At 36.7% G+C, this 144,179-nt stretch overlaps 1 protein-coding gene across 1 annotated transcript; it reads left to right on the plus strand.

The window, feature by feature from the left end:
• The first annotated feature begins 5,542 nt into the window (after positions 1-5,542).
• Positions 5,543-90,495, plus strand: ZDHHC21 (zinc finger DHHC-type palmitoyltransferase 21). The gene is made up of 9 exons (XM_058431966.1): positions 5,543-7,597; positions 15,657-18,517; positions 20,127-21,624; positions 22,881-22,979; positions 29,378-29,489; positions 33,316-33,454; positions 52,039-52,155; positions 72,358-72,401; positions 72,943-90,495. The coding sequence occupies exons 3-9, from the start codon at positions 21,471-21,473 to the stop codon at positions 73,073-73,075; spliced, it is 798 nt and encodes a 265-aa protein (XP_058287949.1). The 5' UTR covers positions 5,543-7,597; positions 15,657-18,517; positions 20,127-21,470; the 3' UTR covers positions 73,076-90,495.
• The last annotated feature ends 53,684 nt before the right edge of the window (positions 90,496-144,179 follow it).

A 144,179-nucleotide genomic window follows, 5' to 3' on the forward strand; every position in this document is an offset into this window, starting at 1 on the left:
CTTGTCCTTGTCTACTTTTTCTACTTCCAGATAAATATTAGTTTGATTAATAATTGCATTTCAGTTTGTCCCAGGCCCCATGAAGTAGATGAGAATTCTGGAGGGAAAAAATATGGTACAATCTATATCGTCTTTCCATAATATACCCAGTCAATAGAAAATCTCTTCAAAAGAGTACCTGATGCCACATCTCCCTCACTCCCTTATTGTTATCCAGGTGCCTGAATATATGGGTTGCAATACAACATAACCAATGCTTAGCATGAATGATAGAACCAGATGACTTGACCTTCAGTGTAAGGGATAGGCAGGCCTTTGATTACACTTACGAAATGCCCATGCTAAAAAGGTTCATGTTTTTGAGGATGTTTCTCCTGCCTTTTCTCTCCTATTCCCTTGCTTAAAAATTCTCTGTGGAATTGATTTGATTGATAAAAGACAGGTTAACTTATTTTAAAAACAGACTGAAAAATCCATGCACTTCCAATTGTCATGTGCAATCACAGACCTGTCAACTAATTCTTATTTTGGCAGTTTTGAGATCACTTGTCATAAATCATTCCCCCTCACAGGGCTATCTGAAGAGAAAGCAAAATAATAAGCAATTGAGGTAGCTGGATTCAGGTGGAGGGGATTCTACTTTTAATATGCAATTGGGTAGCTGGATTCAGGTGGATGGGATTCCACATTTAATATGCAGTCAGAAGATTCACATTTAATATGCAACAGGTAGTGTTCGGTAGGAGTATCACTTTAATCAATCAGGTGTTGGGTAGGAGTTTTTCCACATTTCCTCTTCCTTCAAAGTGATTCTTTATGTGTAATATCTCCTTGTTTTCAAACAAAGAAAGTTACAAAAATCCTAGTACATCAAATGATTTATGAAAAATAAAGGTAATTCTATCAAAAGCAATTGTGACTAGTCTTTCAACCTCGCTATGCATATATGGGGGAGTGTATTTGTTAACCTGAAAGGCAATAAAACCTGTTTATGGGTAAATCAATTCCTACCACTGGGTTCTTTTGGGTATATCTAGTAATCTAGGTCAGTAATTCTAAAACTTGAGTGTGTATTAGGGTCACCTAAAAGGCTTGTTACATCACGGATTGCTGGGCTACACCTAAACAGTTTCTACTACAGTAGATTTGGAGTGGGGCAAGAGAATATGGATTTCTCACAAGTTGCTAGGTGATGCTGATGCTGCTGGTCTAGGGATCCCACTTTGATAACCACTGACCAAAGCTTTTAAGGTCACAAGGTGTTTGTAATTAGTTCAGAAACCAGGACATAACATGTTTAAAAATCCTTAGCAATACAAGGTAATATGAGGCCCAAACAAGCAACAATATGTGCTATATAAGCGCAGTGGTGAGAGAACTCTGGGTTGGCAAGATTTCCACTCTCAAATCTGGATAGGGTTAAGAGCATCAGAGAGCAGGGCATTCTAGAATGAGGAAATGAACCAAATTAGTTGGAGCTAAGACTGGAGAGGTAGGTAGGGATGCGTCTGTGGAGGATTTTTAAGCACATCTTGTAAGGAGTACAGATTTTATACAACAGGTAATATTTCTTCCACCAACACACTATCTCCTCCGGTGGCACGTGGGCACAAAGATCTAGCTCCACATTACTGCAAACGGTTTAACCTTCCCCAAATACTGTTCAGCCGGAATGAGGTGGAAAAGTTAGTAGATCCCTGGTGTTCGGTGAAGACACCAAGTTAGACTGAGAAGTGGATTACTTGCATCGCTGAGTCCAAAAGTTGTCGGCTTTTGCAGGGATAGGAAAGCAGGCAACTTTAGGAGGTCTCCCAAAATATAAGAAAAGGTTGTTTGGGTGTGGATTTAGGTTGAGGACAGGAACAGGAAATATCCTGGGATGTCTGAGGCAACCCAATGGAGGGTCTGAAGTGGACGAGAATGCTTTTCCATCTTTACGGTGCACCCCTAGGAGTCACCTGGTGATCTTGCTGAAGTGCAGGTACTGATTCAGCAGGCCTGAAATTGTGCATTTCTAAGATTGTGAGTTCCCAGAGGATGCTGATGCTGCAGACCGCGCTTTGAAGCAAGGTACCATGGGACATCCAGAACACCTGCGGGGAGAGAGGCCTGCTGGCCACATCCCCTGAAGAAAGCAGGATACATGCAATCTTTTAAGCTAAGGCCCCCATCCTGTCTCTCGGGAGAGGTGAGCAGTGAGGATATGGGGGCAATGGGAAGGACGGCTCAAGTAGGGCTGGGGAGGGGCAGAGGCGCCCAGGCACGCCAGGTGCAAGCGCTCAGGAGAGTGTGGTCCGACTGGGTCCGCGGCTCTGGGGCTGCGGCGCGACTGCAGGAGTTTCGGCCCTCAGCGGCTCCCATCGCGGCTCCCGGGAGCTAAGCGAGACGGCAACGGCGGCAGTCGTCCCTCCCCACGCGGGTGCGCGGGCATGCGGACACCCACTCGGCCGGTCCAGGCCCTCAGGCTCCCGGAAGCGGAAGGGGAGAGCGGCCCGGCCTGGGCGGCGGCGCCGAAGGAGGCGGAGGTGGCGCGGCAGGAGGAGGGGAAAGAGCTGCTGGCGGTCGCGAGAGCGGCGGCGGCGAGAGGCGAGCCAGCGGCGACGGTGAGTGTGCAGGCGCAGGGGCGAAGCGGTAGCCCCTACCCCCATCCCCATCCCCATCCCCGGCCCCCGCTCCGCCCTGTCCGGCCCGCCCGCCGCCCCTCCGCGCCGGGCCGCCCTCACCTGTGCCTGCACGCCCCCTGCACCTGCTTTGCTTGCAACCCCGGGGCTTCTCGGTGCCTCCCCGCCCCAGGCCTGGCCTTTCTCAGAGCGTCTTCTGCTAGAGCTACAGCTACCTGCTAAGTGCCCCTCCCTCAACTGGGGGTGGGGGGTTCCTGCTCTAGTCGAGACGATGTTGGCTAGTTATTTATTTATTTATTTTAAATCTGTATCCTGAGTTTCTCGCCTGTAAACTACAGTTTCTCTCTCCGCACCCCCGTCTGGAGACCTGCACTGGGATCCCGGGTTTCTCTGTGGTACTCCAGAGCTTTTCATTCATTCCAGACTTCTGGTGTGAAGCTGCAGAGGACAAACAGTTTGCGCCTTTATTGACCTTCTCACTCCTCTCTTCTCCATCCAAAGAGGTTTTCGGGAAAATGGCTTATGGATGGCAGCAGTTTGCACTTGTTACTGTTCACTGTAACAGGTCGCTGGATTGTAACTGCAGAGTCCATTTAAGTTTTGGTCTTTTTCAAGCTATATGTTGTGGGTCACGTTTTAAGATCCCTTGAGAGTCAGGGTGGATGTCTGTATCACCAGGGCTGAGAGGACATGACCAATTATTACTTTAAAATATTGCAATATAGCAGTCTCTAAAAGTACAAGAGAAAATCAAGGTCATTGTGGGCGGGTCATAAATTATATTGTAAAGTTACAGTCCAAAGGCGACTAAGGATAATTAAGTGCAATTTAAAAGATGTGTTAAATAGTTCCTCAGCCTACTATGCTAATATATGCACTTTTAAAAATTCACTGCTTTGCTTGTGGTAAGAATAATATTAATAACAGTCACAATTTGATGACTGCTTAGTATGCGCCATTCCTGGATTAAAAGGCTTTTGGTGTAATATTAAATTCTTCCGACTCTTTAGATTTTACTTATTTTAAAGATAAAATTCAGACAGATGCTCTGTTTTTCCTTAGTAGTGCCATCTCTTAAAAGCAAAAAGATATTTGAAGAATTGAGGGGAGGAATCAATTGGAAAGAAAGAGCCAAATGAGATTTGGTGTCGTGGAAAGAAAAACTACGTTCTAGTCCCATTTCTGTCACTATCCAGCTGTGGGGTCACGGGTAGGGCAATGACCCATGTTATTTTCTCTATACCATCAGAGAGTCAGACTAAATTATTTAAGGCTTATTTTAGCTTTTCCATGCTTACTTGGAAAATGTTATGTTTTTAAATAATATAAGACTCTTTAACGTGGTTTGAAGGTACATTAAAAACATATACGAAGTATTAGTAAAATTACATCAAAATATAAGTTAAAATGTGTAATTCCATAATTGTTTTGGTGTAGTACTCTTCCAGAATTCATCATTTTTGATGGAAACAATGCTATTAGATCCTTTCACACTATTGAGATTTCTGTTAACATACTTGAGAAGCTGTAGTTGGAATAAATGATATAGAGCATCATTTAAAGAAAATGATGAGGACCGTGTCACTTTTGCCTATGAGGTACTTTGTTTAGTAACAGAAATCTAAGCATTTAAAAATGCAGACACATAATCGGCTTAACAGGAAGTTCTGAGACAAGAATCAATGAATGATAACGTGTACTTCTTATTTGCCTACTGCCTCATGTCTTTAATTCATAATGACTGATTCAGAACCTGTGGAAAAGCGCATGAATAAAATAATGGTTTTATAAAATGTGACCCACATATAGCTTGAAAGAGACCATAACTCAAATGGTCTCTGCGGTTACAATCCAGGGACCTGTTATAGTGAATAGTAACAAGTGCAAACTGCTGCCATCCCGTAAGCCATTTTCCCGAAAACCTCTTTGGATTGAGAGGAGAGGAGTGAGAAGGTCACTAAAGGAGCAAAGTGTTTGTCCTCCTGCTAGTCTTATTATATAGTGGTTTAGTAAAGAAACTGCTTGAGAAGTTGAGTAATGTCGCCATGGAGCTGTTTTTCTGGAATTGTAATTGAATGTGACTCAATGAAAACTTTTTTAGCATAGGAGGCGACACAGTGGCAGTATCAATACTACCAGGCAAAAGAGGGAAGGCAGAGGAAAGGCTGTTTTTATTGCCAAGAGCTTGTTCCCTAAATTCAATTTTACTTTTATATTAAGGAATGTAACCTTTTATGTTGTTTTAGTAAAACATTAGGGCTCAGATTCAACTTTTCACATGCATTAGATATAATAGGCAATTTAGCATCTAGTAGAATAATCAGTGCTTAAATAACTCTTAATAAGAGGTAAAAATACAGGTGAAATTGTAAAACAGTTTTTACTGTTGAAAGTGATTTGTTAAGAATTCTTGATAAGTCGAGTCAGACAAGTTTAAAAAGCACATTTTCACAGACATGTGAATCATCACTGTGCTCACTGATAGCTCCCTGAACAAAAATACCTTCCTATGATGGTACTTTATCTGTTTGTTTCGCTCTGTAGATCTAACCTGGGCAAAATTGTGACATTTTTGAAGTTTGCCTTCTGCCTTTCAAGCTGCTTTTTCCTCTGTGCTATTTCTCTCAGGGTAGATTAACCTTCTTCCCCATTTCAGAGACTCTCTTAACCTATGTGTTGCTCCTTCTACAAAAAGGCAGGTTGGGTAAAATTGGTATTTTACCATTCACTGATGAATTTTATTTTAATTCTAACATAAAATGCGCAAGTGTGATGTCAACCAGGCTTCTGACTTTAAGCTTTTTGTCTGTAATTACAGAATGAAGAACTTTTTCACTTACTGCAGGATTTTCAGCTTCAGCAAGCAGGTGAGGAGAGATTCTTCTTATGGTGTTAGTGTTCTTAAATCATGCCTGCTTTGGTAAAGCCTGGTGTGAAGGAAGTCTAATTTAGTCTTCTACCCCCAACCCCCCACCAATCTCTCTTGGTGCGGTGGATACTAGAAGGTAAGTAGCAGGCTTCCCTTCCTTCTTGGAAGAACATGCTTGATTCATACCCAGGAAAAGCCTGGGCCTCTTCATTTCTGGCTTTTACTGTATCTGAAGGTTTTTTCCTCGTGCTGATTTTGCAACAAAAGTTACCTTTTTTAATCCCTGTCTCTATCCTACATTTAATCTTGCCCTTCCAGTCCCTTTTCCCACTCCTATCTCCCTAATGAAAATTCCCACAGAGACATTTTGTACTGACTGAAACAATATTTGGTGGTCTTTAATTCATATCACCCCACACCTCCCAAGCTATTTTTACTTTTTGTTAGAAGATTCTAATGAAGTGAGCTTGAGCTGGGGAGAATGGAGACCGAGGCTGCAGTGAGCTGTGATTGCAGCACTCCAGCCTGGACAACCCATAGTGAGACCCTGTCTCAGACAAACATACCCAAAAAACAGTTCCCCAGTTATCTACTTTCTCTAAAGTTAAAGCAAGTTAATGCAAGCAGGGAAAAATAAAGGTAAATGCCTGTATTAGCAGTACTAATACTACTAGTAGTAATACTACTAGGATAGTGTTAACAGTATTAATACTGCAGTGTAGTACTACTAATACAGTCATTTACATTTATTTTTCACTCATGAGACTGGTGCACACAAAAACAAATTTATGAGAAGGGTAACAGCTTATGCTCAGTTTTGCCCAGAATGTAATTTAAAGACTTAGTCTACAGAGTGGATTCTTGAAATCATTGATGGTGCAAGCATGTTACGCTTTGACACTTTGTTCACCCAGATTTTTACAAAGTCTTCCTGGGAAACTCAGCAATTGATTCAGAATCCCTGCTTGTATTTTACATTCTTTATTAGCTTCTGAAGTCAAGTACTGATTTTCTTTCACACACTATTCCTTTGCTCACCAGTCCTGCTTTTACTTGGATGTGATTTAGTTTAGGGGCTTCAGTTCATTCATTCTATTTTAGATCAAATCTCTATTTTTGGTTTTCTGCTTAAAGAGCCCCCCAGCCAACATGTAGAAATACAACTTCAGCTAGTATGATACTAGCTGAAGGGCTGTAATATTTGAAGTTTTTTTTTTTTTTTTAACTAGTTCACAGACTTTAGAAAAGTAGATAACGGGGCATTTTTTTGTTGTTGTTGTGTTTGTTTTGTTTTTTGTTTGAGACAGGACCTCACTCTGTTGCCCAGGCTGGAGTGCAGTGCAGTCACAGCTCACTGCAGCCTTGGTCTCCATCTCCCTGGCTTAAGCAATCCTCCCACTTCATCCTCCCAATAAGCTAGGACTACAGGCATGTGCCACCACACCCGGCTGGTTTTCTGTTTGTTCGTTTGTTGTTGTTGTTGTTGTTTTTGAGATAGAGTCTCGCTCTGTCACCCAGGCTGGAGTGCAGTAGGGTGATCTCGGCTCACTGCAACCTCTGCCTCCCGGGTTCAAGCAATTCTCCTGTCTCAGCCTCCTGAGTAGCTAGGATTACAGGCACCCACCATCACGCCTGGCTAATTTTTGTATTTTTAGTGGAGATGGGGTTTCACGATGTTGGCCAGTTTGGTCTCGAACTCCTGACCTCAGGTGATCCACTTGCCCTCCCCTCCCAAAGTGCTGGGATTACAGGCATGAGCCACTGTGCCTGGCCCCCATTTGTTTGTTTTTTAACTACAGACTAGGTCTGGCTATGTTGCCCAGGCTGCCCTGGATCTCCTTAGCTCAAGCAATCCTACCCCCACTCACCTCCCAACCTGTTATGATTACAGGCAAGAGCAGGCCCCTGGGGTATTGTTAAACTGTTTCATTACTTTTAATGATGGGGACCTAGAAACGCTGTTTCATTTTGGAGTTTGTAAAACTAGAAGTAAAACTTATCTTTCACTTTCCCTTCCTCTCCTCTCTCCTTCACTCCCCTGTAAAGTTAGCATTTTGGAGGTGCTGCTTTGCCAGGCAATTTCTCATTTAAGCGTGACAGCAACTGTGTAAGTTGACATTTTTATCTCCATTTTACAGATGGTCAAACTGAAGCTTGAAAAGAAACTAAAGCTAGGAAAGTGAATAAGAGACTGTCATAATTTCTCTTTTAACATCTGTAGAACCTTAATTTTTTTAATCTGTTGATAATCAGCGGAATATCTATGGGATATTTAAAAAATTGAATTCCTAATTGGCAATGAGAGCTTGATTTTTATGGATAATTATTTAACTGCCACTTGACCAGTTTTCAGAGTAGAATGATACCAGAAGTCAAAAAGTTTTATAAATACATTTACAGCTGTAACTTTGCTTTCTAAATTCATTTGGCTGTAATTAATAAGTTTAAAATTTCATATATTCATCTAATAAGCATTTTCTCTTGGCACTGTGGAAAAAAAAATTTGGTGTGTTTGAAAACTTAGCCTGTAAATTGTTGATTGTATTCTTTCAGGCGTAGCAATATTAAAAATATTTAATGACATTTTATAGTTTTGAAACTTTCAAATTGTTTTGTTGTTCCAATTTTTTGAATGTTTAGGCCCAACGTTACTTTTGTTTTGTTTTGTTTTTGAGACAGGGCCTTACTCTGGCACCCAGACTGGAATGCAGTGACACGATGATCTCTGCTCACTGCAGCTTCTGCCTCCTGGGTTCAAGCTTCAAGTGATTCTCGTGCCTCAGCTTTCCGAGTAGCTGGGATTACAGGCGGGCGCCACTATGCCTGGCTGATCTTTGTATTTTTGGTAGAGACGGGGTTTTAACATGTTGGCCAGGCCAGCCTCAAACTCCTGACCTCAGATGATCTGCCCACCTTGGCCTCCCAAAGTGCTGGGATTACAGGCATGAGCCACCATGCCCGGCCCAGCATTACTTTTATTACCACATAGATGAGATTTGATTTCTCAGTGGTAGTGGTGTTTATCTAGTACTGAAATATGAATCTCATTTCAGAGGCTGTGTCTGCAGTCTAGCTCTGATAACTATAAATGTAAAGTAGGATTTTTCTTGATTTTAAGCCAGTAAGTGACTGGGATTTGACTCATAGGTGATTGGCCTGTGCTATAACCTACTAACGTTACTGACAGAAACTACTATTTTGCTGAAACATTAGGAAGCCACTCCGAAGTCATAGACTTAGCAGCATTATTGTTTTTGGCCACGTTTCAAAAAGGTTTTGTTGTACCACATTTAATTCTGTTTGAATTTTTTTCTGAAATAATTCATTTATTTGCCATTGGGGTAGCAGCTCTTTAACTTTGCTTTTTGTTTTTTTGAGATGAAGTCTCGCCCTGTCGCCCAGGCTGGAGTGCAGTGGTGCAATCTCTGCTCACTGCAACCTCTGCCTCTTGGGTTGAAACCATTCTCGTGCCTTAACCTCCTAAGTAGTTGTGATTACAGGCACACACCACCACACCCAGCTTATTTTTGTATTTTTAGTGGAGACAGAGTTTTCCCATGTTTGCCAGGCTCGTCTTGAACTGCTGACCTCAAGTGATCCTCCCACCTCGGCCTCCCGAAGTGCTGGGATTACAGGCATGAGCCACTATACCGAGACTTTAACTTTGTAATTCTGTGTTTAGTCTCTAAAAAGCAAAGGTGCAGCCAAGGAGCCCACTTTAAATTAGCTTAAAAAGTTAAGAGTAGAAACAAAGTTCATTTGACAATCTAACAATTATGGACCATAGAAAAGTTGACCCTGGGAGGAAATACAGGTTCCCTGCCCCCCCACAAATGTATAAAGAAAAGAAATGTAATAATTTTGATGTATTTTTTACATTCTCAGTATTTAATAGTCTGCTGTTGCTGTGGTAACCAACACACTTAACACACTTGTAACTTGGCCTTTGTTTCCTGTCTTGGAGAATGGTTCCACCCTTCACCTAGACCCTAAGTGTGAAACTTGGGAGCCATCCTAGTCTGCCCTTTGCTCCCAGTTGATCACTAAGTCCTGTCAGTTTTATTTATTTAAATTCTCCCAGATCTGCCCATTCTTTCTTTTTTTAAAAATTTCTTCTTTTTTAATTTATTTTCTTTTTTTAAAATTATACTTTAAGTTCTAGGGTACATGTGCACAACTTGCAGGTTTGTCACATAGGTATACGTGTGCCATGTTGGTTTGCTGCACCCATTAACTCGTCATTTACATTAGGTATTTCTCATACTGCTATTCCTCCTCCCCCAACCCCACGACAGGCCCTGGTGTGTGATGTTCCCCTTCCTGTGTCCAAATGTTCTCACTGTTCAATTCCCACCTATGAGTGAGAACATGTGGTGTTTGGTTTTCTGTCCTTGTAATCGTTTGCTGAGAATGATGGTTTCCAGCTTCATCCATGTCCCTACAAAGGACGTGAACTCATCCTTTTTTATGGCTGCATAGTATTCCACGGTGTATAATGTGCCACATTTTCTTAATCCAGTCTATCATTGATGGACATTTGGGTTGGTTCCAATTCTTTGCTATTGTGAATAGTGCCGCAGTACACATACGTGTGCATGTGTCTTTATAGCAGCATGATTTGTAATCCTTTGGGTATATACTCAGTAATGGGATGGCTGGGTCAAATGGAATTTCTAGTTCTAGATCCTTGAGGAATCGCCACATTGTCTTCCACAATGGTTGAACTAGTTTACAGTCCCATCAACAGTGTAAAAGTGTTCCTATCTATTCACATCCTCTCCAGCACCTGTTGTTTCCTGACTTTTTAATGATGGCCATTCTAACTGGTGTGAGATGGTATCTCGTTGTGGTTTTGATTTGCATTTCTCTGATGGCCAGTGATGATGAGCATTTTTTCGTGTATCTGTTGCCTGCATAAATGTCTTCTTTTGGGAAGTGTCTGTTCATCTCCTTTGCCCACTTGTTGATGGGGTTGTTTGTTTTTTTCTTGTAAATTTGTTTGAGTTCTTTGTACTATTAGCCCTTTGTCAGATGAGTAGATTGCAAAAATTTTCTCCCATTTTGTAGGTTGCCTATTCACTCTGATGGTAGTTTCTTTTGCTGTGCAGAAGCTCTTTAGTTTAATTAGATCCCATTTGTCAATTTTGGCTTTTGTTGCCATTGCTTTTGGTGTTTTAGACATGAAGTCCTTGCCCATGCCTATGTCCTGAATGGTACTGCCTAGGTTTTCTTCTAGGGTTTTTATGGGTTTAGGTCTAACATTTAAGTCTTTAATCCATCTTGAATTAATTTTTGTATAAGGTGTAAGGAAGGGATCTAGTTTCAGCTTTCTACATATGGCTAGCCAGTTTTCCCAGCACGATTTATTAAATGGGGAATCCTTTCCCCATTTCTTGTTTTTGTCAGGTTTGTCAAAGATCAGATAGTTGTAGATGTGTGGTATTATTTCTGAGGGCTCTGTTCTGTTCCGTTGGTTTATATCTCTGTTTTGGTACCAGTACCATGCTGTTTTGGTTACTGTAGTCTTGTAGTATGGTTTGAAGTCAGGTAGCGTGATGCCTCCAGCCTTATTCTTTTGGCTTAGGATTGACTTGGCAATGCAGGCTCCTTTTTGGTTCCATATGAACTTTAAAGTAGTTTTTTCCAATTCTGTGAAGAAAGTCATTGGTAGCTTGATGGGGATGGCATTGAACCTATAAATTGCCTTGGGCAGTATGGCCATTTTCGTGATATTGATTCTTTCTATCCATGAGCATCAAATGTTCTTCCATTTGTTTGTATCCTCTTTTATTTCATTGAGCAGTGGTTTGTAGTTCTCCTTGAAGAGGTCCTTCACATCCCTTGTAAGTTGGATTCTTAGGTATTCTCTTTGAAGCAATTGTGAATGGGAGTTCACTCATGATTTGGCTGTTTGTCTGTTATTGGTATATAAGAATGCTTGTGATTTTTGCACATTGATTTTGTATCCTGAGACTTTGCTGAAGTTGCTTATCAGCTTAAGGAGATTTTGGGCTGAGACAATGGGGTTTTGTAAATATACAATCATGTCATCTGCAAACAGGGACAATTTGACTTCCTCTTTTCCTAATTGAATACCCTTTATTTCTTTCTTCTGCCTGATTGCCCTGGCCAGAACTTCCAACACTATGTTGAATAGGAGTGGTGAGAGAGGGCATCCCTGTCTTGTGCCAGTTTTCAAAGGGAATGCTTCCAGTTTTTGCCCATTCAGTATGATATTGGCTGTGGGTTTGTCATAAACAGCTCTGATTATTTTGAGATACGTCTCTTCAGTACCTAATTTATTGAGAGTTTATAGCATGAAGGGCTGTTGAATTTTATCAAAGGCCTTTTCTGCATCTATTGAGATAACCATGTGGTTTTTGTCTTTGGTTCTGTTTATTTGCTGGATTACATTTATTGATTGGCATATGTTAAACCAGCCTTGCATCCCAGGGATGAAGCCCACTTGATCATGGTGGATAAGCTTTTTGATGTGCTGCTGGATTCGGTTTGCCAGTATTTTACTGAGGATGTTTGCATCGATGTTCATCAGGGATATTGGTCTGAAATTCTCTTTTTTTGTCGTGTCTCTGCCAGGCTTTGGTATCAGGATGATGCTGGCCTCATAAAAGGAATTAAAGAGGATTCCCCCTTTTTCTATTGATTGGAATAGTTTCAGAAGGAGTGGTACCAGCTCCTCCTTGTACCTCTGGTAGAATTCGGCTGTGAATCTGTCTGGTCCTGGACTTTTTTTTGGTTGGTAGGCTATTAATTATTGCCTCAATTTCAGAGCCTGTTATTGGTCTTTTCAGGGATTCCACTTCTTCCTGGTTTAGTCTTGGGAGGGTGTATGTGTCAAGGAATTTATCCATTTCTTCTAGATTTTCTAGTTCATTTGCGTAGAGGTGTTTATAGTATTCTCTGATGGTAGTTTGTATTTCTGTGGGATCGGTGGTGATATCCTCTTTATCATTTTTTATTGCGTCTATTTGATTCTTCTCTCTTTTCTTCTTTATTAGTCTTTCTAGGGGTCTATCAGTTTTGTTGATCTTTTCAAAAAAAAAAAAAAACAGCTCCTGGATTCATTGATTTTTTTGAAGGGTTTTTTGTGTCTCTGTCTCCTTCAGTTCTGCTTTGATCTTAGTTATTTCTTGCCTTCTGCTAGCTTTTGAATGTGTTTGCTCTTGCTTCTCTAGTTCTTTTAATTGTGATGTTAGGGTGTCAATTTTAGATTTTTCCCTACTTTCTCTTGTGGGCATTTAGTGCTATAAATTTCGCTGTACACACTGCTTTGAATGTGTCCCAGAGATTCTGGTATGTTGTGTCTTTGTTCTCATTGGTCTCAAAGAACATCTTTATTTCTGCCTTCATTTCGTTATGTACCTAGTAGTCATTCAGGAGCAGGTTGTTCAGTTTCCATGTAGTTGAGTGGTTTTGAGTGTGTTTCTTAATCCTGAGTTCTAATTTGATTGCACTGTGATCTGAGAGATAGTTTGTTATAATTTCTGTTCTTTTACATTTGCTGAGGAGTGCTTTACTTCTAACTATGTGGTCAGTTTTGGAATAAGTGCGATGTGGTGCTGAGAAGAGTGTATATTCTGTTGATTTGAGGTGGAGAGTTCTGTACATGTCTGTTAGGTCCTCTTGGTGCAGAGCTGAGTTCAATTCCTGGATATCCTTGTTAACTTTCTGTCTCGTTGATCTAATGTTGACAGTAGAGTGTTAAAGTCTCCCATTATTATTGTGTGGGAGTCTAAGTCTCTTTGTAGGTCTCTAAGGGCTTGCTTTATGAATCTAGGTGCTCCTGTATTGGGTGCATTTATATTTAGGATAGTTAGCTCTTCTTGTTGAGTTGATCCCTTTACCATTATGTAATGGCCTTCTTTGTCTGTTTAGATGTTTGTTGGTTTAAAGTCTGTTTCATCAGAGACTAGGATTGCAACCCCTGCCTTTTTTTGTTTTCCATTTGCTTGGTAGATCTTCCTCCATCCCTTTATTTTGAGCCTATGTGTGTCTCTGCATGTGAGATGGGTCTCCTGAATACAGCACACTGATGGGTCTTGACTCTTTATCCAGTTTGCCAGTCTGTGTCTTTTAATTGGGGCATTTAGCCCATTTACATTTAAGGTTAATATTGTTATGTGTGAATTTGTTCCTGTCATTATGATGTTAGCTGGTTATTTTGCTCGTTAGTTGATGCAGTTTCTTCCTAGCATCGATGGTTTTTACAGTCTGGCATGTTTTTGCAGTGGCTGGTACCGGTTGTTCCTTTCCATGTTTAATGCTTCCTTCAGGAGCTCTTGTAGGGTGGGCCTGGTGGTGACCAAATCTCTCAGCGTTTGCTTGTCTGTAAAGGGTTTTATTTCTCCTTTACTTATGAAGCTTAGTTTGGCTGGGTATGAAATTCTGGGTTGAAAATTCTTTTCTTTAGGAATGTTGAATATTGGCCCCCACTCTCTTCTGGCTTGTAGAGTTTCTGCCAAGAGATCCGCTGTTAGTCTGATGGGCTTTGATCTGCCCGCTTTCAGTATGCCTCCTGTCTTAAGTGTCACTACCACACACACACACACACACACACACACACACACACACACACACTATGCTCCTTATAAGTTACCATTCTTGGGGTGCTTACTCCATGTGCCCTCACCATTTCTCACTGGGTTAACAGTCAACCTACCTAGTTGCATGTAGTCAATCTCAGTGCTTTATCCGTCCACCAAAATTCAGCCCTCAGATTGTGTCTGTTCTTCCTAAAATGCAAATTTGATCATGGCATTTTACTGCCTAAAATCCCTCAGTGGTTTTCCACTGTGTTCCAGGTGAAATCCAGACTCATTGGCATGGTTTAACAGTGTTTTTCAATCTGAGGATCTACCTGTGGGTTGTGAAATTGGTTTAGTAGGTTATGACCAGCATTATACATTTTTATTAAAGTAAAATAAATGGGTTGCAGTGGTACCCAGCTGTAGTGCCAGCGACCCAGGAGGCTGAGGCAGGAGGATTGCTTGAGCCCAGTGTGCTAGGATCGCACCTGGGAATAGCCACTGCACTCCAGCCTGGGTAACATAGTGAGACCCAGTCTGAAAAAAAAAAAAGAGTAAAATAGAGTAGCAATATCAGTGCGTGTCATATGTAGTAAGGGTAAATATCACTTCCTTAAACTTTTTTAGTTATTCATATGTATCTGTGCGTGCTAGTAATGTTATAAAATTTATTAGAGTTGGTCGTGGTCAAAAGGATGAACATCTTACTCCATTCTGTATGCAGTGATTCTTGTTATTTCAGTTTACTCAGATTTTCTCTGCCTGCTTTTATGCCTTTGATTATTGTGTTGTCTTGGTCTGAAGAGTCTCCATTCTTCATTTAGCTACCTCACAGGGTTTGTTGTCTTCAGGAATCTTTTCCTGATGGCTATTTACCATAAGAAATACATTTTGTAACACAACCTGTGAACCAATATCCTTACCATCTGAGATAACAGTCTTGTCCCCTTGCTCTCTGTCTTAACTTGTCTTACTGGTCTTGTCTGTTTGCTAGTCTGCCTCCATTGAAGATAGAGCCTCTCTTTTTCATCTATACCCTGTGTCAAAGCATAGTATGTATAGTGTATAGTAGTTAAGTGTTGATTGAATTAATAAAATAGTGAATCAGTATATGTTATATACAGTACTTTACAGTATGTTTTTTTAAGCTTGAATTGTAGAAACTGACTTATGTTTGACTCTCTTAATGGTTTCATTACAGGAGGATTAACTTTCTTAAAACATTTTAAATTAAAACTTCCATTTTAAGCTGTTTATGAATTATGATTAGGTACTTCTACCAGAATCTGTCATTATTTTATGATTTGTGGTCAAGGAAGTGTGTAATGAAGTCCAAATACTGGACATATAATGCTTATTTGATTTTATGGGAAGTGTAATGCTTACTTGATTTTATGGGAAGTGGGTGATTTTAAAAGAGAGACTCTCAGATATAATTGTAATCAAATGCAAATTCTGAGGGGATGGGTGGAACATGAAAGCACAGAATCAAATGGAGTAGATTTTTTTTGTTATTTCTAAATTTAAGACGTTTGTAATTGGCATTTTTGCAGTTAGAATATTTAGTTGCTTATCGTTTTTTTCTTTGTGAGAAATCATTGTTTGTTAAACCATTAATAGGTTCTCATGGAGAACTGTTATTGAAGAGAGATCCATTTGGTGGGATATAATTTAAAAAAATGAATCAAAAGAAAATCTCTAAATGCAGGTGCCAGAAAAATTACAGTACATCTCAGTGAATTTGCAGGTGGTAAGTTTGTTTTTGATTTTACATGGTAATATATTTTGGAATTATGTGCTATAGTATCCTTGGAGTCTTATGCTTAGATGCACTTGTCAGTTAGCAAATGTAGTTACTTTATGTTTATTTAAAAGTTTTTATACTAAATTTTAACCAAACCTGTTTTCTTAAGTAAGACTTTTTCTATAGAGAAAAATAATCTGTAAATAATATGAGTTTCAGAAACATCTTTCTGAATCGTAAGTCTTATATGGCTTTACAGCGAATCCTTCTGTACTTCGTTTTTAAAAATACTAATTTTAAAAGCACTTACTATAAGGATAATATATAGTGACAAAGAGGCCTAAATTAAACAGTTAGTTTGTAAGTTTAGTGTCTCTTAGGTTATCTTTATTTTTAAGTTAATTGAAAAGAATTTAGAAGTACATGGTTGTTGATAAACTTAGAAGAACACATAAATATTTGAAAGCCTTCCCTTTCACTACTCCTTTCTCTCTCAGCCCATTGAGAACAGTTTGGCTGGTCTGTTTTCTTGCAGTCTTTTCTTCCTGCACTTGTGCAGAAATTACTTATGCACATACCTGCGTATTTTTTCTAACAAAAATGTTATATAAACTGTTCTATAAATTGCTTCCCCAGCACTTAATTTTGAAAAATTTCAAACAGAAGCATTGGAAGAATTTTGTTTAACATCTGAATACCTATCACTTAGATTCTTAACTAACATTTTAACACATTTCAGCACATACTCATCTGTCTTTCTGTCCACTATGTTATTAATTTGGGGGATTCTTTTCAAAGTAAATTGCAGACGTCAGTATGCTTCCTCTCTACATAATTCAGTATACATATTGCTAACTAGAGCTCAGTATTGGTTTACAGTTTCTTAAAGGTAAATTTATGTACCATGACATGCAACAATCTTAAGTGTACATTTGCTGAGGTTTAATAATTTCATGTTTGTAACTCATACTCCATTATCAATAGAAACATGCTTATTAGCACCACACAGAGAGTTCCCTCATGCCTCTTCCTGGTCTGTCTCTATCCCTGTCTCTTTCCAGAAAAATCAGTTAAGGTCTGTTCCCTCTCTACTCCTAATGGATTTTGCCTATATCACTTGCTTTATTCACTCAGCAGTATGTTGTGGGTCATTATATGCAGATCTAAATCTGCCTTCTTTTCTGCCTTAAAAAAAAATTGCAATAGTTTGGAAATAGTCTTACACTATGGGTGTATTAGAATTTATTTGATCATTCCCTTTTCTCTACATGGACATTTAGATTGTGCCATATTTTTGTGATTACAGAAAGTGCTGTATCCTTGTACATCCTTGTATGTATATATACAGTCTCAGGAGTACTTTTGTAGGTAATACTAAAAATAAAACTGCTGGGTTAAAGGGTTTTATGTTTTGATACATGCTGCCAAATTGCCCTCCCAGGATGATTATATCAGTTTACATGCCCACCAGTAATGTATGAGACTGTCCTTTTTTTTCTGTGCCCTCTTAACGTTGGATATCATCTTTCTGAAAGTTTTTCAATACAATAGATGAGAAATGTACCTTGTTATTTCCTAATCAGTAATGATTAGCCGTTGGATTTTTTTCCCTTTGTGAATTGCTTCCTTATATATTTATGTTGTATGCCTCTTGTTGGTCATGTCTTGTAGTATTTTTTCCATTAATGCTTTGTCTTTTAACTTTGCTTTTCATGTGTTTTGGGCTTCAGATATGTTAATTTTTATGTGGTCAAACGTGGCTGATGGGTCTTCATTGTGAAGGTCTTCCTTATTCCAAGAATATAAAACCACTTGCTATTCGAATAGTTTTCCTTTTAATGAAATTTAGAAGAAAAAGATAAATCATTGTGAATTGAAGTGCCAGGAAACATTTCAAATGGAGAGTGAGATTCAAATTGGCCTTGAAGTCTGAGTTGAATTTAGATGAGTAAGCAGAATGGTAGGCACATTTCAGACAGGAGGAATGGATGGAATATCGTCGAACAGTGGTAACAGAACCACTTAGGCTGAGATGAAGAATCATATAAAACTGTCAGCATAGACCTACGTGTTCGGATAGATTTCTTGGTAATTATTTTGGCTAATCTTTATGCTTTTCTAAAATCTACCTCTTGATATTACAGTTTTCTGTCATTTTCATGGTGACTTGAGTATTCTTCTTGGGGAGAATATATGGTGAAATACAGTTGCCTGAAAAGGCAAAAAATAATGGTATTCCATTGGAATAAGTTGAACATTATAAATATTTCTTCAGTCTGGTTTATTAGAGTTAAATTATAATTGTTTTTAAAGTTTGTGCTGTAGTAATTTACATCATTTAGTCACTGTAGTCAACTATAGTTACCAGATAGCAATCTTAAAAAATGTTGAAGTACCAGTATATCCACTAGTTACTTAATCAGAGTTTTGAGTTATGAGCTCACCATTTAATATACAAATTAGTATGTCGGAATCTCCAGCTAATGAAAGTATTTTATGAATGCTGTCCTTAAGACCGAGTAACAGCATTGTGTTCAGTTTGGTTGTTGCTCAGGATGTGTAATAGTTTCTCTTCAGCCATAAGCCACGCCTGGTAGATATTGAGTGGAGAGATCTTGCACCTCTTCCAGTTACGCATTTGTGGTTTGTCATCTGATTTGGAGCACTTGGAAGATCACTGTTTTGTGTTCTGCGACCCAATTGAGAGGATTATGTGGAGCTAAGTTTTACCAATCAGGTATTTAAAAAAATATATTCAACACCTTATTTGTTTGTTGTTTTATTTTTCTATCCTGTGCTCACTTTTCCTTTGGGATGCTTGCTCTTTTAGAGACTGTCATCTATGTATGTTTACATCCAGGAAAAATGGACATATTTTAAAGTATACTTTTCACTGTGTAATTTTTTGTTGCTGTGAGAGATCTCTTCTAGTGATAAAGAAAAATTTGTTCTCTAGTAGAGGAGAATAAAAATGGAGTTCAAAAATTAATATTTGATAATTTTGCCAGTTGTTTTGCTGGCTCATGTACTTTTCTGTTTCTAATGTTAATAAATTTAAGTCACTCTCGTATATAGTTAGTGAAATACATGTTCTGTTTTCAGTCTTGAATAGAACTGAAACATTAAAGAAAGAAAGGTACATAAAATTAATAATATTGAACATGTTGAGAGAGCACTTGTCATTTCTTTTAGCACTTGATAGTTGGCAAGACTAAAAAATTAACATTGTCTTGAATGTTTCTCTTTTTAGCTGTGTAGGTAGGTTACCATTTGTATTTGAGATTCCTTTATTAAAATGATTCTTAGCAAATTAAATAGCATGCTTTATCCTGTCTGACTTTCTTCATTTTAATGATACCAGTCTGTCTTTTGATTTTTAAATTAAAAGATAAATAAATGAAACTTTTATTAGTTTAGTGGCCTGGGCACTATTTCTATTTTAGAACTCATACACAAGTTAGAACATATCTGATTTAAACCATAGAGTGGTATTACATTTGAGTTCTTTTTTTTGTTTTGTTTTTTGTTTTTTTTTCTGCTGCCCCAGTATTTGCAGGATCTAGGGATGAGAAAATGGGAGTATTCCTTTAAAATTAAGTATTCCTTAATCTCTTTCTCTTTGCTTCAGTAGGTTTATAGCTTTGAAGAACATTGGCAAGGCCTCTAAGGGATGGTACCCTGAGGCTTTTCAATTGATTATGAATTGTTCTTAGAATGAAGTAGACTGGGATATAGGCTGAAAATCTGGGAATCACCGTTGACACTTTCCCCTGTAACCCCTAATATCTAATCAACCAGAAAAACACAGTGGTTTGATTCTAACAGTTGCTCCTTTCTGCAAACCTAATTTTGGCTTTTGCCTTCTCTTAGCCTAATGGATCTCTGTCTTTAATTTTATCATTCACACCAGAGCTTCAGTAATTTATTCACAGTACACATTTCGTCTTGTTAATCCCCTGCTTCAATAGCTTTCCATTGCTGAAGAATTCAGTCTTAGCATTCTAACGTGGCACCTTTATGTCCTTCATGATATAGGCCCATATTTCTTAGCACTCACTCTCCACAGAAAGCTTTATGATTTGTGATGGCAGGTTGTAATACCTCCCACAATTTCTACACTTGCTCCTGCTATTCCTTCCGTTTGCAGTATTGTTGTCACTTTTCATTGCTTAGATAACTTTTACTAACCTTCTAAGACTGAATTCAGGTTTCATCTCTTACAGTAAGTCTTACTTGAATCCTCGTTTAACTGATCCCATCTTCTGTGCCCCTACTAACATTTCGTTTTCAAATCTGGAACTTACCATATTGTATTAAACCTTTTTTCTGATTCTTTTTCCCGTTAGACTGTTCCTTTAAGCAAAGACCATGCCTTCTTCATCATTGTATCTGCAGTGTCTAGCAAGTGATTGGTGTGTAGTGGAGGCTCAGTGAATATTTGTTGAACTAAGTAAGTTCAACTCATTGTGGTAACATTGAAGTGTTAGTGAAGCTCATGGGTCGGTGGTTCCTAGACACCAGTCAGCTGTTATCAGACTCTTGCAGAGCATTTTACAACATTTTATTGTTTTTTGAGCTTTATGAAGAATTATGATTCAGTAGATGTAGAATGGGGTCTAGGGATATGTATTTTTAAAAAGCTCCCCAGGTGTTTTTGGTTTTCTTGCAGGCTAGAGAACCATTGTCCTAGTTTATTATTATACCATTATATTTTACGTAAAAGGTGCCCCCTAGACTTTATACAGCAATTTATTATTTCAGCCTTGGAAGTTATATTTTGGATGTATTTTAAGTCACTTTTTTGGTACCATATTTATATAGAAGTATTTTAAGTCCTTAAGTGTCTCATTGAGAGATCTCTTGGCATATTGTTAACACTCAACTAAAAAAAGCCTCATTTAAACAGGAGTCTTCTTCAGTTGATCGTAATGAGATTTGTTGAGCTTCATTCTATGAATTATAGTATTTTTGGCAATTTGTAATTACTTTTCACTTTTTATCGTCATTTTTCAAAATACTTAAAAGATGTTTTATTGTAGTTTAAAATTAAACTAGAGTGCACAAATCTGAAGTATACAGCTCAGTGAATGTTTACATATGTACATACCCATAAAATACCACCCAGGTCAAGATATAGAATGTTTCCCAACCCCTCAAGGTTCTCTCATGTTCCTTTTCAGTTAATATACACCCCTGTCACCACAAGATAACCACTGTTTTGGCTTGTGTGACCATAAGTCTCTGATAAAAGCTACTAAAAATTTTTGTACATAATCTTCTGGTGGACATGTGTATTCATTTCTTTTGGGTTTACACAGGAAGTTGCTGGGTTAAGGACAAACTTGTGTTTTAAATTCAGTAGATGATTCCAGTTTATACCTGTGATAGCAATTCATAATGAAACATTGAAATTATTTGAAGCTTATGATAAAATTTGAATATCCTGAAACTTCTGTTTGTTTTCCGAAGTATTTATTGTAAAAATATATATATACAAAGAAATATCAGTAAATATATCAACTATAGAAAGAAAATATCAAATATGCAAAGAAAACTCAATGTCATTTTATAAAAGTTGCCAGAAATACAGGTTTCAGTCAAATGTTTCTATGTAAGTAATTGTTTTCTTTGTTCCTTCTCCTTAGGATCATCCTTCCTTGTGGGTTAGCAGGCAGTTATAAGATTGCAAAATGGGTCTCCGGATTCACTTTGTTGTTGACCCACATGGTTGGTGCTGCATGGGTTTGATTGTCTTTGTTTGGTTATACAATATTGTTTTAATTCCCAAAATTGTCCTCTTTCCTCACTATGAAGAAGGACATATTCCAGGCATATTAATAATAAGTAAGTTTCTTGATCTTTATTTTCTTGTACAATTATTTTTCTCATTGTAAACGTTTTTCGGGTGTAGTGCCACTATGATAACTCTCCTTTTAATATATTTAGTGTTTTAGCAGTGCTGTCAATATTCAGTTATTTACTAATTTATGAACTTACAGAAATAATGGCTTTTATAGATTTGCAGTTAGATAAAAGTGATATCTCCATTTTTAACTGCAAAGTGCATAAAGACCATTTTGTTAAAAATAGAAAACTGACACAGTAGTGATAACTTTCATGTCTGTCTGTATTTTTATTATTGCCGTTTTGTACCTAATTACAAATGTAGACGTTTTAAGAATAGAGACAGTATACATTACTGAGAAGTGAGAATTTCATAAGAAAAGTATTGATTACGAAGTTGATTATGATAACACTTGGAACTTCTGGATAGTTATTAGTCAACTGGTGATGGCTTGCTTATTTATGATTAAAATAAATTGAAATTATGTATTTTACATGCACATGGCATTTACAGTTTTCATGCACATTACCTCATTTTGACCTCACACGAACCATGGGAAATGTTATATATGTGATAAAACTGACGAGTACTATGCAGTCAGTCCTGGATTGAGCACTCAGACTATTCCTTTTACATGTACAGTATTTTTTTTTTATCCCTCCAGCAGAATTCCTCTCTTCTTACTAATTTAAAAATGTAGAATTATGGTGGCCAAATCTATTTTCCCTTACTATTTTTGTTTTCTGGTTATTAATTTTAAAATTAAAAAGTTTCTAAGTCTTAATTCTCAAACTAATTATTTTAAGATCCATCAAAAGGGACAGCTGAACATCACCAGTTCAGAGTAATATTGAAGATACCCAGTTAGTTAAAGAAAAAGTTTAATTGTAGAATTTAAAATGGTATTTTGATCCTTTCAAATATAGAACATGTAGTAATTAAAAGGGAGCCTATTCATTTATGCGATTATTAGTAGGAAGTCCCTGTTATTAAGGGGTCTGATTTATAAGAACTTTGAGTTACTATCATGTAAAATAATAATTAAAATTGGTAACGATTAAAATTAGGACTATTTAAGATAGTCCTCCTGACAGTATTATTTGGTGAGTGAAATCAATTATTTATTTTTTAATCTTTTGAAATTTTTTCTCCTGATGGTGTTTATTAAAATATACATTTTAAACTTTAAATATGATTGTTGATAAAATATTTTGAAGGGTAAATGACTAATTTATTCAATTTATTTATTTTAAAGTATTCTATGGCATTGCCATATTCTGTTTGGTTGCCTTAGTGAGGGCCTCAATAACTGATCCAGGAAGACTCCCTGAGAACCCCAAGATCCCACATGGAGGTATGGTGCTCTGGATTTATCAGTTTTGCTGATGCCAGAATTACTGTCTTTATTTACATATTTTATTGCCTTTAATATATATTGGTTATAAACGTCATCTGACACCACTTTGAAGTCTTGTATGTGTCTTTTCTAAACTTCTCTATTTAAAATTGCAACCCTGCTCCCCCTGCACCCCTGCAATTTCACCACACCCCATCTCTTGGCTTCCATTTCAGTTTACTTGTTTATTTGTTTGTCATCCTCCTCCCATTCTAGATCTCCATAAGCTCTGTGAGAATATAGATTTTTTTGTTTTTGCTTTCTTCATTTACTCACTGCTATATCCCTCGTGTCCAGAAGAGTCTCTGTCATTTAAGATGCTCAGTACATAGTTGTTGAATGATACCTTGTTATCTGAGAAGTTATATTTTAATTTTATAAAGGAGTTTTCTTGATGGTGTCACTTACATCATGTTATAAATACAACATTGCTTAGAATAAATATTGTCTATATTTTTCCGAGTTCTGACAATTCAATGAAAAATGGCAAGCATTTATTCTAGTTTCAGTCGAAGGTGATTTTTTTTTTTTTTTTTTTTTTTGAGACGGAGTCTCGCTCCATCGCCCAGGCTGGGTGCAGTGGCGCGATCTCGGCTCACTGCAAACTCCGCTTACCGGATTCACGCCATTCTCCTGCCTCAGCCTCCCGAGTAGCTCGGACTACAGGCGCCCTCCACAACGCCTGGCTAATTTTTTTTGTATTACCAGGATAGTCTGGATCTCCTGACCTCGTGATCTGCCCGCCTTGGCCTCCCAAAGTGCTGGGATTACAGGCATGAGCCACCGTGCCTAGCCAACAAGGACAGTGATTTTTGATTATTCTATTGCATAATAATCATTCAAATCTCAAAAATGAATTAAAAATGTGTTGCTTGTTTTATTACGTACCGGGTATATATTGTACAGCCTTATTTATTTTCATTCCTGAGGCTTACTCTTTGATTGTTTGCTATATAAGCTTTGAGAACTCTCTGAACTTTCTTCTGGTAAGAAATTTATATGCCTGTGTAGTACATTACAGACCAAAATACTTTTTGTAGTAATTTAATAGTTTCCAACTTGCTGCACATTAGAATCCACCTGGGGAACTTCAAAAAATCTCAATTTCCAGGTCATACCCCATTCTGATTTTAGTTAAATCAGAATGTTGGGGGCATAGGAACCAGGTATCAGTATTTTGGAAAGATCCTAGGTGATTCCAGTGTGTAGCAAAGTTTGGGAACCAATGCAGTAATTTCTTATGAAATTAGATTAAGTGACAAGTTACTTATAAAGCCTCCCTTAAATTCTGATTATTGTTTTTCCACACCCATCATGTAGAGTCTTAGTTGGCCTTGAAAATTCAGAGATGCAATGGGAACATTACACTGATGTTTATATAGCTGTAGAAGTTTTTGAATACTACATTAAATATTAAGTTTTTACTAACATATAGAGGCAGTAAGACTGTCATTAGAAGTTTGTGTATGTATATGTGTTTTGAAGTAGGACAAGGAGCAGGGAGGGTGGCATTCTGCAATCTTTATAGAATCACTTTTCTTCCCACCTAGCTTAGCCAAAAACTCTCTAAAATATTGTATACCTGTGTTATCTACTTCAACTTTAAAATCCAGTGGCCCATGAAAATCAAAGAAACAGGTATTTTCTAACTTGAAGACTGTTTCTGATGAACTCTTTAGTTTGCAGTGGTGAAAGACTCAAATGCCTGCATGTTCCAGACACTACAAATCAATGAGAGGGGCCAGGTAGGAAGTATTTCATATTAAAAATTTCATACCTTATCTGAAAAGTAATCATCTCTACTCAGCTGCAGTAAAATTGTCATGCAATTAGATTATTAGATCTTAAAATTCTCAGAATACAGGGAATCCCAATTTTTATGAGAAATTTTGTGATTAAAAAAAGACATTGGAAACTAATTTAAAATGTTCAGAACATTGTATATACCCCCAAAATCATATCTTTAGGCCTGATTGCCTAATTGAGTCCACATGTAACAACTCTCTTATCTTTGATGTCTAGACTGTAGTGATGTAGGACACCCAGGCATCTTGCTGACTGTTTGGATGTCCGTGTTACATCTTGTCTCAGTTGACATATGGCCTATTTTTCTTCCCTGAGTCCAAAAAACTTCCCATTCACTCCATTGACAAAAATACACTTACTTATCATATTTTAATGTTTCTCCAAAGTCTTTTTCTAAAAGAAAAGACTTCTTTTAGAATATCATCACATATCTTATGATCTTCATGGTAATTCTATGAGGTAGGTAGGCTGGGTGGTCAGGAGCATAGATTGTCCTTCCTGGATTAAACATCTGGTTGTTGGTGTGAGATCCAGCCCAAAGACCCAGAACCTTGTCTCTGTCATCTTATTACCATGGATCTGTATACAGAGGTAATTTTAGCTTTTTATTCACCTTTGTTATGAATCTGGGGAAAACTTAAGTCATAATGTACTTTTTGGTGCTGGTTACCTGATTCTTTTGTAAATATGATTTTAATTTAGTAAAAAAATATAAAATTTTAACAGTGAAAAATAATATTGAATGCCTAGAGAGTTGAACTATAGAATAGTGACATTCAGGAATGTTTAAAGGTTGAGCAGTTTCATATAACTTAATTCTTCAGAAAAGGGAACTTAAAGTCCTAATACTTTTCTGGTTGTAACTATTTTTTTATTGAATTACTCTGAAATATTTTACATGCGTTTCTGCTTTTTTAAAACACAATGACTTTAGTATATATGTGACCCACGAAATATGAGGCAATTTGAATATAAGGAAATGTTCCATTTTCCCATGAGGAGATTCCCAGAATTTGACTTTATAAACTTTTGAGCATATAGATGAAACAGTCAAATGAAATTGTTACATGTTTGTTTATATTACTTGAATTGTTCATGTGTGTATTTGAATAAAATGAACACCTTCAGTTAGAAATATTTTTATCACTTTCATATTTTATGAAATTTTATTCAAGTTCTTAACTATGTTTAAAAATGGTTTATTGAGTGTAATTTACATGCCATATAATTTACTCAGTTAGAGTGTACAATTCTATGGGTTTTTGTTTACCCACAGTTGTGTAGCCATCACCACAATCAACTTTAGAACATTTTAATTGAGTTTTTCACTTGAATGTTCAACATGTGGTTTTGTCATTACTAGAGCCATGTTTTTTGACATAGCATTACAGTGGAAATTCTTTCAAGTTAAAAAAAATGCGTCCTGTTTTGATGCAGTCTCTCAAAAATTTGCCCCAAGCTATAAGGATTCCTGTATTCAGTGATGAGGGTCATGTATTCACTCATAGTTTTGGTTTGAGCCTCCCTCTTACATTGCTTTTTAAAGGTGATCTGTGAGAGACTTACTGACATTTATTTCCTACATTGACAACTGATTCTTGTCAGGGAATCTCTGTTAGGACCCAGACTTTGTATTGATTTAGGTAATTTCAAATAATGTTTTTCTCCTCAAAGCATTACATAGTGATTTTAAATATATTAATTGAGTGAGGGTCCCTTAAAATGTGAGTCTTTTAAAAGACTCATGTAGAAGGTGTTTCCTTCCTTTCTGAGGGTTAAACAAACCAAGCCTTGCATTATATTCATTCAAGCATTTACAGCATTAATAAATCTCCAGGTTCAACAAAATGATGTATTTACTCACGTTAAACAGCCTCAGTCATTTATGGAGTTTGCCTTTTTTTGGTTTTGTTTTATATTTTGATTTTTCTGTCCCTTAAAAATTTATCTGTTAGCTTTTAATTTTTTAAAGCTATCATAAATTTTCAGTTGAATTCTTTTTCTCATAGGCTTTTTAGAAGTATTATTACATGGCTAGTACAGAAATCACCAGACATCAGAATGTGTCAGTCGCCAAGATCCTATGTGGACATGAGTAAAGGAAGGAAAGGGAAATGACTGGGAGAGGCTTTAGAGATACGCAGGGTATGTTAAGATGGATGGATTTTTTTTCTTGCTACACAAGGCAAAAGCACCTTCTAGATAATCAATTAAATTTCTAGATTTTTTACAGTAGTGATTTCTCCTTTGTTCCCTAAACATATAGATATGTATGTGTTCATATAGATATGTGAAACTGTGAGTTTTTACAGGTATTTCTCATTTTAGATACTTATGTAATATCTTCATGTTGTCAAAGGAATGACTCGAGTTCTTTCTTTACATCAGTTTATGGTCCAGACCATAGATTAGCAAATAAATTCTTCTTTACTATAAAGGCCTGTAATAAATATTTTCAGCTTTATGGGCCATACAGTCTCTATTACAACTCCTCAGCTCTGCCGTTGAAACACAAAAGCAGCCATAGACAATATGTAAATGATGGGTACATCAAACTTTGTTTATGGACCCAGAAATTTGAATTTTATATGATTTTTACATGTCACAAATTGTTATTTTCAATAATTTAAAATTGTAAAAATTATTCTTAGCTCATAGGTCATACAGAAACAGGTGGTAGACTGGATTTTCCTGCAGACTGTAATTTGCATCTGTGGTCTAGATTACAAAATTGTAGGCTTTCTCTAACTATAGCCAAGTGCTCTCTTCTGAGAATACATTTTACATGTAAAATGAAGAATTTATTCTCTAGGATATTGTATGCTGATTTCTCAGAAATTACCAATAATGAATACACCGTGTTTATGTTTTAAGTGGCTGATAAAAACAAACTTTTTATATTGCCTTTTAATGAAAATTGGCTCATCGTGGAGAGCCTCCTTCCTGTCTGTATTCCTTGCAATGTGTGAATTCAAAGTTTTAACATTGAGATGTTTGGTAGCATTGAGCTAAGTAGGGGAGTGGAATATGATATGCTTGTGACATTGTAATATGCTATAGATTAAATGAGTTTTTATTTCACTTAGAGGTAAATAGTACTAGTTTAACTGTATGTAAATTAAGCTTTAATACTGTTACTCTTGCTTGATTTATTTTCATTAAAATAACTAAGAAATGAAAAAGGATTTTCTTTTAAAATAAGATTTCAAGTATAAGAGATAATTTCTCTACTTTCATATTATTGGAACAATTAATTTGATATAGGTTTTATTCATACTTTGTTTCTTCAGAGATATCTGTAGTGGGAATGTTTTCCCAACGCTTTACTGTGTAAAAGTCCAGCATGTTGATGTTGCTCCTGACCATTCAACTAAAGTAATGGAATTCAAACAGAGAATCTTTTAAGAAAATTGAATATTGTCTACTATTATCTTTCACTTTTATTTAGAATCTTTCATTTTTTGATTTTAGACTTTTCATACGTCAGCAAGCATTTAGTGACTACCTAGTATGTGCTAGGGTCCCACTCTTCATATACTAAAATTCAATCCGAATATAGGAGTTAGGCTAATCTTACTGTGTCCATACTTTTAATGAGGTTATGGGATAGTATAAACACAGATGGTGAAAATTTAAAAAATTTTGTAAAAGTAAAATTCCATTCCAATGTATTTAAAAGATACATTTTTGTATAATAAGGCGATTGTCTTTTCTAGGAAGATGACTCTTTCATAGTTTTCGCGGATCTAATTAACACAGTTTTTAATGAAAACAAAAGCCTTTTCTCTTATGCAAACTTCATGTTTGTGCACAGAACTTAATCGTGTGCTATTTCACTCCAGATTAGAGGAAATCGCTAGTTGGTGGTAGTTCAGTGTTTTGTGAAGAACTCCTTTATTTTCATTAAAAATAGTAGTTATCTTACAACATTTTTCACTACTGAAAGTATTCTGATACCTCCCAAACCCATATGACATCCTTCTCTAACCTGTCCCATACACACTCTTAAATGAATCTACTGATATTTTTAAAAATTAAGTGATTTAGGGAAAGTGTGTGTGGAGGGGAATGCCATCTCTGTTTTTCAGATGAGTTTATAGGGTTGATTTCAGTTTACTATCAATTGAAACGAGGGTCAGCATTATTTCTTCTTTAGAGCCTTTAGAAAATGAAATTTCTAGAAATCAATGTGTTTAAATAAAATTGTTTTAGTATAATAATTTGGTTGGGCTCTAAGGTTTTGTCGTTGGATTTTACTTATATTCTCTCAGTATACCCAGAATCCAAATGCATTGGTTTCTGTCTCTTACTTTGACTATAACAATAGTGTCTTATTTTTATAGTCTTTTAAATTAGAAACACACAAAATAAGACATATATAGAACAGAACAGCAACATTTATGGCAAACACGTTTCCAGCGAAGGCTTAGAAGAAAAATCTCTTAGAGTTATATGTTGAAGTCTTCCTATAAAATCTTCTAGACAACTGTTGGTAAATTTCAGCATTACCCACTTGCCTTCATTAAGTGGATTTTAATTTCCTTCTCTAGAAAGGGAGTTCTGGGAATTATGTAACAAGTGTAATTTGATGAGACCAAAGCGTTCCCATCACTGTAGCCGCTGCGGCCACTGTGTGAGGAGAATGGATCATCACTGTCCATGGTAAGAATAATTCACTTCTAGCAAAGAAAAGAGGGGTGGGTAATAAAATGTAAATCTTACAACTTGGCAGCTTTAAACAAAAGTTATGTTAAAGTTACATAGTTTTACAATATCTTAATAAGGTTATGTTCATTTAGATTATATGGTTCTATCAACTCCCAAAGTCATTTTTCCACAAAAATCCTATCTTTTCTAACAGGGAGAGATTTGAGCCAAAAAAGTAAGAATTAACTGCAACCTAATATACAAAAGGATTAAGGTGGTTGTATTAAATGAGGCAGTGTAATACAATATCTGACAAGTAGGATGTACTTAAATGGTAGCTATTTCTAATTGTAAAAAACCGTATGCATCCGAATGTTTATATCCCCTTTTCATTTGTTTAATTAATAACATTTCAGACACCTGATAACCTCTTCCTTACCCCTTAAAGCTTTTTAAGCATTATGTATTGGATATAGCTACTACCATTATGTACATGTTGGAAGTATGTGAGTGAGAATTAGCTGATTCTGCAGAACTGCTAACAGTTTTGGTCAATAGGGGGCTCTCTTGTAATATTTAAAGAAAATGTTCAGTTGAGAAATACAATCTTTGAAAACAAATGCTGTGTCAATTCTGTATTGTATCTCATTTTAAAGCTGTCACAAAAATCTGTGAACAAGATATTGTATTTAATTCTGTTTTCTTAGCATTGGCTCTCTGTATAAATATTTAAACTGGTATAGTGTAGAATTTGACAAATATATCTATACATATATGTAGTATTTATGTTTATATACACATACATGCATATATGCAAATTTACATAGTGAGCCTCTTAATTTATAATTGCATTTATTTAAAATTGATTCAAGTGGAGTTTAGCTTTTTCTAATGTTAGTCAATTTAGAGTTTTCTTCATTTTTGATAACTTATTTTGATAGCACAGTTAATCAGCAAACTTTTGGTGGAAATTTGTTTTTTTGCATAGACTCTTTAAATAGAAGATAATTTCCTGAAATAGGAAAAAATAAGAGCATTTTCGATGAAAGCACTTTGTTACTACATAAAAATTTTAAAAATTTCTAAATCTGTCAACAAGATAGAATAGTATATGACGTATAGTTGATATTCAAAACTGTGCCTTGAATTTAAACAGATTAATTCCCAAGTAATTTTCTTAAGCTCAGTGATCTGTTTGCTATGACAATAGTAGTAGATTTTTAGAAAGCTAGGTGAAACATGTATTCAGTGATCTGTTTGCTATCACAATAGTAATAGATTTTTAGAAAGCTAGGTGAAACATGTATTCAGTGATCTGTTTGCTATCACAATAGTAATAGATTTTTAGAAAGCCAGGTGAAACATGTATTCAGTGATCTGTTTGCTATCACAATAGTAATAGATTTTTAGAAAGCTGGGTGAAACATGTATTCCGTGATCTGTTTGCTATCACAATAGTAATAGATTTTTAGAAAGCTAAGTGAAACATGTATTCAGTGATCTGTTTGCTGTCACAATAGTAATAGATTTTTAGAAAGCTGGGTGAAACATGTATTCAGTGATCTGTTTGCTATCACAATAGTAATAGATTTTTAGAAAGCTAGGTGAAACATGTATTCAGTGATCTGTTTGCTATCACAATAGTAATAGATTTTTAGAAAGCCAGGTGAAACATGTATTCAGTGATCTGTTTGCTATCACAATAGTAATAGATTTTTAGAAAGCTAGGTGAAACATGTATTCAGTGATCTGTTTGCTATCACAATAGTAATAGATTTTTAGAAAGCTAGGTGAAACATGTATTCAGATAATTGCTGATCATAGAGAAAAGGTCAGTTTTTAAGCACTTATTGTAGTGTTTCTTATTAACTAAAATACAAATGTTCATGATACAAGTGAATATTGATGCTTTTTTTTCAAACGAATGCACTAGTAAAAAAGAACTAGGGAAGACTCACTTGTTGGTGACCAAATAAGGTGCTGTTTAACCTTAATTCTAACGTTGGGGTGATTTCTCTTTCTAGGCCTCTTGCTTCCATAGTTTTAGTCAACTTTTCAGAAGTTGGTAGCGGTGAGGGGGAACTACAAATGATTGGAGGATCAGAAAGGAGAGTAGACAAGAGACCTAAAGAGATTCAGGAATTTTTAATCATTGAATTTCCTGATAGAGCACTACTGAACTGTTCAGAGAGCAGGGGAAATGTACAGTGTAAATTGGAAGCAAGGAAAATTTTTGATGTTTTCAGAAATTGCACTACTTAAATGCCTAACACAGTTTTAGGTTTGGAGGTCAATTCTCACATTGCCTCAAGGTTTTCTGTATTTCTGGGTCTGATCATTCTTTTTTTTTTTTTTGAGATGGAGTCTTACTCTGTTGCCCAGGCTGGAGTGCAGTGGCATGATCTCAACCTCTGCCTCACTGCAACCTCTGCCTCTTGGCCTCAAGTGATTCTCCTGCCTCAGCCTCCCGAGTAGCTGGGATTACAGGTGCATGCCACCATGCTCGGCTAATTTTTGTATTTTTAGCAGAGACGGTTTTCACCATGTTGGTGAGGCTGGTCTTGAACTCCTAACCTCAGGTGATCTGCTCCCCTCGGCCTCCCAAAATTTTGGGATTACAGGCGTGAGTCACCGTGCCTGGCCTAATCCTTCTTTCTAAGTAGTTCAGATGTTACAAAAAGAACTCGTATAGATTGAATACCTTAGTGCTTCTTAAAGCTGTTCTGGTTAAGAAGAATGCTGTGATCATAGACATTGTTTCTCAAACTTCCTGGGGACAGGAAGGGTGGAACAATGATAAGTCATCTTTCAATCAGCAGCTGTTGAAGAGCATTTTTGAGTGCATATTAATACATAAGCACACTTCTCTTATAATCCTGCTTGCAAATAACAAAGCACAGTAGCTTTTCTTGTTTACAAAACATGCACTCTTAAGTCTTAAGAAATGCCTCTCTAAGATTTTTCAGTTCAGGTCTATATTTGACTTTAAAGAATGGTTTAATGACAAGTTAAAAAGAGCGATTTAAGTTAGGACTGAAACCTGTTACATCATTTCTTTTTCAGTGACAGTGTAATACTATTTTAAAATGAAAACATTTGTGCAAAGTCATTTGTAGTCTTGAACTAGGGTTTTTTGCTGGAATTTTAGGATACTTTGACAGTTTGGATACAATAAATTTGGAACAATAAAATATTCAGCTTAAATTAGCCTTGAAAATTTTTTATTGTAACATTAATCCTCTTTGCTAGTTAGGGTTCACTGTTGTATTGGTGGCAGTATAGCTGTATGTATTTATAAATAGTTTTGAATACATTTTTATTTTCAGCAACCAGGGATAGATTTTTAAAATGAAAAAAAGTTGTGAATGCTTAGCAGTTATGTCAGAGTGGTATGTTTCAGCTGTTTTACTTCAGGGCATTCAGATTGCTTTTCACAGCTAGAATGCCCTAAAGGAAGAGCAATATACAGGGAAGCAGAGTTCTTGCTCACTTGGCCCCTGTGTCTTCTAACTGTACATCCTCTGGCCAGAGGCTTAGCTCCTTTGTTCCCTGTTTCCATGTCAGTGACACAGGAGACTACCATCTGCTCTTCCTGTCTCGCTGAGTTGTTATGAGTTGAAGGGGGATCACATATGTGGACTTCCTTTGTGAAGTGCTTTACAAATATAAGATGGTATATTTATCCTTTTCTCTGTATAGTTTGTTTTTACCTTCAAGTGGCCATAGCATATCTCCATGAAGTTAAGCATATGTGATACTATTTGTTTTTAATTTAGTCTTATTGATCCTGAGGTGAACTTGAAATTTAAAATATTGTTTCTTTTTCATTTGTTTTCTTTAGGATTAACAATTGTGTTGGTGAAGATAATCATTGGCTCTTTCTGCAGTTGTGTTTCTACACTGAACTTCTTACTTGCTACGCACTGATGTTTTCTTTCTGCCACTATTACTATTTTCTTCCACTAAAAAAGCGTAATTTGGTAAGAAATGTTTATATCCACTAACATTAGAGCAGTTGTAGCATACAATTATTAACATATGGTTCCTTTAAGTACAAAAGATTGGAAACAAAACAACAAAAATAAACTCCCAAATTGGTGAATTTTGAACTATATTGGGATTGAGAAAGTGGGCCCTAGTCTGACATTTCCTTTTAATGAAATTCATTTATGGTTATTTATTAGTGTTGAGTGGCTTTCTTTAGAAAGCAACACGTTGAATCTTTCAATACATGTGTCTTGGTTTAAAAATATCTAAAATAATGAAAAACAAAGACAAAGTGTTCTTGTTTCTTTTCAGGAATAAAAATGTAGAATGTAAATTTTAAAGGTTCTCAAATAGTTATGTTCTTGAGAAAGAGAACTTCTTTTCTCCCTGCCTTTCATCAGTGATGATATCATGAATTTGCAGGATGCTTTAAAAAGTTATCCACTGAGAATATAATGCATGCTAGGACTATAGTTTTAGAAATGTTTTATCTTATTTATAGATAAATTTCTGATATAATTGGTATCAAAGTTAGATCATGTAAAAGAATGTACATATTCCCTGGAGTAATCTGTTTCAAATAATTGAGCCTAATAAGAAAAGCATTAAAATAAAATTCCTCAGTGGATTAAGGTAGTAATTTTTTTAAGCGACAGAGAAGTAGAATTTAGTGGTGTTAATGAAAAACAAAGACAGGCTAAGAGGTAATGAATGCACTGTAGTATAGTGCAGTATTGGCAAACTATGGGCCTTGGTTTAAATTCAGCCCTCTGCCTGTTTTTGTTAAAAAAAAGTTTTATTGGAAAACAGCTACTTTCTTTTGTCTATATGTTGTCTGTGGCTGCTTTTGTTTTATAGGAACAGAACTGAATAGTTGTGGCAGAGACTGTATGGTCTGTAAAGCCTAAAATGTTAACTGTCTGGCTCTTTACAGTAACTTTGCCAGCCTCTGGTGGTGGGAAGATCTTGTCTTTGTAAACAAACATACCTAGGATTAAAGCCCGTTTTTTCTTATTACATGCATAAGTTTTGACACATTGTTTAACCTCTCTGAATGGTAATTTTCTTCTACTGAAGATGTGAATAATAATGAGATTAAATGAAATGATATATGTAAACTTAGCTGGTATATAATAGACATTCAATTTATGTTACATTTGATTTTAGTGAGAACTCTCAGAGGGAGGAAACAATTTTTCTTTGGCCGATTAATTTTCATGAAAATTTTAGAGACTGTTTTACAGTAACCATTTATTACTGGAAGATTGATGACCAACTAAGGAAATTCCAGTAATCAAATGAAGGATTAAGACTTTGAAATTACAAACTAATTTTCTTCTCCAAATGAAAGGTAGAAACTGGAGAAATCAATGGCAATTAGTCACCTTTCTTAAGAAATGGAGAAATGGATTATAGGTTATATTTGAATATACTACATATATGCATATATTTACATGCATAATGAATGTTGGAAAAAGATCAGCAGCATAGTAAATGTTTATTAAGAGATTAAAAATATCAGGAAGAAGAAAGTTTATAAAAAGTGAGTATAAAAAGTGGGTTTTGAAAAGTCAAACCAGGTTTTCCTTAGAGCCATCAATTGTAGATGCAAGCAGGTGATTTTTTTAGAGAAAAATCATAATAATATGTTAGTGGCATTTTAGCAAATGAAAATCAAATCGATATGTTGGTTGTTAGAAAGCTACTTTAGGAATGAAGCAGTACATTATAAATAATTCTAGGGATCTGACAGAGTTATCTGTGTCTAGTAGTGCTGAGCAGAAATCGTTCTCTTAGCCTAAGTCTTATAGTTTCCTCGTATCAAGTGGTGTACTTTTATAATTACCACCATATTAGCAGTAATGAAATGAAAACTCAGATGATGTTATGAAATTTCCAGGATCACTTTGCTTCCTATTGAGGAATCGAGTAATTTTTAGTTTTGTTTATGATATATTATCTCAATGAATGAAGTAATTCATACGTATTATCAAGTTAGGTATATGGAGAGAAGAGCTTTACCACAGTATTTCCCATTGTAAGAAAAGACAGACAAATTTAAATACATAAAATTGAATGTTTATTAGCACTGTTCTAACCTCCTTAATATAATAAAGTTAAATTCTAGGACCAGAATTATAACTAACCTTGAAGAAAGTATTTTATAATCTATGTAGCTCTAAATATTGCAATGATCTGAAGCAAATGAATGAATGTTCAGTAGTTACTCAATATACATTGAAATGAATTCCAATCATTTCATTGATTTAGAAGTTGAGAATTTGAAGCTACATTACAGACACATCCAAACTTCGTTATATCTTTTTGGTGGATTGATTCTTGTATCCTTATAAAATATGCCTCTTTATTCTTAATAATGATTCTTGCCTTCAAATTTTTTTTCTGTTATTAGTTTAACTATATCAATTGTCTTTTAGTGTTTTCATAGTATATCTTTTTCTGTCTTTTATACTTTCAACCTCTCTTGATTACTGTGTCTCATAATGTGTCTTACAGACAGCAGATATTTCATCATTAAAAAATTGTCTTTTAATATGAAACAGTTAATAAATGTTTACTTAGTATAACTGGTATTTTGTCATCTTCCTATTTATTTACTATTTAACTTCATCTGTTCTGTGTTCCCATTTTTCTCCTTTTCTTTCCTGTTTTGGAATTTCTAATTTAAAAAAAATTCCAATTTTTAATTTCTAATGACTTTTTATTTTACTCTTTTTATAGTTTTCCCAAAAGTGAAAACATTATTCTGATTTTTTTGAAGTATAATATAAGTTAGTGCTTTACCATTGTGCACCTAATGAAAGCAGTGGTCTTGGAACACCCTCTGTCATCATCATTTTTCATATTTTGGGGTAGAAAGTAGATGTAGAAAAAAATCACATGATAACAAGACATTACTGTTGTTACATATACATTATGTGTTATATTGTCATACAAGTTATATGTTACCTATAGTCAGTATTTGTTTTGAGTTATCTACATATTGGTGCTTTTTCTGGTACTCTTTATGTCTGAGCCTCCGCTAGGCTTATTTTTTCTGCTTTTAATGCAAGTCTGTTGGAACAAATTCTCTCAGTGTTGGTTCCCTGAAGATGCTTTTATTTCTCCTTCATTTTTGAAGGATTTATTGTTTGTCACAGAATTGTAAATTGGTGGTTACTTTCGTTCAGTTTTTAAAAGATGTTATTCCATTGTCTTATGGTTTCCATCATTTCTGTTGTAAAGTCAGTTGTTGGTCTTACTCCAATGAAATATGTTTTTCTTTGGCTGCTTTTATGATTTCTTTTGGTCTTTGTATTTTAGCAATTATTCTGTGATTCTATGATGTGCTTTAATACTGTTTTCTTTGCATTTTTTTCTGTTGGAGAGTTTATGTAACTTTGAATCTGTGGCCTGATGTCATTCTTAAGTTTTGGAAATTTCTTGGCCTTTATCACTTCAAATATTGCCTCTGCTCAATTTTTTCTCCTGCAGTTCTGAGATTCTACTTACATGTACATGAAGTCTCATTGTGCTGCGTATGTTCTGAATTTATTTCTTAACTTTCCTTTTTTATTCCCCCTCTGTGCTTCATTCTGGATATTTCCTATTAATTTATCCTCTGGTTTACTAATCAGCTCTTCTGCCATGTCTAACCTACCCTTAAATCCTTCTAATGAGTTCTTAATTCAGTTATTATATTTTTCACTTTTAGAATTTCCATTTGATACTTTCTTTCATTGATAATTTCTGTGGTGAAATAATCTATTTTGTCTATTTTTTTAAACATGTTAATCACAGTTAATTTAATGTCTGTGTTTGATAACTTTAACTTTGAGATCCCCTTGTGGGTCTGTTTCTTTTGACTTTTTTTTCTTCTCAATTTCCAGATATTTGGTCCTGTCTTCTGACATGCCTAAGTTAGAATACTGAGCATTTTGCATGACAAATTGTAGAAAATGTGGTTGTGTTCTTCCCTCAGATTTGATTTACTCTTTTTTTTTTTTGATAGGATATAAGAGAAGGCTCATTTTTATCCAATCAGGGGTTTGTATAACAAGAACTTCTAATGCTAAATAACAGAACATTGGTCTTAATATAGCAGTTCTTGGAAAGATGCTGTTTATTACATTTATCGGTATTTTGTAAGCAATCTTGATTGCTGGATTTGTCTTTGTGAAAGACTAGTTTCAATTTGCCTTTATTCCAATAGTATAGTCCTTCGGGGTCTCAGGTGAAAAACTGAGGTGTTTATTGTGGATTGTGCCCTACAGTTAATGTTTTCCTGGCCTTGGAGATTTTGCAGGATGTTCTGAGTCTCCAGTTCTACTTGACTTTTCATTCCCTACTGAATGTGAATTGACAAGTACTTTCAGATAAAAAGCAGTGCAGAATATATGGCTCACCTTAATGCCTGTCTACTTTCTCTGAGATTTTGGCCTCTTAAGTTCTGGAGAGTTTGGCTACTTGCCAGTATCTTTAAACAACTGTGTATTTATTAATTAATTGGATTTTATCTGGCTTTTAATAGTGTTTTTGGTGTGAGGGTTGGTTTCATACAAACTATTTCCTCATAGGTGTCAATGGCAATACCATTTTGTTTAAAAAAATTTCTTCCTGGGTGATTTTAATCATTGCTGCCTAATTGCATAACTCCAGGAGGCAACACTCACATCATAGTCTATGTAAACAGTATCCTGTGGAGTTGTCCAGTGCAAAACTTCTGTGGCCATAGGTTTGAGAAGTGCTGTAGTGTAGGGAATGAGACTCATGGTGGACTTCATAGGTGAGATAGAGATTAACCAAATGGGGAGATGAAAGAAGTCATTGCTGGGCAAAAAAAACAACAAAAGCCTTGAGGCTGTAACTGGAATAATTGGTTTTAAGGGCAAATCTTTTGTAAAATTCCAGCTGTATAACAAACTTCTCTAAAGCTAAATAATAAAATAATGTTCTTACTTCAGCAGTTCTTTTGTAAATTATATTTACTGTGTTTTTCATAAAGGTAGAAAAAAATTACCAATAATTTCAGAACAAAAGTCACCATTATTACCATTGACATTTAAAAACATAATGTTTTATGGTGGAATAATCTTCAAAAAATACTGCCTCATCAGTGTTTTTTGCAAGTCCTTTCCTGTGTTTCTTTCATTTTTCTCTAAAACAAAAATCTGTATCCAGCTCTTGATTATGTGTATAAAACTATGTGTGAATAAAGATAGTATCAGGACCTTCATTCATCTTATTATCGTTTCTGTTATTCAGGATATGGAATAAGATCCCCAAAGGTCCCTAACTATCGTTGGATATTACATTAATGATTATTATACATATTTTCTGGGGGAGTAATGATGCAGTTAAAGCATGCCGTGGACTTTGACCCGGTGTTCTTCTGTCAGCCAGACTGAAGCGAAAGCTGTAGTCTGCATTTTCTTTCTACCCATTCACGTAGATAGGTGGCAGCATAGTATCTTTTCTAGCCCATCTTTAAATTCCAAAGCTGAATGGAATTGCTTGGGTCAGAAAAGAAAGTGTTAACTTTCTTGTTTTAATTTTCATGTTTTTTAAGGCGAAAGTGTTTATTCATTAAACAACAACAAAAAAAAATGAGTTGCACTTTGACCATTGATGTAATGGCACTTAACCTGTATTCAGTAGAAAACTGGTACGTTGTATGTTGTGCTCATGGTAAAGACAGTTGAGAGAAAGCAGGTTGTTCACAAATTCTGGGAAATGAACAGATTGGGAGCCTGATTTTCTTCCATTTCTCTCTTCTCCTCGCCTTCTGTTTTCAGGAGAGCTCTTTCTGAGCTGGATTATTTTAATTTCTTTGCAAGTGCCCCATTGTTTTTTATAGTAACTTAATGCTTTTTAGATTTCTTCTTAATCTTTACTTTAAAAATATTCTTTTATCATGAACGTTCAAAGATTTGTATGTTTTTACCATGTGAAGTTTTGAGGAAATACTTGAATTTATCTTTTGTTGAGGGAAGTAAGGACTAAGATGTGCAGGAGATAAGGAATTTATAGTTTATCATGAATCAATGCCCAAATTTAGGATTTATTTTTTAAGCTATAGATATTGATTTATATTCTGAGTCTTATACTAAAAAAAGCCCTATGAACCTAAAAAGAATTAGTATTTACTATCTTTATCAGAAATAGTAACTAAAAAAATCCCCAAATTCTCAGTGTAAAAAATGCATATCTAGAAAAATTGCAGAAACTTGAGTAATAGTTTTGTTTTCTAAATAAATGGAGATAAATTAAACATTTTTGTTAGAATCACAAAATCAATAAAGATTATAAACTTTGAGATGTTTGGAGAAGTTTTTCAGATGTTAGACATTAAATTAGTTTGCATCATTTGCATTTATCATTCCAGTATTATGTTGAATTTTACTTAAAACCCCTCTCGAAAGTAATGTTTGACTTTAAATATTTATTGGCATGAAAATCATTGTCTAGGTTCTAAAACCTGTGGATTGGGTAATGATTTGGCATTTCAGTGAATAAAATAGATGGATATTGAAGAAAATGAACTTTCATTTTTTACCAAGGTCCATATTTGACTATTTCACATAGTTACTTTAAATGTTTATAAGCAGATGCCTAGTCATTTGGTATATTATCAAACTCTGTTTCATTTTATTGGGTACTGGTTATTTACCAAAACCAACACTAGAAAATTATGGTTTTTAATTAAATATGAAGGAAAGTACCACTATATTTAAAGGGTATACCTTCTTAAATTTATTGTATGTATCCATGAATATTTTATTGGTAACATGTTTTCTTTTTATATTATTCTGGATTTGTATATTACTTGGATTAGTGGAAAATGTCTACTCATTTGAAATATTTCTGAAGGGATAAATAGTATGGTTGCCATCTTACAGGTATGGTAGCTGAAATTCAGAGAAGTTCAATACCTTGTCCAATCACAAAATTGCCACTTGACAGAGGTGTGATTTGGGCCCGTGTCCCTAAATCATGTTCTTGCTATTACCAAATCCTATTCAAGCTCCCATTCAATACTACTTTTTGCATTTTTCCCTCAAGAAATTTTTTAGCAATATTATGGTAGGATTAAAAATATTAAATATATTTTAAAATACTAAACATCATAATATCTGCTCTTCAGAGAAAGCTCAGTGAACCTCCTGATTGGTAGATTAATATTTTGCTGTTTTCATTGAGACAGTCTGTTATATCTTATAAAGGCATCATAGTGGGTTAAAAATATTTTTTTAAATATGTACCTGCTGGAAATCAGATGCAGGCAATGTTTGCTATTTCTCTACGTGAGAAAATACAAGCTTTTAAAAAAAATAATTTGTGGCTATTACTGTCAGAGATTATACAGCTAATCTTTGATGGTATACCACTTTAATTCTAAAATGATGTCCTTTAGCTTCGTTTTAGATGAAGTGGATTCTGATAATTTCTAATTATTGTATACTTATTTTTATGTGAAGGGGAAAAGCATACTAACTGCGTTTAAGGCTATGAGAGCAGTGAGTGACAGAAGGGGAAGAGAGGAGAGAGAATTTCAATAAAGGAAATGCTGCCAAAATTCAGAAGAAGAAAATAAATAATGTTTAGCAGCCTAGCCAACTCTTCTGCTAGGAAGATACATTATTATTATTCCAATTGGCTGGTATCTAATAGTGTTGCTAGGGATTTGATGTCAGAACTGTGCCACAGAATTATTTGCCTAGCCTTTTGGCTAACAAAAAAAAGAAATAGCCAGAAGACTTGGCTGCAGGTAGCTTTGAATATTGGTAAATCTTTTCATAATTTATTTTAATCTTTTCCTATAATCAGTTTTAAAGTAGCCTGAGTACTTCTGCTATTTAAAAAAATATTGTAGCCTTAATAATAACTTTTGTTTTCTTAATATCTAGAAGGTCATTTATTTTGTTCACTGAAGAATGGAAAAAAATTGCTAAAATACACATTTAGCTTTTTAGATTTTTGGAAAGAATAGCCAAGAGTCAAGAATAGCCAGGAGTATTGTGGAATTAAAATTGATATGAGATGAAAATTATTTTTAATGCTAATATAAAAGTAACTTGGCTTTTTTGTTCCTGTTTCCTGAGATGGTAGTAGAGATGTTCCTTAGTAATATTTTTTATTTGTTTTTGCTTGAAAAGAATAATGTCAGATATACAGTTTATATTTCTAAAGAAATAAGAATAATCTATTTATTCTAACAATTGCCAATTCCATTTGTCAGTCTATCTCTACGTTTTTGGTGAGAGATGGAACACAGAAACCTTATAATAAATCTTAATCCTGTCCTACAATACCAGGTTGACTGAGTATATGTCCTCATTAAACATGTCTCCATAGTCAGTTATAAATATTAATAGCATTTAACATAGAAAATTTAGCAGTTTTTATTTCTCTGTAAAACTGTTATAGTTACTGTGAATTTAAATGGTTAAAACCTGGCAGCAATTTTATTGTCTTACTCTTCTTTTACTTTTACCAAACACTGTAGCACTGCATTAATTGGTGAATGTAGTAAGGAAGTATGTTATCCTGTTCTCTTATTGGATTGCCCAAACTTTTCTAGAATTTTTACTGCTAAAATATGGTCAGGCATACAAAATAATTTTTCTGTAATACTTCACCCTCAGCCATGAACCTGACAGTCAGATGCTAGTGAAATACGCTCTGTAAGACAGTTGCATACATATGACTACCAAAATTTAGTGGATAATTCTGAACACTCAATGATAGCCATTAGGGAGGTATAAATAATTATTTGTTTCACTTTAGATATTAATTGCCATTAGGATGTAATAAGACTGAGAAAAGTACATTTTACCTGAGCGCTGGGTTGGGAAGTGGAGGGGTTTTATGTAGAATAAGCTTGTAACTTCTTTTCCTATGTTTTGGAATATAATAAACTTAAGGCTCATTCCAAAAAGTGCTCATAACCATACAGATATCATAGGATTTTATTTTAGGATTAAATTAAGATTGCTTATTTTAATGTCAGAGTATTTGCCTTATGAACCTAACCTCAGCATGTGAAGTTGGTTATTTAGTTATTTTGAAAATTCAAATCTGTATGCTTTAGATATCTCAGATGTGATCTAAGCTGTTTCTGTTATTTTTATTTTTTAATTTTACGATTTTTACTGTCTCCAGGTGTTTATATTCTTTAACAACAGAGAAAAACAAAATCCTTTACCAGTGGGTACAGTGGTTCTCAGTTGGGAGGAGGTTGACTTTCCCCCACACAAAACATTTGGTAATGTCTGGAGACGTTTTTGGTTGTCGCAGCTAGGGGAGTGCTACTGGCATCTAGTGGCTGGAGGCCAGGGATTCTGCTAAATGTTCTGCAATGCACAAGAGAGTCCCCTGCAACACAGCATTATCCAGCCGAATGTCAGTAGTGCTGAGGTTGAGAAAGTCTTTTGTAGGAGGAAGATCACAAAGGAAAAAAAATATTTTTACTTTTCAGAGTAGTCTTATAAAAACACAGAAAAGTATGTATAAGGTATGGTTTATAAATAAAAATTGCTTCAAACTCATTGATAGGAAAATTGTCATTTTATATATAAAATTTTATTTCACAGTTTTTTATTTTAGTAAATTGTGAGGAACATTTATTCAGTCATTCAGTACATATTATTGAGTGTCTGCTCTATTCACTTCCCCTTCGTCTAGGCTCTGAAAAAAAGTTCCTGTGTTTAAGGAGCTTATGTTCCAATTAGAGAAGACAGGCAATAAACAAATACATGGTAAACAATATAAGTATTATGACGTATAATGCAGCAAGGTACAGGGGTGGATATAGTCAAGGAAGACCTTTCTCTAGAGACACTCGAGCAGAGACCTGGAACTCAAGCAAGTCACTGTTGTTGACATTCTCAAGGAACAGTGAGGAGACCAGTGTATCCTGAGTGGAGTGAGTTAGGGACAGAGCAATAGGAGATGATGAGTTGAGAGTAGTAAGGGCTGTAATTGGACTGGAGACTTTATTGAGATAGATAGTGGTTGGGACTTTGTAAGCTGTTGGAGGCTTTTGAGCCATTACACAATCTCATTTTCATTTTAGAAAAAAAAACCTGATTGCTATGAAAAATAAAGGACAAGGATAATAGCAAGAAGACCAGCTACTAGGCTGCTAAAATACAGTCCAAATATGAAATGATTATTAGTAGTGATAGAAACTAGGTTGCTAAAATACAGTCTGAATATGAAATGATTATTAGTAGTGATAGAAGCATTTACAAGTGGTCTATTATAGTTTGAAGAGCTAACAGAATTTGGTAATAATTTGAATGTGGGCTATGAGATAGAATGTGAAACGTCAAGGATATTTCCAGGACTTCACTGCCCAAACAACTGGAAGAATGGAGATACCAATTACTGAGAGGGGAGCCTGACGGAAGAATAAGTTCTGGGAAGAAGTTAAAGATTTTGGTTTTACACATGTTTACTCTGCCTAGTTGACTTCCAGGGACAGATGTTAATTAAGCAGCTAGATACAAAAATCTCGATTTCAATGGGGTGATCTGAGCTAGATAAATAAATTTGGGAGCTTTCAGCATAAAGATGGTATTTAAAGACGTGGAAACTGACTGGAGATTTCCTAGAAGTAATTCGAAATAGAAAAGAAGAGAGTTCTGAAGACCAAACTAGGCACTCTTCAGTTTTTGAAGTTCGAAAGATGAAACGTGCATGAAAGGTGACTAAGACTGCAGCCAGTGAAACAGGAGTAGAATGGTGGTGAGAGAGGGTCGAGAAAGGTGGTGGTAAATTGAAAGAGAAATTATCATGGTGGACTGTGGAATATAAACAAGTAGGGAGTTGAATGTATTGGGGAAAGCCAATGACATGGTGGTTGGGCCAAGGAATTGGAGCTCCCGTCGGGGTTGAGAATTTGTTAGCATTGATAGTCAACAGGGAGTTAGCTGAAATCTTGAAATTGTAATTATGTTATGAGTTACAGTTCTTAGAAATGATAAGCTATAGTATATAGTCTTAGAATTTGAATTGAGATTATTATATAAGATTATAGGAAGATATGAGCTGAAGGAATTCACAGATCAAGTATTTAATTATTTGTTAGATCATAAATAGCCAAATCTGACTCTTCATTTAGCTTGCATTAAGAGGTGGTGCCCCTTACTGCCTAGTTTTGTAACATTTAAAAAGTTTTAAATGATACAGTTCTAAAAGATTATGAGATAGGAGTATAGGAATATTATTAATATTTCATGAGAGTGACCCTCTCCTCCTCTGCAGGTTTATGTGTAAGGACATAAGTATGTTTATGTACATGTTGCCTGTCTGTTTCTTTTTCTGTGTTTATTGCTGCTATTATACATGTGAAACAGTCCTTGCAGATACTTTTCTCTGTCTCTTCACATGTTGAGGGAAGAAAGAGACAGTTCTTTGTCCAACTTTCTTTGTTTTAATTCATTCATTTAATAAATATTTGTTGAGCTGGAGCTGATTCTATGTTCCAGGCACTCATCACTGAAGAAGACAGGCAAAAGTCCCCATCTTCAAGAAACTCGCATACTGCTAAGAGAGACAAAACCACAAAGAAATAGATATATATCAGATGGAGATAAATACTATGAAAAAAATAAAATACTGCAAGGAAATAGGGAATACTGGGATTTTCTGTGATTTGGTCAAGGAAAAGGTCTCTGATAAGGCAATATTTAAGTAGAAACCTGAAGAAAGTGAGGGGAGTATGCATGTGGTTGTCTGGGGAGTCTTCTGGGAAGAACAAATGCAGCAGTCCTGATTTGAAAGTTCGCTAGCTGTGTCTGAGAAATAGCAAGGAGGTCAGTGTAGTTGGAGGTGAGCCAGGAAGAAAGTGGTAGATGAGATCAGAGAGCTGGTCTGACTCTTCTCCTTTTTTTTTTTATTATTATTATTATTATTTTTTATTATACTTTAGGTTTTAGGGTACATGTGCACAATGTGCAGGTTTGTTACATATGTATCCATGTGCCATGTTGATTTCCTGCACCCTTCTCCTTTTTTCCTGTCTTTCACATCCTTTTCTGTGTCTTATTTGACAAATTTTTGTCTCTCTTTTTTATAGGCCATTTATAACTAACTTTTATGTTTTATATGTATTTTAAGAGTTTGGTTTTCTGAAATTAATAAAAGTGTTTTTATATTCTGTATTTCACTGTCACAACTTTTTGTACCTTTTATATTGTAAAATGTGATACACATATGAAGGAGTGCATAAAATTAAAAACAGTTAAGTGAATCATCCTGATGTTTTTTTGGGGCAACATTTGAAGATTTATCCTTTTTGTTACTTTAGATACAGTTTATTTTCATTGTTGTGAATCCTCATAATATTTCATTTCATATAAAGCCATTTATTCGTTCTGTTGATGGACATTTACTTTGTTTCTAGTTTTTGGAGGTTATAAATAATGCTATTGTAAGCAGCCTTGTTTATTCCTCTCGCTGTACATGTGCATGTGTTTCACTTAGATGTATAGCTAGAAGTGCTGGTATTCAAAGGTTAAGTGGTATGCTCCTTTAGATAGTGTTAAACAGTTTTCCAAAATAGTTGTACCCATTTAAACTCCTACCAGTAGAGTTTATAAATTCTGATTGCCTCATATCCTTACTAATACTTAAGTCTTCTTAACATTAACCATTTGGTATGTATGAGCAGTACTTCATTGTGTTTTAATTTACATTTCTCTGATGACTAATGATACTGAACCCCTTTTCATATATTTACTGATTATATGACTGGCCTATTTGGCAAAGTGTGCCTATTTAAGTATTTTTCCCATTTGACTTTTTCTTGGTAATTGTAGGGCGTTTTAGATTAGTCCTTTTTTTGGAATGTGTTGTAAACATCTTCCACTGTTTGGTTTATCTTTTCACTCTCTTAATGGCATTTTTTGGTAAACAGAGGTTTTAAATTTTAATGTACTCCACCTTATCAACTGTTTCATTTTTTAGTAGTGTTTTTTGGGTTCAATTTATAAAATATTTTTCTATCCTTTCTAAAACCAATGTAATTCTCCTTTATTATCATCTAGGTACTATATTTTTCTGTCTTTCACATTTCTACCTGGAATTGAATTTTGTGATTCTCATGAGATAGAAGTCAGGGTTTCAGTTTTTTCATAGATGAATAGTCAATTGACTTAGCACCATTTATTGAAAAGATAATTCTTTCCCCTCCGCTCTGTAGTGCCATCTTTCTCATAATCATGATTCATATGTGTGTGTGTCTGTTTCTGTTTCTTTTCTAGTCTGTTGATCTATTTGTCTCTCCTTGTGGAGAGACAATACCACACTGTCATTACAACTATGGTTTTATAAGAAATGTTATTATTTAGTAGAACAGTAGTTTTTAACCTTTTTTTTTCATTCCCATTTTCCTCCTATGGAAATTTTCTCCTCTCACCACCCCTGTGAAGTTAAATACTAAGAAACAAGATTTTGTCCGATAAGATTGTGTAGAGCCACAAACCATAGTGATAGCTAAGACTTTTTTTCTCCCTCTAAGAACCAGTTTTCTCCCACTTGGGAGCAAAACTTGCCTTGTCGAGAATACATGCAGTAGAACCGACTTTCGTACCTTGCTCTGTTTATATGAGCCTCATGGTATTCTTTGTGTTTGTTTTTTCCTATGAAATAAAGAAACAGCTTAGCAATTTCTACAGACTAAAGCAAAGTAAAAACAAAAACAAACAAACAAACAAAATATATATATAAACTCCCACCAGTAGAGTACATAGTATGTACATACAATGTATATAGTATGTACGTACATACTATGTGTATAGTATGTAATGTGGTTATATATAAGCAACCTGAGCAAATTGAGTTTATCCTAGGAATGAAAGGTGGTTTTTTGCACTAGAAAATAAGTCAGTATATTTTATCACATTAACAGATTAGAAAAAAAATTCAAATAGAGCATCTCAGTATATGAAGACAAAGATAAAATTCAGGTTTCATTCAGGTTATACACTCTTAGTAAACTAGAACTAGGAGAACTTTCATAATCAGATAAATGGTCTTTCTCCCTGACCCCCTTAAAAAAAAACACAAAATCAACCAACTATAGCATGCTAAGATGAAATGTTGACTTCTTCCCTCCAGGTTGGGGACAAGGCATTGATGCCCCCACTATCACCATTATTATTATTAAACATACTACCAGAAATTCTAGCCAATGCAGTAAGACAAGAGAAAGAAAGAAAAGGTACAACTGCTGAAGGAAATAAAACTGTCATTACACATAGATGATGTAATTGTATAAATGATTTATCTATAGATTCTTTTGGGTTTAAAAAATGTATAAAAAATGTGAATGTATAAAAAAATGTGACTATGAAACAATTTTTTTAAAAATCTATTTTTATATGCTCACAAACAAGCCTTTAGACAATGAAATTAATAGCAAATGCCATTTATAATAGAATCAAAAAACAGGAAATTACTGAATTAAATGTGACAAAGTGCAAGGCCTTTAGAAGAAACTTAATGAAAGATAATGGAGAGAATATATTATACGTGAATGTATGCCTGAGTATGTGTTGTAACTTGAAAATCTAACTTTAAAATTTTTATGCAAATACGAATTATCTGGAATAATCAAGACATTCTTGCAAAAGAATAAGATGGGATGACATGGCCTACCAGGTATTGAGACTTATTACAAAGCCATAATAACTAAGACATTTGTCACTGTTGCAGGGATAAACAAACCAAGGGAACAGAGTAGAGAGCCCATGCGTGTATGGATACTTGATCTCAGGTCACTGAAGCAATGACAGCTTGTTAGATAAGTCATTCTGGAACAGTTGAATATTCATATGCAAAAAGTAAATTCAGATTCCTATCTTTCACTGTGCACAAAAAAATTAAATAATAATTCTATGTGAATTAGTGACCTAAATGTGAAAGGCAAAACTTACAAAGCTTTTAAAAGGCTTTACAAGATAATATAGGAGAATGCCATTATTACTTCAGCATCAGGAAAGATTTCTTACATAAGATATAAAAAGCACTAAAGGAAAAGATTGATACATTGGACTACTCAAAATTAAGACTTGAGTTTATAAAAAGGTGCCATCAAGAGAGTGAATAGGGTAGTTTCAGAGCAGGAGAAGATATTTGCAATATGCAACTGAAACATAGCAATATCCAAAATGTATGAAGAAGGAGTTAGTAACCTTTACCTTTAGGGTTGGGGTGAGGGAGAGCCAGCAATGGGGAAGGAATACACAGAAGGCTCTACTTGGTTTCAGATGTCCTAATTCTTGAGAGGATACTGTTAACTTTTCTTCTTCTTCTTCTTTTTTTTTTTTTTATTTTGGAGACAGAGTCTCACTCTGTTGCCCAGGCTGGAGTGCAGTGGCACTATCTCGGCTCACTGCAACCTCCACCTCCCAGGTTCACGTGATCCTCCTTCCTCAGCCCCCCTAGTAGCTGGAATTACAAGCACGGACCACCATGCCCTATTTTATTTTTATTTTTATTTTTTAGTAGAGACAGGGTTTCACCTGTTGGCCAGGCTAGTCTCGAATTCCTGACCTCAGGTGATCCACCCACCTTGGCCTCCCAAAGTGCTGGGATTAACAGGCGTGAGCCACCATGCCCGGCCCAGTGTTGCTTTTCTTTAAACTGAACACATGTGTTTTATGAATTTATCTGTATATTAGCACATTTCTTAACAAAAATGGAAGAAATGTAAACAATAAAGAAATACATTTATTGATTATATTAGTTTGCTAGGCCTGCCTTAAGAAAATACAACAAACTGGGTGGCTTAAACAACAGAAACTCATTTTCTCACATTCTGGAGGCTACAGCTCCAAGATCAGGATGTCAGCAGGTTAGTTTTCTCCTGACGCCTGTGTCTTTGGCTTGCAGATAACCACCTTCTCACTGTCCTCACATGGTCTTTCCTCTGGGAACATCCATGGTGTCTCTCAGTGTGTCCAAATTTCCTCCTCTTATAAGGGAACCAGTCAGATTGGATTGGTGCCCACCCTAAGGGCCTCATTTTATTTTAGTCACTGCTTTAAAGGCCTTGTCTCCAACTACAGTCAAATTCTAAGGTACAGGGGTTAGGGCTTCAGCATATGAATTTTGGGGGACCCAATTGAGCCCATAACACTGATTATGTAGTAAAGATCTCGGATAACAAATGGGTTCCTGTGATTTGGATAAAAATTTTTAAGCCAATTTTTGGATTCAAAAAGTGTTAAATCTAAAAAAGTCTAAGACAGAAGTAAAGATGTACTCTAGAGAACAGTGTTAAGTGACTCAAAATATGGATTTAGTGCTGATGATGTTAATTATGCATGTGTGAACTTGGAATACAGTTGTTTTTTTGAAAATGTAAAAGTGATAAAAAGCAATTTCTAGATTAAAGTTTTTTTACTACTGTATTTTACATAAATACTTTAAATATAAATGTATAACCAAATGAATAAATGTAATATTATAAGTAGATCTTTTAGTCTCATCTCCATCCTTGACATTTATAAATTGTAGTTGGCCAAAAATTATTTTAAAATCTTTTCACTGGGAGAAGAGTGGATGGATTTTATTTGGTCATAGATGGTAATTTTAGTACAGTAAGCTCTGCTATAATGCAATATGTGCATTCCTAAAAATCACTTCACTGTGTAAAACCATGCATTAAAACCACAGGGCTTACCACTCCGAAACTTTGTCTGTGACACTTAAAAGGATAGGAATCTAATAAAAGCAACAGCACTCTTTTATAAATGTTACATGATTAAGAAATACATAAATACTATGATAAACATGGCACTTTACCTTGAGAAAGACCTGAAGTTTTCTTATGGAAGTGAGCATCAGGAGGGTTGCAGAATGTGAATTATTGTGAAGTGATGGAAGGGAGGGTCTGTGAAATTGGAGGGAAAGTTGTAATACTAGATGTGGGTGTGTGTGGCTTATAGCATGGAAGATAAACTGAGGTAGCTGGTAGATGTTTGACGGGTGAGCGTGTTTTGTGTATTCCTACATATTTTGGTTCATCTGGGTACAATTTTTTGTGTTCATCTAGGATTTTTTCACAGATAAAAGTGTGCATAAGAATGATTGCCGTGGTCAAACTTGTTTAATGTATCCATTATGTTAGAACAAATTTGTGTTTTTAAATAGCGTTAATGCAGAATTTACTTAATTTTTTATATCGTCCACAGGCCCATCATTTTGGTTTTATATGTTTTATAGGGATTCTATATTGGGTTCTTTTTACTGAAGTTTTGAAATGATTGCCTAATATTTACCTGCTACATAACGTTTTAAGTGTCTTGCTGAATTCTAAGTTTTTCCAGGCTAATGAATAAGTAATGTGGATGTGGAATCAGATTTTTGCTTGAGTCTGGTGGTGACTCAATATAATACACACAGAAAAGTATCAGTTCTTTTGTTTCAAGCAAGCATACTATCTCTGGTGGCCTTCCTATTTTTGAAGTTGCTATTAGGATACTTTAATCCTTAACATGAATCAGTATAAAAGAAAGCATGTGGGTGGCTGTGTTTGGGTGTCCTTTCCATCCACTTGGTGCTTTTATTTTCTGTGGTTGTTTTATTCCACAGCTTAGCAACAGCAGATTTCCAGCAGAAGTCTTAGTTCTTCAACTCTCTCTCCTTCCTCTGGTCTGGTTGGTTGGTAACAGTGAGGGTAAATGAAATGCTTCTTGTTTTTCTGTCTTCCTACCACAGTATCTTTGGTTTACTTTTAGGACCCTCATTTTCAATCTCTGAGCCAGAAGACCTGCTTTTAAATCACAGCATTTCAATTCCTCCCCTCCTATCTAGGCATTCCTTTATGTTTCCACAGTACTCTGCATGCATCCCTGTTATAGAATGTATCACATTGTTTTGGAATTTTCCAAAGTTGGGCTCTCTTTCTAAATAAACTGTACTTCTTGAGGGCACGGACCATATTTTTGTCATTTATGCATTTCTATTACGTAACACAATGTTTGGCAGTGGTGGTTGGGTGACTGGATGGAAGAATGAATGAAGTAGGTTTGAAGAGAGCTGTACTTATGATCCTATTATATATGATTTCTCTCCATTTTGACCACGTTAATGATTTCTAGATATCTTGGTCACTTGAACTTTAATAATATGAATCGTGCTGTGTATTCAAACTTTTTAGCAGAGAAATAATAAAATTCCTTTTGTAAACCAAAGATCGTACAACCATCTATGTTTTGTTTTGTTTTGGGTTTCTTTTTCTTTTCTTTCTTTCTTTCTTTTTTTTTTTTGCCCAAAATAGGTTCAAAAAACAAACAAGGCCAACTTGCACCCAAGATTGAGGAGTTTTGATGCAGTAGAGTAGTAAACTTCTATATTTTCGAGCTCGCTATTGTAAATTAAAATACCTATTTTTGAAATTTTAAAATATTTATACATTGATTTAAATAGAAGTATAAAAGAGGGAGAGGTAGTTCTTTTAAGATAATAAGGAAGATGTGTTATGGCTCAATTCTTGATTATTATTGCAACTGTAAGCAATATAAGCAACTCTGAATGGTTTTTAAGACTTTCTTTTTCTTTTTAGGACCTCTTTGTTTTTAGACATGAATTGGCCATAATGAGATTAGCAGCCTTTATGGGCATTACTATGTTAGTTGGAATAACTGGACTCTTTTACACTCAACTAATTGGCATTATCACAGTAAGTATATTTTTAATGTAAAGTAACATTTATGAATATATTGCCTAATTATGAATGTAATTCTCAAAAGTTATAGAAAGTTTAGAAATCAAAGGAGAAAATTACCCATGCTTTTTAATACTTCCATATGCTTATGTAATTGTAAAGTAGTTATAATCAAGTACAAAGTACACACAATTTTGTATCCTGTTTTTAAAAGCTAACAAATACAGTGTTTTCATATGACTGTAGACATCATGTTTGTAGTTTTTTATTGATACACAGTATCTTACATATTTATGGGGTACATATGAGTATTTGTTACATGCATATAATATATAATGATCAAATCAGAGTATTTGGGGTCTCCGTCACCTTGAGTATTTATCATTTCTATGTATTAGGAACATTTCAAGTCCTCTCTGCTAGTTACTTTAAAATATACATTGTTGCTGACTGTAGTCACCCTACTGTGCTATTGAGCATTGTAACTTATTTCTTCTAACTGTGTGTTTATAACCATTAACCACACTCTCTTCGTCCCCCCCTCCACCCATGCACCCTTTCCAGCCTCTTGTATCTCTCATTCAATTCTTGACCTCCGTGAGATCAGCTTTTTTGGCTCCCACATATGAGTGAGAAAATACGGTATTTGTCTTTCTGTGCCTAGTTTGTTTCACTTAGCATAATGACCTCCAGTTCCATCCATGTTGCTGCAAATGACAGAATTTCATTCTTTTTATGGCTCATAGTATTATTCCATTGTGTATATATATACCAAATGTTTAAAATTCATTCATCTGTTGATAGACATTTAAGTTGATTTCGTATCCTTGCTCTTGTGAATAGTGCTGTGATAAACGTGCAAGTGCACGTATCCCTTTGATATACTGATTGTTTTTTTCCTTTGGGTAAATACCCAATAGTGGTTTGCTGGATCTTATGGTAGTTCTATTTTTAGTTTTTTGAGAATTCTCAGTATTGTTTTCCTTAGTGATTATGCTAATTTACATTCCCACCAACAGTGTACAAGAGTTGCCTTTTCTCTGCATGTTTGCCAGCATCTGTTACTTTTTGTCTTTTTAATAAAAGCCGTTCTAAGATGATATCTTATTGTGGTTTTGACTTGGATTTCCCTGTTGATTAATGATGGTGAGTACTTTTCATATACCTGTTGGCTATTTGTATATCTTCTTTTGAGATATGCGTATTCATGTCCTTTGCCCACTTTTTAATGGTACCATTTTTTTTTATTGTTGAGTTCCTTGTATAGTCTGGGTAGTGTCCCTTGTCAAGCAAATAGTTCAAGTGTTTTCCCTCATTCCACAGGTTGTCTCTTCACTCTGTTGATTGTTTATTATACAGCTTTTTAATTTAATAGAGTCCCATTTGTCTGTATTTGTTGTCTGCACTTTTTGAGGTCTTAGCTCTTAAAATTTTCATCTAGACCATGTCCTGAAATATTTTTCCTAGGTTTTCTTCTGGTAGTTTCACAGTTGTAGGTTTTATGTTTAAGTCTTAAATACATCTTGAGTTGGTTTCTGTATATGGTGAGAGATGGGGTCCAGTTTCAGTCTTCATTCTTATGCATATGGATATCCAATTTTCCCAGCACTTCCCATTTATTCAAAAGACTTTTTTTTCCCAATGTATGTTCTTGATGCCTTTGTCAAAAATCAGTTGGCTGTAAATATATGAATTTATTTCTGGATTCTCTATTCTGTTCCCTTGGTTTGTGTGTCTATGTGTCTGCTTTTATATAGATACTATGCTGTTTTGGTTACTATAGCCTCGTAATAGACTTTGAAGTCAAGTAATGTGATGCCTGCAGCATTGTCCTTTTTGCTTAGGATTTGTTTGACTATTCGGGCCCTTTTTTGACTTCATACAAATTTTAGGATTGTTTTTTCTAATTATGTGAAAAATGATGTTGGTATTTTGATACTGATTATATCAAATCTGTAGATTGCTTTGGGCAGTATGGTCATTTAACAATAATAATTCTTCTGATCCATGATCATGGGATTGCTTTCCTTTGTCTCCTCTTTTAATTTCTTTCATCAGTGCTTTGCAGTTTTCCTTATAGAGATCTTTTACCTCCTTGGTTAAATTTATTCTCAGAGTGTTGTTGTTGTTGTTGTTGTTGTTGGAGCTGTTGTAAATGGGATTGTGTTTTTTATTTCTTTCTCAGCTAGTTCATTATTGATGTATAGAAACGCTACTGATTTGCTGATTTTTGTAAGCTGATTTTGTATCCTGTGACTTTACCGAATTTAATTATCAGATTGAAGAGTTTTTTGGTAGAACGTTTAGGTTTTTCTTAATAAAGGATACCATCAACACAAAAGGCCATAGATGGCCTTTGTTATGTTGTAGTATGTTTCTTCTGTGCTTAGTTTGTTGAGAGTTCCAGTTCCTTCCTCTTCAATTTTTTGAAATAGTTTGAGGAGAATTGGTGTTAGTTCTACTTATTTTAACACTTGGTAGAATTTGCAGTGAAGTTGTCTGGGTCCTGGACTTTTCTTTCTTGGGAGACTTTTTATTACTACTTTGATATTGTTACTTTTTATTGGTTTGTTCAAGTTTTCTATTTCTACCCAATTCAATCGTGGTAGGTTTTATGTGTCTAGGAATTTATCATTTACTCTAGGTTTTTCAGTTTGTTGGTATATAGTTGTTCATAATAATCTTTGATAATCTTTGTATTTCAGTGGTATCAGCTGTAATGTCTTCTTTTTCATGTCTGATTTTGTTTACTTGGGCCTTCTCCTTGGTTAGTCTTAAAAGTGGTTTATTCACTTGTTTATCTTTTCAGAACACCAACTTTTTGTCTTATTGCTTCTTTGCATTCTTTTTTTTAGTCTCTTTTGCTTTTACATCTCATCTGGTCTTCATTATTTCTTTCCTTCTACCAATTTTCAGTTTGGTTCGTTCTTGCTTTTCTGGTTCCTTGACGTGCATCATTAGACTGCTTGAAATCTTTCTACTGTTTCGATACAGGCATTTATTACTGTAAACTTCCCTCCTAGCACTGCTTTTGTTGTAGTCCGTAGGTTTTGGCATGTTTCATTTTCATTTTCATTTGTTTTAAGAAAGTGATTTCCTACTTAGTTTCTTTCTTGGCCCACTGGTTGTTAAGAACCACGTTGCTTAATTTCCATGTATTTGTATAGTTTCCAAAGTTCGTCTTGTTATTGATTTTTAGTTTTATTCCACTGTGGTCTCAGAAGATACTTGATACAATTTAGATTTTTTTCATGTTTCTTGAGACTTGTTTTGTGTCCTAACCTATGGTCTATCTTGGAAAATGTTCCATTTGCTGATGAGAACAATGTGTATTCTGTAGCTGTTGGATGAAATGTTTTGTAAATATCTATTAGGTCCAGTTGGTCTAGAGAGCAGTTTAAATCTGATGTTTCTTTGTTAACTATTTTACTAGATCTGTCTAATGCTGAGAATCCTGTGTCCAAGTCCTCAACTATTATTATATTAGAGTCTGTCTTTCCCTTTAAATCTAATACTTGGTTTATATATCTGGGTACTCTGGTGTTGGGTGCATATGTATTTAGAGTTGTTACATCTTCTTGCTGAATTGATCTCATATAATGGCCTGCTTTGTAACTTTTTACTATTTTTAACTTAAAGTCTGTGTATCTGATATAAGTATAGCTAGCTATTTCAGCTTACTTTTGGTTTCCATTTGCTCGGAATATCTTTTTCTGTCTCTTTACCTTGTCTATATGTGTCTTTATAGGTGAGATGAATGTTTTGTAGGCAGCATATTGTTGTGTGATGTTTGTTTTTTTAGTCCATTCAGAAAGTCTATATGTTTTAAATGTGGAGATTAATCCATTTACATTAAAGATTATTATTGATATGTGAGGGCTTACTCCTGTCGTTTTATTAATTGATCTCTGATTGTTTTATATATCCTTTGTACCTTTCTTTTTCTTTTATTGTTTATCATTGTGGTGTGGTGGTTTTCTGTAATGGTAACATTAGAGTTCTTCCTCTTCCTTATTTGTGTGTTTGCTCTGCCAGTGGGTTTTAATTTTTTTAAAAAAAATTGAGACAGAGTCTTGCTCTGTTGCCTAGGCTAGAGTGCAGTGTTGCAATCTCGGCTCACTGCAACCTCCACCTCCCAGTTTCAAGCAATTCTTGTGCCTCAACCTCCCAAGAGTGGGTTTTATACTTTCAAGTGTTTTTATGATGGTAGCTATCATCCTTTCGTTTCCAAGTGTAGGACTCTCTTAAGCATTTCTTGTAGGTCCAGTCTAGGACCTGCCTTTTTCCTTTATTTATGAAGGATAATTTTGCTGGAAATAGTATTTTTGTCTGAAAGTGTTTTTCTTTCCACATTTTGAATGTGTTATCCCATTTTCGCCTGGCCTATAAAGTTTCTGTGGAGAAATACACTGTTAGTCTGATGGAGATTCCTCATATGGGACTTGATGCTTTTTTTCTTGCTGTTTTTGCAATTCTCTCTTTGTCTTTGACTTTTGATAGTTTGGTTATGATGTGCCAGAGAGGACCTTTTTGCATTGTATCTGTTTGGGGATCCCTGAGCTTCCTATACTTAGGTGTCTAGATCACTTGCTAGACTTGAGAAGTTTTCAGCTGTTATATCCTTAAGTAGGTTTTCTAGGATTTTTGTTTTCTCTTTATGTTCTGGGACATTACAAATTAAAGTATTTTGTCACTTTATGGTGTTCAATATGTCACGTAGTCTTTGTTCATTTTTTAAATGCTTTTTTCTTTATTTTTGTTAGACTGGGTTATTTAAAAATACTTGTCTTCAAGTAATGAAATTCTTCGTTCTTGATCTATTCTATTATCGAAACTTTGAAATGTATTTTGTATTTCATTTAATGAATTCTTCAGTTGGTTTGGTTCTTTTTTATTTGTATTTGTTTAGTAAATTCCTCATTCAGGTCTGGAATTGTTTTTCTAATTGCTTCATATTTTCTGTATTCTCTTTATCTCAGTGAGCTTCTTTAATATTATTTTGAATTATTTTTCTGGGATTTCATATATATCTTTTTGATTGTAATGTTTTATTGGAGAATTATTGTATTTCTTTGGAGTGCCATATTTCCTGCTTTTTTATGTTTCTTGTGTCCCTATGTTGGTATCTATGCATCTGTTGTAATAGATGTTTCTTCTAATTTTTTGAATTTGCTTTTGTAGGAGAGGACTTTTTCCTGGACATGTATCTGTTGTGTTGGTTGGTTGGGGCCCTTTGGTTTTGATTCTGGGAATGTGCAGTATTGTAGTTGCTGTAGGATTTGTTTGGCTGTAAACAGCATCAGTGGTATCTGTGATTTCATCAGTGGCTTAGGGTGTGGTTGGTAGTGGATGTTGTAGTAAAATTTTGCTAGGGACTGGGTTGCCAGGTGGGCTTGTCCTTAGTCCTTGGTGGTGGCAGCAACAAGTGGGCCTGTCCGTGGACACCAGGATGGCATTGGCACTGCTGTTAGCAGGTCCACACAGACCAATTCTTGGGCCTCCAGGTGGCTTGTTCAGGTGTGGATAGTGGCAGCAATGCGCCAGGCAGGTGGACAGGTTCTCAGGTCCTGGGAAATGGGCACGGCGTGGGTGATGGCAATAGTATTGGCAGAACAAACCTCTGGCTCCCAAGTGGTTTGCGTAGGCATTGACAGTATCAGCAATGGGCTGGGTGGGCCAGCCCTCAGACCTGCAGGTGGCATGTGTGGGTGCCAGGTGTGGTGGTAGTAGCAGGCTGGGTGGGCCTGACCTCTGGCCCCTGAGAGGAGTGTTTGGGTGCCAGCAATGGTGGACTGGGCTGTAGATGGTCCCCAGGCTCCTGGACAGCGTGCTTGGGTACTGGAGTTTGGGTATGGGCAGACCTAGCCTCAGCTACTGGTGTTTGGGGTTGGGGAGACCTAGCCTCAGGTCCCCTGGTGGTACACTCACCCCCTGGCTGTGGTAGGCATTGGTGGGGTGATCTCCAGGCCCAAGGCAAAATGTTTGGGTGGGGGGTGGCATCCATTGCAGCCCTGCTACTGGGGAGGACAGGGTTGCTTTCAGTGGCTGCAGCTGTATGCTGTGGGCTGGGGATTGCATACTTTGCTTGTACTTCAGCCTGGCAGTGCCAGCCCACAACGGCTGCTGTGGGTGGGGGTTTGACATTGGGGCATGTGAAAATGCACCCTGGATTTGCTGCTGGGGTCAGCAGGGTCTTTGCCAATAGTTTGTGCTTCAGCCTTGGTGGTAGCAGCCAACTGCAGCAGTGGCTGTGGGCAGGGAATATCAGTGGGGCCCCAGAAATGTGGAGATGCAGGGGCTGTTGGGCTCACTGGCGGGATACAGTCTGGTGACGGCTGGACTCTTAATATGGTGCCTTCCTGGAGCTGCTTAGGGCTCAAAGGCTGTGTGGGACCCAGCATGATCCTCCTCTCTGGAGCAGTGCCTTCATGTATTCTCCAGGCAGCTCCCATTAGTCTTGAGACTTGTGAGGGTCTAGGGGCTTTCCTCTAGCTAGGATGTAGGAGTCTGCAGTGGGAATGTTGGGCAGTGGGAGTCACTGACTTACCCTTTTCCTGCACTGGGGAGCCTCTCCATGCCCCCAGCCTATTTTGGCTACCCAGGCTGCCTTGCTTTCCTCTCAGTCCTTGCTTTAGGACGGTGTTTCCATTCACTTCTCTGTTGAATTCCAGTGTTCTCTCTTAGATGATATATTTTACGTGTAATTATCTACTCACTATTTTGGTTCTTCTTTGTGGAGGAGGTGAGTACCAGTTGTTTCTAGTCAGCTATCTTGAAGCCCACCTGCACGTTTTTGTGTGGACGTACATTTTCATTCCTCTGGGGTATATAGAAGTGGAATTGCTGAGTCTAATGGAAACTACATTTAACTTTTAAAAAACTGCCACTATTTTCTAAAGTTGCTGCACCATTTTGCATTCCCACTAGCAGTATTTGAGGGTTCTAATTCCTCTACAGCCTTGGTGACAATTGTTATTACCTGTCTTTTAAAAAATGGTAATACCGTATCATGGTTTTAATTTGCATTTCCCTGGTAAACTAATGAGGTCGAGTATCTTTTCACATGCCTGTTGTCCATTTGTATATCTTTGGAGAAATCCTTTGACCATGTTTTAATTGGGTTTCCATTTTACTGTTGAGTTAGAAAAGTTATATATTCTAGGTATAAGTCCCTATTCAGATATATTATTTGCAGATATGTGATTTGCAAATATTCTCACATTCTCTTAGTTATATTTTCACTTTATTAACAGTGTCTTTTGAAGCACAAAATTTGTACTTTTTATTGTTTCAATTTATTTTTTTCTTTGGTAGTATATGCTTTTTGTGTCATATCTAAGATACCATTGCCTAATCCAATGTCAACAAAATTCACTCCTATATTTTCTTCTAAGGGTTTTATTGTTTTCGCTTTTACATTTAGTACTGTGATTAATTTTGAGTTAATTTTTGTACATTGTTTGAAGTAGGGGTCCAGCTTCATTCTTTTACAGTAGATACCCAGTTGTCCCAGCAGCATTTCTTGCAAAGACAATTCTTTCCACCATTGAATAGTCTTGACACCTTTGTTGAAAATTAGTTGGGTGTTTTCTGGACTCTTAACTCTATTTTATTTATCTGTATGTCTATGTTTATGACACAGAGATATCTTTATGCCAGGACCACACTTTCTTAATTCCTGTTGCTTGATAGTAGTTTTGATACATTTTTACTGAGTATATTCTGATAAACACTTAATTTCTTATCCACAGTATATATGCTGTACAGGCATACTTGTTGTATTGTGCTTTGTAGATAGTGTGTGTGTGTGTGTGTGTGTTTTTTAACTAGTTGAAGGTTTGTGGCAACGATGCATTAAGTCTTTCAGTACAATATTCCCAACAGTGTGTGCTTACCTGTTGTTTCTGTGCCACAGTTTTGTAATTCTTGTAATATTTCAAATGTGTTCATGATTATTATATCTGTTACTATGATCTATGATTGGTGATCTTTGATGTTACTATTGTAATTATTTGGGGGCACCACAAACTGCGCCCGTATAAATGGCAAACTTAATTGGTAAATGTTGTGTGTGTTCTGACTGCTGCATTCACTGGCCATTCCTCTATCTCTCTTCTTTGGGCCTTGCTATTCCCTAAGATACAGTAATATTGAAATTAGGCCAAATAATAACCCTATGGTGGCCTTTAAGTATTTAAGTGAAAAGAAGGGTTGCATGTCTCTCACTTTAAATCAAAAGCTACAAATGATGAAACCTAGTGAGAAAGGCGTGTTAAAAGCTGAGACAGGCCAAAAACTAGACCTCTTGTGCCAAATTGCCAAGTTATGAATGCAAAGGAAAAGTTTTTGAAGGAAATTTAAAATGCTACTTCACAGAACGTACAAATGATAAGAAAGTGAAGCAGCTTTATTGTTGATATGGAGAAAGTTTTGGTGGTCTGAATAGAAGATCACACAAGCCACAACATTCCATTAAACCAAGCCTAATCCAGAGCAAGGCCCTAACTCTTCAATTTTATGAAGGCTGTGAGAGGTGAGGAAGCTGCAGAAGAAAAGTTGGGAGCTAGCAGAAGTTTGTTCTTAAGGCTTAAGGAAAGAAGGCATTTCCATAACATAAAAAATGCAAGGTGAAGCAGCAAGTGCTGATGTAGAAGTTGCAACAAATTATCCAAAAGATCTAAGATGATTAATGAAGGTGGCCACACAAAACAACAGATGTTCAGTGTATACAAAACAGCCTTCTGTTGGAAGAAGATGCCATGTAGGACTTTTGTAGCTACAGAGGAAAAGTCGATACCTGGCTTCAAAGCTTCAAAGGACAGGACAGACTGACTCTCTTGTTATGGTTAAATGCAGCTGGTGACTTTAAGTTGAAGCCAGTGCTCATTTGCCGTTCCAAAAATCCTAGGCGCTTAACAATTATGCTAAATCTACTCTGCCTTTGCCCTAGAAATGGAAAAACAAAGCCTACGTGACAGCCACATCGGTTTACAGCATGGCTTGCTGAATATTTAAAGCCCACTGTTGAGAACTACTGCTCAGGAAAAAAAGTTCCTTTCGTAATATTACTGCTCATTGACAATGCATCAAGTCACTCAAGAGCTGTGATGAAGATATACAAGGAGATTAATGTTGTTTTCGTGCCTGCTACCTCCATTATGCATGCCGTGGATCAAGGAGTAGTAATTTCAACTTTTAAGTCTTACCATTTAAGAAATACATTTCATGGGCTATAGCTGCTGTAGATAGTGATTCCTCTGATGGATCTGGAGAAAGTACATTGAAAATCTTCTGGAAAAGATTTACCATTTTAGATGCCATTAAGAACATTTGTGATTTATGGGACGGGACCAAAATAACAATATGAACGGGAGTTTGGAAGAAGTTGATTCTAAACTTCATGGTTAACTTTGAAGGGTTCAAGACTTCAGTGGAGGGGGTAACTAAAGATGTGCTAGAAATAACAAGAGAAATAAGAAGTGGAAGATGTGACCGAATTGCTGCAATCTCATGATCAGTGTTGAATGAATGGGAAGTTGCTTCTTATGGATGAGCCCAAAAAGTGGTGTTTTGAGGTGGAGTTTACTCCTAGTGAAGATACTGTGGACATTATTGAAATGACAACAAAGGATTTAGAAGAATATATGGATTTAGTTGGTAAAGCAGTGGCAGCGTTTGAGAGGATTGACTCCACATTTTTTAACGACGTCTTACTGTGGGTAAAGTGCTATCAGATAGCATCGCATACTACAGAGAAATCTTTCATGAAAGGAAGACTCAACCTATGTAGCAGACTTTGTTGGTTTTTTTGTCTGTTTGTTTGTTTTGGGATGGAATCTCTCTCTGTCGCCAGGCTGGAGTGCAGTGGCTTGATCTCGGCTCACTGCAACCTCCATCTCTCAGGTTTAAGCGATTCTCCTGCCTCAGCCTCCCAAGTAGCTGAGACTACAGGTGTGCACCAACACGCCAGCTAATTTTTGTATTTTTAGTAGAGATGGGTTTTCACCATGTTGGCCAGGATGGTATCGATCACTTGACCTCCATATCCACCTGCCTCCCCCTTCCACAATGCTGGGATTACAGGTGTGAGCCACCAGTTTATTGTTTTAATTGTGACAGCCACCCCAGCCTTCAGCAGCCACCACCCTGGCCAATCAGAAGCTGTCAACTTGGAGGCAAGACACCCTACCGGCAAAAATATTCCATCTCCCTGAAGGTTCAAATGATCATTAGCATTTTTTATCAATAAAGAATTTTTAATTTCAGGTAGGTATGTACATTGTGTTTTAGACATAATGCTGTTGTACACTTCATAGAGTATAGCATAAACATAACTTTTATATGCAGTGAGAAACTGAAAAATTTTTGCTACCGGCTTTATTGCAATACTCGCTTCGTTGTTTAGAACCAAACCTGCAATATCTTTGAGGTATTTCTGTAAGTTATTTATGGTTTTTGTGTATCAGGTTTGATTCTGACTCTCTTCCCTTCTATCAACATGTTAATTCTCAAATTGCAAGGGTTTTTTTTCTGTAGTATTGAACATTACATTTTATTAAGGTAGAGAGATTTGGTTATGATGTGATATTTCTAAAACTGAGTAGAAACCACATTTGTTGAATAATGCTCACTCCAAAAGTTTCATCTCTTTCTGCATATGTGTAGTAACCTCTCAGAGCACTGTACCAGACAGTGATGATATCTATAGCAGTTATACCTCTGTGAAACAATTAAAAAAGAATTATTAAGAAAGAGAAAGCAAGAGTGAGGATATATTCTATTTGTTATCCTAACCTTTAGTCACTTTACTTTCTCTTGAATACAAGTACTTTTTAGAATTACAATAAATTTTTAAATCTCTGTAGCTGGGATTTCATAGTGAACCTCAAGCATTACCGTTTTTGGGTTTAAAAAAGAAATTAAAAAGGGTTTCCAGAATATACTCTTCCTCACATTGATTTAAGATTCTTTGAGGCTTGATTATTTAAAAGTCTAATGCATTCAGTGTTTAATTTTAAATCGAATGAATTATTAGCACTTAAATACTATTTAATATTTTAATTAAGTTAAAATATAGATGATGCTTTATAAAATAAGTTTGCTGTTTTGTGATAAAATTAAGATTACAAGAAATTTTACCTCTGGACATGTTTTTGTCATAATTTGAATCCATGGATCTCTCTTTACAGTGTTAAGTGATGAATTTGTCAGGTGGCATAAGAAAGAAGTGGGAGAAAGAATCACAGTAAATTTAATCCTTCCATTGCAGTCTTCCTTTTTCCCCTACTGTTGCACCCTAAAGATCCTAGAGGCATTTTGGGAAACTACTGATATGGATATCATTTCATTACGTAAACTATTTTATTGCATAGCTTGAATATAGACCTACTAGACATCAAACAAGCAAAATAAGTGCTGTCTCTTTGGGATTTAGCTTGAGGTTTCAGGGAAGCAGCATACCAGTTTTCAGTAATTTTTTACCATTATTCACTTTTACTTGGAATAAATAAATCATTTATCTCATGTATAGGAAGAAAAATTTCATCTTCCTATTGATAGTGGAAGGTAACAGGATAATCATAGCAGTGATAATCTGATGTCATTTTAGACCTAGCAAGAGTAGATTATCTGTGACCCAGATAAAATAATTAGAAATTACTTTAACTTAAAAATAGTGGATTTCTAATCTCATTTTCAAGGTTAAAAGATTTCAACACAACCAGATGTTTCTGTTAAATAGACTAATCTGAAGCCCAATTCAAAAGGATTACCTGTGATTATTTTTCGATTTAATTTTAAACAGGATTTAAACATACATGTTTGTGCATTTTTACTACAATTTATATTGAAATAAAAATGTTTTCAAGTCAGTCTACTTCGAGGCATTTTTTATTAAGGGAAACAGGTTAGTCAAATTATTTTTTAGACTTCAGACTGTTTAGCCTTTTATTTTATTTTTTGCTGTTTCTGAATGAAATGGATAGTGATGTTATTAATGTAATTGGTGTTGTCTGAATTATTGAGCAGTAGTTCCCACATAGCCAACAATAATGTCCATTCTGATGAGCATCAATACTAATAGTGCTGGGTGATTGTATTCGTCATATTTTCAGTCACTGGGCTTGGAGAGAGTTAATCAAGAAGTGCTGTAAAAGCTGGTACAGTGCATTCTGGTGAGGTTCTGACAGTGAGCTATTGTGTACCATGACACTGCTCTGACAGTTTATCTAAATTTTATATATAAGCATTTTTGTTTTCTGGGCTCTGTGGAGTTTATATAATAGTGTAAGCTTTTGATGATGTCTCTGGAGATTTTCTCAGTTGTGGTGAGGTTGGGGGTAGGGTGAGACAGATGTATTTAGTTGCAATTTTGTAAAAGACTAAATTCTCAAACAAAAAAATAGTGATTTTTGCATTTGGTTTCACAAGTACTATTGTTGGACTCTATTTGAATTGCTGAAGATAGCTTAAATCAAAGCTTTTCAAATTAAGAAGAAAATATTTCCCCCCATAAATACTGGCTCATCTTTAACTCACCAAGTTAATGTTTACTTAAATAAATACAGGAGAAATCATAAATGCAGGGGTGACAATTTTAACTTGGTTACCTTACTCAATGAAACATATCTTATGTTCAAAATGTTAAATCAGTTTAAAGGAGACTATCTACTAAACATCATTTTACTAATCAGTTGATTTATTTGCCTTTTAATCTATACACAGAAATGTATTCCTGAAATTATTAATTCCTATAGTTAAATTTTGCCTAGTATTCTGCCAAATTATTTTGAATTAATAGCATTCAGTACACTCTTTATAACAATTATGTTTGATGTGCTCAACTCCAGGTCGGCATTGCAGACTCATGAACATCACTGCTAATTACGCTGACCCCAGCTCACATATATTTCTATAAAGGGAGCTCTGTATAGCATTTTTGTTTTCCTCTGAATGTTTGCTTGATAAAAATGAAGTAAATGTATTTCTAATATAGTATGTCCAATTGTAATATTATATGAAAGAATTTATAGCTTTTTTAAAACCTAGAAAGTTAATTAAAATTTAAAGTGTCCTTTTTAAATGTGCTTTTAATGTCATATAGTAAAATTGCATATAATATTTTTTAGAATTTTGTATATGATAAGTTTATAAAAAAACTAGGTTCCCCCTTTCCAAGGGCATTTGTTTAAATACCAAGTTACATTTCATACTTACATGAAATACTTTTTAAAAAAGAATTATCAAAATTATTTTGATAATTGTGCTGTGTGGAATTGGACTACTCTTTAGCATACGCATGTTCCTATGTAAAAGCATATTTATATTGCATAATTTCTCTTTGCTTAGTGTAATAAACTGCTTGGAAGTATTTTTGATAAAACTAATTAAAAACAAATCTTTTTCTATAATTTATTTATATGTTCTTAAATCACTACTAATTGCTTGAGTGATTAAATAGATGCTTAAAAAATGCTGGTAAGGAAACTAAGCATTTATGGGTTTTCCTTTTACTAACAATTTTTCCTAGATATTTATTTTATTATTTCATGGTCTGAATCCACACAAATATTTAATCTGACATTAAAACATAGGACTGCAGAAAGCAGTGAATCTTATATTTATGGTTTGCTTATGGTATTTTGACACAATAATTTATGTACGTTTTATTGATATATTATTATTCCCTGAATTTCGGCCAAAGGGGCATATTAAATGCCCATCTTATTTCTACTAATAACCAAAAGTCTTATCAAAGTATAATTTTGGTGTTAAAAGTGTAAGAGTAGTTAAATTTGAGTTTTGATTATAAACATAGTTTTTCAGCTGTTCCAAATATTCTAATTAGTGTGAGAGTTATTTATACAAAACATTATTGTATATAATCATCCTTGCTGGCTTCTTCTCTATGTTACTATATAATTATTTCTTGTATACTTGACTCCTTTTACTAGATTGTAAGTTCCATGATGCTAAGGACTGTGTCATAATAGATACTTAGTAAATTTTTGATAGATGGATAAATGAATGAATGAATCATGGTTTACGTATTTAGGACTTGCTTTTTTCAACTGGATTATAAGCTCTTAGAGGGCATAGGATTTTATATGTGTAGTCTCTTGTAGTCCCTATTATTTTATTTTTCATTATAAAACCACTTGTTTGTTTGTTTAAAGATAATCTTGAGAAGTTACATTTTGAGGTAATTGAGGTATTTCTTTCCAAGCCCTCTCAAAAAGTAGGTAGTAGGCAGTATCACTAAAATCTTAAGACTGCCATTTATTGAGGAGTTGTAAGGGGTTTTGACATAATAACTCATTTAATCCCCACAAATACCTATGAGGTAAGCGTTATTATTTGGAAATGGAGGTATAGAGTTTTAGCAATTTTCTTTAGGTTATACAGTCAGAAAGTGGCGTTTAAGAGAAGTGTGAGGATTATTTTGGAAAGAGATTTTCAGTGTCTATAAATATAAGATCTTTTGCCTTCTCACTTGTGTTCTATGATTGATTCGATGTTTATGTGAACTTCAGATCCCTGATAAAAGACATAGCTGGTCTTTTGTTGGAAATGGGTGCTTAAAGAACCATTCATTTCAAATGAGGAAAGTAGTTCTGATTTCAAAGGAAGACAGAGCTAAGATTAACAGGACATTTCCCTCTTTTGATTGAAAACAAAACTAAAAAGAAGGAATCATGCTATTTCTGTTCATGTCCAATTAGTTTAGTGCTGCAAATTTATATTAAGTTGACCATTTTGTACAATATGTGCTGCTAAGTGCTATGGAAAAATTTAAAGTTAAATGAGCTACTGTTCATATACTAATCAGAGGTGCAAAGAAGTGAAATGAAAGTCTTTCTTAGAATTAATATAAATTAGTAATAGATAAAGCAGGCAAATCTCTAATTGTGAAAAACTTGCCTGAGTAGTGTTTTTAATTTTTTAATTTTTAATTGATGTATAATAATTGTACATATTTATGGGGTACAATGTGATGTTTCAATATTTGTATACATAATGTAATGATCAAATCAGTAATTAACTTATCCATCACCTCAAACATTTATCATTTATTTGTGGTGAGAACATCCGAAATCCTCTCTTCAAGCTATTCTGAGATATACAGTACCTTCTTTTTGACTGTAATCACAGTGCTGTGCAATAGAACACCACAATTTATTACTCCTTTCTAATTGTAACTTTGTACCGATTGACCATCCTCTTCCCCATCCTTCACTTCTTTCTACCCTCCCCAGTCTCTGCTAACTACTGTTCTATTCATACTTCTATGAGATCAACTTTTTCAAGATTCTGCATATGAGTGAGAAGAGTCAGTATTTGTCTTTCTTTAACTGGCTTATTTCATTTATCCATGTGATCGCAAATGATGATACTTCATTCTTTTTTTGGCCGATTAGTATTCCATTGTGTATATATACCATATTTACTTTATTCATCTGCTGTCAGACGCAGGTTGATTCCATGTCTTGGCTATTATGAAGAGTGCTGCAATAAACATGGGAGTCTGACATACTGATTTTATTCCTTTGAATATAGAGTTGCCCCTCACTCTCCATGGGGGTTTGATTTGTGGACCCCACAGGGATATTGGAATCCATTGAGGCTCCTGTTCCTTATGTAAAATGGTGTAGTATTTGAATATAACTTATGGACATCTTCCCTTATACTATAAATCATCTCTAGATTATTTATAATACCCAATACAATGTAAATACTATGTAAATAGTTGTTAAACTATATTATTTTTATTTTATTTTTTATTTTTTAAATAGTTTTTCTTAAAGTATTTTCGATCCGTGGTTGATTGAATCACAGCTACAGAACCCACAAATATGGAGGGCTGACTGTGTACCCAGTGCTGTGATTGCTGGATCATGTAGTAGTTTTGTTTTTAACTTTTTGAGGTGCCTCCATACTGTTTTTTATAATGACTGTATGGATTTACATTTTCCCCAACAAGAGTAAAGATTCTTCCCCAGACTGTGTAAGGGTTCCCTTTTCTCCACATCCTTGCCAACATTTACCTTTTGTATTTTTGATAATACCCTGGGATAATTCTGATTGGGATGACATGATTTCCCATTGTGGTTTTTGATTTACATTTCTCTGATGACTAGCGGTGTTGAACATTTCTTCATATACCTGTTGGTCATTTGTATAATCTTTTCTCTATTTTAGAATCAGATTTTTTTTCTTTTCTCTTTTTTTTTTTTTCTGTTGAGTTGTTTGTGTTCCTTATGTATTCTGGGTATTAACCCCTTGTCAGATGTATAGTTGCAGAGATTTTCTTCCATTCTTTAGGTTGTTTCTTCAATGTATTTTTTTTTTTTTAAGATTTCGCTCTATCACCTAAGCTGGAGTGCAGTGGCATGATCATAGCTCACTGCAGCCTTGAACTTCTGGGCTCAAGCAAACCTCCCACCTAAGTCTCCCAAGTAGCGAGGACTACAGGCACATGCCACCATGCCATGCCTGCTAATTTTTTAAAGGTTTTCGTTTTGTTTTGTTTTGTTTTGTTTTGTTTTTGTAGAGACAGGCCCTCACTATATTGGCTGCGCTGGTCTTGAACTCCTGGCCTCAAGCAATCCACCTGCCTTGGCCTCCCAAAGTCCTGTAATTACAGGCGTGAGCCACCACACCCAGCCATTCACTGTGTTGTTTGCTTTGCTATGCAGAGCTTTTTTGTTTGATGTAATCTCATTTGTCTATTTTTGTTTTTGTTGCCTTTGTTTTTTATGTCTTGCCTAAAAAATCCTTACCCAGGCAATGTCATAAAGCATTTCCTCTATGTTTTCTTCCAGTAGTTTCACAGGATCAGGTCTTACATTGAAGTTTTTGATCCGTTTTGAGTTGATTTTGTGTATAGAACAGTGTTTTAAACTCTAGATTACATCACCATAGAGTCATTAGGTAACTATGTGTAGCAGACTTGGAAGCATCAACAAGACCTATAATAATAAAGAATGCAGGGGATAATTGAGGTTAGATTGAACTGTCTTCAAGGAGTCTAATGAAAAGAATTTTCTTACTTTCCTCAGGTCTGCCGTTTGGCAGGTCTAGAAACTCCATTTTGAAATTGTTTTGCAGGGTTAAACAGGTCCAGAGGCAGTGGCTCTTACTTCCAGACTCAAAAGAGATAGTCATATAACAGATTGTTTATTCCTTTATGTGCGATTGTCAGGTGTGCCAAAGGACTCTTCAGCACTTTCTTTCTCCTGTATGACAACATATGTGGCAAAGTGTTGCTTGGTGAGAATGAACTCAAAACAGGATGAGTTAGTTGGATGGATTGTATCATCAAGCGCTCTATGCCAAGAGGACTGGGTTCTCAGGTCTGTTAACCAGGAAACCTCTGGTGATAAATTCTTGCTCTTTATCCCACCCCCCTGCAACGTCTCATTTTCCTAACATCAAGCCAAGAGATACCTCTTTCTCCTTTTCTCTTAGGAACCTTCACCCCCATTCCAGGTATAATTTTACTACTTAGGATACAGTTTTAATAGTCAACATAATTTTTTAGACTAGACCTGAAAAATAATTTCTTATATAAGATCACCCATCAGAAGATAAAATATTAGATAAAACAGGTAGGGCCTGTATTTCTGTATGTCTTGCTGTTTCTAGTTCATTATTTTTAAGAACATCCAGTTTTTAAAATAGTAAATCATTCTCATATATCTCTTGGTCATGTAGACTGAGGAAAGTCTTAGATATTTTGATCGTTATACTGTAATCAAGGTGTAAATATTTATAAATCAAAGTGTTCTCACAGACAACACATAGTAAAAACTTGTTTGTTATCATTCCTGGACAAATGAATTTCTCTGGATAGCTGAGTTTTACATATAACTAAGAACTTATATTTTGTATTTAAACTCCTTGAGGATAATAGCTATCTTACTGGTCCTTTCATGATGAACACTAACTGTGTTGAGTCTTTAGTATTGAATGAAGTTATTTGCACCAAAATATTTTAATTATTTTTGTGTTTTTTTAATGCCAAAAATATATTAAACTTAATTTGACACTTGAGGATAACTTGTGGTTTTTCGTATTCTTCATAGTAGTAACCCCTGTCCTCTTCTAGTTTGCTGTTTCTGTCCTGCTAGTGAATGTGATAACCTAATTTGTATTGCTCTGGGTATGTTACATGTAAGCACCAGTGCAAAAACTTGATGACATGTTTGGTTGCTAAAATACAAATTGTACTTATAACAGTATTCTGGATAGCAGAGTTACAGAGAGATGAGCATTTGCCATTTCTAGAGGAAAAAAAATAGCCTATTTTGGCCAGCCTCACAAATCCTACTCATAAAGTAATGGTAAACTTCACATTGTTTGAAAGAATAACCATGCTTATGATGATTTAATAGATAGTATTCTAGTTATTTCCCAAAACAGATTCAAGAAAGGTATCAAAAGCACTTGAAAATAAAAGCTTTTTCTGTATGAAATCCAAATCTGAAATCTTTAAAGTTGATTTTTTTAATGCCACAAATAAATCCTTCAGGATTATAAACAAGTTGTAATTTCTCCATAGTAAAAATTGCCCTTAATCTTGGCTGGTGAGAGTAGTCTGATCTTGGATTTGCCTTATATACCATGGAATAGTTTATAGTTTTTAAGTGTTGTCCACATCTGTGATCTTAGGCCATTCATATGCCTTTCCTAATAGCTATTCTATTTCATCTGTCTCCTTGACTTCTATCTCGTCTTTTTCTTTGTACTTTTGCATAAGTTGTTTTAATTGCTTTGGAACAACGTGTTACTATCAAAACTCTAAGAAACCATTAAAATGACTTCACTTACTTCCTTTACAGATGTGGAACCTGAAGCCCAAATTTCCTCTAAGACCCTAATCAGTGTTCTCATATGTTTGTAGACTGTGTTTTCATAAAGTAAGACATTTTGAGGAAATTACAACGGAGCAGAGAAAGGTTAATTATTAATAGAGTTGTCACTGGATACCATTAAGTACAAAGCTTGATAGGAAAACTAATGAATATAGAATATGTAGCTAATCTATAACCTTTTAAAAATTCCTGGAAAATGTGTAAATGAAACTCTGTTATTGGTTATAAGTTATCTTAAAAATAGATCCATTTTCTCTGATTTTCTCTTATATAGGCAAACTGTAGTTATGCAACTATTCATAATGATAATTTAATATTATGAGCTATTAACATCTCTAAAGAGTTGTTTTTGAGTGAAGGTGCTGTTTATTAGCATCATTGGAAAAGTTTTACAGCCAAATAAGTTCTTGAGATTTTACTTGTAGCTGCAAGAGTTTGCATGAATAGTACTGCTTAATAAGTCCTCCTATGTGTAAACAAAGTGTTCAGGTAAAGTAAGGGATAAAAAGAGGAAAACTTCTCCAGCTTTTGGTGTATTTGAATGAATGTACTCTTTTGCACTGTTTAAAAATATATTTAAAATACAAATAAATATCTAAAAATAAGATTGTGTAATTTGTGTTTTGATTATTTGGCTATTGCTTATAACAATTTGCCAGTCTAATGATAAGTCTTCTGATAACACAAATTAAACCAGCATTTCTGGAAGCAGTCTTCTGTTTGTTGAAATTTTTTTTTACATATTTGTGTTAGAGCCTTACAGAAAGCATACAATTATGGAATTGTATTATGAAAAAAGTTATTTTTCTGCTAAGAAAGAACTCTGGTCAGTTTAGTTTTCAGAATAATAGATGTTGTAATATGGCAAATTCATAGGTAGCCTTGTTGAGTTTTGTTGTTGTTTACAGAAACCTAGAACCAGTAGCACCCTGACTCTTAGGCAGTTTTCTGTTCATTAGTTTCTTTCGTATGTCATTTTAATATTTATTTTTTAATGCGTATTCACTGACAGTTAAATTGAAAGTAGATTGTAGACTCTCAAAGGAATTGTCAAGGAAGCAAGTGTAATAAAAGGTTATATTTTAATGAAGTGATACTCTCATAATTTTTGTGAGCCTTTTGTATTTGAATAGGGTTTTTTTTTGCATAATATAATGTCGATTTTGTTTTTCCAAGGGGATTCCAGCCATGTATGAAAGATAATTTAAAATTCATAATACTCATATATAAACTGTTTAAATCTTTAGAATATTTTCGGAATAAGATTAAAAACATGATAGAATGGATACAGAATAAAGACTTAATAACTTTGTTACATCTGAATATAATTTTTTATTTTTAATAGGATACAACATCTATTGAAAAGATGTCGAACTGTTGTGAAGATATGTAAGTATAAAACTGAAGTGTATAGTATTATTTAAAAATGGAAAGAACTGGATGTATTTGAGAAATATGTGCATATGATAGAAAGATAATATAATGATGGCTTTTTCTTGGTGCCTTGTCTGAGGCCTGTGCTAGACAAGCCTACCGCAGTCTTACAGTAGGGGTTTTCCAGCCATGGTAGGTTTCACACTAAAATGTTGATCATTCTTGTGCCTTGTCTAACTAAAGTAAGTTCAATTATTTGTCCTGAAAGTACATCAAAAGAGATTTGCTACTGTGTTGTTGACACACATTCTGTTAATCCTGAGATTTTCCTCTGCTTCAAAAGTTGCGCTCGGTTGATTGACGACACAGATACAATATCTGCTATCCAGAGTTAAAACTCAGCTGCATGCCATAATGAAAGAAAAGCTGTATTTATGATGCTGGGACACAATTCATCAGAGTCCAGTAATGGATCCCCAGCCAACCTGTATTGTTTTAGCTGACTGAAGTGCACCATGGGAGTGCTGTCTTTCACTAATAATGCTGTCTTCTGTAGATCGAGGCCCCGAAAGCCATGGCAGCAGACCTTCTCAGAAGTTTTTGGCACTCGTTGGAAGATCCTGTGGTTCATTCCTTTCAGGCAGAGGCAACCACTGCGAGTTCCCTACCACTTTGCCAATCATGTCTAAACAGATGGATGGTGGGCACAGATGGGTCCTCCATGCTGGAAATGCGTTACAGGTTTTATGATAATAGAACTATGACAGTCTTCAAGTCAATTAAAATCCACCCACCAATCTTAGGCATCATAATGTGCCCCAGGCTTTATTTTAATAGTGATCTTGATCCTGTTGTGGGACTAATACAAGATCTATATTTAAGTTTTAAAGCATGTTTACTTTCAAATTAGCTTTCCACAGGGATTTCTTGAAATGCTTTTGTTATTAAACTCAAAAGGCAGTGATTAGGATGAAATAATTGTACATAATTTATTTTAGTACTGACAGTGTTACAGATTCTAATTTATGGTAAATTTCAGATGTTTATTTAAAATTTTCACTTTTAAACAGTAACCAAATCTAAATTTATTCAGGTTTTACAGAAGTTGATACATCTTCTTATAGTATAGGTAAATTTTCTTTTTCAAATCCAATTTAAAATAACCTTCCCTGTTAAATGTGCTGCAACATTTTTAAAAATGCAGCAGCATAAGAGTGAACAACAGCAACACAAAACGGGCACTGGTTTCCTAGGAGTGGCTTGCTTATGTTTTCTTCTTTTTTCTTCACCAAAACCAACATAAAAGTACCACTGAAGTAAAACACCAACTACCTACTTTACTATAAATGAAATGTTAAAATTTTTTTCACAATAATTTTTCAGTTTTCACCATTACTGTTGTAATTATTGATTGTGATTAAAATATTTGCTCCCAGGAAAACTCCTGACCAGTGGGCATGTATTCCTATTTTACCCTAAGATTTTAATGAGCAAAAAGGGGAGAGAATTTGCAATAACTTCACAATTACCTTTTCTAGTGCAGTTATATTAGAATGCATATGTTTTTTAAATGCTAGTATAACTAGATAATATATAATGTACAGTATAAAGAGGAATATTGTGCTTTTGAAAAGAGTATACTTTTTACTTTTATTTATGTACTAGTAGATGTAAAATTTCACATTGAAGGTTTATAGATATTGGCCAAATCATATGGAAATTTTATTTATAGGAAGCTACTACTAAAAAAAGTCACTAACTGTGTACCTATAATCCCTAAATTAAAATTTAATTTTAATTGGCTGGCTATAATTTGCATTGAGAGACCTTTTCCTAATAGCCAGTGTTCGGAAGTGACCCTAAAATAAGAAAATATAATGATCTGTGTTTTATCATTAGCCTTATACAAATGTAAATTACTAATAGTGATGTTCTCTTGCAAGGCATAGAACATTTGTATGAAAAGACATTTAGTATGCTTTGAAAAAAACTCAGCTTTTAATTTTTTTCCATTGGAATACTGCAAAACCCATATATCTTTTTAAGAAATTTATGTACTCACAGTCTTTCCCTTGAAGAGAAGATTGAAAAAGTCTACTGTTCATGAACCATGCTAATATTTTCCTTTTAGCTAGTTTTGAAAATAAGGAACAATACCTGGGAAATAATTAAGCAGAAGGTTACCATTGTTTTCCAGTTGGCTATACTGTGGTTAGTTCTTTCAGAAATTGTAAATATCTTATAGCATATTCTGAAATAATAGAGTAAGTTCTTCTCAGAGATGTTAATATCATGTTTTTCATGTTCTAATTAGAATACTTTATTACTTACAAACTCAGAAATGGCAGACGAACATATTTATTGGTACTGAAAAGAGACGTAGTAAATTAAATAGAAGAAATATATTTATAAAGCTTAGTGAAACACGAAATTAGAATGTTCATGTCAGGCAAATGGGTTTGGATTTTGTGCAAGCTAATTTGGCCACATTTGGCCTGGTGACAAAACTGTCTATAAGGAAGTAATATATAGATAATGTAGGTAGATATCAGTTGAATGCCTTATATTGTATACATTCCTTTCAAATAAGGACCTTGAGAAAACAGCAGAGCCAAGTGGAGATCCCCTAAAGAACTTTGTGGCTAATTCATACTTCATGTAATAGCAGTAGGTACACTGAAAGGTACTGGGCGAGGTCTCTTTCCCACTCTGATGATTTGTGTTCTTATTTTTCCTAGATTTACCACTTCCAGGGCATATTCTTTTCCCTCTTCCTCTTTACCTTTCCTGGTCCTGATCCCTCTGTACTCAGTTACCCTAAATTATTAGACTACAAACTAATACACTAGAAAAGCATACACTTATTTTATTTCAATGGCAGAAATGCTATCTATCAGTATATTTACATAAGAATGTATATTAAAGTATATCTATATATACTTACACTGTAACTTTCAGTATTCCCCAGTTAGCGTACCTAACCCTCCTGTGGGTTTTCTTAATTCTTGTTAGACTACTAGAGAAAAACCAACTGGCAGTTTGCTAAGCGTATCTACTGGTGTTCTTTCTGCGCCCTCTTTTGGTTAATTGATGTAATTATACTGGCTCTAAAGATTTACTGCCCCATAAGTAAATAGTATAGCCACATTCTGAACATATCAAAACTACAAACTTAGGAGGAGTGTATGTACACAAAAATGTAAAATTTTATGAAAATGAACATGTTTTTATGATGTTATTTCTAGTTCATAAGAATGTGATGACTGCTTTGCTTCATTTATGTACATTCCCATTCTTGCTGTCAATCAATCACAAATTTATATCAGATTAGGATAAACTAAGCCATTTTATGTATTTTATTTTAAACCTTATTTTGGCAGAGTAATTCCTTAGAATTGGAAAAGCTGTTACTTTAAAATTACCAATTTATTACAAAACATAGAATGTATTGTAGCTACGAAGACAACCGAGCATTTACTGTGTTTTAATGAATATCTAAAAAACTACATTTAGTTTATTTTACTCAGTTTTGAAATGATTTTTTTACTGGCTCTGTTGCCTTAAAATAACTAAGAGATTAATGATTCTTTGTATAACTTTCCTTTTCTTTTCTTTGTTCTTTTTTTTACATTTCCCAGAGTTATATCTATAGTTTTAGTAACCAATTTATTATGTATTCTGGATAACTATGAAAACAACTAAAGGTGTTGGGCATTAGAAAATAATTGTGAGCAGTAAGATTACGGATGTGATATGTATTTTGAACTGAAGTATTTCTTTATAAACATTCTATTTGATTTTAAGCAAAATGTATGTTAAAGCATGTTTTTACATCAGTAAAGTCATTTGTTGGCCTTCTGGAAATGAAAGGTTTTTACCTAGATACTGTAAGTTACACCTCCTTAACAATCATATTTGTCATTGTTGTTTTCTGCAAACAAAAATGTTTATGGGCTTCATGTAGGCTTAAGATTGTAGGCAAAAATGGACTGAGTTCAGGACCCCTCAAGCAGTAGGCATTCAGTTATAGAGCAGTTGGTACTTTGTAACCCAGACTTATAGTTTAAAAATATCAAGTTAGCTGATGCTTCATTATAATAAAAATACTATTTTGCTTCAGAGTTGTATTAAAAATATTTGTGCTTAACATTAGAAATAGCTGTTTTAAATTGTAGTTAACATATTAACTCTTTTTCAGAAAAAAAGCATACTTTATTTTTAATAGTGAAATAGAGAACATAATACGTAATGTTCAGTATAACAGCTGAGTTAAAACATCTGCCAGAATTAACATCAGTGCATTTTTGCCAATACATAGAGCCATTTTTCTCTAAGTATAATGGCGAATGATAACTATCTTTTGTTAGACATTCAAGTCACTCCCATACAAGTAACTAGTTGGTGATATGTTTCACTCCAAAGGGTGTATTAATTCTGAATGCTAATCATGAAGACTTAAGTTAGGACAACACTTCAAACCAGGAAGTGTGAACTGATTTAGATTATAGCCACACAATTTTCTGTGTGTTAGGTCATGGGGCAGTTTGAGTGTTTTCACACGTATTGCTATAAAATCACAATGTATCAAGCTCTGGTTTAATATGCCATTAATATTAATTAACAGAGCTGCTAGTCTCTCTCTGGACTTTTCTCTAGTCTCTGCTTCTCTTGCGCTTCCTGTATCCATAGATTACTTAGCTCAAGTTTACCAAGTTTACTAACCTATAGTTACTTTATTGAATAAGTTTCTGACATGACCTCTAATATACAGATATATCTAGAATTTATTTGATAAAATTCACACATACAAACATTGAATAGTTTGCTAATAGATAAAAATATTAGATTTTCACACAACTGTACTACTGCTTTAAAAAGTATAAGTATTGGTAAGTGTAGCAAATAAGCCATGTACATTTAATGTGTTCTACTTGCTAGTATTAACTGTATAATTAATGAATGTGTTATTTAATGCCCAAGTTTGTTAACTTTTATTCTAGAAATCATCCTCTGAATTTATCTATAAATCACAAATTTCATTGTGCTCTATATTTAGTCATTCTCAGTTGAATTCTAGAATATTCCACAGTACAATGTAAGAAAGTATTACAACCAACTTGCTTGAACTATTTTGAACCAATGTTGTAATTCTGTATATTAATCAGTATTTAGCATTTCTGCTACTTTTGAGGTGATGATGGTTTAACTTCAGGAAAGTGACTTTTCTGACTTCTTTTATTATCATTGTGCAATTTTTAACGGCAAAACCTACTCCATCTTTGTCAGTTCTTCAGATGTTGCAATACTGCCTGCTAATTTGAAACAAAAATAACAATGGTATTTAAAAAGTCATTGATATTACTGATATTTTCCGTTATCATTATATTTTTTACTATTATTATGTTCTTTTTGCCTTGTCCACCCTAGAGAATAGGTAAAAATGAGTAGTGAGTATCCAAAAACTTACTAAGATGGAGAGAAGGCTAGATGGTGCATGAATAATCAGCATTTCAGCAACAGAGTTGACTGGAGCCAGTTTCTGACATCAGAAAATCTCTTTGCTGTAATCGTTTTAGCCTTTTCTCTTATTTATACCATTTTTATTGGAAGAGTTGTTAGTGCATATAAGCATTTAGTTTGAATTATTTGACTTAAGGAATTTATATTGCTGTTTCTCTTCAGTTGGTCAGATGCCGTCTATAAATATTTTAGTTTTAAATATTATAATTGTGTAGAGTATGATAACTTGAAGTGTTAAAAATAATGTGGAAAATGCAGCTATTTAATGCAGAGGAGAAATGAATAGGTTGACCAAAGTTTGAAAAAACCGGCACCTTTTCTGGAAATCTCTTATTGCAAAGAAAAGATACTGAGTGTATAGAAAATTTTGTCACCAGAGGAAAAATAAACAATATATAAGGGCAGCTTTCACTTTAACATTTGGGATATTTTGGAGTTCTTGATACCTCGAAGGTCTCCATTTCTGTTGGTATTTTGAATATCTGTAACATGTAATGTCGTTCTTATAACAGTTCAACACTTTTTTTGGTATTGATAGCTTTATATATAAACAAAGATGTGGACAAAATAACTTAACAGAAGTTGTGGGCTTTTTTGTGGCTTTGCCTGCCTGTTTGACTAAATACAGGGTTTAATTGTTTGCAGGCTATTAACTAAAGGGAAAGCTTACCTGTGTATTGCAAGCTATATATTCTTGCCAGTATGCATTAGATGATATTTTAACCTACTGGTGCCTGAAGTTAGTGTTTTACAACCTCAACAACTATGAAACATCCTGGTGCTATTCACTTTTAGCATTGAGTGACATTTTTAATTCCTGTACCAAAGAGTTAATTTTCTTTTTGGTCAACTGAGTTTTCTTCTCACATCGTTGTGTGTTTATAAAGTAGAATTTAATGTTACTAAGAACAGTTTGATTAACAGATCTTATTTTTTGCATGCTGCTGTGGCACTTTAATGGATTTTAAATGTTTCTCATTTGGATTTTTTTTTAGGTAGGCATGTATGGATTTTAATTTTGTATTTTAATATAGCTTGGCTACTTTAAAAGGTAATTTGATAGGCTGAAATTACAAAAGATAATTGAAGCACTTTTCATAAGTTGTTTTATTTCTGCAACAATGAATAAAAAAAGAACTCTAATTTATATAAATGAACTATATAGCTTATTGGGCACTTTAGTGAATACTGAAACAAAATACTAAAATGAAGAGTTAAGGTTCATTCTCATTACAAATCAAGAGTTCAGCATGTGTGCGTGTGTGTGTGTGTGTGTGTGTGTGTGTAATCTTTAGTGGCTTTAAAGAATACTATTGCCATTTGTCTACTTTGCAAATAAAGATAACACCTTTAAAATATACGTATGTGTACATATGTGTGTGTAGATATATATTGAGAGAGATACGGAGAGAGAGAGAGAGAGAGAGAGAGAGAGATGCTTTCCCAAGAGGAAATGCATATGTACCTTGATTTAAGCAAAACTGATAACAGAAAACTGAAGTTAATGAAAAAAAAGTCTGGATATGGTTACTCACTTTACATAGAAAGTTAGAGTAAGATTTTTAAAACTAATTTTGCTTAGTAGTTAATTTTACAAAAATGAAGAAAAACACCCTTTAAGTGTACTCGTAATTTAAAACACCTTTGAAATGTAATTATCCAAATGTAATGCTGCTATGTATATTTGGGTTCCAAATTTTTCCCTTTAAAACTCTCAAAACACTCAGTGCCCTTACAACTGCAGCTAAAATGGTTAATCATTCTGGCAAGAAGGTGACAGTGTGTGTATTGGAAAAGCAATCACATTTGAAAATATTTTGCATTATTGTTAGCTAAAATCAACCTCTCCTTGAATGTAGATACAATATATGGTTTTGCAGTCAATTCTGAATGGAAAAAAAGGATCAAGTCTGAAATTTATGTGAAATGTGGCTTCAGATCATTTGAACGATATGTAGAAATCTAGATGAACATATCATTAGAGGTGAAAGCAAAATTTGTTCGAAAGCCTAATGAGATGAAGCAACATTGTCTCTCTCTAATCTGCCAACAATATTCCCTAGATTGTGTTGCCACTGTATTGATTCTGAGTAATTTGGCTTGTTTATGCATGATTTAAATGCATGTGGCTGAATGCAGTAATTTTTCAAGTTATTGAGTAGTGGAGAATTCACCACTATTCACCGTCTCCCAGAGATGAACATATAAAAGAAAAAAATTCTTCTTTCATATATGTAAGAATAAAGCAACTAAATGATACAAAAATAAAAACTTCCACCAGAATCAGAGATATTCCGACAAGTGAATTGCGAGTCTAACACGGGAGGACAAAGATGGGCTCTTGCAAGGACAGAGCACACATGGATCATGCTGTATGAGCTCACTTTGTGTCCCTGGAATTAGTGTTTTTTGTGCATGATCTAACTGGCAAGTTTAATGAATAGCCAAAATCTGTGTTATTTTTGAGGCTCCTAAAATTATGTGTGAACCCCAAGTTCTGTCTAGTATTATATCCCTAAAATGCTTTTAATAGTGGTATGTTACAAGTGGCATAAGAAAATCCTGTTTTTAAATTTGTCAGGCATTTTATTATTCAGTGCATAATATGTATAGATCTGAGTGCTGTTTTCCTTGCATTGTCTGTTATTTTTACCTTGTCTTTCCCCTAAGAGAATTTAAAGAAAATCTTCACCAACATTTCTAGTGCTGATGGTAATTAGGAAAATAGTAGTTGAGAGACATAAGAATAGATTGAGAAGAGTGAGTAAAATGGGTGAAAATGACAAGTAGGAACCATGTAGCTGAGATGTATTTGTTTAGATGAAAAGTCGACACTGGTTCTTAATATGAAAATCAAACCATGTATCTACCTTAAGAACAATGTTGTTTTTAATTTATTGTAGTGATTTAGTTTTTTTCACGTAATATTTCTGTTTTCTTTGCAGATTGTTTTTAATTTAAATTGTGGAATTTTTACTTCTCAAAATGTATTAAGTACTGTATTTTTTGAAATCTTATTTTTAAATAAATATTTTTTAAAAACATAGGACCGTTTTTATCCTCTTACCTTTTTTACTTAGGAAAATTAACCCAAATTGTAGATTTCAGCACTACCAATGTAATAGGTCACTTTTAAAAATTTTATACAATATGGATAATTATTCATGATTACTAGCCTTAGGATATTGTTCTACCATAATCACAAAATTCATTAAGTATTCAAAAAGAACTAGGTGTACATACTAGGGTTGAAATTGACAAATGCAGTATCTCTAGTTAGGCATATTTATCTTAGAGATGACCCAGATGGCTGGATTCAGTCACCCAATTTATTTAACATTTATTGTGGCAGACACTATTTTATAGAAGTATTTTTTCTTGAGGGGAATAATTTACATACAGTAAAATGCAGAAACTTTAAGTTTACACCTAGGCACTATTTTAGATCTGGCAATATTGAATTAAAGCCTGTGCTCCTTGAAGTTATATTCTAAGAGTACTTAGCTTTTTGTTGACAAATTTTCTTAAGCTAAGCTAATTGCTTGACTTGTAAGAAGTCACAAAGAAGTAAACATGAGTTGGCCAAAAAAAATCAGCTCTGAAAAGACAAATCAATCAGCAGGTCTTACAGACAGTGAGTTAGTAGAAACTGCCCTGAGATGGAAAGATAGAGTTTTAACTTTATTTTTTAAATTCTTTTAAACATTTTATTACCAGAAAAGTAATTTTGAAAAATATTCTAGATTAGTAGATAAATTATTTGATAGATTTGCAAATAAAGCTATGAATTTTGCTTTATTGGTAAGTCAAAGCAGATTTGTCAGAAAGTTTGCCTTCTGACAAACTTTTAAGGATTATAAATCTTTAATCTTGTTTCTTTTGCAATTTCCTTTGTTTTGATTCTAAGTAGCATTTATAATAATGTTTTCTTAGTGATGATAAGTTACAACAGTTCTGAAACTTTCTGGTCTCAGGACTCCTTTACATTTATAAGACTTACTGCAGGCCCCAAAGAATTTTTGCTTATGTAAGTTACGTTTGTCAGTATTTATTGTAATAGAAAATAAAACTGATCAGGATCTAGGAGAATTTGAAACAAAATGGGAAAAAATTTAAATAGTTGCTAATTCATTTAAACATAAACTCATTACATGTTAACATAAATAACATTTTTATTTAGAGACCCATGATTTTATGTTCCTGCAAAGCTCTCATGTCTGCCTTCATAGAAGAAAGTTGGGTCTCATACTGCTTCTGCATTAGACCAATTGAATTGTTATTTTGTTAGAAGTATCTGGAGAAGTCTGATCTTGTGCAGATAATGTAGATGGAAAAAGGAGGAGTATTCTGATCTTTTCAAGTAACTGGATATTCTCCTCTGGTACTACACAAAAACTCAAGTGATGGTTTCTTAAAGTTTAGTTAGTTGCAATGGAGTCAGAAACAATACCAAGGAACTTTTCATATTCTTAAAAACCACTGGTCTCTTTTTCACTTTGGAAAGTTCTTTTAGCTATACAAAATTAAATTCATTAATATTACCACTGGTCTTGTCAGAAAAGTAACTATTAGGAAGCGGTTAAGTTTATGGTGACAGATGACATTTTTCAGAATTCTAGTTTTCAGGTGAAAGCTTGAATTTTATTATTGGCAACCACATACTGTCAGTAGCTGTCCTTGAAGTGACAGGTTACCTTCACTTATTTTTGAGAAAATGCTTGCCAAATACCCAAGTCTGAAAAACTGCAGTTTGTCAGTCATTCCTTCAAGTATAAAATGGTGTTCCATGACGAAAAGTGGCTAGTTCAGCTTGCAACTCAGTCACACAAGTGCGTTTCTTTAGTAATATACAATTAAACTCTGGAATCCACCTGAAGTGCTTTATGTGTACTTCCATTTTGTCAAACAGAATATTTAAAATGTGCTCAAGAACAAGCTTTAGTAAAATTAATGGTTTTACTGTTTCATCAGTATTATTAAGTGAAAATGGCTTGTCACTTTTTTTTTAACTGTAGTGTGGTTTAATCTAGTTAATTTGGCTTTGTTTGGGGAGGAAACAATTGGGGAAGGTAGAGCAGAGCAACATACATTTGAGACTAGATTCATTTACTCTGATAAGTGAGAAGAAATGTCCACTGCATAAAAATAATTTGAATTTGTATCTGTATATTCCAGCTTTTGAACACTTAAAATATGTATCCTTTACAGATTTACACCTACTTAGCCTTGTTATAAAGAGGCAAAAACTAAAAATATGTGATACTATTATAAGAGTGCAAAATCATTTGAGAAGTTGCCAGATACTGTAGATGAACAAATGCATACAAATGCTGCTCTAGGCTGACCAATTACCCATATGAGCAGCAATTATATTAGCGTGCAAGGGCAATTGGAAGGAAAATTGGACCCTGTGGACATCCAGCTGAGCAAACAGTACTGAGGAAGGATAGAGGATATGTGTTAGTTTGAAAAAAAGAAATACATCTAACTTAAAAAAATATTTGTATCAGTCACAGCACATTCTTTGTGTGTCCTCTGGATGACTAGTATTTTCAAATTAGGCCCCTTCTCCAAACAAGAAAGCACGTCTGTTTGAAGATCAAACACAATAAAAATAGCAATGTGTTTTGCATTTCTAGAAAAAACCAGACTATTGAGGAAATTAGGAACTTGGAATATACAATTCCAAGCACTCATATCCTACTGTAGATAAGTATTTGAGTGTGTCTTTAGTAGTAAGTTTAATTGTAGCATGGTTTGGGTGATATTTATCTTTCTTAGTATTGAAATTTACAACTTAAAAAAATTAGACATGTTCCCTTCTCCCCAAAAGTGGCTACTGGCCATAACTGAATGTTTGAGTACCTAATATGAGATGGAGATTTTACAACTATAGATGCGTAATCCTAGCTGAAGTCAGGACCAACAAGTTAATGAAATTTGTTTTATAACTTCTGTAAGCTTTGTAGCTGTAGACCAGATATCCTCGTTATGTTAAACAGGTTCATATTTTAATAGTGTCTAGAAGTAACCAGTATCAAGGTTTTTTGGATGGTCTGCACTTGTAAATTGATGTCTGGCTTTTAGCGAGTTTTTCAATGTTCAAAAGCATTTCAGATATTCTCATCATGGAAAAGTACCCATAATGTGGAAAATACTGATCCAGTCAGTGCACAGTACTGTGCTGTGAAGTGCTCTAATTTTTGTCATTTACTTTTCACGTGCATTTTTTACATTTGAAAGTCTCCAATAATTTGGGTAATCACTGTGGTAGGAACCTTCTAAGAGGGTCTTCAGTGATCCTCACTTTTTGGTATTCAAAGCCTTGTAGAGTCTTCTTTTTCCTCCTCAGAGGTGAACACTGTTTTAAACATGGTATGTAGCATTCTGATACATGTTTTCATACTTTATGTAAACATGGAAAATAGTTTGATCAGTTTTTAAAATTTACATAACCCTCCCACAACAGCCCTGATGTCTTGTCCTTACTTTCTCTCCCCCTCCTCCATAGCACGTATCACCATCTAGAGCAAAATGGAAAAAATTCCTGTTACCAGAATCTTCACTCCCACCCTCCTCCCCAAAAGTAGCTACTGGCCATAATTTGATGTGCATCATTCCACTCCCCTTTCTTCACATTATCATGTGTTATATGATATATGATATTCCTATCATATAATGATATCTGATTATCCCTATTAATATATAATAACTTTTTTGAGACAGGGTCTGCCTCTGTCACTTAGGCTGGAGTGCAGTGGCACAATCTCAGCTCACTGCAGCCTCCACCTCATGGCTCAGGTCATCCTCCCACACCCAGCTAATTTTTATAGTTTTTGTAGAGTTGGGATTTTGCCATGTGGCCCAGGCTGGTCTGCAACTCCTGTGCTCAAGCAGTCTGCCCGCCTTGGCCTCACAAAGTGCTTGATGATAGGCGTGAGCCACCATGCCCACCCTCTTCTTTTCTGTACAGTTCATATCAATAAACTATTACTTATTTAACCATCCCTCTAGTGGACATTATTTTTTTTTTTTTTTGCTACTAGTAACAGTGCTATGGAGGACAGTCTTGTGCAGAAATCTTTGTGCCCATTTGTTAGTATTTCTATAGGTAAAGTCTAGAAGTGAAACTGACAAGTCAGAGGATGTACATATTTTTAATTTTGATAGGAAGTACCAAAATGTCTTCCAAAATTCTTCACACACATTCTCACATGAATACTATTAATCTTTAAAATTCGTAGCAAAGTAATAGAGGTGAATGTCTGTTTTTTTTTTTCTCTTGTGTATTCCTTGTTTATGGTTTTTGACTAGGTTGCCTTTCCTGGTCGAATGTTAGTAACTTTTTATTAATATATTTCCTGGGAATTATTTTTTAATCTATTTAATAGGTTTCTAAAATTTAGCCCAGTCACTTGTATTTCTTTATGGTGATTGTTCCAGTTACTTTTACAATATAACCATCCCAAACTTAGTGCCATAAAACAACCAACCATTTTTTTATGGTCATGGTTTCTGTGGGTCAGGCGTTCAGAAAGGGCACAGCAGCTTTTCTGTCTTCCATGGTGTCTCAGGTCTTAGCTGGAAGACTGAAAGATCCTGGAAGATTCTATGGCTGGCAGCTGCAATCAACAGAAGCCGCATTTACTCACATACCTGATGGCTGATGCTGGCTGTCAGCTGACAGCTCAGCTTGGGCTATCATCCAGAACACCTACACGGACCTCTACATATAACTGTTTGGGCTTCCTTACAGCATGGTGGCTGGGTTCTAGAAGACAGTGGCCCAAGACAACCAGAAAGAAACTATATCACTTTTTATCACCTAGCTTCAGAAGTCACAAACCTGTAGTCCCAAGCTTACCCAGCGTCAGTGGGAGAGAACATAATTCCATTTCATGGGAAGAGTGTCAGAGTCACATTTCACAGGAAAGGTATATAGGATGGGAGATATTGTTGAGGACATCTTTGGAAAATTAAATTTGCCCAATCATTATGTTGTATGGAAGAATTAAACTACCTTGAAATTTAATAATTTTTATTATGACTTCTGGGTTTTATTACCTTGTTTAGAAAGGTCTTTCCTAAATCAAGATTGTGTATTTTCCTTCATTTTTCAAAAAAACTTTGATATTTTTATTTTTTTAAATATGATGCTCTTGAATCCATTTGGAGTTTATTTTCATAAACTCCAATGTAGCTTTATTTTTATAAACTTCAATGTTTTGTTCATTTTTGGAAATTTTTGTTTCTGTAATAGTGTATAGTGAGAAACTAAATTATTTCAGATGGACAAAATATTAACAACACATAAGATCTGACAGTATAAAAGTCCTAAAAGAAAACATAGGGGAAAAGCTTCATAACATTGTTGACTTCTTGGCGATAACACCAAAAGCACAAGCAACAAAAGCAAATACAGACAATTGGGACTGTATCAACTTTAAAAGCTTCTGTACAGCTAAGGAGACTTAATAGAATCAAAAGGCAGCCTATCGAATGGGAGAACGTATTTTCAAACCACATATTTGCTAAGAGGTTAATCAAAATACAAAAGGAGCTCCTACACCTTAATAGAAGAAAGAAATCCATATAAAGACTGATTAAATAATGGGCAAAGGACTTTAATAGATATTTCTCCAAAGAAGACACACAAATGACCAACAGGTACGTGAAGGGATGCTCAACATCACTAATAGAGAAATGCAAAACTACAACGAGGTATCCATCTCACAACTGTTAGAATGGCCATTTGAAAAAAATAGTGTTGGTGAGGATGTGGAGAAATTGGAACTCTTGTGTACTGTTACTGGGGGTGCAAAATGATGCAGCTGTTTTGAAAAACAGTATGGACGTTCCTCAGAAGAATTAGAAATGCTATATGATCCAGGATTCCCACTTCTGGATATTTTTCTAAAAAGGTGAAACCAGGATCTGGAAGAGATATTTGCACTCCCCATTTCATTAATGCATTATTCATAATAGCCAAGAGATGGAAACAACCTAAATGCCCATTGATGGCTGAATGAATTTAGAAAATTTGGTATATACATACAATAGAATGTTATTCAGCCATAGAAAAGGAAGGAAATACTGTCAGATGCTGCAACTTGAACCTTGACAACATTTTGCTAAGTGAAATAAGCCAGCCACAGAAGAACAAATACTGCATGATTTCACCAATATGAAGTATCTAACGTAGTCAAACTTATAGAAACAATGGAATGGTGGCTGCTGTGGGGAGGGGGAATTGGGGAACTGTTGTTCAAAAGGTATAGAGTTTCTGTCATGCAAGTTTAAAAAGTTCTAGAGCTCTGTTGTATAACATTATACTTATAGTACTTCACTATACTTAAAATTTAACAGTACCATACTGTATATTTAAAAATTTACTAAGAGGATTGATCTCATGTGCTTTTTACCACAATAAAAAGTAATGTGAAGTATGAAAAATAATAACTGGGGAGTTTACTAAATTTGTGTAATTAAAAATACCAAGATTAATTACATGCTAATGTTTTGCTTTTTTCAATTTTCTCACTTTGTTTTCTAAAAACATGGAATGTTACAGATACATCTAAATCTTCAACCTGCAGTTTTCCTCCCTAGAGGTAGCCGCCATCCTAAAGTCAGTGTGAATTATTTTCATGAATGTTTTCGTACTTTTATGATGTATGTAGCATCCATAAATGATACTATTTTAAAATTTTACATTTATGTAAATTTTAATCAGCATCACCTTTTTTAAACAAAACATCTTTGTTAATGTAGATCTGGGCCATTCATTGTAAATCCCCCAGAACAATTATTTGAATAAACTGTAGTTTATATATTATTCACTAAGTGGATTATTTCCCTTGTTATTAACTTGTTCAAAGAGAAGTGAAATAGTGGAATGGTAAGGTATGTGCATCTTCAACTGGAAATCTTTCCCAAATTGCTCTTTAGTCAAACCAATTTACACTCCAACCAACATATATATTGTTTCATCTGCCCCCACATCCTTACTAACCCTATATAATGAATTTTTTCAATTTGTTATTGATACATATTTTTGCATCTTCCTGCATCATTTGTCAGTCCAATCATTTGCCAGGAATCTAATGTAATTTTCTGGAAAAACTCTTTGTAAATATCCAGAGAAAAAGTGAATAAAAACATGACTCTAATTACTCAATAATTCATGAAGGATCTATTTTCTTAAAAAGGCAAATCAAGGGATGAGTCAACATCTAAGACTATAAATATGAATAAAAAATTATGCTCTTATGAGGTAGCCAGTGATAAACCACATTACAGAATACTTAGAGTTCGACCCCTCTAAAGTTCAGGATCCACTTGATTGTATTTGTTTCTTAATAAAGAGCAGCGATTCCCTTTTTTTAATCTTTCACAGGTAGATGATAAATTTGTAAAGTCCTTATAAAAATAAGTATTGCCTGTTGAGATCTTATTTTCGTATTTTATCTAGCAAATCAAGATTAGCTCAGTAATTTATATATCACATGAGGGTAAATTAATGAGCTTTGGTTGCATTTATGTAAAAGTGGTTGAATCCAAATCTTTCATGTTACAGATGTGCTTGTTACTGGGTCTTCATAGAAGTAAAAACCACACTGGGGAAAAATATCAACAATTTTTTGTTTAGCACATTTTTTCACTTCTGATTTGCAGTGTCATTTGTGTCCTTGAAGTATAGCATGCATTTAATTCTCCAGTGGTTATGTTAAAAATTTCAGAAGCATTTACCTATGTATTTCTAATTGTAATATTCATATAAGAAATGGTATCTGTTAGTAACTCCTCCTATTTGAAATAAGAATTTATGTTTTTATTTTCTATCATACTTTTAAAAATATAATTTGGAGTTTAATAGATTATTTTCTGTTTTCCATTTTAAAGTTCACTTTATTGAGGGATAGTTTAAACACAAAATGTATTCATTTTAAGTACATTTCAGTGAGTTTTTAGAAATATGTATATCCATGTAGCTATCAACATATTCAACATATGGAATATTCAATCACCCAAAAAGTTTCCTCAGGTCACTTTACTGCTTCCCCTCCTTAACTCCCACCCCTCCAGGAAACACGGATCTGTTTTCTGTGACTGTAAGTTAGATTTGCCTTTTACAGAATTTCGCATGAATGAAATTCTCCATTTTTTTTTTTTTTTTTTGATTCGAAGTCTCTCTCTCTCTGTTGTCCAGGCTGCTGGAATGCAGTGGCATGATCATAACTTCACTGTAACCTCGAACACCTGGGCTTAAGCAAGCCTTCTGCCTCAGCCTCCTGAGTGGCTGCGATTATAAGTGCCTGGCTTTTGTCCTTTGTTTTTCACTGGCTTTTGCTCAGCATAATATTTTTGAGATTGGTTCATGTTGTGAGTATGTTTCTTTTCGTTTCAGCACTTTAAAAATGTCATCCCGTTTTCTCTGACCTGTAAATTTTCTACTGACAAATCTGTTAGTCTGATGAGGATTTCCTTATATGTGATTTGATGCTCTTCTCTTGCTGCTTTTATTTCCTTTGGCTTTGGCTTTTGACAGTTTGACTATATTGTGTTTGCATTGGAAAAGACCTGTTCAGGTTTAATATACTTGGGAATCACTGCACTTTGTCTCTCTAGATGCCTGTATCTCTGGCAAGACTTGGGAAGTTTTTAGCTATTATTTCATTAAATAAGTTTTCTGTGCCTTTGGCCATCTCTTCTCATGGAACTCCCAAGATCTGAATCCTTTGTCACTTTATGAGGTCCCATGTGTCATTGTAGGCTTTCTTCATTTTTTAGATTTGACTGAATTATTTCAAATGACCTGTCTTCAAGTTGAGAAATTCTTTCTTCTGCTTGATCTAGTCTATTGTTGAAGCTCTCTATTGAATTTTTTTATTTCATTCATTGAATTCTTCAGTTCTGATATTTCTGTTAGGTTCTTTTATTATTATACTTTAAGTTCTGGGATGCATGCGCAGAACATGCAGGTTTGTTACATAGGTATACACTTGCCATGGTGGTTTGCTGCAGCTGTCAACCCGTCATCTACATTAGGTATTTCTCCTAATGCTATCCCTCCCCTAGCTCCCCCACCCCCTGACAGGCCCTGGTGTGTGATGTTCCCCTCCCTGTGTCCATATATTCTCATTGTTCAACTCCCACTTATGAGTGAGAACATACAGTGTTTAGTTTTCTGTTCCTGGGTTAGTTTGCTGAGAATGATGGTTTCCAGCTTCATCCATGTCCCTGCAAAGGACATGAACTCATCCGTTTTAATGGCTGCATAGTATTCCATGGTGTATATGTGCCACATTTTCTTTATCCAGTCTATCATTGATGGGCAATTGGGTTGGTTCATAGTTTTTGCTATTATGAATTGTACTGCAGTAAACATACATGCGCATGTGTCTTTATAGTAGAATGATTTATGATCCTTGGGTATATACCCATTAGTGGGATTGCTGGGCTAAATGGTAATTCTGGTTCTAGATCCTTGAGGAATTGCCACACTGTCTTGCACAATTGTTGAACTAATTTACACTCCCACCAGCAATGTAAAAGTGTTCCTATTTCTCCACATCCTCTCCAGCATCTGTTGTTTCCTGACTTTTTAATGATTGTCATTCTAACTGGCATGAGATGGTATCTCATTGTGGTTTTGATTTGCATTTCTCTAATGACCAGTGATGATGACCTTTTTTTTCATGTGTCTCTTGGCTGCATAATGTCTTCTTCTGAGAAGTGTCTGTTCATATCCTTCACACACTTTTTGATGGGGTTGTTTTTTTCTTATAAATTTGTTTAAATTCCTTGTACATTGTGGATATTAGCCCTTTGTCAGATGGGTAGATTGCAAAAATTTTCTCCCATTCTGTAGGCTGCCTGTTCACCCTGATGATAGTTTCTTTTGCTGTGCAGAAGTTTTTTAGTTTAATTAGATCCCATTTGTCAATTTTGGCTTTTGTTGCCATTGCTTTTGGTGTTTTAGTCATGAAGTCTTTGCCCATGCCTATGTCCTGAAAGGTATTGCCTCAGTTTTCTTCTAGAGTTTTTATGGTTTTAGGTCTTACAGTAAGTCTTTAATCCATCTTGAGTTAATTTTTTGTATAAGGTGTAAGGAAGGGGTCAGCTTCAGTTTTCTGCATATGGCCATGCAGTTTTCCCAGCATCATTTATTAAAAAGGGAATCCTTTCCCCATTGCTTGTTTTTGTCAGGTTTGTCAAAGATCAGATGGTTGTAGATGTGTGGCGTTATTTCTGAGGGCTCTGTTCTGTTCCATTGGTCTATATATCTGTTTTCATACCAGTACCATGCTGTTTGGGTTACTGTAGCCTTGAATGGTTTGAAGTCAGGTAGCATAATGCCTCCAGCCTTGTTCTTTTTGCTTAGGATTCTCTTGACTATACCAGCTCTTTTTTTTGTTCCATGTGAAATTTAAAGTAGTATTTTCTAGTTCTGTGAAGTCAATGGTAACTTGATGGGGATAACCTTGAATCTATGAATTACTTTGGGCAATACGGCCATTTTCACCATATTGATTCTTCCTATCTGTGAGCATGAAATGTTTTATCATTTGTTTGTGTCCTGTCTTATTTCCTTGAGCAGTGGTTTATAGTTCTCCTTGAAGAGTTCCTTCACATTCCTTGTAAGTTGTATTCCTAGGTATTTTATTCTCTTTGTAGCACTTGTGAATGGGAGTTCATGCATGATTTGGTTCTCTGTTTGTCTGTTATTGGTGTATAGGAATACTTGGGATTTTTGCGCATTGGTTTTGTATCCTGAGACTTTGCCGAAGTTGCTTATCAGCTTAAGGAGATGTTGGGCTGAGTCGATGGGGTTTTCTAAATATACAGTCATGTCATCTGCAAACAGAGACAATGTGACTTCCTCTTTTCCTATTTGAATACCCTTTATTTCTTTCTCTTGCCTGATTGCCCTGGCTAGAACCTCCAATATTATGTTGAATAGGAGTGGTGAGAGAGGGCATCCTTGTCTTGTGCCAGTTTTCAAATGGAATGCTTCCAGCCTTTGCCCATTCAGCATAATATTGGCTGTGGTTTTGTCATAAATGCTCTTATTATTTTGAGATACATTCCATCAATACCTAGTTTATTGAGAGTTTTTAGCATGAAGGGGTATTGAAATTTATCTAAGGACTTTTCTGCATCTATTGAGGTAATCGTGGTTTTTGTCATTGATTCTGTTTATATGATGGATTATGTTTATTGTTTTGCATATGTTGAACCAGCCTTGCATCCCAGGGATGAAGCTCACCTTGATCGTGGTGGATAAGCTTTTTGATGTGCTGCTGGATGCCCCTCCCCCCACCAAGCTTGAGCATCCCAGGTTGACTTCAGACTGCTGTGCTGGCAGCAAGAATTTCAAGCCAGTGGATCTTAACTTGCTGGGCTCTGTGGGGGTGTTATCCACTGAGCTGCACCACTTGGCTCCCTGGCTTCAGCCCCCTTTCCAGGGGAGTGAACAGTTCTGTCTTGCTGACTTTCCAGGTGCCACTGGGGTATGGAAAAAAAAAAACTCCTGCAGCTAGCTTAGTGTCTGCCCAAACAGCCACCCAGTTTTGTGCTTGAAACCCAGGGCCCTGGTGATATAGGCACCCGAAGGGATCTCCTGGTCTGCGGGTTGTGAAGACCATGAAAAAAGTGTAATATCTGGGCTGGATAGCATTGTCCCTCATGGCACGGTCCCCCACAGCTTCCCTTAGCTAAGAGACGGAGTTCCCCAACCCCTTGTGCTTCCCGGGTGAGGCGATGCCCCACCCTGCTTTGGCTCATCCTCCGTGGGCTGCACCCACTGTCTAACCAGTCCCACTGAGATGAGCCGGGTACCTCAGTTGGAAATGCAGAAATTACCCGCCTTCTGCATTGATCTCACTAGGAGTTGCAGACCAAAGCTGTTCCTATTCGGCCATCTTGCCAGCCCCATAAAGGCACTTCTTACATGGTGGCAGCAAGAGAGAATCAGGTTCTTTTTTTATGTTTATCTCTTCGTTAAATTTCACACTCAGGAATGGGTGAGGTGGCTCACATCTGTAATCCTAGCACTTTGAGAGGCCAAGGCAGAAGGTTCGCTTGAGCTCAGGAGTTTGAGACCATCCTTGGTGACATGGTGAAACCCTGTCTCTACAAAAATAACAAAAAAAATTTAGCCAGGCATGGGATGTCACATGGTTGTGGTCCCAGCTACTTGGGAGACTGGAGTGGGAGAATCACCTGTGTTGGGAGAAGTTGAGGCTGCAGTGTGAGGCATGATTGTGCCACACTGCACTCCAGCTGTGGTGACAGAGTGAGACCCTGTCTTAAAAATAAATAAATACATTAATTAAATAAATAATAAAATAAAAAATACATTTCTCATTCAGATCATGAATTGCTTTTCTAATTTTTGTATTGTTTGTGTTCTCTTATATTCCACTGAGCTTTTTTAGTATAATTCTGCATTTTTTCCAGGCATTTCATAGGTATTTTTTCTTGTTGGGATCTTTTGATGGAGAATCATTGTGTTCTTTTGGATGTGTCACATTTCCTTGCTTTTTCATGTTTCTTGTGTCCTTACATTGATATCTGCACATCTCATGTAATAATTGCTTCTTCCTTTTTATGGATTGGCTTTCATAGGGAAATAACTTTTTCCTGTAGATGTATCTATAGTGTTGGTTGAATAGGGTGATTTGGTTTTGATTCTGAGTGGGCACAGTAGTGTAGTCATTGTATTATTTCTCTGGGTGTAATCAGCATCAGTAGTGTCTGTCAGTTCACAGTGGCTTAGGCTATGGTTGTTAGTGAAGGTTGCGGTGAGGCTTTGTTGGAGATGAGGACACCAGGTGGGCTAGTACTCAGTCACCAGTGGTAGAGGCAGTTGGCTAGGTATTTTGGCCCTTGGGTCTTTGGGCAGCATTCATGGGCATTGCAGTAGTAGGTCTAGGTGGACTAATCCTTGAGCCTCCAGGCAGCTTGCTCTGGGCTGGCTGTGGAGGCAGTGGGCCAGAGAGGTCGGTGGGCCTTTGGGCCTTTGGTCAGTATGCATGGCTTTGATGATGCCAGTAGTGGTGGTGGGCCAACCCTCAGGCCCCCAAGCAGCATGTGTGGGCACCAGTTGTGGTGGCAGTGAGCTGGGCAGGCAAGTTCTCTGGACCCTAAGTTGTGTGGAAGGGGAGGGCATGTTGATGGCATTGGGTAGAGTGGGTTAATTCTCAGGTACCCAGATGGTGTGTCTGGGTGTTGGTAGGCTGGGTGGGTCTGTCTTTAGATCCCCAGAAGGTAGGCAAAGGTGCTGGTGGTGGTGGGCAGAGCAGGCCTGTTGTCAAGGCCCATGTTGCTGTGTGTGGCCTCCAGTGGTGGCAGGTAGGGCAGATCAATTCTCAGGCTCCTGGATGGTGCACTTGGATGGAGGCAGCAGTGGCAGTGGGTGGGACAGACCTTACCTCAGACCCCCAGATGGTATGTGCAGGTGCCAGCAGTGAGGGCTGGGGCAGACCTGTCCTCAGGCCCCTGTGTGGCACTGGAGCAAGCTGGTCCCTAGGTCTCCTGAAAGCACATGCAGGTGTGCGGTGACTCTGCTGCTAGGGAAGGGGCTGGGTTTTTCTCAGTGGCATTGGCCCAAGGCAGGCCGCTCTCAGATTCTGAGGAGTGTGTGCTTCAGCTCCCTTTGTGCCAGAGCAGCCTCCCTGGTCCACTGCACTGTCCGTTCCCTGGGATGTAGGATACTGCCTGGGCTAGAGTGCTGGATACCCAGCCACACTGCTGAGTCCAGCCAGCATTGTTCTGCAGCCCTCTTGGTGGATGTCGTGGAATGGCAGCAGGGCTCCAGGGATGTGGAGATAGAGAGGGTGTTGGGCCCTAGGGAAGAGTGTAGTCTCGTGGGAGCTGAGCTCTCAAATGGCACCATGCTATAGTTGCTTGGGTCTCAGGGGTGTGTGGGACACATCCAAAACAAACTCCCTCTCTGGAACAATGCTGTTGCATGGACTTCAGGCATTTCCCTATACTAGTCTCAGGGCCTGCGAGGGCTGAGGGGCTCTACCTTGGCTAAGATTGCAGGAGTTCGCAATGGAAAAGTGAACTGGGGGATCTCTCACCTTTTCCCTGCACTGGAAAGTTTCTCCTGGCAACGAGCCTATCCCAACCAGGCTGGCTGCTTCACTTCCCTCTCCTTCCATGCCTCAGAAGTCTCTCTAAGAGACTGTATTCAATGTGTGATCTTCTACTCACTGTTTTGGTCCTTTCTGGAGGAGACAAGTGCCAGGTACCTCTAGCCACCAGTCAGTCATTTATTGTATTAGGAATTCTGGGATATTTTGTTCTCTTTTTTTTTTTTCTTTCAGAATTCTTTGCTTTTTCTTAATCAGACAGTTCCAATGCAATTTCCAGGAATGAAGCAATAGACAAAGGAAGTCTTCCTATCTGAGTCTAGGCATTTGTTAGTCAAGCTCTTGCTAGTTTTCTTCTTTTCTCTGCAGGGAGGACCCGGAGATGGTACCAGGTCTCAGTCCCCACTGCTTTTCCTACAGGACTAGTGAATACTCTCACTGCTCTGCTCTTGGAGAGGTGGCCAACAACACACACAAGCAGCACGTAGGTATGTGGAAGGTTTTCTAGGGACACCACCCGTTCCCAGGTAGCTGTCCCCATCTTACACACACTTTCAGGGCACTGAGCCCCACCTCTTCATACCAACAACCTAGCGGCTTGCCTGGGGTGCAGCCTCATGTTGCTACTGAAGAGTGATGCTGTGGCTACCACCGCTAGGGAAGGATGAGGTGAAAAGACACTGGGGGTCAAACTCATTCTGCTCTTCCATTTTGTTGCTGAGCCAAATTCCATTGTATTACCAATCTTCAATTTGTTATCTATTCATTTACTATAAACATTTGGGTTGCTTTCCATTTTGTTCTATAAATAAAACTGCCGTGAGCATTCACATACAAGTCTTTGTAAAGACATATTTTCATTTCCCTTGGATAAATGCCTTAGAGTAGAATTACTGGGTTGAATGGTAGGTTTATGTTTGATTTAATAAGAAACTACCAAATTTTTCATGATCATGCCATTTTACACCCCACCAGCAATGTGTGAGTGTTTCAGTTGCTCCATGTCTTTTCCAGTGCTTGGTATTTTGGGTCTTTTCAAGTTTTAGCCGCTCTAGTGTATCTGGTTGTGATTTTAGTTTACATTTGCCTGATGGCTAATGATGTTGAACATCTTTTATGTGCATGTTGACTAATCTTGTATTTTCTTTTTTTGGAGATGTCTTCTTTTTTTTCCTTCATGGCATTTGCAGCCAATGGAGATGTGCTTTCAAATCTTTTGACTATTTTTAATTGGGTTGTCTTCTTACTGAGTCAAAAGAGTTTTTTATATATTCTGGATACCATTCCTTTGTCAGATGTATTTATATTTTCTTCCTGTTTGTTACTTACATGCCTTAAAATTCACCTGTTGTATTGTGCACAATTGAATATTTTGTGGTAAATGTATAGTTGTATAACCTTCACCAAAATTCAGTTTTAGAGCATTTCCATCACCTTAGAAAGACCCCTTAGACTCTGGCAACCACTAATACGCTTTTATAGATTTGATTTTTCTAGGCAGTTACTATAAATGGAATCATACATTATGTAGTCTTTTATGTCTGACTCTTTTCACTTAATGTAATGTTTTTGAGGTTCATCTATGTTGTACCATGTGTCCATAATCTATGCCTTTTTATTGTTGAAGAGAACTCCATCTTATGAATATGCCACATTTTGCTTGTCCATTCGTCAGTTGATGAACATGCGGATTGCTTTCAGTTTTTGGCTATTATGAGTAATACTGTTTTGAATTTACATAAAAGTGTGTGGACATATGTTTTATTTATGTGGGGTAGATACCTAAAAGTGGAAATCTGCATTGAATGGTAAATTTATATTCAATTTTTTAATAAACTATTAACTAGTTTTAAAAGTATGTGTCACATTTTACCTGACTACTAGAAATGTATGAGGGTTTCAGTTTTCTACATCTGTACTAATGACTTGTCTTTTTTATTATAGCCATCCAAGTTAATATGTAGTAGCATTTCATTGTGGTTTTGACATTCTCAAATGGCTAGTGATGTTGAACATATTTTTATGTGTATGTTTATTAACCATTTGGATATCTTCTGTGATAAACTGTCTATTCAGAATTTTTGTCCACTTATTAAATTGTTTACTTATTGTTATAATAATTATGTGTTCTGGATACAAGGGCTTTATCAGATATATGATTTGCAAATATTTTCTTTTAGTTTGTGGCTTGTCTTTTAATTTTCTTAATGATATCCTTTGAAGCACAAAATTTTTGATTTTGATGAATTCCAATTTATCATTTTTAAAAGTGATCATGCTTTTGATACTATCTAAGAGCTCTTTGCTTAACCCAAGGTCATGCAGGTTTTTATCTAGAAGTTTCATAGTTTTAGGTTTTACATTTATATCTACTGTGATCCATTTTGAGTTAATTTTTATGTATACTGTGAAGTGAGGGTCTAAGTTTTCTTTGTTACATATAGATAATCCGATTGTGTCAGTACCATTGGCTGAAAAGACTGTCTTTCCCTATTGAATTGTTTTGGCAAATTTATTGATAATCAATTGATCATAAATTTAATGCTTATTTCTAGCATGTGAATTATGTTCTCTTGTTGTTATCCTTATAGCAATACCACTCTGTAGCTTTATATTAAGTTTTGAGTTCAGGTAGTATAAATCATCCAGCTTTGTTCTTTTCTTTCAAAATTATTTTACCTATTCTAGGTCCCTTGTATTTTCATATGAATTTTAGGATTATTTTGATCCTTGTTGGTGCTGCTCACCATGCCCATTGCACCATGTCCAGGTCATAGTAGGAACTATCTACATCTGAAAAAAGCTTTTCCGTGGAACTGGGGTTTTTATTCTCCAGATTTTCAAATAACTTATCTAGCAATTTTTGAAAACTTCCTCTATTTGCTTGAGGGCTATCCATTTCTTAGATGCTGCTCTGTGGGTTCCTCGATTACTGTGCTGAGGTGACCAGGGAAAGTTCAGAAACTAGGCCCTGTTTCCCCAAGCTGTCTCCCAAGCTGGGAACAAGGTACATCCCCTCCTGCTCCCAGTTAGTGGCTCAGGGAGCTCTTCCCACTTAGTGGCTCAGGATCTCTGTGGAGAGCAGGTGGTGTAGAAGCACTTGCCCCTCACCCTGGGGCACCGCCATCCACCATTTTCCATCCTGGGTCGTCTCTCTTGAATCTGCAGGACAGTGTTGGTTATGAGGACCCAGTGGCAGAGGTTGGGCTGGACCAGCATGTGGCAGAGCTGTAGCTTAACTAGGGACGTGTCCAGAAGTGACTGTCATTGCAGATTATAGGAAGGGACAGTCTCAAAGCTGATCAGGGCTCCTTCCATGTCTTCCTTGTAGTCAACGCATTTCCTCTTTAATCCTTGAGCAAACATTGTGTCGTGTGTCATGACGGTTGCCTGCCCAGCCCAGTCCACTGTCATCGTCCCACTCACCACCACTGAGTAGGGTGTGACATCTGGCCAGCACAGGGTGGGGAAGAGCTATTCAGATTTTGTATTTCTTGTTAAGCCTGTTTTGGAAATTTATGTTTTTTTCTAGGAATTTGTCTATTTTATCCACGTTATCTAATATGTTGACATAAAATTGTTCATAGTAGTCCCTTAAAATCCTTTCAATTTTTTTAGTGTCAGTAGTGATGTCCTCTCTTTCATTCCTAATTTTGGTAACCTATCTTCTTTTTTTGTTTTGTTTAGTTAGTGTACTTAAAGATTTGTCAATTTTGTTAATCTGTTTAAAATACATACTTTTATCTTGATTTTCTTTATTGTTGTCATTTTCCATTTCCTTTATTTGTACTGTAGTTTCTAATTTCCTCCCTATTTCTTTTTTTCTACTTGCTTTGAGTTTACTTTTTGAGATGGAAGCTTAAGTTATTGGGTTGAAACCTTTATTTTTTCTAATATAGATTTTTAAGGCTATAAATTGCCCTCCCTTTACTACTTCAGCTGTACCACGTAAATTTTGGTATGCTTTGTTCCTTTTTATTCAATTGAAACTATCCTAATTTCCCATTTGATCTGTCATTTGATCATGGATTGTTCAGAAGTATGTTGTCTAATTTCTGAATGTGGAGATTTCTCAAATTTGTTTCTGCTGTTGATTTCTAATTTAATTTCATTGTGGCTGGAAAACACACTTTGTATGAGTTCAGTTATTTTAATTTGTTAGGATTTATTTTATGGATTAGCATATGATGTATCTTGAACAATTTTTCATATGTGCTTGGGAAGAACATGTATTCTGATAGTAATAGTTTACAGTATTCTATAAATGTCAGTTAGGGCAGTTGGTTGATGTGTTTGTTGAAGTCTTTTATATCCTCACTGCTTTTCTGTTTAGATTTTCTGTCAATTATTGAGAATGGGGTATTGAAATCTTTAAATATTGTTGAATTGTTATTTCTTCTTTTAATTCTTTCAGGTTTTGCTTTATGTATTTTAGAGTGCTGTTGTTAGGTGTGTATAGATTTATAATTGCTATATGGTCCTGACTGTGTACTGTACTCTTGGGTTTATAACAGAAAATACATGTACAAGTCAATATCGCTTAAGAAAATCCTTCATGAAGCAGTAAATATGTATAAATATATATATTTTAAAAGAGAAAGAGGAAGGAAGGAAATGGAATTATATCAAAACAAAGTTACTGTATTTTACTGAATTAAATAAGTATAAATCCAGAATAGATTGTAATGAGTTACAATGGACATTCTAATTGTTACACTAACTGATAAGAAAATAAGCCAATAAAATATGCTTAAAATCAATAGAGGAATTAAAATGGTACACTAAAAATAGATGTTTAATAAAAAAGGCAGGAAGGAAGGAACAGAGAAAAAAATATAAGACACAGAAAACTAATTGTAAAATGGCATGCAGACATCCAATTGTACCAAAAATACTTTAATGTAAATGGAGTAAAAAACCTCAATAAAAAGGCAAACATTTTCAGACTGTATAAAAAGCAAGATCCAACTATATGTCTGTAAGATAAAATTTAGATTCAGACATAAATAGGTTGAAAATAAGAAAATTAAAAAACATATCATGCAAGCAATAATCATAAGAGCTAGAATAGCTACCTTGATATCAGGCAAAATAGATTTTTAAGCTAAGAAATATTACTAGAGATAGAATAATATTTTATCAGAGATATACCGAAAGGTTATAATTTAATATCAATAACTTTTACTATTTCATGAAGTATTTTTGTGTGTGAAATTGGCTTTTTTCTTGTAGTTTTCATGATGGACAATACAATGATTACTAGTAAAGACTGATGTTATGTCTCAATTTGTATGAAGGGATCATGGACCACAGTTTTAGAACTGCTGACTTAAGCCATTTACATTTCATATAACTTCATTATAATTGTGTTTAAATCTGTCATCTTGCTATTTGTTTACTATTTGTCTCATGTCTGCTGCTATCACAAAATACCTGAGACTGGAGAATATATAAAGAACAGAAATGTATTTATAGATCTGATGGCTGGAAAGTCTAAGATCAAGGCTCCAGCAGGTTCAGAGTTTGATGACCTTCTTGTTGCATTCTCAGTGGCAGAAGGGACAAAAGTGCTAAAAGGGACCAAATTTACTCCCTCAATCCTCTAATAAGGCACTAATCCATTCATGAGGGCAGGTCTCTCGTGACCTAATAATCTCCTAAAGGTCACACCTCTTAATGCCATTATGTTAGGGATTATATATCAACATGAATTTTGGAAGGGACAGAAACATTCAAATTATAGCATTCTATCTGTTCTTTGTTCTCTTTTCCTGCCTTTTTTGGAGTAACTCAGTATTTTCCTTTACCCCATTTTATTCCCACTATTGGTTTACTAGGTATATCTCTTTTAATTTTTAATGGTTTCTGTTAGAATTACAATATGCCATATCACAGACTACCTTTAGATATTACTATGCTACTTCGAGTATAATGTAAAAACACACAACATTTTGCTTCTATTTCCCCCTTTGTCCTGTTGCATATTGTTGTTGTGTATTTTTCTGATATATGTGTTATAAACTTCCTGATACATTATTATTACTTTTCTTTTGCCAGTCAGTTATCTTTTTAAAAAATTTAAAAGTGGGAAAAATATCTTTCAAATTTCCCCATATGTTTATCATTTCTGGTGCTCTTCATTCCTTTTGTAGATCCTAGTTTTCATGTAGCATCTTTATCCTTCTGTCTGAGAATTTCCTTTTACATTTCTTGTGATTCAGGCTTGCTGATGATAAATTTGCTCAGCATCTGTTTGTCTGAAAAATTTTTCTTTCACCCTCATTTCTGAAGCATATTTTTGTTGAATATAGAATTTGAGGTTGGTGGAGTTTGTCCCCTCCCCACATTCAGCCCCTTCCACTCTATTATTTTCTGGTATTTATATTTTCTGGTGAGAAGTCTGTGAAATTTTTTTCTTTTATTCAATATGTCATTTTTCTCCATTTTAAAAATAGTCCCATTATCTCTGGTTTTTAGTAGTTTAAGTATGATGTGTCTTGGTGTGGTTTTCATTGTGATTATCTACTTGAGTTTAAATTTGTGAGTCGATTATTTTCATCAGATTTGGAAAACTTTGGTCATTATAACTTCAAATATTTTGTCCAATTCCTTACTTCTAAGCACATGTAATATCACTTAGTATTGTCCCCTAACTTACTAAGACTCAGTTCATATTTTTCAAGGCTTTTGTTCTGCCTGTCCTTTTGTTTGAATAGTTTCTATGTTTCATGTTCACTCTCTTTTCCTCTGCAGTGTCTAATCTGCTACTAACCCTGCTGCTAACCGTGAAATTTTCATTTTAGATATTGTATTTTTCATCTCCAGAAGTCATATTTAGTTTTTCTTTATATCATTCATTTCTCCTTTAATTATATACATGTTTTTCTTTAAATTCTTAAACATGGTTATAACAGCTGTGTTTTAAGCTCCTTGTCTGTTAATTCCATCATCTGTCATTTTTGCATCTGTTTTTATTGACTAACTTTCTTCCTCATCATGGTCACATATCCTTGCTTCTTCCCATATTTAGTAAGGTTTAGTTGGATGCTGGATTGTTTTAACTTAGCATTTTGGAGTGACTGCTTTTGTGCTTTCCTTTAAAAGTATTGGACTTTGTTTTGATAGTTGAATTACTTGCAAATCAGCTTCATCATTCTGAGACTTGTTTTTAACTTTTGTTGAAAAGGCTATGCTACTTCAAGTATAATAAAACTTAGTTTTAGTTTTATCCTAGTACTAAGGCATGTGTTCAGTTTGAATGTCTCCAACCCTGTGTGAACTCTGAAAGTTGTTCAGCTCCCAATTTCCCAATAATTTTTTTTGTTCAGCCTTGCAGTCTCATCCTCCTCAAGTGTGGCTCTGTATCCAACAACAGTCTTGGAGATCTCGTGAAGATTCCTGAAACTTTTGCTCTGCAGGATACATTCCTTTGTGGTTATGTGCCCTGAAAACTCCAGCCTCCGCCTCTTCACTTAAGTGAAACCACTACTCTGCTTGGATTCCCCTCTTACGCAATGGTCTACGAAGTGACTGCAAACAGAAATCTAAGGGAATTTCAGGAGTCACCTCATTTATTTTCCTTTTTTCAGGGATTGTAGTAGTACTGTACCACCTGTCAGACAATGTGTGAGAATGGTTGTTTCATACATTTTGTCCAATTCTTTCATTGTTACAGGAGCTTCCATTACTTTTCAAACAGTAATCCAGTTGCAATTGCCTCTCCTTTTCTTCACTATGTGTTTATCTCTGGCAGTTTGAGCCAAGAGAGGGCATGGAGAAGTACAGTGACTAGAGAGCACTTCTGTTGAGGCTCATTCATTGACCCCTACCCCAGTGCTTTTGTGAATGTGTGCTGCAGATGTCATACAGCATCACAGCTTCTTCTCTAATTTATGAGCCAGAAATTTTTTTTTGTATTTTCATTGTATTACCTGCTTGGTTGCAAGAGGATGATGAGGAGGACTACTATAGGATAAATTTGTTTTTATAGAGCAATTTCTCATGGGTCACGAGGGATAGTACCCCGTTTTCCTCATTGATGTTGGCTAGATCATCTGAGTCAGTGGGGTCATTGTGGAAACATATGGAATCCTTTATGCTTTTTCTCAGGCTGCTTCTGTTGCATGAAATAAAGCCAGAGTTAATTGTGAATTGAAGTCTCTGTAGATACTTTTTAAAAGATCTTGTTCCGTCAGCCTTATAACTAATCATCATCATCATTACCACCACCATCATCATCTATACTTTATTGAAGAATCTCAACCCACTGGAGCAAATATATAAAGCTTTTTTTGTAAATAATTGTGCCCTGTTAACTCCCATTTGCGCTACTGGATGCTGGCTCCCTTAATGACATTTTGCTTAGATTCTGTAATGTTTTTCAGTCACTTTTGTTTATCAAAACATTTATTCTGATAGTTAAGCCTTGCTCATGTTTAATTTTAATTTTTTTTTTTTTTTTGAGACAGAGTTTTGCTCTTGTCACCCAGGCTGGAGTGCAGTGGCGCAATCTGGGCTCACTGCAACCTCCGCCTCCCGGGTTCAAGCGATTCTCCTGCCTCAGCTTCCTGAGTAGCTGGGATTACAGGCACCTGCCACCACGCCCAGCTAATTTTTGTATTTTTAGTAGAGAAGGGGTTTCACCATGTTGGCCAGGCTGGTCTCGAACTCCTGACCTCAGGTGATCCACCCACCTCGGCCTCCCAAAGCACTGGGATTACAGGCATGAGCCACCACACCCGTCCTAATTTTAATCTTTTGTACAATTCAAAGCCCTATTTCACTCCTACACCTGAGTCAGGCTAGAGTTGAGACTCCAGAGCTGCTTTCTCATGCAGAGATTCAAGTAGGAAAGAGGAAGAGGCCAAAGGACAAGAGCCAGGTTCTTCCCTATTGGTTGTTCCTGCTTCTCTTGCCGGTACCAGCTGACTGTTGACATCTTCTGTGTGGTTAGTTTTCTCTTACTGGCTGTTTAATCGTCTCTCTGGAGAACCCTGGGAGAGACAAAAGATACTCCCCTCTGCAGATCCCTTGATTTGAGGCATCAGGCTTCCACTTGACCTCTTTCCTCTCCTTTGACTCCAGTGAAAGACAGTCCACCCGGCAACATCTTGTAGCTGGGATGCTTTTGCATGGTAGGTGAGGCTCTATTGAGGTATAGGTGAAATGAAAAATGTTCAGCCACCCGTAGGTGGTATCCACCCAGCTCGTGGAAATTTTATTCTTTCTATGAAAACAGTGGAAATGTAAGCAGCTTCTCAGCTAGCTCTCTCAACTCTACCATCTCTTCCTCACTAATTTCTCCAAGACCAAACAATACAACACATACTCAACAGGCCTGGTGCCTTACCAGCTTTCAGAGGAAAGATGATCATTAATCTCTTGGTTAATGAAAAGCGAGGGTTTGGGGAACTTACAGAACTTAGCTAGAATTTCTTCTAGAGTCTTTCTCCCTTAGCTTTGAGGAGAAGAAGCATCAGGTATCCTCCCCCATGGGAAAAGGGAGGTTATAGCCTCTTCTTACGAATATTCACTCACAGGCAACACATCTTTGCCAGTTTTTCCTTTATTTTAATAGGATGGCTGGGGTTGGAGTTGGGGAAGCTGGAAACCAGCACCTTGCCGTAAATCTAGAACATTTTGTGCCATCAGTTTATGCATTTGCTGCAATTCCAGGACAATGGGGAAAATCCTCTTTTATGATAACAACAACCACCATGAAACTATACTACTAGTAGCTGACATTTACTGACTTTCTTATTAAATGCCGTGCATGGTACTGAGAGCCTTACAGGCATTACCTCCTCAAATCCTCAGGACTATGAAATCATCCCTTATTATCTCTATTTTACAGGTAAGAAAATTAAGGTCACCAGCTATTCGGTAGTAGAGCCAGAATTCAGACCTGGAGTCTGCATTTTTAGGTACTAGTGGTGTTTTTCCTCTCAGATTATGCATTTTGGGCATTGATACTACTGAGTTTCCATCTTTAGGTGCATCTTCACAGGTATCAATTGGAGGAACTGGAGAAGATGCACTGGCGCTGTGAGACAGAAGTCATTCTCAGCCAGGAGTGTCATTTTCTCCTTGGAGTCTCTAACTTCAGGATTCTGTGATTTGGCCGTAAATAATAAATATGGTTTAGTAGAGGTTAATAAAATGCTTGTTGAATTACTGCCAACTTTATTCTAGGTCCTTGTTTCTTTGGTTGTTCTTTTAGGGACTAACTGCCTCTCTGGGAATTAATTTCCCAATGTGGATTTGAATTAATTCCCCCAGGCCACAGAATTGTAATCTGGAAGAGTTCATTCAGCAAATGGCACCCAGCTTTTCTCACTCTGGCTTGCGAAAGAGACTGTGAGGCTTTGTTTGAACACAGGCAACAGTGCTGGACGGCAGATGTTTACAAATAACATTTGTTTAATTGCTTAGGTACTTTATAATATATTTTTCTCTTAAGCTGTGGAAAACACATCCTTTATCAGCTTTAAATCAGAGTGTAACTTTGGAGGGCCATTCTGGCTGCCTTTTTTCCTTGTGCATTGGTCCAGACAGATGCAGTGAACAAAAAGAAGAGAAAGGGAAGCTGTTGGCAGTTACCCTCAACTTTGCCTCTTTGTAGCAGCAAGCAGCAGTATAGAAATGAGTACCCTTTCCAGTTTTGCTCCCCACCCCCTAAGGAGAAAAAAGCACCCAAACCAGCAGAAAAGCACACAGAGCCATCTAGCTAAAAAGACAGTCAAGGAGGGGGATTGTTTGGTGGCAACCCTCTGTAGAAGTACACCTTAACAGCATCTGTAGTCAGTTTCTGAATTCTGCGAATTTCGCAGGGACCTGGCATGGCCTTTTTGGCTGGTACAAGCTCTAGTAGAAGGTTTATGTGGGCATAATAAGAGTGCCCAAGGTGGCCTTTTACTCTGTGCACTGTGACTTCAGTCCCTTACAAGTGCTACAGAGTGCCTGACTATTGCAAATTGAGAGGATGCGGGCATGCGGTAAGTTGGTCTAGATTTCAGATGCCTTCATGTTTCTAGGGGAAGCCCGCAAGAGGAAATGGGACTATCAGAACCACCTTCAGAGATATATTGTGGCCACAGACTCTTCTCACTCTAGCCTCAGCATGCCAAGCTTTAGGGCCATTCTCCTCCACCCTTACATCATTTCCACTGTTGCTTCTGAAAGTACCCACAGCCAGACCTCACCAGGAGAATTTGATTCAGTAGGGCTTGATGGCAAATGGGAATTTGCATCCATATATCCATCCATAACAATTGAGATGTTCAGCTATGGTCGGTGTAACCACTACATTAGTGCTTTCTAAAATATGTCACTAAATATATCCTTTGTGTGTAACAGTTACGAGAAGGTTCTCTAGAACTAAGATTCCAAACCTGGCTCTGCCACTTATTAGCTGTGTGACCCTGGACAACACACTTAAACTCTCTGTGCCTTATTTTCATAATCTCTGATATGGGGATGGTAGTATCTACCTCATGGGGCAGTTTGGGGATTAGATGAATTATCACATGTGAAACACTTAGGATGCAGCAATCTCTCAATACATTGTTATGATTTGCCTATACAGGAAAGAACATTTGCTTTGAGGTTTGGTTTGCTGGATTCACATAGAAAAACAGAGAAAATTGCCTTGCTCTACATCTGGCCATTACATAGCAAGAGCCTTTGGAGCTACTCTGGAATGCCAGTATATTGTTTCCTTTTAATTCTTGCTTTGATTTATGTCTCTCCTTCAAAAAACAAGCTTTCTTATACAACCCAGATTTTATAAAACGTTTTTATTTTCAAATCAATACAAGTTATTTAAAAATAAAAAATAAATCTTAGGGACTACTTTGGCTTCTCCAGGAGTCAGTCGGATAGTAGACAAGGCGCCAATCCTCCTGTGACAAATACGCTTGTTCTGGGCAAATACTCTTAGTATTTTTAAGTTTAATTAGCTTCAACAAATATTTGTTAAATAGATACTAGATGTGAGGCACTTTTGGGAAAAGGAGGAAATAAGGGAAATAAATCTTTATGGAGTAGCTGTTTTATGCCAAATACTATTGTAAGAATTTCATAATCACCCTGTTTAATATCTGCAATGGATGTGGTTAGCTGTGGTTTACAGATGAAAACCCTGAGACTCAGAGTTTGTTGCTCTGGCATTTATAAAACCCCAGGCTCTCCTCTTTCCACTGTGCCATAGCATCTCAGAAGATTCAAAGATAAAGATGGAACAGAGTCTGACCTAATGATGGTGTTTTATGTTTACATAGTCTATTGTGGTTTATAGCAGCATGCATGTCTGCATTCTGCATTCTGATTTGAATACAGATCCCATAACTGCTGCCCTATCCTGTATTCCAGCCGACCTTTACAGAGTTGATCATAACCTATGTTTGTAGGGACCTTGATGCTATCAGAGTGCTTTTGTCCTACTTCACATGTTTATCATAATCTTATGAAGGAATTAATGACAATCCTAGTGATGGCAATATTTAGTAACCATTTACCGTGTGCCAGGCACTATGCTGAGAGTTTTCCACATTGTCTAATTTAACCCTTAGCATAGCTGGTAGATCATTTTCACATCTCCATTTTATAGTAAGGCCACTACAAGCATTATTGCAGTGCAAAAGTTAAAACTCACATCCAAGTCTATCTGCCTCCAGATCCCCAAATCTTAATCACTGTTATACTAAAATATTATATGTATCTAATTAATGAAGAAACCAAGGCTCAAAGGGGTTATGGGCTTGCCCTAAGTATGTCAGTTAGACTGGGAATCAAGCTCCCATCTTCTGATGATATACTTCTGATCAATAAAGTACACAAATGCAAGAGTAAAAGGCAGAATAGGAAACAAAATAGGAAAAATGGCAGGTGTGTGGTCCAGTGGGGTCAGGAAAGGCTTATGAAGAAAGTGAGCTGGACCTAACAGGATGAATAAGATTTCCAGAAGTAGATATAACCAGGAAGGATATTTCAGATGAATGGAAGAGGATTGGCAAAATGAGAAGACATGGATAGTACAGAAGCAAAAACCTGCTAGTGTTAATTTACCACAATATGAGGTGTACCTAGGGTGTTGGGACATGAATCTAGAAAGCTATGTGTGCTTCTGTGCAAGTCTGAAGTATTAGCTCCTACATTGTTGGAGAATGGGGAGCCATTGAATGTTTTTGAGCAAGGAATGTGCCATGGTCAAGGCCACACTTTCAACAATTTTAAAAATTGATACATAATCATTGTTCATATTCACGGGGTACAAGTGATGTTTTAATACATGCATGCAATATGTAGTGATTAAATTGGGATAATTAGCATATTCATCACCTCAAACATATATCATGTTTTTGTGATGGGAACATTTCAACTCTTCTAGCTATTTTGAAATATACAATAAATTATTATTAACTGTGGTCAGCCTACTGTGCTGTCTAACACTAGAACTGAGTTCTTCCGTCTAACTGTATGTTTGTATCCTTTAACCTCTTCATCCCTCTTTGCTCATTTTTCTCAGCCTCTAGTTTCCATCATTCTACTCTCTACCTCCATGAGATCAACTTTTTTATCTCCCACATATGAGTGAGAACATATAATATTTGTCTTCCTGTGCCTGGCTTATTTTACCTAACATAATGATCTCCAGATCCATTCATCTTGCTGCAAATGACAGGATTTCATTTTAGTATTCCACTGTGTATATATACACAACATATTTTCTTTATTCATTCATTTATGGACACTTAGGTTGATTCCATATAATGGATATTGTGAATAATGCTATAGTAAACATGAAAGTGCAGGTATTTGTTTGATATACTTATTTTCCTTGAAAAAATGCACAGGAGTGGCATTGCTGGGTCAGTTTTATGAGACATCTCTGTACTGTTTTCCACAATGGCTGTACTAATTTACATTCCCACTGACAGTGTATAAGAGTTCCCTTTTCTCCACATCCTCATCAGCCTTCATTAGTTTTTGTCTCTTTGATGGTAGCCATTCTGAGGTGAGATGATGTCTCACTGCAGTTTTGATTTTTATTTCCTTAATGATTAGGATGTTGAGCATTTTTTCATATACCTGTTGCCATTTGTATGTTTTCTTTTGAGAAATATTTATTTAATCCTTTGACCACTTCTTAATGTGATTATTTGGTTATTTGCTGTTGAGTTGTTTGAGTTCTTTGTATATTCTGTATATTAGTCCCTTGTTGGATGAATAGTTTGTACATATTTTCTCCCATTCGACAACTTCACTCTTCAATCTGTGATTGTTTCCTTTGCTTTGCAGAAGCTTTTTAGTTTAACATAGTCCCCTTTGTATATTTTTGTTTTTGTTCCCTGTGCTTTTAAAGAGTGGCTATAAAATCTTTGCCTAGGCCAGTGTCCTGAAGCATTTCCCAAATGTGTTCTTCTAGTAGTTTTATAGTTTCAGGTCTTATGTTTAAGTCTTTAATTCATTTAGTTCAATTTAATGACCTTTGTATATGGTGGGAGCTGGGGATCTAGTTTTATTCCTCTGCATGTAAGTGCGCAGTTCCCAGAACCATTTATTGAAGAAGCTATAATTTCCCCAATGTATGTTCTTGGTACCTTGGTCAAAAATCAGTTGAGTGTAAATGCCTGGATTTATTTCTGCATTCTCTATTCTCTTTCACTGGCCTGTGTTCATTTTTATATAATACAGTGCTGTTTTGGTTACTATAGCTTTGTAGTATATTTTGAAGTCAGATAGTTGATGCTTCCAGCTTTATTCTTTTTGCTCAGGATTGCTTTGGCTATTTGGGGTCTTTGTGGTTCTATGCAAATTTTAGGATTGTTTTTCTACTTTTCTGAAGAATGTCATTGTTATTGCATTAGGGATTGCGTTGAATCTGTACATTGCTTTGGGTAATGTGGTCATTTTAACAATATTATTCTTCCAATCCATGATTGGAAGAATGCCCATTCAGTATGATGTTAGCCGTTGGTTTGCCATATATGTCCTTTATTATGTTGAGTTATGTTCCTTCTATGCCTAATTTTTGAAAATTTTTATTATGAGGTGATGTTAAATTTTATGAAATACTTTTTCTGTATCTGTTGATGTGATCATGTGGTTTTGGACATTCATTCTGTTAATGTGCTATATCACATTTCATTGATTTATGTATGTTGAACCATACTTGTATCTCTGAAATAAATTCCACTTGTTCATGATGTATTATCTTTCTGATGAGTTGTTGGATTTGGCTTGCTTGTATTTTGTTGAGGAGTTTTGCATTTATGTTCACCAGGCACGTTGGCCTGTAGTTTTCTTTTTTGTTGTGTCTTTCTCTGGTTTTGGTATCAGGATAATTCTGGCTCCATAGAATGAGTTAGGAAGAATTCTCTTACCTTCACCTTTTGAAATACTTTGAGAAGAATTGGTATTCTTCTTTGCAAGGTTGGTAGAATTCAGCAGTAAAGCCATTCCGTCCTGGGCTTCCTTTGTGGGAAGACTTTTTATTGTGACTCCATCTCATTCTGTATTATTGATCTATTCAGATATTGTGTTTCTTCCTGATTCAATCTTGGTAGGTTGTATGTGCCCAGGAACTTATCCTTTTCCTCTAGGTTTTCCAATTTGTTAGTGTGTATTAATAGTTGCTTATGATAGTCTCTAATGATCTTTTGTATTTCAATGCCTCATTTTTCATATATGATTTCATTTATGATTTATGTTTTCTCTCTTTTCCTGGTCAGTCTAGCTAGTGGTCTTTCAATTTTGTTCATCTTTGCAAATAGCCAACTTTTTGTTTTGTTAATCTTTTGTATTGTTTTGAAGTCTTCATTTCGTTTAGTCCTGCACTAATCTTTATTATTTCTTTTCTTCTCCTAACTTTGGGTTTGGCTTGTTCTTGCTTTTCTAGTTCTTTAAGGTTATTTATTTGAAATTGCTAGGTTGTTTATTTGAAACCTTTCTACTTTTTTCATGTAGGAATTCATTGCTATAAACTTCTCTCTTAGGACTGCTTTTGCTGTATCCCATAGGTTTTGTTATGTTGTGTTTTCATTTTCATTTGTTTCAGTCTTTTTGATTTCCTCGTTAATTTCTTCCTTGACCCAGTGGTCATTCAGAATCATGTTGTTTAATCTTCATGTATTTGTACAGTTTCCAAAGTTCCTCTTGTTATTGATTTTTGCTTTTGTTTCATTGTAGTGCATGAAAATACTTGGGCTGAGCGCAGTGGCTCATGCCTGTAATCCTAGCACTTTGGGAGACTGAGGTGGGCACATCACCTGAGGTCAGGAGTTCAAGACCAGCCTGGCCAACGTGGTGATACCCCATCTCTACTAAAAATACAAAAATTATCTAGGCATGGTGGTGCATGTTTGTAATCCTAGCTACTCAGGAGACTGAGGCAGGAGAATCACCTGAGCCCGGGAGGCGGAGGTTGCAGTGAGCCGAGATCTCACCATTGCGCTCAAGCCTGGGCGACAGAGCAAGACTCTGTCTCAAACAAACAAACAGTTGATATGATTTTGATTTTTAAAAATTTTTTGAGGCTTGTTTTGTGGCCAAGCATGACCTAGAGAATGTTCCATGTGTTTGTGAGAAGAATGTGTTTCCTGCCACTGTTGGATGAAATGTTCTGTAAATATCTGTTAGGTCCATTTGGTCTAAAGTGTAGTTTAAATCCAGTGTTTCCTTGTTGATTTTTGTCTAGATTATCAGTCCAATGCTGACAGTGAGGTGATGAATTTCCCAACTATTATTATATTAGCATCTATTGCTCCCTTTAGGTCTAATAATATTTGCTTTATATATCTGGGTGCTCTGGCTTGCATACATATATATTTAAAATTGTTGTATTAAATTGATACCGTTATCATTATATAATAAACTTCTTCGTCACTTTTTATGGGGTTTGACTTAAAGCCTGTTTTATCTGATATAAGTATAGCTACTTTTGCTGGCTTGTGGATTCCATTTGCATGAAATATCTTTATCAGTCCTTTCACTCGCAGTCTATGTGTATCTTTACAAGTGAAGTGAGTGTTCGTATAGGCAGCATATAGTTGGGATGTCTTTAATCCATTTATCCAGTCGGTATCTTCTAAGTAGGGAATTTAATCTGTTTTCATTCAAGGCTGTTATTGATAGGTGAGGACATATTCCTGTCATTTTATTAAATGTTTTCTGGGTGTTTTGTGTATCCTTTGTTCCTTTCTTCTTCTCATATGTTTATCATTGCAGTTTGGTGGTTTTCTGTAGTGGTAAAGTTTGAATCCCTTCTATTTCTCATTTGTGTGTCTGCCCTACCAGTGAGTTTTATATGTTCATGTGTTTTTGTGATGGTAAAGATCATCTTTCACTTCCAGATATAGGACTCCCTTAAGCATTTCTTGTAGGGTTATTCTAGTCATAATGAATTCCTCAGTTTGCTTGTCTGAGAAACTTTATGGCAGACAGTTTTTTTCTTTCAACACTGTGAAAACATCATCCCATTTTCTTCTGGCCTGTAAAGTTTCTGCTGAGAAATCTACTGTTAGTATGATGAGGACTCCCTTATATGTGACTTGATGCTTATCTCTTCTTGTTTTTAGAATCTTCTCTTTGTCTGACCTTTGACAGTTTGACTATAATGTGCTTTGGAGAAGGCCTTTTTGGATTGAACCTATTTAGGGATTCTTTAGCTTTCTGTATCTGAATATCTGTATCTCTCGAAAGATTTGAGAGATTTTTAGCTGTTATTTTATTAAATATGTTTTCTGTGCCTTTGGCCACCTCTTCTCCTTCTAGAACTCTCAGAATTCAAATATTTCTTTGCCTTATAGGGTCGCGTATGTCAGTGTTGGCTTTCCTCATTTTTTTTTTTTTTCCTGTCTGTGTTCTTCAAAAGGCCTGTCTTCGAGTTCAGACATTCTTTCTTCTGCTTGATCTAGTCTATTGTTGAAGCACTCAATTGTATTTTTTATTTTATTCATTCAATTGTTCAGTTCCAGGATTTCTGTCTGGTTCCTTTCTATGATATCTACCTCTTTGTGTAATTTCTCATTCAGATCATGAATTGTTTCTCTGACTTTTTGGTATTGTTTACTTGTGTTCTCTTGTATCTCACTAATTTTCCCTAACAGCATTATTTGGAATTCTTTTCTGGGCATTTCACAAATTTCCTTTTCTTTCAGATCTGTTAATGGAGACTTAGTGAGTTCTTTTGGAGGTTTTATGTTTACATGTTTTGTGTGTTTGTGTGTGTGTGTGTGTGTGTGTGTGTGTCATTACATGAAATCTATGCATCTGGTATGGCAGTCTTTTGTAGGGAGAGAGTTTTTCATATATATATATATATAAAGTCAACACTATATATATATATATATATATATATATATATATAGTGTTGGTTTGGTTGGGTGCTTTGGCTTTGACTCTGAGTGGGCACAGCAGTCTCTATATGATTTCTCTGGCTGTAATCGGCATCAGTGATCCTATGAGTTCCTCAGTGGTCTAGACTGCAATTATTTATGGATACTATGGTGAGGCTGTGCTAGGGACAAAGGTGCCAGGTGGGCTAATCCTCGGGTACCCTTGTTGGTGACAGTGGGCAGAGTAGGCGTGTCTTCAAGTCCCCAGATTGTATGCATGAGCACCAGTGGTGGCAGGTGGGGTGGATCAATCTCTAGGAGACTGGATAGTGCAGTTGGGTGCTGGTTGTAGTGGGTGGAGTGAGCCTGTTCTCAGGCCCCTGGATGGTGCACATGGGTGCTAGCAGTGGTGGATGGAGCAGGTCCATTTCCAGGTCCCCAGGCAACACACATATGTGCTGGTGGCAGTGTTGGGAGGGTGTCTTCAGACTCCCCTGATGGTTTATGCAGGCATCAGCTGTAGTGGGCAGGAAGATCAATCCCCAGGCCCCTGGACAGTGCACTCAGGCATAGGTGTCAGTGGTAGTGGGCAGGGCAAGCTTGCTGTCTGGACCCAGATGACACATGCAGTCACTGGCAGCGGTGGCCATGGTGGGGCAAGCATGTCCTCAGCCCCCAAATGTTGTGCACAGGTGGGCAGGGCGCAGGTTGATCCCCAGACCCCTGGATGACATGCATAAACACTGGCAGTAGTGGGCAGCACAGGCCTCTACTCAGGATCTCACAGTGGTGTGTGCCAGTGCAGGTGCAGCAAGTGGAGCAGGTCGATCCCCAAACGCATGAATGATGTGAGCAGGCACTGGCACGGAGCCACAACTTAAGGAAGATTCTTGTGGCAGGCAACACTGAGACTAAGAGGAGCTCATTGTAATGATCCTTGGGATAGAAGGAAAATGTAAACCAGTGTGGAAAATGTAGAAGGGGAAAATTCAGATAATATTGCAATATAGAATTAGCAATACTTCACAACTGTCTAGATGTTCAGGGCCAGAAAGAACGAGATATCAAATATCATTTGCGTTTGAGCCTAGATCCCTAAAAAACTTGTGTTGTCACAAATGAAAATGGGAAATTTAGGATTGTCAGTTAATTTAGGTGAGCAGATAATGATCTCCTTTTGGAATAAGGCACTTTGAGGTGAAGCCACTTATTAAAATTGAAATACATCAACACGAGTGAAAAACAATGCAACCAAATATACAGTTAGGGGAGGCAGTCAGAGGAAGGTGATAGTGGCTTAGGTTATCAAGGAAGCAGGCATGTAAAGAAAAAAGACAATGCACAACTTTTGAGCATTTCTGTATTTAGAGTGAGGCAGGTGATAAGGGGCTCTTAAAGGAGGTAAGAAAGTAAAAAAAAAGGAATGACTAACATTAAGAAATGTGACAGATAGTCAAGGAAGTTGAAATTAGAACAAAAAATTTAAGAGCAAGTTTGATTTCAGAGTGATTGTGAGCAGGGAGGGCTTGACATTAGGGAAATCAAGAAAGCAAAGGATTAAGAAGCGAGTGAGCTGGACCAGGCAGAAAGAATGGGCAGCGAACTCTCACAGGAAATCTGTCAGTAAAACTCTCATCAAGAGACAAGATCAATTCCATCCCATTTTGCAGTGTCAAATGGCAAACTACATGCAAGGCAAAGGGGGTATATGCTGTGTTAATATGCAAATCTGTATTTTCAGAAGATTTGGAGAAAATGAAAAGTATTCAAAATCAACATGAGGGAGATTTCTAAGGCAGTTCTTCTAAAGAAGATGAATGAAAAATACAATGTCAGGCCGGGCGCGGTGGCTCATGCCTGTAATCTCAGCACTTTAGGAGGCCGAGGCGGGCGGATCACGAGGTCAGGAGATCGAGACCATCCTGGCTAACACGATGAAACACCGTCTCTACTAAAAATACAAAAAATTAGCCAGGCGTGGTAGCGGGCGCCTGTAGTCCCAGCTACTCGGGAGGCTGAGGCAGGAGAGTGGCGTGAACCTGGGAGGCAGAGCTTGCAGTGAGCCGAGATTGCGCCACTGCACTCTAGCTTGGGCGACAGAGCGAGACTCTATCTCAAAAAAAAAAAAAAAAAAAAAGAAAGAAAAATACAATGTCACAATGTCACAGGATGGAAATGAATTTGCAACTTAAGAAAAGATCACAAGTTTGGCTTTGATACAACATTTCACTAGTAATTAGAAGAGAGAAAGCTATAGCTTCTGAGAGAAAAAAAATTCTAACGTTATTTCCAATTCAGACACCAAGTTTCTGGAAATAGCTAGTAATGCACCTGGCTACACAGGGCCCTTGTAGATAAGACGGCTTCCTCATAGTGACACAGTGTTCAGAGTTCTCTTATTAAATGCTTCATTTCAAAGCATACATCTCTTCCAACACATTACAATGAAAGGATAACACTCTTTTGTTTTTCCTTATTATTATTATGACTATTTTTTTGCAAGCTGAGATCTCTGTAACATGTTACAGTGTTGGCCAGATTAAAATGAGTCTTTTCAAAACAGTCAATATCTGAGTATTTGAAGAGGATACACAGACTTTCAGTTCTTCACAGGTGTGATAACTTTATCATGTACCTCCGGATAAAACCAGATTATGCGAAGAATAGACTCTGATTCCAGATCATTCATACTTACCTCTGAGTTCAAAACACACACATATACATGCACACACACACACACACACACACACACACACACACACACACAGAAAGAGAGAGAAAGAGAAGCTAAAATAGTACAGTTAGAGAACCAATGCTTAGTTTTAACTCTTTTGGAGGTAGCAAGACCTTCCCTTCCTGGGGAATATGGAAGTCTCCTTGTTTTATGATTTTGACATGTGGCTGCCTTTAGATGAGTTTGTCTTTCTTTCAGTACATAGTCAAGAATCAGGAAATGAATAAAAAGCTCATTGCTTACTTGCCTGTTTTCTCTTCTTCAGTCCCTTACAAATTGAGAGAGCCCTGTTTGCTCTATTCTTGTGTTCTCTTTATTTAGAAAAGTGTAGAATGTGAAACAGTTACCTCCTTATTTTTAATGTTATTGTGAAAAAATTATAGAAAATCAAAAAAGAAAAAGATTATCTATAACTTCATCCTAAGAGAGACCACAATCTTTATTTTTAATGTATTTCCATCCAGTCTTTTTTTGCTATGTGCATTCATTACATAATTGTACTCATAGTCTAATACAACTTTGCATTCTTTTTCATTTCAATTTCTATCTAAAGCACACATTCACTCTCCATGCCTCATCCTGGAGACTGACACAGAGATTTTCTACTTTGTCAAGAAGGCTGACTGGGAGACTGATATTTACCAATTCACTCTTGAGGGAAACACACTGGTTGGTTGGACTTGAATCCAGCTGTATCCTGGTTACATTTCTTCTAGTCCCTTAAAACAAAGAGGCTGTGTCACCCTTGAAAAGGCCTACTTATCTGTCTTAAACAATGTGCCAGTTCTTTCATCTTCCAGAAATCTGAAAAGAATTTGTATCATGGTATATAAAGGGTATAACGTATATAAAGTACAATGTAAGATGACAGCTAGGAGCAGTAGCTCACGCCTGTAATTCCAGCACTTTGGGAGGCCAAGGCGGGCGGATTACTTGAGTCCAGGAGTTCAAGACCAGCCTGGGCAACATGACAAAACCCCTTCTCTACAGAAAATACAAAAAATTAGCTGGGTGTGGTGGTGTGCACCTGTAGTCCCAGCTACTCAGGAGGCTCAGGTAGGAAAACTGATTGAGCTAGGAAGATTGAGGCTGCAGTGAGCCACGATTATGCCTCTGCACTCCAGCCAGGGTGGGAGAGCGAGACCCTGTGTCTCTAATGCTTGGTTACTAGACTTTTTATCTTATATTCACTAAAAACAGAGTTGGAACTGAGATGACCACTCACTTCAGCAACAGCCCAGAATCATGCCATGGGTTGCATAGTTTGGAATGAGGATGGCAAATAAGGTTTGAATTTCTATTTTTCTTCAGTTGGCGGTGGTTGTACTGAATAGAAATCTGGGTGTGTTTCATCTCAATAAGAAAGAGTATCATGATCATTTAGCAATTGATCTCCTATTTCAGACACGAGAAATGTCCAGCACACATGCCTCAGATTTACCATCCTTTTGGACAAATATTTATTTAAAGTCTACTACATGCCATGTACTTTGTTTACATTACACAATATATTCCTCATAGCAATATGAGGAAACAGATACCATGGGCAGTATAGGAGAGCAAAAGTGAAGTGTGCACCCAAAATTAGAAATTAGAAAAATAAAATCAGAGGATAAAGCTGTGAAATCAGCATATAAACTTATATTGTCAGAATGGCTCCCAGAATAGCAAAATTTGCCAATAATCATATTTAATGTGTAAGCATAATTTGAAGAAATATTGTCAACCAGAGGAGGATATGACTGATAATAGAAGCTTAGGAGATAAGAAAATAAGGTATCGCTGAATCAAATGTTGGCTGTACATTCCCAGCAGGGCTGTTCAGCTTCTTATATTCAGCAAACATTGAGTGTCTGCTGTGGGCCATGCATTGTACTGGATGCTGGTCATATGAACGAGGCTGGAATACTTCCTCCCATTTATTTCCTTCAGTCTTTTCTCCTTCTCTCGGATGTGATTTCTCCTTCAACCTGTATGTCCTCGTTGTATTTCAAAACTATAATCATGAATATTCTGGGACTAGGATGCAAAAGGAAGGAGGGGAAGATGTGATCCAGGGGAATTGCTCCGTTATTATTATTCTCAGTTCCTGTCTGAGAACACTTCAAAATCTTTTTCTTTCTTTTTTTTTTTAATTATACTTTAAGTTCTGGGATACATGTGCAGAAAGTGCAGATTTGTTACATAGGTATACACGTGCCATGGTGGTTTGCTGCACCCATCAACCCATCATCTACATTAGGTATTTTTCCTGATGCTATCCCTCCCCTAGCCCCCCACCCCCTGACAAGCCCCGGTGTGTGATGTTCCCCTCCGTGTGTCTGTGTGTTCTCATTGTTCAACTCCCACTTGTGAGTGAGAACATATGGTGTTAGGTTTTCTGTTGCTGTGTTAGTTTGCTGAGAATGATGGTTTCCAGCTGCATCCGTGTCCCTGCAAAGGACATGAACTCATCCTTTTTTTGGCTGCATAGTATTCCATGATGTATATGTGCCACATTTTCTTTATCCAATCTATCATTGATGGGCATTTCGGTTGGTTCCAAACCTTTGCTATTGTGAACAGTGCTTCAGTAAACGTACGTGTGTATGTGTCTTTAGAGTAGAATGATTTATAACCCTTTGGGTATATATCCAGTAATGGGATTGCTGGGTCAAGTGGTATTTCTAATTCTAGATCCTTGAGGAATTGCCACACTGACTTCCACAATGGTTGAACTAATTTACACTCCCACCAGCAGTGTAAAAGTGTTCCTATTTCTCCACATCCTCTCCAGCACCTGTTGTTTTCTGGCTTTTTAATGATTGTCATTCTAACTGGCATGAGATGGTATCTCACTGTGGTTTTGATTTGCATTTCTCTAATGACCAGAGATGATGAGCGTTTTTTCATGTGGTTATTGGCCACATAAATGTCTTCTTTTGAGAAGTGTCTGTTCATATCGTTTATCTACTTTTTGATGGGGTTGTTTTTCCCTTGTAAATTTTGTTTAAGTTCTTGTAGATTCTGGATATTAGCCCTTTGTCAGATGATAGATTGCAAAACAATTTATCCCATTCTGTAGGTTGCCTGTTCACTCTGATGATAGTTTCTTTTGCAGTGCAGAAGCTCTTTAGTTTAATTAGATACCATTTGCCAATCTTGGCTTTTGTTGCCATTGCTTTTGGTGTTTTAATCATGAAGTCTTTGCCCGTGCCTATGTCCTGAATGGTATTGCCTAGGTTTTCTTCTAGGGTTTTTATGGTTTTAGGTCTCACGTTTAAGTCTTTAATCCATCTTGAGTTAGTTTTTGTATAAGGTGTAATGAAACGGTCCAGTTTCAGTCTTCTGCATATGGCTATCCAGTTTTCCCAACACCATTTATTAAATAAGGAATCCTTTCCCCATTACTTGTTTTTGTCAGGTTTGTCAAAGATCAGGTGGTTGTAGATGTGTGTCATCATTTCTGAGGCCTCTGTTCTGTTCCATTTGTCTATGTCTGTTTTGGTACCAGTACCATGCTGTTTTGGTTACTGTAGCCTTGTAGTATGGTTTGAAGTCAGGTAGCGTGATGCCCCCAGCTTTGTTCTTTTTGCTTAGGATTGTCTTGGCTATAAGGGCTCTTTTTTTTGTTCCATATGAAATTTAAAGTAGTTTTTTCTAATTCTGTGAAGAAAGTCAATGGTAGCTTGATGGGGATAACCTTGAATCTTTAAATTACTTTTGGCAGTATGGCCATTTTCACAATATTGATTCTTCTTATGCATGAGCATAAAAGGTTTTTCCATTTGTTTGTGTTCTCTCTTATTTCCTTGAGCAGTGGTTTGTAGTTCTCCTTGAAGAGGTCCTTCACATCCCTTGTAAGTTGTATTCCTAGGTATTTTATTCTCTTCGTAGCAATTGTGAATGGGAGTTCATGCATGATTTGGCTCTCTGTTTGTCTATTATTGGTATATAGGAATGCTTGTGATTTTTGCACATTGATTTTGTATCCTAAGACTTTGCCGAAGTTGCTTATCAGTTTAAGGAGATGTTGGGCTGAGTTGATGGGGTTTACTAAATATACAGTCATGTCATCTGCAAACAGAGACAATGTGACTTCCTCTCTTCCTATTTGAATACCCTTTATTTCTTTCTCTTGCCTGATTGCCCTGGCTAGAACCTCCAATACTATGTTGAATAGGAGTGGTGAGAGAGGGCATCCTTGTCTTGTGCCAGTTTTCAAATGGAATGCTTCCAGCTTTTGCCCAACCCCACTGTCAATATTAGACAGATCAACGAGACAGAAAATTAACAAGGATATTCAGAACTTGAACTCAGCTCTGGACCAAGCGGACCTAATTGGCATTTACAGAACTCTCCACCCCAAATCAACAGAATATAAATTCTTCTCAGCACCACATTGCACTTATTCTAAAACTGACCACGTAATTGGAAGTAAAACACTCCTCAGCAAATGCAAAAGAACAGAAATCATAACAGTTTCTCAGACCACAGTGCAATCAAATTAGAATTCATGATTAAGAAACTCACTCAAAACTGTAGAACTACGTGGAAACTGAACAACCTGCTCCTGAATGACTACTGGGTAAATAACGAAATTAAGGCAGAAATCAATAAGTTCTTTGAAAGCAATGAGAACAAAGACACAACGTACCAGGATCTCTGGGACACAGCTAAAGCAGTGTTTAGAGGGTAATTTACAGCACTAAATGCCCACAGAAGAAAGCAGGAAAGATCTAAAATCAACACCCTAACATCACAATTAAAAGATCTAGAGAAGCGAGAGCAAACAAATTCAAAACCTAGCAGAAGACAAGAAATAACTAAGACCAGAGCCAAACTGAAGGAGATAGAGACACAAAAATCCCTTTGAAAAATCAGTGAATCCAGGAGCTGTGTTTTTTTTGGTTGTTTGTTTTTTTTTTTTTTTTGAAAAGATCAACAAAATTGATAGACCACTAGCCAGACTAATAAAGAAGAAAAGAGAATAATCAAATAGACACAATAAAAAATGATAAAGGGGATATCACCACTGATCCCACAGAAATACAAACTACCATCAGAGAATGCTATAAACACCTCTATGCAAACAAACTAGGAAATCTAGAAGAAATGGATAAATTCCTGGACACATACACCCTCCGAAGGCTAAACCAGGAAGAAGTTGAATCCCTGAATAGACCAATACCAAGTTCTGAAATTGAGGCAATAATGAATAGCCTACCAACCGAAAAAAAAGCCTAGGGCCAGACGGATTGACAGCTGAATTCTACCAGAGGTACAAGGAGGAGCTGGTACCATTCCTTCTGAAACTATTCCAATCAATAGAGAAAGAGGGACTCCCTCCATAACTCATTTTATGAGGCCAGCATTATCGTGATACCAAAACCTGGCAGAGACACAACAGAAATAGAAAATATCAGGCCAATATCCCTGATGAACATTGATGCAAAAATCCTCAATAAAATACTGGCAAACTGAATCCAGCAGCACATCAAAAAGCTTTATCCACCACGATCAAGTCGGCTTCATCCCTGGGATGCAAGGCTGGTTCAACATATGCAAATCAATAAACGTAATCCATCACATAAACAGAACGAATGACAAAAACCACATGATTATCTCAATAGATGCAGAAAAGGCCTTTGATAAAATTCAACCCACCTTCGTGCTAAAACCTCTCAATAAACTAGATATTGATGGAACGTATCTCAAAATAATAAGAGCTATTTATGTATGACAAACCCACAGCCAATATCAAATTCTTATTCTAACATTTTGGAGTTTGATTCCCAAGCTTGTAAAAGCATTTAGGTTTTTATATATACATGCATATGATGAGTTTGACTCCATTAAATTCAAATTCATGATTAAAAGAGTAGCAGGTCAGTCTTGCATTTAAAATTTCTGAAACTAAAATCTGGAAAGGACATGGGATTTTAAAAAGTTAAATGAACTGAACAATTAGCAGCTTTATAGCATGTATTTTTATGGTTGACTCCAGCATCAGTAATGCACATTACGACATTTTCTCATCACTTCATTTAAAATAATTTCTAGGCTGGGCGCAGTGCCTGTAATCCCAGCACTTTGGGAGGCTAAGGTAGGCAGATCACCTGAAGTCAGGAGTTCAAGACCGGCCTGGCCAACATGGCAAAACCCTGTCTCTACTAAAAATACAAAAATTAGCCAGGCATGGTGGCGGGCGCTTGTAATCCGAGCTACTCAGGAGTCTGAAGCAGGACAATCACTTGAACCAGGAAGGCGGAGGTTGCAGTGAGCTGAGATCGTGCCACTGCACTCCAGCCTGGGCGACAAGAGCGAAACTCTGTCTCAAAATAAAATAAAATAATAATTTCTAACTTGGAGCTTTAGAATTGGCTTAAGTTAAACTGGTTTTTGGATGAACTGGTTTCTCTAGTTTTAGAATGCTGTTTATTTAAATGATAAACTGAATATGATTGGCATTAACTCCACTATAAACAAAGCAAATGATGCTTGTATCTAACTATCCAGAGATCCAAAGCAACAAATGGATGGGCAGAAGGAATCACAAGTGAAAAATCTACAGATTCATTTCTATTTTTAAAATGAAAAATTTCTATATTAAAAACATCAAAGCCTTCCTCCCTCTTTCCGCCCTCCTTCCTTCCCTCTCTCTCTTTCTCATTTTGAATAATGTGCTGGTGTGGTTTTTTTTAAAAAACAGACTTCCATTTACCCTAATTTCTTCTCTTATTTCTTTTCAATTTGGATATGCTTCTGTAAGGTGACTTAAACTCTTTTTAGGAACAAGGCTGATTATGAACAGAGAATTTTAAAATAAATAGAATAGAAACACACTAAATAAAGGGAGAAAATTTTGCCTTTTGAATTGGCTGTAATTTTCTTTCCATTCCCCGCTATCCCATCTCACGCATATGTAGGAAACATCTTCTGAATGTCTAGCACCAAATTAAGATTTAGTGCTGACTGCAAAGAGCTTAAAGCCTAGTAGGAAAGACAGACAATTAAACAAAATAAAATACAGATCAAGTATAGTTAAAGGCTATAGCATGAACGTTTTCTCATCAATGTATTGACTTATGCACGTTTCAGTGAGCTAGTCCTATGAGCACAATTACGTGAAAACACATACAGGCGAGCCATGGACTAGCTGGTGAGACAAAGTCTTTAACAAAGAGAGGACATTTAAGTGGATTTTGTTTATTTAAAAACAGTTACTCTAGCAAGAGTAATGCAGGCAACCTCCGTTCTCTCCTCCTTAGAGTCCCACTCTGTAGAGACAATGATTTCCAGCACTTTTAGGTTTTAGTTCTGCTAGCAATATTTTTCTAAATAATATGCCTTTCTTGATTTTTTTCAAAGGTAAATATTGTGTACTGGCTTATCTCTATGGAAAACATGGACTTCACTTTCTTATTACTGGACCTCCACTACCTACTTCCCGTTTCTTTTTTGGGGTGTTTGGTTTTGTTGTTATAGCAGAGGCTGTGCTCCAAGGTTCTCATGACCTTGGGCAGATTGTTGCTGTGTAAAGCTGCCCGAGAGCTCTGTATGGAAGGGCTAGGCCTGTTGACTGGAGGCTTCACTATAAGTTCCACCTGATTCACACCAAGGGGGGATCCAGCAGTTATCCTGGCATTTAACTATCCAGCTCAAAAATGTCAATATTTTCAGGTCTTCTCTCTTGGGCTGGTTAATTTTATTTTCTTCTTTTCATTTCTTTTCTTGTCTTGTCTCTTCTTTTCTCTTCTCTTTTTCTTTTCTTTTTTTGAAATGGAGTCTCACTCTGTCGCCCAGGCTGGAGTGCAGTGGCGCTATCTCGGCTCACTGCAACCTCTGCCTCCCGGGTTAAAGTGATTCTCCCATCTCAGCCCTCTAGTAGCTGGGACTACAGGCACGTGCCACCACGCCCAGCTAATTTTTGTGTTTTTGGTAGAGATGGGGTTTCATCATGTTGGCCAGGCTGGTTTCGAACTCCTGGCCTCAAGTGATCCACCCGCCTTGGCCTCTCGAAGTGCTGGGATTACAGGCATGAGCCACCGCACCCGGCAGGGCTGGTTAATTTTGCTAAAGAGGAACCCTACAGTTTCTTGCTTGGAAGGTATATGTCTAGTTGTCAGCTTTCCCAGAACCAAACTGGGCATGCAGATGGGAGTTTCACCTTCCAGTGTGTAGACTTCTCCTTTATCCTACTGTTTTCAGAATGGCACCCCTTTCCTGAGCTATGCATGCTCTTTCCAAGTGCAGGATTCCTCAGGGTTAATCTCTCCAGGCTTCTGGGTGGAGAAGGATATTCACATAATTGTGTGGGGAGGTTGAACAGATCCAGGGGTGTCAACCGCTTCTTATACATTCAACAGATCCTGTTTTCACACCGCCCACCCCTGCCTTCCTAGGCATCCAGTACTCTTAGTTTCTGAGTCCTCTGGGTTCTGTGATGAAATTCACCTTATTGCTTGGCTCCCCCACACCTGCAGGTGCTCAGCCTTTTTTGGTCTGTTAAGTTGGATATCATATATCTGCTTTGCACATCCCAAAGTTTTGTTGAAATATTTTATCACCTGTCATCTTCTCTTCTCTTTGCCCTTGTGGGTTTATGCATCTTTGTAACAAAATTTCCTTTTATGTCATTTTACTAAGTTTTCATGAGCTGGAAGAAAAGGCGTCTTCAATTTGCCTTTTGGAACTTGGAATCATAAGTTATATTTTAAAGGACAATTTAAGGATGAAAAGTCATGGTGGAATGAAAAGGGTATTTTAGTTCAAGGAAATAGCAAGCCCAAAATGTAGATTTCTAAAAGGATCTGGCACCATGTTTAGGAGATAGGGATTGTAGTTTGGCTGGAACATGGGGTATAATGGCAAGGGGGACTCTAAGGAAAGTAGACAACACTGTTGCAAAAACAGCTCAAATTATTTCCCTCCCTCCATGCATGCTCATTGTAATGTGACTTTGCAGTATTTTCCATCAAGAAGGAGAGTTTATTCCCCAACCCCTAGAATCTGGGCTGGACTTGTGATGGCTTTGGCCAATAGGATATGGCAGATTGGTTACACACAGTTTCAACTAGGCCACAAGGGGCCTTGCGTCTTGCACTCGCCATTTTGGAACCTGCCCAGCTGCCACTAGAACAAGCTCAGTTAGGTTGCTGTGAGTGAGAGACATATGACCCAGTCATTCCCAATTGCCCCAGCTGAGAGTCAGGCAGAACCAAAAGCTGTCACTTGGCTGACTTGTAGTTGACCACACATATGTGGGAGCGCAGTTGAGACCAGAATAAACACCCAGCTGAGTTGCTAACCCACATAATTATGAGCTAAATATGTGGTGGTTAAGTGGCTACATTTTGGGGTTGACTGTTATTCAACTGGAGCTAACCAATCTTGCACCCAAATAGAAATTTGAAGAGGCATTGTGGAGCCAAGAAAATAATACTGGTTAAAACGACACATTCAGATTCTAGTTCTTCCTTTGCTACCAACCCGTTGTGTGTCCTTGGGCAAGTCACTTAATCTAAGCCTCACCATCTGTAAATTAAAGGCCCTGGGAGGTGGACCAGATAAGTGGTTTTCAAGCTTCTTTACATATGTGAACCCTCTAGGAGCTTGTTGAAAATAATCCTTCTGCCCTCAATCCTATAAATATGAAAAATCTATAATTTCCTTGATTTCCCTGGTGATTCTGCTGCAGCCAGGCCAGCAGACTTACCAGACACCAGTGGTTGACAACCATGAGATCTTCCAGGTCCCTTCTGGGCTAATAATCCTATGAGCTTAAGTCCCTTTTCTGGGTTTTGCTGTGGCTTTAGATGTTTTTCCTGCCTCCACCATGGTGCCAAGGTTTCTTTCTCAAAATGTCCCTCCCTGCCTGCCTCCCACCACTGGGGCTGGATCACTTTCCACCTCCCTGCTTTCCCAGCCCACCCCAACCCCACAGGCTCATGCTCAAGCTTTGTTATCAAGCATGTAACTTAGTGATAGTTCTGCTTTTAACACTCATTTCCACATCCACTTCTTAGCTCTTTTGATTATTAAAGAAAAGGGCATTCTCTCTGGGCATTGTCCCTCAATCTTAAAGGGAAACCACTGATTCCGTAGCCTTTTGGATTCCCCAGTAATCAATTGCATGTTTCCAGTGTTCTTTGGCAGCCTCGTGTAGGGGTTATACGTTGTTTTCTTAGGTTCTCAAAACCGGTTTTTCGAAAAGACCGTAGCCTTCTGCCCTTGAAATCACTCGTTTCCATCTGGAATGCTCTTCCCTTAGGACCAGGTTTCCCCAGCTAGAGTTTCTCCTTGGTAACAGCTTTACCATGAATAACAGTAGTGCCACCTCTCGAATCAGACACAAAGCATTAGTCAAAGCCTTACTGTCTATTCTCCAGCCGTGTGTGTGTGTGTGTGTGTGTGTGTGTGTGTGTGTGAGAGATGGGGCAGGGGGTGAGAAGATGGAAGATTTTTCATAAACTGCCTCCATATTGTATACCCCCTCTCCATCCCTTAAAAAAATTATCTTGAGACATCAGACAAAAGCTGTAAGGCAGATGGCAAAACCTAAGTAGTTCCCAGCCTTAGGACAGTGGGTGGGGTTTGCAAGAGGCAGGCCTCCTGGGAGTGCCAGGCTCAGGGAGATGAAAGAGACACCCTTTGTTGTTGCTGGGTGACCTGAAAGTTTGACCCTGTCTGGCACTAAATACACCCGTCTCTTTGGATTCCCCTCTGCACTGGGGGAGTCAGCTCCTCCCAGCTACAGTAATTAGCAAATCTGGACAATTTGCAGATAGGTTTTAAGTCCTATTTAGGATTTAAAAACCAGCAGGGGTCAATAAAGTTAATTTAACTTTTTAATTGTGAAGCTAGGGTGATTTATGAGATAATGCACATTCAGCATAACGTGCTCAGAGCATGCAGCCACTTACTGTGAACTCAGCTAGCGTCAATCAAATAAATAACTTGTTAACAATGTCCTTCATTTTCAACATAATCTTATCTCAATAAACGTAGCTTTCTTCTTACTTAAAACAACAACAAACTCCGTCTTCTCGTTATTTGGCCGTGAGTGAAGCTTCCTTCTCTGTGGATGGATGGAGCCTTGCTGGAGCCTGCAGATGAACCAGCTTGGTGGCCGATCAGATTGTTGCCTTTCAAGGGGCCTCCCACTCCCCTTGGTATGACCTGTGGATTCTGTCTCCATCACACTACCATAAGCTCAGCAGCAGGAGGTCCCGTGGGTCCCCATGGGACGAGCTCTGCTCTGCACTGGGAGGACTGCATTTTACATAAAGATGGGCACCTGCTGGCAGAGTGACCCAGGACAGTTCTTTTAACCTCCCTGTCCCTCGTGTGTGTTTCTTATTGATAAAGAAGGGTGTAGCACCAATGGTCCCAGAGCGGTTTCAGCTCCAGCATTTGTGAAGTGAACACACTTCTAATTTTCCCACCACTTCAGTCCTCCAGCAGCTGGTGAGGCAGCGGACACTGTGAGATCATCCACAGGGCTCTTGCCTGACTGATAGAGTTGGGGTTGGTTCTGCTGCCCTCTGACCAGTCCTGGATACCATTGCTCACTTCAGAGGGAAACACTGAGACCTTTTGTGTTTTAATTCATAAGACTCAACACTAAATAACATTAATTTGTTCATATTCCAAATGCCAGCATGTGCTTTGGGGTATGGTTTCTCATTTGCTCTTTACCTGAATTGGAAATCAGGACAAAGGTTAGCATTTTTGTTAGAAAAGGAAAGTAAGGTGTGGCAGCTCTAAGTCACTTGCCCAGAGTCATGTGGCTAGTGTTGGTGACATTGGACTAAAAGTGTAGAGCTTTGGATCCCTCGTTGGAGCCCTTTTCACCATACTCCATCACTTCAAAAATGAAGCCACTCCTGAGAGGTGACACCCCATTTCTACCTGTGTTTTTAGTCTTTCCCACACAGATATTTCCCAGGACGTGTAGTAATTATAAGCTGTTATAACTGCCTATTCATTTTCAAATTTCTTTCTTTATGAATTGGGTTTGGAAGAGGTGGAGAACTACAGGAAAATCTCTGCAAAATGAACACAGTCATTCACCCATACAGCCACATCTAGTCTGTGGACAAATGCAGGGGCCACTTGGTGCTGGGCAAGGTGCCAGGAACACAATGTATATCAGACCCAGGAGCTTGACAGCCAAGAAGGGAGTAGATGAATCCATAGCATCCCTAAGCTAGAATAGGAACTAGTTACCTCACAGCAGTAGCTACAGTCTTTGGGACCGTAAATGCATTCATTCCTAGGACTTATTTCTTCAATCTTACTCTCTCATTTATCCAAACACCAGAAAGGAAATTAGTTGAGAACGTTAGAGCTGTTCTGTGTTCTCCAAGGTAGCACAGTTCAAAGGCAATATAATTTGAGCCACATATATAATTTAAAATTTTCTAGCAGTCACATTTTTAAAAAGTAACAAGCAGTGGTAAAATTAATTGTTTATTTTCTTTAGTTTAATATACCACAAATGTTATGATTTCAACATGTATTCAATGCAAAAATTATTTATAAGACATTTTAACATTTTGTACTCAGTCTTTGAAATATAGTGTTTTTTAAACTTTCAACACGTCTCAATCCAGAGCGGCCACATTTCAAGTCTGCAGTAGCTGCTGCTGGCTGTTGTTGCCGTATTGGACAGGGCTCTGCACTGGGGTTGCCTCAGAGAACAGGCAGTGAAGCCACGGGGCTGTTTTTTTAATCACCTGTGCCTCCCCACAGGGCACCGGGCCCAACTGGGCAGGGGCCTCCTGGTCTCCTGCTCTGATTATGCTTTCGGGGAGAGGCTGCATCCTCCCTCCTGTGCATAGCTGATCAGCAGCGGGGAGAACCCTCCCCTCCCCCAGGTCCCAGCTCAGGCAGGTCTCCTTTCCTAGCCGTGAAACATGACCGCTGGTCAAGCCAGGCCTGCCGGTGCGCCCGGGAGCAAGCCTCCTGTTTGCAGCTCTCATGAATTGGTCTTTCTTTTCCACGGAGCACAAAAACCATTTCCCTGACTCCCTTTACTCTCATCACAGCATTACAACGACCTGCAGAGGGAAGGTACACAAGGCTTCCTTTGTTTCTCGGCTTGGAGTCATACAATGTACCTGCTTTAGATAAAAGTCTTACCCTGCAAAGCCACATTTTTTTGTCCCCTTTCTTCCTTTCCCATTTTTACAGAGCCAACAATCAAACCTTCACTTTCAACGTTTAACCTTATAAAATATGACCAGTTCTCGACTTTGAAGGTGGATTTGAGAGTTTCCCAGCTCCCTGCCCAGGGTTTGGCTTTCTGAGAGGAAAGCTATGAACTGGGCATTGGTTCTGAAGGCTCCAGAAATCCCTTTACGATGCCCCCTGATAATTTGGTGACCTTATGTTGTCCTCTGTTCTCACTAAAACCATTTCCAGACGTCGGGGGAGATGCCCTTTACAGAAACGGGTTGGACGAAGCTACTGTGTAGTTAGGTGGTCCTCACAGAGAACTGGCATAAAGGGATGGGCGTCAATACCATCTCTGAGGACAGTCACTGCCAAGCAGTGGAGCCACGTGTCTCACCTCACCCACCCCACCTCAGAGAGCCCACTCCCAGGAGAATGTGTATAATGTGGACCTTCCCGTCGCAGACAACTTCGTTCTCTTATTTGAAAGGTAGAAATCTTGCATTTACAGCGTAGCAGGACAGTTTCAAACTCAATCAAGGGATTTTGTAACATTGTCTTAGGTACACCTTAAAAAACAACACTGAAAAGAAAGCAGTTCCCTGGAGGGTACAGACACAGTGGCTTTTCAGAGGATCCTTAAGTGGTCCCAGTCCTTAGGATACTTTTAAGGTATTGGAACCTTTATTTTGGGGAGAGCCTTGGTGCTATTGCACACAGTTTTCTTTTGAGGAAAATAATGTTTATTATTCCTTTCCTTCTCATCCTCACGTTTGTTTTGCTCCACGCTCAACCTTCTCTAGGAGTTTGCTGTAGAGCAGGCTTGTCCAACCCGTGGCCTGTGGATCACGTGCGGCCCAGGATGACTTTGAATGTGGCCCAGTACAAATTCATAAACGTTCTTAACACGTTATGAGGTTTTTTTTTGTTTCAGCTCATCAGCTACTGTTAGTGCTAGTGTGTTTATGTGTGGCCCAAGACAACTTTTCTTCTTTCAGTGTAGCCCAGAGAGGCCAAAAGATTGGACACCTGTACTGTAGAGAAACCATGGTTCAAGTTGTGAGTATGTATTGAGCACCCATGATTTACCTCCCACAAGACTAAGTCCTAGAGATGCAGGGAGGCCCAAGAATTGCCCTGCCCTTAAAGCACTCACAGGCAGTTAGAATGGATGAAATTGATATTTTTGCTTTTCAATAGTGATTATCCCCTGAATCTCTCAATTAGAGGTTGGTAAACTAGACTGAGGGCCAAGTTTGGCCAGTGGCCTATTTTGTTTTGTTTTGTTTTAAATTGTGTTGAAATACACATACCATAAATGTATCATTTCAACCATTTTAAAGTGTATAGTTCAATAGTGTTAAGTATATTCACATTGGTGTACAACCAACCTCCAGAACTCTTTTCATCTTGCAAAACTGAAACTCTACACTCATTAAAAAAAGAACTCATCTTCTTTCCCCCCAGCCCCTGGCAACTGCCACTCTACTTTCTGTTTCTATGATTTTGACTACTTGAGGTATTCCTACACATAGAATCATGCATCATTTGTCTTTTTGTGACTGGCTTATTTCACTTAATATAATGTCCTCAAAATTGCACCCATGCTGTAGCATGTGCCAGGATTTCCTTTCTTTTTAAGGTGCTACAATGGCAGAGTTCATATGGGCTGCAAAGTCTACAATTTACAATGTAGTTCTTTACAGAAAAAAAAAATTGCCAACTTGCTTCAGATAAACAAGAGTTGGTTATGTAAATGCCCTTATCTTCTTGTTTAAAATGAATAGACCCTATACATAATAACAGCTTGCCCACAATTTTACAGATGATAACTTTCACACACACTGCTGCACTGTGCCATGGTATGGTATTTAAAGATGAGGAAACTGAGACTTGGATTCCTGTTCCTAGCCAGCTCCCATTCTCATGGCTCAGGGCAGTGGTCTGAAGTGATTTCTACTCTCCTCAGACTCACTTACCTTAAAACCATCCCCTACTTTTCAGAAATGACCTTGCAGAAAATGTAGCATGGAGCTGGATTTCTTCAAGTTTTTTCCCCCACTAAATTTACATTTGTATTAGTCTGTTGTTACACTGCTATAAGGACATATCTGAGACTGGGTACTTTATAAAAGAAAGAGGTTTAATTGACTCACAGTTCCACAGGGCTGGGGAGGCCTTAGGAAACTTACAATTATGACAGGAGGGGAAGCAAACACGTCCTTCTTCACATGGTGGCAGCAAGGAGAAGTGCAGAGAGAAGCAAGGAAACAGCACCTTATAAAACCTCATGAGAACTCACTATCATGAGAACAGCATGGAGGTAACTGCCCAGATGATTCAATTACCTCCCACCAGTCCCTCCCATGACACATGGGGATTATGGGAACTACAGTTCAAGATGAGATTTGGATGGGGACACAGCCAAACCATATTAAACTGCTTCTGTTCTTGCTTTCTGTCTCAGAGGGACTACCCCCTCCACCTGAGCTTGCAATCCCATCTCATCCCACTTTCCCTGGAAGCTCCATCATCCATCCTCTTTCCTTACATGATCAGCCTTTCCATCTTCTGAGTCATTTGCCTCTGCTTTCAAACAATGCTACTTCCCTAAATACATCTATAGCTACCTAAACATATAGAGAGACAGATATAAATATCTTCATATAATAGTATATATCCATTGTCTAGCTATTGATTGAGCTATCATCTCCCTCTTTCTCTCTACTATCTATCTATCTATCTATCTATCTATCTATCTATCTATCTATCTATCTATCTATCTATCTATCTTCCCAACCTCCCTTTCCTGCAAGTTACCATTTTCTATAAGGCTTTATTTTATTTTATTTATTTTGGTAGCAAGTGACATAAAAAGCAACCTGAATGAATTTAAGCAGCAAGAGGAATCGGTAGGATGGGGTCCCAGGGTGGCTCAGACAGCTGAAGTGAAAGCCAAACAAGCAGCCAGGCTTCAGGAAAGACATCCGAGGGTGGCTCAGGCCCCTGAGGGGCTCCAGAGGATGCCCTGTCTCTGTGTTACACATCTCTGCTTTTCTCTGTGTGGCTTCTTTCACCCGGACTGTTTCTCCACCAATCTGGAAACATGGCTGTGGGTGTCTCCCTGGGTCATATCTCTTCAGCATTGCCACCAGAAAGGAATGACCAACTTTTATTTCCAGTGGAATCATCCTCAGGGGTGACTCCAATCAACCTTTCTGGGGCCACACACTACCCTGTGATGGGTACCATGATTGCAACATTTTCAGACCCCTGTGCTAAGAGTGGAGGGTAGAGCAGTTCTTCAAAAGAAGGCAGGCTTGCTGTAGCCAGAAGGAAGGGAGGGGCACTGGACAGCAAAAATAAATGGATTTTCACTACATGCTTTATTTTCTTTCTTCTCTTTTCCACCAAGTGTATTGAAGACACTGCCATGCTTTGTGTATCTACTTAATCAACTTTTATTCACTCAACCAATTCAATCAGGCTCACCTTCCATCTCTACAAATACCTTGTTAAGGTCACTGATGTCCTCCTTGTCCATCTTTGACTTCTCTTGAGGGCTTTGGACCTATTCACACCCTCTTTTTTCATCTGCCGTGGCTTTGGTGCCAACACTCTCTCCTAGTTTTCCTGTTTCTCTGCTGACATTTCACTGTCTTTTTTGGCCTTCATCCCACTGATTATTTCTTTAAAATGTTTGTTCTCCAGGCCAAGATTTTGCTCTGATTCACACCATACATTTCACTTGGGCATTGTGATGGCCTCCTGACCCATCACCACATATAACCAGGGACTCCCAGGTCGTTAGATAACAGCCCTTTCTCCATCCTGCTCTCCTGGTAGGCATTTGCTAGCTCTTTCTCCGGATGTCCCTCAGACACCTCTCATATGTACAGAAACAGACTCGCCATTTTTTCCTCCCTGGCCTCGCCTTTAAGAACCTGCTTCTCTTTGTGAAGTTCCGTTTTGAGTATTGGCACCCCCATCCTCCCAGTCTGCTAAGCCAGGAAACTGGCTTCACTTTGCTCTCCTCACTCCTCGTATAGACAAGACAAGCCCACCTCACACATATCAGTCAGATCTATGTTTTGTTTTGTTTTGTTATCTCAATGCCCATAAACACTGCTTTGGTTCTGCAAGTCATTATTGCCGGAACTATTTGCAGAAGTTTGCACACTCACCTCTCTGTTTTTCAACTTCTCCTAATTCCTGCAGGGTGAACTTATATACAAACTTTTCCAGAGTACAATCTGATCTTGTGACTCCTTTGCTTAAAAATGTGCATCTTTTCCTTGCCTTCTGAAGCCCTACACAATGGGCTCAACCAAAATTTACTGGTTTAATGCCTTGATGCTCCGTTCCATGCAGCCCTTGATTCAAACACTTCCAACTGAACACTGTTCTCTTCATGCTTTTTGAAATATGTCATGTTTATTTCTATCAAATTCATACACGTGCATAGTTTTTATGGTGAAAAAAATTGTACCTTTGAAGGTTTTCTGTGAAAAACAGTAACCTCTGTTTCTGCTCCTTTTAGAAGTAACCATTTTCAACTCTTTTCACTGTTTTTCTTTTCTTTTCTTTTTTCTTTTCTTTTGGTGTTTGCCTCCATATTTCTAAACAACGTGTTCAAATGTCCTCTTTTGAGTTCTCAGACTTAGCATTTACACGTATTTTGTCCTCTCCTGCCCATCCGACTCGCACACATACATTTTCCCTTCTACATCCTTGCACTGTAATTATAGAGTAAGTTTTGATAGAAACATTCAAATTCTGCATTAATATAACTAGGTGAATATTTTTCACAACTGAGCCATGTTGTATATCAAGACTACGTTTCCATCATTAAACAACTTTTTATTTTCCCATGCATTAATAATTGCCATGATCTTTGAATTGTTTACTTTTCTATATACCAATCAGTGATTCAGTCCTAAGCTGGTTGCCAGAAGTTAAAATATTCTCTCAATATATTCACAGGTCAGGTAATCCATCTGTTTTATTTATGTTGTTGGGATTCGTCTCCTGAATCTATCTCCTCATACGATTTTTCAATTTGAGGGGAGTGAAGATGAGGTTAGGAGAATGCACTCAGAAACAAAATACTAACTACGGCACTCTAGCATTTGGAAGGAAGAGAAAACACTTTTCCTCAGATGTCAACCCCACTTACTTTATTTTAAAAATCATCAAATCCGTTTATTTCCTATGTCAAGGTATCGCGTCTCTTCTTGAGCTACATGGCCTGGGGTTTTCCTTCCGACTAGTTCATTGCTACTTACACACAGCTGGAAGGCACTTACAAAAATAGCCCTTCATCTGGGCACAGTGGCTCAAGCCTGTAATCCCAGCACTTTGAGAGGCCAAGGCAGGTGTGTTGATTGAGGCCCGGAGTTTGTGACCAGCCTGGGCATCACGGCAAAACCCCGTCTTTACTAAAAATACAAAAAATTAGCTGGACATGGTGGTGCACGCCTATGATCCCAGCTACTTGGGGGGCTGAGGTGGGAGAATCACCTGAGCCCGGGAGGTCGAGGTTGCAGTGAGCCGAGATCGTGCCACTGCACTCCAGCCTGGTCAACTGGAGTGAGACCCTGTCTCAAAATATATAAATACAAATACAATAAAATGTAGCCTCTTCCATCAATGTATTGTGGGATGATGACAATGTTGGTGATGATGATAATGACCCTATGGAAGATTATGCACAAACATGTCTAAATTATATCCGTTTTGATCTTGCAAAGGACATACAGCAGTCACAGAACAGGAGCAATCAGCCTGCTGTGTCTACACAACAGCCCTAGAGATTAAACTGTGAGTACTCTCATTTTACAGAGGAGGAAATGCCAGCAGCTTGCACAGTGTCACAGGACTGGTGTTTATGGGACTCAGGAGTTGAGCTCAAGAAGTCTAACTGCAGAGCCCATACCTTCCTCTGTGCTGTACCACTCTTGAATCTTAGAAATTATATACTAGGTGTGGTACCAATGGACACAGTAACAAAATACTGTTGCTATTCTCTCTGGTCTCACTTCTAGACCCAACTGGGCACACCCCGTGTCCCAGGATATCACACTTTGTAGTCATTCCCTGACTCTGCCATGTCTTTCTCTGTGCTTTTGCAGATGCTGTTCCACTGCCAGGGACTCCCTCCCCATATCTTCCTGGAAAACACTTGTTCATCCCTTAGGACAATTCAGTTATCACTTCCTGGAGAGACACTTTCCCTGACTTTCCCAGAAGATTTCCTTTTCCATGTTCTTCAGGGACACCACTTATCCTGCTTCCACTATAGCATGAATCAGTGCACTCTATACAAGTGCCTAGTACGCTGCTTGGACCTCTGAAGGTATTTAGTAAAAGTTTACTTAATAAATAAACAAATTAATCAATGAATGGATGAATGAATTTTCTTAAGTAAACTTTCTCCATAGACCAAGAACCTTGTAAATTCTCCAGAACCACTTTCTCCAATTAAGAAATTTTCCCCAAATCTTTCCTCCATGGTTTACCGTCTCCTAAATTCATTTTTTTTTGTTATTTAAAATATTGCATAATGGAAAGTGGCCGACTCTGAATTTCTAACTATTTTTATTATTCCCAACTGAGTGCAAATATTCCATTCCGCTCCTTTGTTATTCTTTTCAATATTCAACATACGTATTACTCATAAAAATGTGACTTCCTGCTTTATTTCCAGTGTAACATGAAATCTACCGGAGAAGTTTCCATAAAACCTACCAGAGAAAATGAAACCTAGCAGAGACAGAAGATTTTATCTGTTCTTGTGGCTCCCCACTGTCCGCTCGCATCATGTAATTCTGCTTAGCACTTCTGGGCCCATTTCCTTCAAAGCACTTTCCAAGCATGACCTAAGTGATGTATCACAGGCGAGGGGGTGGGACGCCAGGAACTTGAGCTGTAAATGCAGAACTGTTAAACTCAGTTTTGGAGGAAATTAGATTTTAGAGTTGGAAAAGAAATATGGTCCTGTTACTAACACCCTGTCTCACTTCAAATGACCAAACCTCCACCTCTCCTCTGACATCTCCTCCATGAAGACAAGGGGGGTATTATGTTCACTGGAAGGGTGACTGAGAAGTGGTTTTTCCAAAGATCACAAAAAGCTATAATCCCCAGTGGGCAGCCACATTAAAGGACAATTATTTTCTTAAAGATTGTCAAAGAAAGAACTGCCATCACTTCGTAAACAAAACACAGTATGCTGGAAAAGCCAGTAATCATTCAAGAACACACATCATGTTAAATTATAATAATTAACACTTGCTATTTGTTAAGTGCCTACTGTGTGCCAGGTATTGTACATACAATATTGTTAATCCTTTTCACAACACTCAGAAGAAGGTAATGAATCTTCAAAAGTGAAACCTTTTCCCAGGTCCAGTCTCTGTGACCCCTTTTAGCTTCGAACTAGGAGGATTCTCTCACATAAGAAGGGCATGTTTTAGAAAATGCCACTGGATAAGGAAGAGGCTAAAGGTTAACTAAGGAATTGTGCTCACTGAGTGAACTTTTTCAGAATTAGTTTTTCAGTCTCATGGAAAGGTCTGGAAGGTTCAAGTTAGCACAGGTGTGACCGCTGGGGAGTGAGACTAGGGGCTCTGTATCCAGAGAGGGGAAGTTTTTGGTTTTTAGAGTATAGCCTTCTGTATCACTCACAGTTATGTTTTATGTAGTGATTTAGTAATTTCTAAGTATTATAATGAAGATACAAGTATAAAGATCCTTTATGGAAGGGCACAGTGGCTCACACCTGTAGTCCCAGCACTTTGGAAGGCCAAGGCAGGTGGATGGCTTGAGCTCAGGAGTTCGAGACCAGCCTGGGAAATGTGATGAAACCCCATCTCTACAAAAAATGCCAAAACATTAGCCTGGGGCATACCTGCAGTCTCAGCTACTAAGGAGGCTGAGTGGGAAGAACTGCTTGAGCCCAGGAGGTTGAAGCTGCAGTGAGCTGTGATTGTGCAACTGCACTCCAGCAAGACCCTGTCTCAAACAAACAAACAAAAAAGCCAAAAAAAAATCCTTGATAATCCAGATCCTATTTCCATTTATTACATCTCCTTCCTAGTCTGGTGTTCTCTGCAAATTCAAGTAGTCATCCTTAGGTTCTTCCTGCAGGCAGGGGTGGGCTCTGTCTCATTCAACACTGGATCTGCCACATCTGGCAACTGCCCCGTGCCTTGTGAGTGCTCAGACATTATTTGTTGAATGACTTCTCTACAAGAATTCAAAATTTTCAGTTTTTCTTTTAAAGTTGATATAAAAGTTGAACATTCTAGACGTCTTGGGACTGACATGACATTTTGGTGCATTTGTTTGCAATAGCATGCAAACTTCTCACCAAAATGGCACAGGCTAATGAGAAAAGAAAACTAGGCAACCTAGTATATAGCTGATGTGTTTGTACTAGGCTAAGGCCAAGAACACAGTGTCAGACTATGGAATGATAACTGCACAGACGTCACCAGGCCCTTCACAGTATGAACACGAGGGGCTCAAAAGCCCCTGCCCCATGGAGGTCAGGACGACACATGTGTTAAACCAGTGATTTCACGTCAACAAAAGAACATCACCTGTCACATTAATGTTGTTAATTGGACTCTTATAAGATTTTCATTTTATTTTTAAATTTTAGATTTGTAATTGTATAAAAGCCATAAGCAATATTTATAATCTTGAGTGTGCCTATGTTTAAGTAATAATATGAACAAAATACCAAGTCAAACACTGGGGGTCCATCAAAGAATCAATCTGAAGAACTACAATCTCAAATTGTTATTGAAAATACTAAAGCAGACAAAGCCAAGGACAAGAGCCCTATGGCATGTACCTTGAATTATTAACACACAGTTGTCAATCAGGTAAAAATACATGTAATAGAACTATTACGCAAGCTGTGCATTTTATCCACAGCATATAATCACAGCTTTATGTGCTGTTTATCAAAATTAAAGCATACAATGTCTTTGGCCTCCTCCTCCTATCAGTCTAGTACTAGAAGTATTTCGTTTAACAGATGTCTACAGAGAGCCGTGAGGGTACTGGACCCTGTTTTAGGAGCTTGGGATCCCAGCCTTGGGAGCTTTCAGTGCACAGTCCTTCCAAAGTTCTCCTCAGACCTCCACCAAGTTGTGGCTCTACCTCTGATACTCTTTGCCAGATTGCATACGGTTTTTATTATCATACATCAATTAACATAACCAGACCAGAAATGAGATATATGCAGTTTCTACCTTTCTGGAGACTTGAACTCCACTAAGTTGAGCTTCCACTGTGCTTGTGGCCTCAATCCTGAGGCCAGGGAGCAGCGAAGCATCCCCACCTCGTGGCTTTTCTCCCTGCTTGGCTTCTTTCTCCACAGGCCAAGAAGACTTGTGTACTTTGGCCTGAATTTACGCATGTAATTCATTTGAGTTCTATATACCTCTTCTGCCCATTCAATAGATCCTCCCTCTTAGTAACACAGACCCCTCAGCGTAAGAGATCTGATTTATGTAGAGAAGTGAGAATGTGTTTTAATTGACATCAAGTTGAAAGGGTAGGAAATAAAACTGTATAAAATCTGATTACAGTTATGTGTAATATATGCATGCATTCTAAAAAGATTGAGAGGGAAATTGTTATATTACTATATATATTATAAATATATTAACAGTTCCATGCTTGTTAGTTTTCCCATTGAACTTGAACATAGTTAAAATGTAATTAAATAACTGAATTTAGTTGACATGACATGTTTGGGTGAACATATGATGCCTTCATGTTTTCACAACTTTTTAAAATATTCACAAGAAGGTGATCAAGATTGGCCTTAAATTTATAACACAATTGCCCACAAAGTTATCTTTTTCTTCTTTTTTTTTTTTTATGGGGGTATATGCTTTGCCCAGTGTTCTTGACTGTTAACTGTTTCTATGATTTATCAAAAAGACAAAAAAATGTTGACAATGATTTTGATTTCATATTCTCCACTTCTCTCAGTGCCCTTGAAATATAGTTCATTAGGGCTGGGTGGGATTCAGTTTCCTTTTTATAAGTTTGGTCCTGTTTTGGGAAATCAGCATTTCCATCTTAAAAAGAAAAAGAGGATTAAAGAAGATTATTTCTGATTTACCTTCAGGTATAAAACAGCACATTAAGAACAACTCTGTATGATATACATATGTGGAAAGGTCTATCAGATGTAAAGGAACTATAAACAATTGAACTTGGAATGATAAATTCATATAAATTTAACAAGGAGTGGAATAATATAGTGGTGACTTCGTTTTGGTTATAAAATAAAAATTATTTAACTTCTGAGAAAATGAGCAATTGATAATGTTAAAAAAATTAAGAAATAGTGAATGTTAACATGAATTGTAGAATGTTTTTTCCCCAATATCTCTGTATTCTATTAAGAGACAATATATTAGCCCATCACAAATGAACAAATATTGTATGATTCTGCTTATGTGCAGTACCTAGGGTAGTCAGATTCATAGAAAGAATGGTGGTTGACAACTGGGGAGAGGGAAGAATGGGGAGTTATTTTTTAATGAGTAGAGTTTTAGTTTAACAAGATGGAAAGAGTGGATGGTGGTGATGGTAGCACAACAATGTGAATGTACTTAATTCCACTGAACTGTACACTAAATAATGGTTAGGATGTTAAATTTTATGTTATGTGTATTTTACCACAACTTAAAAGAGAGGCAATGTATTATATATTATACAAATACAGGAAAGACTGTTTTAGTTCCATATATTTATTTAAGTTGGGAGCAACTTTTTTCCCTAATTATAAAGGTCAGACATAAAATTGGAAATGTAAAGACAAATTACTTCTTTACAGATGTCATAATGAGAATTCTGTAAGGTATCTGGTAAGAGAATTGATTTTTAAATGATAGAGCATTCTTATAAGTACATGTTATTCAGAAAATGTAATGGAAACGCGAATCTTATATATAACTTTTAAAATAAAATACTTAGAAATAAAATTAACAAGAACTTATAAAATTTGAGTGAAGGAAAGCTTAAAACTTTACATAAGACATAAAATAAATTTGAATAATTGGAGAGACATGCGTAGTTCTAAATATGAAAACTCAAAGTGTAAAACTGTTGTCTCAAAATCTATAAATTTAATGTACTCTTTGCAAAAGTAGATAAATTGATTCCAAAGTGTATATCAAAGATACATATGTGAGAATACCCAAAAAAGTATTTTAAAAAAGAAAGAAGAGTAATTAAAGAGGATTGGTACCTCTAGTATTAAAATGTATTCTCAAAACTAATTTTAAATGGTTGGTACTGTTGCTAGAGTAGACAGACAGATGAATGGAACAAAATACAATTCAAAAATAGAGCCAAATGCATATGTGAATTTGCTATATGATAAAAGTGTATTCCAAATCACTGGGGAATTGATGTAATTTTTTAAAAAATTATATGAGGGCATTGGCTAGCCCTTTGGAAAAAAGAAACTTAAGACTTTGCTCCTCATGCCAAAATAAGTTCCTGAGAGCTCAAGAATGTAAACTTAAAATAAGTTAGTAAGTAACTAAATAAAAGTACGAAATAAAAATATGAGCGATAATTTTTTACGAGAGTGGAGTGGCAAGGCGTTTAGAATAAAGACTCAAGGGCCAGAAACAATAAAGAAATAGCAAATAAATAGGACTGTATCAAAATGAAACACTTCTGCAGAGAAGTACCATGGATAACATAAACAGAAAATCTTAAAACTAATGTCCTTAAGATATAAGGAGCTATTAAAATTAATAAGGAAAAAAAACCAACAACCCAATAAAAAAAGAACAAAAAATTTGAATCAGTTTTTCAAGAGAAAGAAAGAAATGTAGCTTATAAGCTTAATAAAAAGATATTTATTATAATTCAAATAGGAATACCAAATTGAAAAAGTGATTTGCCATTTTACACATCAGATAAGCTTGGATATGTTGCTTTAGTAAGAGTTTAGGGAAACATGCACGTTTATCCACTGATTAAAAAAAAAAAGCGAGAATTGCTACAACTTCTTTGGAAGGCATTTATGCAAAAATATCAATATTTTAAATGAACATACTATTTTTCCAGTAATTATCATACTAGGGTTTTATCCTAAAGATATACCTTCACTTGACAGCAAAGACATCTATGTAAAGGCCATATAAAGGATGCTCATTTCAGCTTTCTTTTAATATCAAAGGACTAGGAATATATATCTATCCATAAAAAAGAGATCAGTTAAGTAAATTAGAATACCTCCATGCAATGGAGTATTGTAGTCATGAAAAGAATAAGTTAGATATGATAGTTTTAAGGCCCAATAGACAAAATGACTGAAACAAAATACAGAGAGCCCAGAAACATACCAAATGATATATGCTCAATTCGAATTCAGTAAAGTAGAATACCAAAGAGCCATTAAACATAACAGCTATTTGTAATGCAAAAAGTAGGAATTAAAATAGGGTTCTGTTTTTACCTGTTAATGAGCAAATATTTAAAGCATGGTAATATCAGTATTAGTCAGGCTACCGATTTCTTCTCATTTTTTTTTGATTTGTGTATGTGGTTTTGTTCATTCATTCGTTCGTTCATTTAACCAATATTTATTGTGTAATATACTATACATTATGCCAGGCACTGAGTTCTTATTACTCAAAGACTACTTGATGAGCGTATAAATTCCAATTGTGGTAGTATAAATCCATAGCTTAAAATAGTCATACTTTTTACTGAACAATTTATCTTCTAGAAATTTATCTCATATAAATATTCAGATAAGTGTGCACAGTAGTAGTTGAAAGGATAGTTAGCATAGCATTTGTGGAAGATTACCAAATGTCCAAAAATTCCTTCATTCTTTTATGTTACACATCTTGTAATGTGGCGTTGCAGATTTTCACCAAGCAATGGAGTCTATTCTTCACCCTTTGACTCTGGGTTGGACAGATGACTTGAGTTGGGCAAAAAGACGTTGCTAAGTATATTAGAAGCTAAGGCTTAACAAGCACTTGCACATCGGGGCTTGCTGTCCAGGCCTCTGAGACCACTGGTGAAGAAGCCCAGGCTGGACCACTATGGATGAGAAACTACATAGAGAGAGGACCGCTAGTTGCTTCACAGAACCACGAACTAAAAAAAAAAAAAGAAATATTGTTCTTATAAGTCAAGAAATTGTGAGGTTGTTTATTACACAGTGAAAGCTAATTGATAAGGCATTATTTGTAATTTCCAATCAACAATCCACCTATATGTTTACCAGAAAGACATATAGGTTGGTTAAATTCATACAATGGTGATAAAGTTTGGATGTGTGTCCCCTCCAAATCTCGTGTTGAAATACATCCTCCAGTGTTGAAGGCGGGCCTAGTGGGAGGTGTTTGGGTTATGGGGACAGATCCCTCATGAGTGACTTGGTGTCCTCCCATGGTAATGAGTGAGCTCTTTCTCTGGTAGTTGATGTGAGAGCTGGTTCTCTAAAGGGGCCTGGCACCTCCTCCTCTTGTCTATATTTCTCCCTCTTTCTGTCTTGCTCCATCTCTCTTTCTTGTTCCTTCTCTCACTGTGTGACATGCCTGCACCCTCTTCACTTTCCACCGTGAGTAAAAGCTTCCTGAGGGTTCATCAGAAGCTGAGCGGATGCTGGTGCCATTCTTATACAGCCTGCAGAATCGTGAGCCAAATAAACCACTTTTCTTTATAAATTACCCAGTCTCAGGTATTCCTTTTAGCAACTCAAAACTGACTCAGAAAATTGGTGCCAAGGAGTGGGGCATTGCTATAAAGATACCTGAAAATGTGGAAACAGCTTTGGAGCTGGGTTACAGGCAGAGGTTGGAAGAGTTTGGAGGGCTCAGGAGACAGGAAGACAAGGGTAAGTTTGGAGCCTCTCAGAGCCTGGTTAAGTGGTTGTGAAGCATTCTAAAATGCTTTTAGACACATGAATGGTGAAGGCCGGGCTAACAAGATCTCAGACGGAAATGAGGAGGTTACTGGGAACTGAAGCAAAGGTCACCCTTGTTATTCCTTAGCAAAGAACTTGGCGCATTGTGTCCATGCCTTAGAGATTTGCGGAAGGTTGAACTTAGGAGTGATGATTTAGAGTGTCTGTTGGAAGACATTTCCAAGCAGAAATGCATTCAAGAGGTGGGGTGGCCGCTTCTAACAACTTACATTCAGATTTGGGAGCAAAGGACTGAAAGTTGGAACTCATAGTTGAAAGGGAAGCAGAGCGCAAACATTTGGAAACTTCACAACCTGGCCATGTGATAGAGAAAGAATCCAAGCAGCCTGTGGAACAGCCACTTGCTGAAAAGATTAGCATGACTAAAAGGAAGCCAGGTGCTAATAACCAAAACAATGGGGACAAGGCCATGAAGGCATTTCAGAAGTCTTAGAGGCAGCCCCTCACTTTGGGAAGCCAGGCCCAGAGTGCTACTACTGCTCTGTGCTGCCTCCGGAGGCTAATCCTGCATCCGGTCTGCTGCATCTCCAGCCTCAGCTCAAAGGGCTCAAGGTACAGCTCAGGCTGCCACTTTGAAGAGCGCAAGCGACTATAAGCCTTGGAGGTTTCTACTTGGTATGCAGAATACAAGACTAAAGGAGACTTGGCAGCTTCCACCTAGATTTCAGAGGATGTATCAGAAAGCCTGGATGCCCAGACAGAAGCCTGCTGCAGGGGCAGATCCCCTTCAGAGAGCTTCTATTAGGGCAGCGCTGAGGGGAGACGTGGGGTTGGAGCCCCCACACAGAATCCCCACTGGGACACTGCTTATTCCCCACACAGAGTCCCCATCAGGACACTGCCGTGCCCTTCAGACCCAGGATGGTAGAGCCACAAGCAGCGTGCACCCTGAGTCTGGAAAACCTGCAGACACTCAACTTCAACCAGTGAAAGCAGCCATGGGGGCTGTACCCTGCA

Source organism: Hylobates moloch, unplaced genomic scaffold (assembly GCF_009828535.3).
Source record: "Hylobates moloch isolate HMO894 unplaced genomic scaffold, HMol_V3 SCAFFOLD_19, whole genome shotgun sequence".
NCBI lineage: Eukaryota > Metazoa > Chordata > Mammalia > Primates > Hylobatidae > Hylobates > Hylobates moloch.

Excerpts from the sequence above, each read along its gene's own strand:
- ZDHHC21 (XM_058431966.1), top strand. The coding sequence starts at position 21,471 with ATGGGTCTCCGGATTCACTTTGTTGTTGACCCACATGGTTGGTGCTGC. Across the intron at positions 22,980-29,377 it reads CCCCAAGATCCCACATGGAG|AAAGGGAGTTCTGGGAATTA; the intron begins GTATGGTGCTCT and ends TTCCTTCTCTAG. Across the intron at positions 52,156-72,357 it reads AACTAATTGGCATTATCACA|GATACAACATCTATTGAAAA; the intron begins GTAAGTATATTT and ends TATTTTTAATAG.